The 139,887-nt window shown below is 55.1% G+C and overlaps 2 protein-coding genes across 7 annotated transcripts; both read left to right on the forward strand.

The window, feature by feature from the left end:
* The first annotated feature begins 7,418 nt into the window (after window positions 1-7,418).
* On the forward strand, window positions 7,419-62,305 carry C2CD2 (C2 calcium dependent domain containing 2). 3 transcript variants are annotated; one of them, XM_079100682.1, is made up of 15 exons: window positions 7,419-8,091; window positions 16,583-16,681; window positions 28,539-28,655; window positions 29,280-29,384; window positions 33,059-33,181; window positions 35,563-35,686; window positions 43,027-43,135; window positions 45,392-45,471; window positions 46,289-46,413; window positions 47,052-47,226; window positions 47,918-48,031; window positions 50,530-50,657; window positions 52,338-52,653; window positions 54,571-54,607; window positions 60,042-60,159. In XM_079100682.1, the coding sequence occupies exons 1-14, from the start codon at window positions 7,822-7,824 to the stop codon at window positions 54,594-54,596; spliced, it is 1,911 nt and encodes a 636-aa protein (XP_078956808.1). In that variant the 5' UTR covers window positions 7,419-7,821; the 3' UTR covers window positions 54,597-54,607; window positions 60,042-60,159. The 3 variants fall into 3 exon arrangements, with proteins under 3 accessions (XP_078956808.1, XP_078956807.1, XP_078956809.1); XM_079100681.1 differs by lacking the exon at window positions 54,571-54,607 and having other exon boundaries at window positions 7,420-8,091; window positions 60,042-62,305; XM_079100683.1 differs by lacking the exons at window positions 7,419-8,091; window positions 54,571-54,607 and having other exon boundaries at window positions 16,662-16,861; window positions 60,042-62,305.
* An 8,898-nt stretch (window positions 62,306-71,203) lies between these two features.
* Window positions 71,204-115,026, forward strand: PRDM15 (PR/SET domain 15). 4 transcript variants are annotated; one of them, XM_079101125.1, is made up of 25 exons: window positions 71,204-71,284; window positions 81,950-81,994; window positions 82,647-82,740; window positions 84,212-84,365; window positions 84,871-85,123; window positions 86,800-86,901; window positions 91,453-91,689; window positions 92,967-93,096; window positions 93,930-94,111; window positions 94,380-94,474; window positions 94,781-94,868; window positions 95,590-95,649; window positions 98,511-98,678; window positions 100,804-100,898; window positions 103,077-103,208; window positions 104,089-104,223; window positions 104,532-104,695; window positions 105,465-105,544; window positions 105,772-105,891; window positions 107,955-108,086; window positions 110,214-110,297; window positions 110,607-110,782; window positions 112,216-112,296; window positions 112,877-113,086; window positions 114,299-115,026. In XM_079101125.1, exons 2-25 carry the CDS (start codon window positions 81,958-81,960, stop codon window positions 114,773-114,775), a joined length of 3,486 nt encoding a protein of 1,161 aa, XP_078957251.1. In that variant the 5' UTR covers window positions 71,204-71,284; window positions 81,950-81,957; the 3' UTR covers window positions 114,776-115,026. The 4 variants fall into 4 exon arrangements, with proteins under 4 accessions (XP_078957251.1, XP_078957252.1, XP_078957250.1 ...); XM_079101124.1 differs by having other exon boundaries at window positions 71,226-71,284; window positions 86,806-86,901; XM_079101123.1 differs by having other exon boundaries at window positions 71,244-71,288.
* Window positions 115,027-139,887: the final 24,861 nt, after the last annotated feature.

Genomic DNA, 139,887 nt, shown 5'->3' on the forward strand with positions numbered 1-139,887 from the left:
AGTCGATCAACACCCGTGCCAGAGCAGCCCTGATGTGCAAAACCAACAGCGTGCTGTCCAGAGTGAACGTGACCTCTGTTGAACACGTTTTGCTCCTTTCCACCAAAAATAAGTGCTGAGCAGGTGATAAAAGTCACTTCCTTGCATATCATGTAATGTGAAGGGTACTGCTTCTGCCCAGTGCTCTGTTTATAGAACTGCTTATGTGTATGTAAAGACTACTATATTGTTCCAGAGTCCCATTTAGAAGATCATCTGTGTTCTCATCCTCAGTGATAATGAAGGATGTGTAAGACTGGTCTGATTCCCAGCCTGTTGTAATGCACCTTGTCAATTTTGTGGAAACACTTGAATTGAACACTTGAGACCTGCAGGGTAAGAGCTGAAGACTCAGTGACCGAGGAGTTCTTCCCTCGTGGGGCTGAAGTGAGGTGTGAGGGTTGAGTATTTTCTATTGTTTCTAATAATCAAACTTAACACAAGAGTATGGTTTTTACATGGAATGGACCCATCATTTGACCCAGCTATCCCACTCCTCGGCCTATACCCAAAGGACTTAAAATCAGCATACTACAGAGATACAGCCACATCAATGTTCATAGCTGCTCAATTCACAATAGCCAGACTGTGGAACCAACCTAGATGTCCTTCAATTGATGAATGGATAAAGAAACTGTGGTATACATATACAATGGAATATTACTCAGCTATACAGAATAATCAAATTATGGCATTTGCAGGCAAATGGATGAAATTGGAGAATATCATGCTAAGTGAGAAAAGCCAATCTCAAAAATCCAAAAGACAAATGATCTCACTGTAAGGAATTTCCACGGAACCACACCGGACATGGGAAATCACATAAGGGAGTTTATTAAGCAAACAGTGTCTCCCTGCAGGGTGAGAGAGAAAATGAGAGGAAAAGAGAAAGGAAAAGAAAGGGCATGTGCTAGAGAGAGTGGAAAGCCAGGAGGATAGAGAAAAGCGTGTAGGACAGACAGAAGAAGAATGGAAAAGATGGCGGGGAAGCCACAGTAAAACAGCTGAATTCCGCCAGGCTATGGGACCAATATCGCAGAAGGACACTTGCAAGCTGACTGATGAACCAGTAGCTAGCTAGGATGGTCACAGAGTGACAAGTGGTTGGGAGGCGGGGAAAATGGCTGCACCTGATGGGCGGGGGAGCAGCTTTGTACATCACACTCACTGATAAGCAGATGAAGACACATAATGTGGGGTGGGAGGGGGCAAGGAGGGGCTGTATAGAGGGAAAAGAGGGGTGGGAGGGGTGGGGGGAGGAAAAATAACAACGAATCGAACCTCAGTACCCTACGTGAATGTATGATCACGCAAACGGAACGCTGTCCTCCACGTGCAAACAGAAACGTGTATCCCATTTGTCTACAATAAAAATAAATTAAAGTAAAAAAAAGAGTATGGTTTTTAAATAAAAAAGGAAAGATGCTCCAGGGTCTGTGAATGCCAGTGTGAGTGAGGGCTCACGTTGTAGGTGCTCTGTGCGCCTGAGAGCCTCACTCCTGCATGCGAGGGTCTCGCCGCAGTGCGCTGAGTGGGGCCTGAGGACCGAACTTCTGTGTGACATTTCCCACCGACGCTTACAGTCCTGACTCAGGGTCTCACCCAGACAGAAGCCCACCCAGGCCCCCAAAGGCAGCAATAACACCTGCAATGACCTACAGGCCTAGAGGGGAGCCTGGGCTCCAGGGTGTGGCGGCGGGCAGGCGCTTGGTCTGGGAAGGCGTGCTCCCCACACTGCTAGTGGGCAAGGTTTCCATGGCGACAGGCAGGTGGCCATGGGAGGGCGCGTGACAGGACCTCACCTCAGAGATCCACAGGAAGGAGGCCTCTGGCGGGAGAGGCCTGGAGAAGCAGGTGGAAGGCAGCCTCAAGCCTGAGCACGAGCCCGCTTCTCAGAAGCCCCGGGGGAGGAGAAAGCCGGAGACGTGCCTTCCCGGGGCACCCTGGAACCCGGCGGACACCCAGCACGCACCTGCCCCTGGTGCGAGACATGGCCAGACAAGCCTCAGCAACGCTTCCCGGGAGAACGCCAGCCAGCCTGGGTTCCAGGTGGGCGCTTCCAGCACCAGGGGCTCCCGACCGCTGCTTCCACGGCGCTCTGGTCCAGGTGGGGCCTCCGCCTCAGGCAGGGACTGTTGCCAGCCTGGGCCTCCGCCTGTTGGTGTCGTGACATCCTTCTGTCGACCTGCCCAAGACCTCTCTCACTAGAATGAAACGGAAAGCAGTCTCCCCAACTCCGTCTTTAAAATCGTAACACAGCTTCCTCGGGGCCTCCCCGGGACACTTCACTTTTCACGGAGAGCAGCCGTGATGGAAAGGAGCGAGTACAGAATGCCCACTGCCCTGGCTGGCCACCAGGCTGAATGCCCATCCCCAGTACGTCCATGGAACTGGGTCCTGGGGAGCGTCCTCAAGACCAGGGTTGGTGCTCTGCAGCCACTTTTCTTTGCAAAGGTGCATTCACAGCAGAGAAGGGGGCTGTGTGAGCAGCCGGAGCTCTGGGCACGTCTGGCTCAAGGTTGAGCTGTGTCCAGGAGAAACGAGGGGGCCTCGCTAAGTCGCGGAACTCTGGGTTCAGTTCCTCACCTGCAAGCGCAACGGTAGCATCGACACCTGCCTCACGCACATCTTAGCATGGCCACGAGAGCCGAAGTCAGAATGTGGCAGTGTTTGGCTCCTTTCCAGCGTTCGCACTTCCCCGGGGGCTAGTCCAGGGTGGGTGGCTAAGATGCTGGGGGCCAGTCTTGCTCCTCGCCGTGTGCCTGACTCTCCCTGCAGGCTGTAGCTTGGAAATGCCTGTGAAGCCGCGGACTCCCCAGGTGCCTAAGAAGGAAGCTGCTCATTCTGGTGCCCTCTGCAGTAGGTAGCACGTATGTGTCCCCCAAATCCATGTTGAGACCCTGACCCGTGATGGTGGGCCTTTGGGAGGTCACGAGGTCACGACAGCAGTGCCTTCATCAAAGGGGACCCTAGAGGCCTGGGGTGGCTCAGTGGTGGAGCGCCCCTGCCTCGCCCAAGGCTTGGATTCCATCCCAGCAGTGCAAACCAAGCAGCCAGGAGAGCTGGCGTGCCCCTTCCCGCCGCGGAAGGACACATGCGTGAGAAGACGGCTGCAGCCCGAGCCAGGGCCTGGTCAGAGCCCATGGCGCTGCCACTCCGACCTGGGACTGCAGTCTCGGACTGCGGCATAACTTGTCCACAGCCGCCCAGTCCACAGCCGGTTGTCACAGCAGCTGGCAGACAAGTCACCCGCTTCCTTAGGTTGGTGTGCGGGGACTGTGGAGCTGGTGCGTTGGTGTGGGTGGACTGGAGCAGCCTCCCGGCCCCTCGCTCCCAGCGCACCCTGTTCCAGTCTCCCTCAAGGAGTCCCTTCCCTGCGGACTCTCACTTCCACCTGCTCCATGCCCTCTGCCTACACGTCCTGCTCCTCAGCCACAAGAGACGGCCAAGCCTGCCCTGCCCTGCCTGAGTCCCTGGGTCAGGCTGGCCAGCAGCGAGCCGCAGCCCTGCTCTGATGCCGCAGGGCACCTCCCTGGACCCCCATGGTCCTTGCTGGGCTGGGATCTCTGAAGCACACCTTGCTGATGGCTTCCTGGCCACTACAGGTGGCCATCTGACGCCCAGCTCCCCAACGGCAGGCGTGGTGTGCCTTTGTCTGTGCCTTCCCCAGAGGCCTTGGGTCACGCAGGAACTCTATATTCTCCCCTGGAGAAGATTCCTGAATGAGTTTCCTTCCCTTCTGGGTTGAGAGTGTCCATGTTTCCTTGACTCCAGAACAGAAAAGGAGATTTGTCTCCTCTAGGCAAAACCTTGCCAAATGTTGTGAGAAATGGGACCTCTTTTCTGACTTTTAACATTTTTTTTAAAAGATCTAACTTTACCATATGGGGAAAACATGGGCTTTGGGTAAATGCTCACACAGGTCACACCTGGCTCAGCCACTTTCTTGCTGTATGACCTTGAACAAGTTCCTCAGCTTCTCTGAACTTAGTTAGCTTCCTCAGTTTTAAAAGGGGGATGATGTCATCCTTCCAGTGTTGTCATAAAATTCAAGTATGTTCTCTAAGCCTTGTGCCTCACATGGTGTCCAAGGGCAGTAGGTGATCAGTCAGTATGCACCCTTGGACTTCCATATCCTGGTGCATCTGTAGGGACAGTGTGGGGTGTGGATGGCATCCTGGCAGGCAGAGCTGACATTTCTGTTGCCACTGTGCAGGGGCTGCAGCATGGCCTGTGTCTCACCCTCACACTGTTGGCGCAGCCTCTACTGTGTGCTGCCCGATCCCTGCAGCGCTGGGACCGCTGCCATTCCCCGGGAGGTGCTGTGAGCAAGGACCCGCTAAGTCCTGCAATGACTGGGACAAGAAGCCCAGGGACGCCAGTGGAGGGGAAGGCCTGGTTTGGCCCAGGGTGGCTCTGACTGGGCCTCTGAGTCCCTGCACGGACCCCACGGGAGAGAGGTCAGATGTCCACACACCCCTGGCACCTCTGGGGCACTGAGCCAGGCGTGGAAAGCTGCCTGCTAGGAGGACTTCTCAGCAGGTCAGCTGCCAGCCAGCGAGGGCCCTGGGCTCCCAGGAGAGGCCACCACAGCCCTTCCATTCTGCCAGCGTCCGGGGACACAACCTGACAGTTGAAGCAGTAGCAATCCGTGACCACGGCAGAGGGCGGAGAGAGCTTTCCCACCCACTGGAGAGCAACTGTACACTTCTCCACTCCCACCTTTCCTTGCTCCCTCTAGCAATTTAAGATATTGGAAATCTAACCCAAATCCTGATTTTTTGGAAGTAATTTTAAACCCTACGAGAATTTCTGACTTGAAGATAATGAATAATTTCTCATATGGATGAATATGATTTTTGACTACAGAGGTGAAACACATCACACTAGACATATTTACTAATTTCTGAAAATACAGCGTATCACAGGGCTTGCTGGGGGACATCGACACTCTTCAACCTTGATGCACAGATGAGGAAACTGCCCGAGACTGGGAGACTCAGCAAAGCATCCAGCAGGCAGTCTCTGTCTGTGAAGGGGACACAGAACAAGGACGCCTGTGCTGGGAAGCCTCTGGCCCTGAGAACCAGTGATGGGGAGGCTGGAGGGGAATTCAGAATCTGGTTTCTGCTGTTTCTCCCAGGCTGCCTGGAGACTGCGCACACTGAGTCTGGGCGGAGACTGGTCCAAGTCAGAGCACTGTCCCCTGAGCGCTGAGTACCCAGGTGCCTGCTCCTGGGGCTCCCACAGACTGAACTGAAATCTGTGCTACAGGCTGAACAGCTGGGATCTGTTTCTTCCGTGGCCACTACCACGCTACCAGGGGTGAGAGCTGGGTTTGAGGGCACCGGTCAGCACCCTGGGGACTCCTGCACCACCTGCTTACAGTCCCTCAAGGTGAACGTGTTGCAGAATCCACTGCTACAATCCATTTAAGAGTGGTTAAGGGCTGGGTTGTGGCTCAGTGGTAGAGCGCTTGCCTAGCACATGTGAAGCACTGGGTTCCATCCTCAGCACCACAAAAAATAAATACGTAAAATAATTTTTTTAAAAAAGAGTGGTTAAAAGTGGTACATCAATGCAGAACAGCACAGAGACCCCTGAGCCATCTGAGCTTTGGTGGGTGAGGACGGGAGCCTCCCCTGGGCACAGCCTCAGGCTTACTTTTTGGGTTGAAGTGAGATGGGTGCAGGAGAGGGCGGGTGTAGTGGACAAATGGGACCCGGTGCCGGTAGGATTGGGCGAGGACGAAAACAAAGGAGCCTGGTCTTTTCCCTAGGTTCCCGTGAGGCTTCAGTTCTTGTTGCACATTGGGCCTTATCCTCTGCCAGCCACGTCACTGCTCGTCTCCCTGCATTCCACTTCTGGAATGTATGTCTCATGTTGACGCCTTCTTTGTAGAAGCATAGGGAAGCATGACAAATCCCAGACTAGGGATGGTGGTCAGTTTGCAGCTTGTTACAAGCCTCTAAATATGCCAGCCGGGTGAGCAGTCTCTGAGGTATCCGGGTGGAGGAAGGAGACCGGTCCCACCAGTCACACAGGACAGACACCTCATCTCCGCCCACAGAGCTGCAGCCAGGCACATGCACGCACATGGACTCACGTGGGAACAGGTGGGCAGGGCTAGACCGCCAGTCACCTTAGTGACTCTGGCAGGGATCCTGTAGGACTTGAATTGTTCAACTGTATAGATCTGGCTACAGATCAGCAAATAATTAATTAGATTTTTTTCTCCAAATGAGAAATTTCCTTTGTTTCATTTAAGATAGTACAGATGTAATCAAGAGAAAAGAGAAGTATTTCCTACCCTTAATAACCTGAGGCTGGGGGGCGGGGGGAGCACATCTTTGATAGTAACTTGTAGGAAGTTGCTGGAACCATTCTTATTTCCACTTTCTGTTCACAGACCTGATGTGGAAGGGCTCACCTGGGCACCCCCCTGTGGATTTCACCTGCCTGCCAGCTTCCTGTTCTGCTCCCATAAGGGCCCTCTGTCCAGCAGTTCCTTCCTCCTTCCTACTGAATCCCCACTAATGTGACCAACCACTGGCCCACCACCAGACCCCTGCTAGGCAAGAGAAGACCCAAGGGACACTCAGGTCTATCTAGCCCAACTTCAAGGCCAAGTCCCGTTAATAGAGCTGCAGAAAATATAACGCAGTCGCTGCCATGGTTTAGGCCTGTATTAGGCCTTGGAGAATCTCTGGCTTCTGCGTTTCTACATCATTTCCAAAAGATGGGTGTTGTTTCTGCAAGATGAACATGCAGAAGGGAGACACACATGCACACATGCTATTCCCATTGTACGTCAAACACACTGACCGAAGCACACACACTCACGTGCATCACACAACAAATAGCATCCACAACAAGAGTCAAGGGCCTGGGGTCACCCTCCTTCGAGCTGAGCAGCACAGTCCATTAGGCCAGACCCTATACCCTCTACTTCTGGGTGTGGGCCATGGGTCCCTAAGGACTTTCAAGGACTTGTAACCAGACACAGTCTTGCTGGTGGGAAACGACAATCCTTAAAATCGCTCTTCTCCAGAGCATCGTTCACACACGTGCTCACGCACGCACGCACACATGCACGCACACGGGACAATTCAGGCAGCCCCGCAGTAGCCTCTGGGTCGGGCTGCTTAATCACTAAATCCCGCGCACCGCGCGGTCCTGTGGCCAGGGGGCTTGTCTGTGGAGGGAAGCGCGCGGGGTTCCCTGGCAGCCCAGCCCCAGGGAAGTCGCTGGAGGGGCGGGGACGCGCGCGCGGCGGGGTCCGGGCGGGGTGGGGCCGCAGGGGCGCGGGCCCGCGGGGCCTTTAAGGGGGCGTAGGGGCGGCCCCTGCCCGCGCCGGTCCCGCCCCCGGCCCGCCCCCGGCCGGGCCTCGTCCGGCCACTGCTGGGCCGCGGGCGGGACGCCCGGGGCGGCGTGCTGGGAGGAAGCGCGCCGGGCCGCGGCGCCGGGAACTTCCCAGACGCGCTAGGCTGGCGCGCCGGCCGCCGGCTCTGCTCCCGCCTTCCCTTCTCCCAGGTGTGCGGGGCTTGGGGCGCAATCCCGGGCCGTGGCCGCCAGGCGCCAGCCGGGCATTCCCTTCCTGCTCGCCCCGCCCGGCCTCGGGCCTCCAGGCGCTGCGCCTGGCCTGGCTCCCGCCCGCCGCGCCCCTTCTAGCCCCCGGCCCGAGGCCGGCGGATGTCCTGAGCTCGCCGCCGGCGGGCTCTGCGTCCCGCACGGGGTTGCTTGTGGAGTTGGGGCGAGGCGGGCCGGGTATGCGCCATCACCATGGCCCGGCTGGGCTGGTGGCTCGGTGAGGTCCAGTGGTTCGTGTTGGTGTCGCTCTTCGTCGCGGCCCTGGTCACGGTGGGCCTGTACCTGACGCAGTGGGCGCTGGCCAGGGCGCGACCCCCGCCGCGGCGGAGGGCGGAGCCCGAGGAGGAGCCGCGCCCCGAGTCGGACGCGCTGCTTTCTTGGATCCTGACGCTGAATAGCTGGAGGAGCCAGTGGCAGGCGGCCTGGGTGATCGCCCTGAATCATGAGGCCAAAAGGAGAGGGGTGAGTTTCCCGGAGAGCCGGCCGGGGTCGGGGCAGGTTGACGGGAGCCGCGGTGGGGAGAGCCCTCCTTCCTGGGGGCGTTGTCGCAGCCTCGGGCTGACCCGAAGTGAGCCTTGCCCACCTCCAGCCCGGCAGAGCCTCCGGGAAAGTTAGGAGTAGGGCGGAGGAGAATGAGGGACCCTCGGTGGGGAGTCAGGACAAAGTGGTTCTTTTTCATCAGGAGCGCCAGGCCCTGAGCTGTGCGGGGATGGACGGCTGCTGGAGGGACGCGTCAGAGGGCCCGTCCCTTTCCAGCTGAACCTCCCTGCCTGGACTCCCGGGTGGATTCCAGTGTCCCATTGCACATTCCCTGATCTTGCACCTGATAAACAAATAACTGTGATCCAAATATACTTCCCTTCTCTAATCTCACTGAACTTTGCCAAGAATTTCTTTGTTTTTAAAAAGGCTTTTATTTCTGGGTGTATGAAACTAGTGGCCAATTTGTTGAGGCCAGCTACTTGCCAGGGGATATTCTGGGGGCTTTGTGTACACATGATCTCTGAGTCAGCACACTCTAGGGGCGTAGATGCCTTCACCATTTTACAGGTGGGGAAACCGAGGCCTGGAGAGGTTAGGTCATGCAGCCTGTGGGGGCACAGGCAGAACGTGAACCCGGCTGCTTCTGAGTTCACACTGTGGGCTTGCAGCTTAACTGCCACCTCACACTCCTATGATTGTTTCTTTCTTGTTAATTATTTGGTGGCTTAGTCTTACTTTTAAGACTCCTTTAGTCTGCTGACGCGCTCTGGGGTGGGTGGCCGCTGCTGTTTGGAGCACTCCGCAGGGGGCAAGGCACTCCTGACAGTCCTTGGGGTGTGTGCCTCTGCTTGTGTAACCTGGTTGGGAAGACAGTGGCTGCTGGCCTCGGAAATGGGGGATGCTGGTTCCTGGACCCATCAACCTTCAAGATGCTCCACAGTCGCCCGGCACTTGCCAGGCCTTGGAACTCATAGCCATGGAATTACGAAGCGAAAGGGTTAGAGTGTGAATTAGCATGAACCCAACAACTCGAGAGACGTTCTGAATGCTTAAAGAAAATAGCCATAGCTTTTGGATGATGAATGAAAGATGGGTTGACCGAGGACCGTCTTGGCCCCGCTGTCCAGAGCTGGACATCTACCTGCATCAGCTCTCAAGTCCTGTGTCCTCAGGCTGGGAGTAAACGTGGGTCACAGAACTTTGACTGACCTGGTCACGGGCCTGTTCTGGTGCTGAGTCCTCTTTGGGTTGGTGACTGGGCCCGTGTCCTCATGTTCTGGTTCTCGGGAATGCAGGCGAGTGACCCTCGGGTCCTGACACTGGGACTCCTGGCGGAGTTTCAGGCTGAGAGCCAGTGGCCTGCCTTTTGCGAGTTGGGGATGTCTGCTTCATTTCCTGTCATTTCTCGATGGGCTTCCAGAAGTATGCTCCCTTAGGGGTAGAGCTCCAGGTGGCCCTGCACTGCAGTGTCAGCAGAGAGAGGAGGAAGTCCCCGACCTGCACTGGTCTGGGTTGGCCACACAAGTCTGAGACTCCTCGAGGAAAGATGTGCAGGGTCGGGGTGAAAACCTTTCGCCTGAAGCACTGGCGTCTTCGCGGGGGAGCTGGGCTCCGTGCATTTCTCAGTTCTCTCTGCTGTTGGCCACGCGCAGCCTTGCACGCCAGCAATCAGGATGGAGCAGCCATCACGTACTGGGTTTCAGCTCAAAGCAGCCCAGAGTCCCCTGTGGCATTATGCGTGGAGCAATCTGTAGTGTCACTCCTGAGCCAGTGCCTGGGAGTGTTGCCTGATCTGAATTCAAGTGGAGGGTTTGCAGGCAGAGAGGATTCTGGCAGCTGACTCCCTGCCACTGACTAGCACCCGCCCAGTGTCCTGGGCCTTCACTGTTGTGACAGTAGTGACAGTGTGGGCGAGCAGGTGCTGGTGTCTGTGCTGTGGGCGCCCTGACCCCAATGGCTGTGCTTACAGGAGTTCCTCACTCCCTCCCCCGCCTGGACTCCCACTAATCCCCGATTAGGGCTGGCACTCCCAGCCTGCCCCTGCTCTCCACTGGCCTGGCTGGCCAGAGGGCCACCACTTAGCCCCCTTCCCCGTCCTGCTAGCTCTCCAACCCAGCCAGGGGAGAGACCAACACTTGGTCTGCCACTTGCAGAAGGGGAGATGCTGGTAGTAACTTGTTCCTATCAGCATGTTGCATGAAAAGTAGACTTTTCTATCCAAGGACAACTGTAACCCTCCCGTTCCAAGACTCACCCAGTTTTGTATTTCAAGATGGAAAGGAACCAGACTCTTCTAGTCAAGCCTATTCCCTCTCTGGAATCAGTGCCGAGGCTTGTGAACTGGTGGGAGCTGCTGAGGGTCTCCTGGAGCCTGCGTTGGCCTTTCCAGGGTCCATTCTCAGCTGCAGCCATGTTCCCCGTGGGAAGCAAATTCAACTTGAGACCCCGATGTTTTCTTTGAATGAGGTCCAGTAGGAAGGGCTAAAGGGTATGGTTGTTTAATGTCTCATCCTGAAACATGAGGCCGGTGTCCCCTGGGAGCCGAGGGTTGAGCAATGACTGTGGAGCCTGCTTTGCACTCTGATGACCAGTGGCCACAGCAGGGCAGGCTCCTTGTATCAGAGGGGACCCAGGATTTTTACCCTTATTCCAGAAATAGTCGTTATTCTGTGAGGTGGAGAATTGGACGCCCAGGAGAGGACACCACCGCTGGTTTGCCAGCTCATCCTCAGCTCAGTGTGGGGCCAGGAGAACCACCCAGGGAGCTTAGGAATGCACGCGCCCTCTCTCCCCACTCGGTTCACACTTTAAGGCAGGAGTGTGGGAAGCACACTGTGTTTCTCACAAGTCCTCAAGTGCTTCCCATGGGCTGCGAATCGCCTGTGAGAAGCTGCTGTGTACACACCTGTCCCCGAATCAGACATTGGTAGGTCCCCCTTTACCCGCGGCACCTCCAGGTGGTGGTTGTGATGTTGCTTCTCCTGTCTCTCCATTTAGTTTTGCAAACCAGTGTCCACTGATCTAATCACACTTCCTCAGGAAGAGCCCATCTCAGAAGTGGCTCTGTCATGGCTCAGGGTGCCTCAGGGTGCCCAGGGCTGAGGATGGTATTGGACCATCCTGTGCAGATCCCCTGATGCTCACCTGCCTCCGTCCTAACACTCACAGGTGATCGTGGTAGTAAGCAGCCACAAGGGTGCTGCACGCCCTGGATCGCTGCACGCCCTGGATCGCTGTATCTAGCTTCTCTGGCTCATGCTTGTAACAGGTGGCCCCAGGGCTTCCTCTGAGTCCATGTGTCTATGGCAGCACGTCCCAGAGCAAGAATCGTGTTCTGTTGCTGGTGCCATGGGCTTGCCTGGTTGCACACCCTGCCCCTTGCTGGCAGTGGCCCTGTGTCAGGAGAGTCCCTAAAGCCCATGGTTTCTTTAGTCCTTCAGCCCAGGATTTCTTCAGAGGAATGCTATAAATGCAGAAGACCGAGACAACCAGACGATTTGCAGTCTTTGTGAAAACAGATGCTGTGGGAACTTAGGACCTGCTGTGAATGGTGAATGTCCACGTGAGCTCCTGCAACTCAGGAAACAAAGTGGCCTCGGCCTGCAGAGCCTGCCCATCATGTGCCTACAAAACCCAAATTCCTTGACCAGTGATGGTGGCCGCAGCGCAGGAAATCCATTGGGAAGGGTGTGCTGGCCCCTGGGGTCAGGGCCCTGGGCCTGCCCTGCCCTCAGGCAACAGAGGAAAACAGGCCTCGAGGGCCAGAGCCAGCAGCCCCCACAGTGACTCCTGCCGGGTCTCCTTTCTGTGGTTCAGACATTCAGGTTCTTTCCTGAACAGACCTTCCAGCACCATCCTCAATCCTCGGAGTGCTCATCTGGCCTTTTCTAACCCTTTCAGACCTCAGCTCAGAGGTGCCCGGATCCTACTCTGCCCCTCAGGCAATCTGTGCTTGCCCCTGGTTGGCACCTGGTGGTGCTTGTGCCCTCTTTGGCTCCCTGCATTGTGAGCTGGGATGGAGAGGGATCTGTCCTGGCACAACTGACCTGGTGCGCTGCTCAACTCTGGCTCTGAGCAGACCCCAGTCATCAGTGGGGTGAGTGGCAGGCCTGGCGGAGGGGAGAAACAGTGGCCGTGCACACCGCACTGTCTGGACAGGACCCTCTGGCTTGGGAGCTGGCCAGCCTGGTCAGAACAGGCTGTTTAATGGGCTTTGTTTTCCACTCCTGGAGAATCAACATTAAAGGAGGCTGCCGATGACTTTGCAGATCATGGAGGCCAGGAACAGGCGCCAGTTCCGTTGCTCTCTGCCCTCACCCATTCTCCAGCAAGGCTGGAGTCCAGGAGAGAGGGTGTAGTACCAGTGCCAACCAAATCCAGCCAAAGCTAACTTCCACTCGGTCAGCAGAGCCCACCACCGGCTGCCTGGAGGACCTGGGTGAGTCCGGGCTGGGCGGCCACCAGGCTGGGAGCTCCAGCTCCACACATAGCAGCTGTGTGATCTGAGGCAAGCCTCAGCCTCTCTGTGCATCATCCATAGAAGGGATGATTTGGGGTTTTATCCAGAAAACAATCGGCTCTCCTAGAGGTGAGATGGACTCAGGCGCTGAGCCAAATGCCTGGGATGGAGCGAGCCGATGAAAGTGTGCTGCTCTTTTGCAAATCCTTTTTTTTTTTTTTTTTAGCTTTTTATTTTGAATTGCTTTTAGATTTGCAGAAAAGTTGAAAAACATTATTCAGAGAGAGTCCATATATTCCTTCCCCAGCCTTCCATAATAGCAACACAATGTTCCCAGCCAAGAATTAACATTGGTACAAAGTGGCTATAGTTTGTAACACAGTGAAGTTACGTTGTAGTAGTACCAGAAGTTAACCTCGGTACATTGTTACTGTGATTAATAACCGTGAACTTACGTGATAGCACCCGGTCAACGTCCCCAGCACCTTGAATAACTGGACCTGGAAACCATATTTGAATTGCACAGGTTTTCTCTCCACATCCTCTTAGTGTTCTAAGGTCCCTCAGGCCCAGGTGGCATTCAGTGGCTGCTGCTTAATCTCCTGTGGCCTATAAGGATGCTTCAGTGTTCCCTTATTTCTCTTGACCGTGAAGACACTGAAGAACACCGATCATTTCTTTGCTGAACGTGTCTCGGTTTATCTGGTGTTTTCCCGTGTGCACCGTGGTCACAAACTCAGAACAGGGCCCTCTGTTAGTCACTGTGTCAGAGGGCCCCGACGCTGGTGGCCCTAGTCACTGAGAATCAGTTTTGGTCCCTTGGTAAGATGGCTTCTGGCAGGTTTCTCCTCTGCAGCTAATGGCCCCTCTCCTCCCCTGTGGGTGGGGAGGTACTTGGAGACTACACAGCCTCTGCTGCTCTGCAGACGTTTCCTCTGAGTTTCGCATCCAACCGTGCATCTTCTCTGCGGCAGATGCTTCGCTGTGGTCCCTTGATGTGAGGTCCTCCTCCTCGCTCGCCTTCCGTGTGTGCGACTGGCAGAGCGGTGAGCAGGATGCCTGCTTCTCCCTCTGTTTGGCTGGCGCCGTGCGTCCCCGTGGACTCCGGTGCTTATTTGTCCTACAGGTAGCCATCCTGCACTGCCGGCTGTGTCTTTTGCCACTTCATTCATCTCCAGGTGCCGTTGGGAGTGTCTGAAGTCACTGTTCTCCCATCAAGTTCACTTTTTATTTTCCCCTTCCCTGCCTCATGGTTCTACAGCGCTTTCCTCTTGTTAAGGCTCCTGTCGCGTGTTCCTCTCCTCGGGTCCTGGATCCACGCGCTCCTCCAGCAGTCTCGAGGTTCCGTGTGTTGGGTGGCGTTTGGAATCCAAGTTCTGGTGCTGGTGTGCTCTCTCCAGGTGGCTCCTGTGCCTCCAGGCTGTTGCAGTGGGCAGAGCTGGGGCACAGGTGTGGGTGTGTCTACACGCAGGTGCACACGTCACTGTCCTGTGTCTTTCTACCTGTACTTTCTTCCAAGCCTCAATGTGTACTGATCCCTTGGGCTCAGTTCCTCTTGGCCTTCTCCTTTTCTCACTTTTGATTCCTCTCCAGGAGTGAGACGGTTTGTGCTCACAGCCTGTAACATGTTTTGCTTCTTATTCTGGTGCACACGGGAAGGGGTCTCTGAATGGCTCCTGCACACCTTTACCTCATGGTGTGGGATGCTGCTTTTTCCATTTACAGGTCAATATGCCTCATCTGACAAGCTTGGGACCAGAAGTATTGTGGATTTGGGTATTTTCAGATTTTGAAATATTCACATACACATGAGGTATCTTGGGGATGGGACCCAAGTCTAAACACAAAGCTCATCTTATACACACAGACTAAAGGTAACTTTATATGGTATTTTAAATAACTTCATGCAACAAAGTTTCGTGAGTGGAATTTTCTGCCTGTGGCATCATGTCAGTGTTTTAAATGTTTCACGTTCTGGAGGATTTCGGATTTGGGGACTTTGGCATTAGGAATGCCTTGCCTGTACTAAGCCTCCCCATGCCCATGGCCTACGCCAGGCACTCTACTCCAGTCCCCTGGTCCATTTGCTTGCCCTCCGTCCCAGAGCTGCAGTTTGGGTTCGGGGTTCTGGTCCTGCTCTCATGCCTGTGGGCGGGGAGCCCTCTGCTCGTCTCCCTTGGTGTTCTCCTGGCAGCTCTTGCACGTGTCCTTTCCCTTGGGGATGAGAAGTCTCCTTCAGTTTAGGCAGAGTGGAGTGTGGACTGGCCACTGTGTCACCTGGACCAAGCAGCAGAGAGGCGCTATGCGAGACTGGTCCTGGGCTGCAGGCTCACTCTGCTCCTGAACCACCAGGCCAACTAGAAAAGAAAGGGCAATCTCCCCGTCCTTAGTTTAAGCTAATAATTTATTTCCTTTGTGAGAATGTCCCTTGATTTCAAGTTTCCCAGGAAAATCTTCTCAAGGTTTTAACCCCTGAAGGTACCACAGGGAGGAGGGGCATTTACCTGCCCTGTGCGTCAGATCCTGAGTCTGTACCAGGCGGTGGATGCGACTGTGTCTTCAGGCTGCTGCAGAAGGTACACCGTATTGCTCGCTGAGCCCAGCAGCTGGATGCCTCCTGCTATCAGTGCCCTGCCCAGAACAGGATTCTGTGCTAGGTGCTGCTTACTCAGCCAGGCAGGCCAGCTCATAGAACAGGGTCACCACCAAGTTCATGGTGCCCCTGGCCAGCAGCTCCCACCCAAACAAGCCCCAGCCATGGACAGTGCCAGCAGAGCAGCCCAAAATCATGATTTCATCCCTCTCAAGAAGTAGATTTAATTACCCCTGATGATTTGGGGGGTGAGGTAAATGTTGCTGGAGCAGGGCGAGGTTAGAAATTAAACTGAATGTAAATTAAAATGGTCTGTGCCTTGTAGGTTTGTTCTTGATCACTGGGAATTCTTAAGAAATAGCAACAGGCTCACTTCATTGCTTGCTTATCTGCTCTGCACTTGCCAGAGCGGCTTTGACCCGCCCTTGTCGAGCATCTCGGGTGGAGCTGACTCAGCATGGGGAGTCTCTGAAGTGGATGAGAAGGAAACTGGGGGCCGTACTTTTTAACCACCCAGTCCAAACTTAGCCGAGCACCTCGCGCTCTGTGCAGATGCCAGGCAGAGTTAAAGACGCCGTCCAGGCCGTGCTGCGGGCATGCTTGCCAGCTCTTGGGGAGCTCGTTATTAAAGGGATGCGACTTGACTGGCTGTCAAGTCCTGAACTGCTCTTAGGTAAAGCGTCAGTCTTGTTGATTTGAGGTCGTATTCATTTAAGTGTACAGCTCTCATTTGGGGCATTTTATACAACCAGAGTGGACAAGAACTGACTTAAGCTGAGGACACGTATACTGCTGGAGTACTGGAAAACGCGCAGAGCCGTAAGGCAGAGTTGAACTGCGAGGCCAGAGGGGAGGAGCCTGGCAGCTCTAGAGGGCTATGAGGCAGGGACTGAGGACAGCCACCGGGCTGGCTCCTTTCTAGTGCAGGGGTCTTGTGTGCCCTTCCTGATTCCATGGGGCAGCTGGTCCCTGGGATGCCTACCTGCTTGCTACCCAGGCCATGGGAGAGAAGCATGGGGTGGCACCAGTGGAGCCAGGAGCAGTGCCTCCTTGGCCTGTGGCCTGGGCCAGTGGCCCGCCAGGCCTGTGGGGTGCTCACGGAGCCCTGCTCGGAGCCTGTGGTCCTTCCCTTGCACTGTGGGCCCTCACACCCAGAGCACCTTTGCCGTCTTCACCGCACCGTCCTTGGCTTTGTCTGTGCTTCCCTCCCTTCCCGGCCTTCCCTTCCCCTGGATCTGGGCTGCAGAGTGCTGAGCGTGATCCGCCACGGCAGAGCCTGGGGTGTGTAAGCTGCTGAACCATCGCTGTGATGTCTGGGTGTATTTTCCCAAATCTGTAGAACTTTGGAGCAAATGCATAACTGCTGGGAGCCAGGCCCCCCTGCACGCACTCCTCCTCACGCTGCTTCTCTCTTGCAGGGCCCCCTGCAGCTGTCCTTCCAGCAGGACCCGCGGCCACAGCTTCAGGAGCTGGCGGTTGGAGAGGTCTCCAGCGTGGTCCGGTCAGCCCAGGAGAAGGTGAGCTGGGGCCGTCACTGCCTTTCCCTGCAGGAGGAGGGTCGTTGAAGTGGAGGCTGGGGGAGTCTTTCTTCAAGAATCCTTGAAAACTCCAGTGCTGGGGTGGAAGAAAGCATGGATGGATGGACAAATGTGGGCTGTCCGTCTAAGGGAGTGTGTTCAGCCTTCAAAGGGAATGAGGTACGGACACGCTGTGGACGAACCTTGAAAGCGGGAGTCAAAGAAGCCACACAAGAGGTAGCACTGAATCCCACCACTAGGTGTGATCATAGTGCACCAATAAAAAGTGAACAGAATTCACTTACCACAAAAGAGGCCGCACACAAAGGCCTCACGTTGCACGATTCCGTTTATACAAAAGGTCCAGGACAGACAGATCAACCGAGACAGAAAGTGGAGTGAATTGCTGAGCACCGGGTGGGATGCTTGGGCGGGGGTGACTGCTGGAAGGTGCAGGGCTACAAGTTGGGAGTGGTGGCGGCAATAGCCGCTCCGCGGTGGGCACGCTGGGAACTGTGCACCCTGCAGCTTAGATGGGCGGGTCGTGTTTTATCTCAATAAAGTCGATATAGTGATTAAATTGATCAGACACAAGATTCTAAGAGGCTTCTGGAACAAGTCCTAGAAACTTCTGTGTCTTCTGTTACTACTGTGATTATTAATAATATCATTATATACACTTCTTACCCCGGCTCAGAATTTCCCTCATTATTAAAAGTAGCTTATTTTCCAGGTATTCAGCAGAACTACCAAGTCCAAAAACCTGTCCTAGAAGGAGACAGGTGGTGTCCCCATGGCTACCTGTTGCAGATTTCTGGTGTCAGTGCACCTGGACAGGAGGTCTGGTCTTGCTCTGTGCTTCTCTCCGTAGCCTCAGCTACATTTCCACTACATGAGCAGAGAGAATGTGATTTTAAGTGCTCAGCTAGAGCACAGTGCCGTTCTCTGTCCCTGGCCTTGCTGCCCAGTGGTACCCGTGCCTCTGATGCCGAGCTGCTCTCCTCAGCCTAGCGTCTTCTGAGCCTTACCTGTGTGTGTGTTTTCAAGGTGCCAGGAATGTCTTTGGATGTGTCTGCCTTTTGCTTTCTTGATCCACGCACATGGGCCACTTAGCAGGCAGGGAGGAAGGGACACCTGGGTAGCCCCAGGTGGAGGAGGAGAGCACTGCTGGCCTCGAACCCCACCTGCTGTGTCCCCATCACAGTGGAGGACTGTTTAATGTTTCCCATTGGTTTTATGGGCAGTTCTGCCCGAAGCTTGTTTTTTTAGGTAACATGGTAGTTCTGAGCTTCATCCAGCTGATTTATGTAGCTCTGGTTCAGCTTTAACTACAGCTTAGGGTTCTGGGTGACCGGAGCTTATTCATCCACTCTGTGTTGCCAATTAATTAGGTTGTCTTCTCTGTCACCAGCATGAGTGCTGGATGCCGTAGTGACTCCCCAACTCAGAGTGTCTTGGGAGTGTGTGTGGACTTGCCGGGTCAGAGGCGTGTGTACTGAAGCTTGACCAAACACGCCCGAATCGGTGGCTAAGGTGCCGTCTCAGTTTCCTCTGCCCCGACCACATTGGAGAGTTCTCTTTCCTGCAGACGTTTGCCAATACTGGAGTCATGCAGCTGTGAATCCCCTCAGTGAATGTGGGAAGTTTCTGGAAGATGAAGGAGAAAGCCTGAGGCAGCAATGTAGTACGCTGAGACTGGCGTAGCCACGGGCTGGTGGGGAGCTGGCAGCAGATGGCCCCAGGCCTGTTTCATAGGGTGGGAAGCTGAGACCCAGCAGCTGAAGGCCTTCTCCTGCTGGGGCCCTGCCTGAGAAGCGCCTCCCAGGATGGGGTGCCAGGCCCCCTCTGTTATGGCAGATGCTAACTAAATCTCCATGGCTAGGCAGTTCCTGTTCAGTAGGAGAGGAACAGAGTATGCAGGGCTGGCCTGGCGGGTGGAGGAGGCAGAGGTGTGAATGTCTCAATATACAGGTTTTAAATGTCTTCAGGTTGCCAGGAAAGCAGCCTTAGAGAGTGGGTGATAAACCGTGTTCCTTTTAATACGACCACAGACATGTACGCACACATTTAAAGCTAAACATAATGTAGTGTTGGTACCTCTGTGTTTAGAAGAGCATTATTCACAACAGTTAAAAGCCGGGGCCACCTAAGTTGGATGAGTGTAGATAAGACGTGGTGTAGTGGACAGTGGAATGTCCAGCCTTGGAAGAGAAGGGTGTCCTGGCACATGCTGCAGCGTGGATGTGCTCTGAGGACGCCGTGCCAGGTGCAGCCCACCAGCCATACAGGGACCCGTGCTCTGGCTCCACTCAGAGTCCAGGGTAAATGCATAGAAATGGATGTGGACCGGCACTGGGCAGGCTGGACGGGGCGGGACGTTCCTGACTGATAATGGGAACAGTTTCGGTTGGGGAAGATGGAAGTTTCCGGAGGTGAGGATGGTTGGGCAGCCACATGACTGCTTAACACTGTTGAACTGGGTACCTGGAAAAAGAGGGCACAGTTTTGTCATACGTCATTTACCACAAAAAAAAAAAAAAATCCAACAGAGAAGTACATCAACTGTTTGTAAAGGTTTCACTCTTTCACATGAGCTTTTCAAAAGTTGTTTACCGTGCCTTGAACTGAGCTGTGGTTTGCCAAGCCTTGCCTGGTGTCTTCCATTCCTTGGTGGGGGCAGGCTCCTCCAGGCACGGACAGGCATGCACAGGGTGCAGGCACCCCTGGCTCTGGCAGCCTAGACCACAGGCTGCACGGGGGTGGGGGCACTCTACCTTGCACAGAGAAATTCCGTTTTTACAAAGCAAAACACATGCATTGTGGAAAACACAGAAGCATATTAAAAACACATATCTAGATGGGCACAGTGGTGCACACCCCCGATCCCAGGGACTGGGGTGAGGCAGGAGGTTTGCAAGTTCGAGGCCACCTCAGTAACTTAGAGAAGCCCCATCTCGAAAGAAAAACCGAAAAAGGGTTGGGGAAGATGCTCGGTGGTAGAGCAGCCCTGGGTTCAGTCCCCAGAGCCCCACACGCATGCACGCGTGTGTGTGTGCGTTCCGTCTGTCATGGTCTCCTGAGCTACGGGGACTTGCAGTCCATGTGTGCTGTGAATTTCTCATCGTTTTGTTTTGCATTTGTTTTTCCTGCAATTTGCTTTGTTGATTCTGCTTTCCCTGGGTTTTCAGATTCTCCCCAGTCTCCTTGGTGAAGGCATGGTCCGCCCCGGAGGCGACCAGCCTGTGGAGCAGGAGCTGCGCGGGGGGCGGGGGGCAGGCCCGAGGCCTGGCCTGGTGCTGAGCTGTGTTCTCTGCCCTCTCTGTGGTGCGGCCCCTCTACAAACAGCCAGCCTAGACTGGACGCGGGGAGGAAGTGAATCGTCGGAATTGAGCTCTAGGAACAGTGCCTGGCGTGCGAGTGCTGGGCTCCGGTGCCTCGCCCTTCCCCCGCGACGGCTCATTCCCGTGCTGTTTCCTCCCCATTCCTAGAAGCACGTCGGAAACAGTGTCAGCAGTCATAAGGGGCTCGATGCCTTTCCAGGAGAGCAGCCTTAGAGGGCGGGTGTTAAGCTGTCTGTTTTAATGTCGTGAAGGGACCCACAGGTGCTCAATGCGAGGGCAAAAGCGACATGCAGGGTGCAGGCCGCGGCTCCTGCCCCTTCCCTGCGCTTACTCACCGGCCCTCTGCCCTGCCCAGTGCGTGGAGCTGTCCACAGCGTTCCTGGAAGCTGATCCCCTGCCAGAGATACATGCAAAAGGTACAGCCATGAAAAGTGGAGACATTCTATTTTATGACATTTTTCTCCATAGTTCTTGACTTTTACGTTCTCTCAGCCAAAAGAGGAAGTGACCCTTGTTTGCCTCATGGCCATGGCCAGGTTGCCCTCCAGCCAGCCAGCTTGCAGACCCGACCCTCCCCTGCCCATGCTGGGTGTGGGAGGGGCCAGCCAGCTGGTCTCAGAGCCCCACGGAAAGGCCTGGCAGCCTGCATCCTGTGTGCACACTGCTAGTGGGCCTGTGGGTCTGCCCAGCTCCTGGGGGGTGAGTTGGGAATAGGACCCCCTTGGGAACTTGGGTTCCTCAAGTGATCTTCTCTCTTCTTGGACAAGCCAGCCAAGCATGATACTCCCATCTTCGGAAACTGAGCAGCTTAGAACTTCTCTTGCAGTGTGACTCAGTGGGCCCGACTCGAAGACGGTAAGACACTGAGCCCTTTTCCTGATATTGTTCTGGGCCTGGTGGTCTGGCATGCGAGCTTACAGGGGGATGGTGGGGTGGGTCCTGCTGTCGTAGCATCTGAACCATATCGTGGGCCCCACGTTCACATTGCAACCAGTGTCAGCGTGTCACACATTCTTTCTGCAGTCGTGATTCTCGAGAAGGAAAAAACTGTTCAGAACTCAAGAGCCACAAGCAGTTCTGATAGAACAGACTTGTTTCCAAGGGCACTTGTTACCCTGCCTGGAGCTGCTTCTCCGCCAGCGTTGGTGGAGCACTGGGTCTGGCATTGAGCCAGGAGTCTGTGGCAAAGTCTGATCAGGTGGATAAAAACAAGGACTGGCTGTCTGCGATGCTGGTCCAGTGTGAACCTGCGTCTGACTGAGCCTCAGGAGTCCCTGCTAACCTCAGAGACCAGGCCCGGCCCTGGACAGAGTCCTTCTGAAGCCCTTGAAGACCACAGTGTGTCCAAGTAATCACCTCTGCAGATATCTGGCTCATCCCTACACGGAGTGGCTCCGTGTGCCTTGGAGCAAACCAGGCCTTCCCACAGGACCAGTCACGTGGGCCCCATCATGTCCTGCCCGACCTGTGTTTTTGACATCATACGTGTTTTTTCTCACACCAACCGATTCTCAATCTCTAGCACCACCTGGATGGAAGTCTTGCGATGACTTGCATCCTGACCCACAGTACGGGGAGTTAGCTCTGACCCACAGGTGGCAGGCTCAGACCCCATTCTCAAGTTCTAGGTTGCCAGTGGCATGCCGTAATGCCAGCTGCAAATCTGAGGTTCCTACTCCCCGTCCTCGGCTTGCTAGCTTGTTAGAATGGCCCCAAGAACTCAGCCGCAGCTTACTTGCTGCTTCCAGCTTAGGCTAAGGGTGCCAGAGAGGAGCTCCCTGTCCCCTGGGCTCCCTCCAGCCCCTCTACGATCACGCCTTGGGCGCTTGAGGGCCGTTATGTAGGTGACTTTACAGAAGCTTCGTAACAGTGGCACCACTGATTGATTGTTGGCGACTTTGTCATCGACCTAGATTCCCAGCCCTCTCCCTCCACTCTGAAGGGGCCCGGGTCCTACCACCTCTTGCTTATTAGCATACAATGGACACATCACTCCCAAGATTCTGAAGGCTTCAAGGGTTTTAGGAGCTCTGTGCCAGGACCCAGGGACAACGATAAATACTGCTTCACTGCAGCAAGCCCTGCAAGGTCGTGGTGCCTCACAGATGAGGCCTGTCCTCCTGTGTGCAGGCAGGAGCGGGGCAGGCTGCAGGGGGAGCAGGAGAGGCCTTCCGGGGGGGCAGCTGCACGGCAGGCGCTTGCTGGCCACTGCCTCTGTCTGTCTGAACATGCACTCAGCATATTTCTCCCAATTTTAATTATCCTCTTACACAAGAACAAGTTCCTCCCTACAGTCTCTTTCCTCATGTCCTGGGAAAGGTCTACTCCAGAATGTTCCACCCAGAAGATGGAAACCTCCATTTCCTTATCTCTAGTGGCCTGGAGCCAGCCCTTCCTCCGCAGGGCGTGCCTTGGCCCTTGCCATGGTGGGTTTGAAGCTTTGTGCTGGGTTCCTCGTGGAACTTCACTGTGACAGCATCAGGGAACATGGCCCAAGGTCTGCAGGTCGTGCCGCCGTGGGCTGCTGACCACATGGCTCTTCCTTGGCGTGGCAGGTGTCTTGAATGCACCTGTATTGGAAACCTTGCCAGCATGGTTGGCACAATGCTGCGACCCTCTGGGTAGGTGGCAGGCGCTGTTGCCTTTCTCCATGAGAAACTTTAATTGTCTCTGTTTTGGTGCCATTTCTAGGTAAACAGAGGCTTCTAAGGGTAAACTCAGGTTCAAGTTCTAAACCAAAGTTATGATCCATGGAGTCTGCAGAAGGGCCCAGCCAGGAAGCCAGGGGATGATAACAGGTCTGTCTGGTTTGTGGGTGCCCGCTGCTCACTCTGGGCCACAGGGTCCACCTGTGTGCATCCCTCCCTGGCAGGACTGTGCAGGCTCAGGGGCATGGGTGTACCCCACATGCCCTGCCCCCTCTCCGCTCATGATGTCTGGGGTGAGCAGAGCCCGGGTGAAGGCCTGTGTGCCTTCTACGCCAGGTCACAGTGCTCCTCTACAGAAGAGGAGCCTGTGCGTCATCTGCAGGGGAAGCTGAGGCAGAGCGTGAGTCACCTGGCTGCGGTGCAGAGCTGCCAGAGCAGAGGCTGGAGTGGAGCCCAGGAGGCCTCTGAGCTGCGGCCGCGGCACACAGAGAACAGGGCTGCAGGCAGCGCTTTTCACATTTTTCACTACTGAGGGTTCTCTTGGGCTCACTCCCACACTCACCCACCATAAGAGAAAGGCACTCGCCAGCCTTCGCTTACGGGAAGCCACAGCAACCAATAGTTGGGTTCAAATGTGTGGGATTTCCCCCCAAATCCCACCTATCATGAGAGCTGGGAACCCCAGTCCGCGCTGGGTGAATGCAGCCTGTCGTATGGACCCTGCGACCACCTGACCATTGTGTGTGAACCTGCCCAGTCTCCTGCTCTTTCCATTCCTTGTGGGTTCGCAAGGGCAGCACAACTGGAATTGCTCCTGCTTGTCTCCCTGGATGCAGACAAGAAGCTCAGTTGACCCTGTTTCTGTTTGGCTTTGCATGACTTGAAAGCCCAGGTACTCCATAAACCTGGCATTCTTGCCAAAATGCTAATAGGTTGTGATATTATATTGAACTTGGGTCTTTCTGAGGGCAGGTGACAAGGTTCCGCCAGCCAGAGCGGGAGAATTGCCTGCCCCCAGGCCACCCACTCTCTGGGTGGCTACATATGGAACCTGGAGCTGAGTCAGCTCTCTGGGGCAGCCTGACTTTGAGAGGAGACAGGGTGAAAGAACACTTATGGACACTGAGATTTGGTGTGCACTGGAGGAAGAATGTGACGTAGCAACCTGGCCCCAGACTGCCAGCATCCCCATGAGTTCTCTCCTGCCCCTCATTTTAAAGGAAATCTCCTTCCAAGTAAAGTTGAGAAAGAGAGCAGCACATCTTGAGCAGATTCTTATGCCGTGGATTGCCTACATTGAGCCATGGTGAGTGTTCTCAGTACCTCCTTGTTGCACAGTGTTGCTGAACAGCCTCCTTGTTCGTTTTAAAATGGCCCAACACAGAAGGAATGGACAGTGTGCTAGAGCAGGGTGCCCTGTGTGGTCCAGGCGTGCCTGTTCACCCAGCACGCCCTGGGGTCAGCTGCCATCTTGGTCCCCACACTTTGCTTCTCTACCTTCTGGGAAAGTTCCTACAAAATACATCTTCAGCTATATATTGTGACTTAGTGGGCAAACAAGATTAACTTAGTAGACAGTCTAATAATATTCAACGCCAATGGACTTCATTTTTTAAGTTGAGGAGCCTCTGTTTCAGAGTAGAACTAATTTTTTTGGTGTTTTTTTTTTTGTATCTAACTCATACTGTCTTCAAGAATATTTTCAGAGGTGAGAATAGATTACAGAGCTACTTAATAGCTATGAATGATTGGTGAAAGGTCTACTTATGTTTTATTTTGGGATTCTTTCGTTATGTAGTGTGATTCGAGTAAAAAATATTCAGCTGGGCACAGTGACTCACACCTATAATCCCAGGGGCTCCAGAGGCTGAGGCAGGAGGATGGCAAGTTCAGAGCCAGCCTCAGCAATTTAGCAAGGCCCTGAGCAACTTCGCAAGACCCTGTCTCAAAATAAAACATGAAAAGGGCTGAGAATATGGTTCAGTGGTAAAGTGCCCCTGGGCACAATCTCTGGTACCAAAACAAACAAACAAAAAAGGTGGAAAATATTCAGTGACATGAACCTTTAAGGTGCATGGCGTGAGCTGCATTGGTAGTTTCTTTGGAGACAAAGTAATTAAATTATCTCCATTTCTCTAGAGTGTTCCAAGGGAAGGAGCTGAGCTGAGGCCACTCTACCGAAGCTTAATTGAAAAGGAAAGTGAAAGAGTACTGTGGGATCTGGCGTTGCTGGGGAGCTTTCCTGTTGGCACGCAATAGCAAAACCTGGGAGCACCTCACCCTGAGCTTTCTGGCTCCAGTCTAAACAAAGGGGTAGTTTCCAGATACGAGCTGTTGGCCTGTGTATGTGGCTGTTTGAGTTTAAGGTCTTGCAGCTGGAGAACAGAAAGGTGCAGGAAAGCCACCCCTGCCTCTGCGGGCTTGGCGCGGGTCATGAGGTCCTGGAGCCAGTGACCCTCCTGGTCTGAGGGTGCTCCCACCAGCCGCCCCTCTCTACCCGAGGGTGTGGCAGTCAGTCCCCGCTGACCCGGACCTCCCCTGCCACCACACGGCGCCTCCCCACGTGTCGCCAGCCTCCCTCCCTCGAGCAGAGAGGTGTTTATTCGGATACACAGTTCAGCCTTCTGTGGCTTCCACGTGGTGCAGGGAGCTGAGAACTTCTTTCTTTGCTTTGGAAAAATGATCTCAAGAGTAAAGCAGGTTTATGGGTGACCTTCTGAGGAGCGTGTTCCCTGGAAGGCACATCGTGGCCTTGTGGAGCTCTGCTGGGGGACAGGTGGATTCACTGTGGTCCCTGGAGAAGTCCTCTGTCACCACTGCAGATACCAGACATTGCTTCTTTTTAACTTTTTAAAAATCCAGTACTAATATTAGACTCTTTCCAAGGGAGATGACACCCAAGTAAGGACTTGGAAGCTGTGTGTAAATAGTGGTGCATGATTGGGACTCCCTTAGGAGCTGACCGGAAGAGGAAAAGGGATTCTCAGGAGCATTGCTGTGCTGGGGAGGGAGCCGTAGGATCAAGATGGGGTCTCTGTTCATAGGCATTGAAGCAGATGTCAGCCCTGGCCCCTCTGCCCCAGGAAGGCTAACGGTCAGAGGTTCCACTCGACATGCACCAGGCGAGCCTGCCTCCAGCCATTCTGGGCCCCTCCGTCCTTGTTTGCATGGATCGGAGTATTTGATCCTCATTGTGGCTAACACCTTAATACACTAAAAGAAGATTACTTATTTTTAAAACCTCCTTTCCATTCTGTTCTCATCCATTTGACAAATGGGGCATTATTGTTCTCAGGGCGGCAGAGGTGGCCGCCGGCCCGGGAGAGGATTTGGCCCTAATGGCTGTCCCTCCCAGCAGCCCCTGGGAGCCTGAGAGCATTCTGTGTGGGCGTGTCAAAATGTCACAGCAGGTTCACTGGCTTCTTAATGAGCTTTCTCACCGCACACCAAGGGGAGGCTCAGAAGGTTGGTCCGCCTGGCTGGTTTAATGTGTGGGGGAAGCCATGGGGCTGAGGGAGGATGCTCCTGTGGCGGTGAAGACTCTCCTACCCAGCCAGGTCGCGCGGGTGATTGCACTTACTTTCCTGCTGTGCCTGCGGTGGTCAATCCTGAGCTTTGCAATTACGCTTTCTTGAAGTCCTGAAGTTCTTTTTTGTTTTGTTTTTGGTCCTGGGGATTGAACACAGGGGCACTTTATCACTGAGCTGCATCCCCAGTCCTTTCTAAAACTTTTTAAAATTTTGAGACAGCGTCTCACTAAAGCTGCTTAGGGCCTCACTAAGTTGCCCACGCTGACCTGGAACTTGTGATCCTCCTACCTCAGCCTCCCTAGTTGCTGGAATTGCAGGTTGTGTCTCTGCACCTGGCTTCAGGTCCTTTTATTTCATCTTCCTTCCTTAATGACTTAGTTGCTTGCTTGTGTCTTACCAGGTGCTTGGGTGTTCCATGTTTCCAGAAGTGGGGTGGTGGAGAGGCTTCCTGCTGTCCCGGACACCAGGGAAACCTGCGTGAGCCAGGGCATAGGCCACTTCCAGAGTAAGAGTCTGACGAGGAAGCACGCAGGCCCCCGCACAGACATGCTGCGCGCCCTTGTGTGTGCTGCTGCCTTGTGGTCTCAGCAGTAGGCCGTCGGGCCTGGAGGCCAAGGGCAGCGGGTTTTCTCCGTGTGGTGAGCGCGTAGCTCACTTGCCATCAAAATATGCTTCTCCAGAAAGGATTGTTTAGGGCTCACACATATTTAACACAAACAGGTGACTTTCCTTATGCCACCGTGAGCGGCCCCGGCCCTTTGTGCACTCTGGACGTGATGAAGATGTGTAACTGATCCCTGCAGTCGGTCTCTGGATGGTACAGATGCTGGGGAAGTGAGGAGTCTGGTCTCCTGCCAGCGCTGAGGGAAGGCAAGGCTCCTCTGTGGGTCGGTGGGACCCCTGCCTCTTGTCCTGGCTGTTGGGAGCAGCCGTGCCAGGCTTCCGCGTGGCGTGCGGGGGCGCTGAGGGGGGACCGGCTGGAGGCAGGGGGCCTGGTGCGGGAAGCCTGGGGATGAGAAGGAGGAGGGGACGGGCCAAGGCCTGAGCTCGGGAGCAGCAGGCCCTGGCACAGTCATTGTTTTGATAATCTTTCTACTTGGTATTTTGGATTCTCATAAATTCACCAGAGAATTAAAGAATTTTCTCTGCCTCCCCAAGCAAACTCCCATGGTGGGGTCAGCCTTCCCATGGGAAGGTGGACATCCATTTGCTTTACCCTTGGCCTCCTGATGACTCAGCTTTGGCCAAACCCTGGCCACCTACTGGACTCTCTTCGCCCACTCCTGTTGGTTATTCAGTGCCCGCTGGGCCCGCTGCCCTCAGCCCTGCAGCAGCGCCAGCCTCAGGGCCAGCAGCACTGGCCTGGCCTGTCGCCAGGTGTCCTGAGGTCCCTCCCACAGCTCTGCTGCCCTCGGGGAGCTGTGAGGCAGAACGGACAGCTCTGCTGTGACAGCAGGCGCCCAGCCCTGCTTCTGCACCTGGCAGGATGGGAGTGGGGTTCACTGCCGTTTGTGGGTGCTTGTCCCTGTCTTTTAATTTTTATTCTATGAAATAAGCTGATTTTATGACTGTGTGTTCCTATGGCTGGTCACTTTGTAGTCATTTTAGTATTTCATGTGCTCTGAATTGCTTCCACATCTTTGAAGAACCATATGTTAAAATTATTTAGATAGAAACAATTTCTTGTGCTCCTGGTAGATTTTAGATTTTTTTACATGTAACGTCCATATCATCTTTGTAAGGCTCATTTTTATTTATTTTATTTCCTTTTTTTGGGTGCTGGGGATGGAACTCAGGGACACTCAAGCTCTGAGCCACATCCCCAGCCCTATTTTGTATTTTATTTAGAGACAGGGTCTCACCGGTTGCTTAGCGCCTCACTTTTGCTGAGGCTGGCTTTGAACTCGCGATCCTCCTGCCTCGGCCTCCAGAGCCACTGGGATGACAGGCATGCGCCACCACACCCAGCATGGCTCATTTTTAGTGAAAGGAGATGGCTAGTGGCTTTTGCTCTATGAATGTGGAAATGTCTGGTGAGTTTAAAACCTGTCATTGTGGGCAAATACGATAGAGCAATAAAGAAAAGAAAACTTGTAATGTGTGTAAAGAGCCAGTTAGATCTGGGAGGACAGCAGATCCATCAGGAAGGAAGGATTCGATATATTTTTCTGGTTTTCAACTTATTACATATTAGGAAAGATGTAGATCTGAACAGGTGGCCAGGTTTAAAATGGAAGTCCTGTCCTCGTCTGGACTGTCGCATTCGCTGGCATGAGGATGCCTGTGGTGCCTCTTGCTCTCCTGCACAGCTCCACCTGTCACCCTGTCCCTCCTGCAGGTGGTGGCCTGTCATGTGGTGGGCAAGACCCTTCAGTTCCTGGTCAGCGCCGCGCCCTCAGCCGCGGGCTCGCGACACCAGCTGTATGACGTGCAGCTCTCGCCGGTCCATCTGCAGGTGAGGCTGGGCACATCCTGCAGGTCACAGGGAGATGGTTCTCATAAACTGCTGCTATGGGGCTGCAGGAACCCATGCGGTACCGGCGGGGCCTGACTCACAGGGCCCCGAGTGTCCCTGTTCACGTCGTCCTAGACCGTGAACTTCCATGCTGCCCTGTGCACATGGATGGAACATACCCCACACATGGCGGGTCCGGAGGCCGCCGCGTCAGGCCTCCACGCAGGTCGGGCTGTTGCCAACTGGTGGATGTGGCCAATGGCTGCAGGGAGCCCGGTGCTGGACCACAGGCATCTGCCACAGCTCGGAAAGACGGCCGGGCAGAGGCGGGGGCGTTGCTAGCTGACTTTAAAAGTACCCATGATTGTTCTTATAAGTTAAGAAGTTAGCACTACCATTATTTTGTGATAATAGATTTATAATAACAAGACATACATTACATATAATTGCATACAGTGTGTCACTTAACCTGGAGGGACATGTGTCTGTGATAGTGGTAACAGGCTAGTGAGGCCTGGATGCTGCCCATCAGGGAACCACGGTCTTGTGTGTGGCGTGTACACCGTTGCTGGGATCAGTGGGAAACGCAACCATTCAGCAACACTTTTTTTTTTTTTTTAACAGCTGGAGCTCCACATGAAAGAAAAGAGAGAAGACATCCAGATTCGGTGGTCCTACATCCATGTGCCAGAAGTGACCATCAAGGTCCAGCCCCGGGCACCGGGGGAGGTCAGTCCCTATGCGTTTGTGACTCTCCATTGTTGTGAGTGCCTGGGCACGGTGAGACAGCCACCCTGGGAAACCCAGGCTGGGATCAGCAGATACCCAGATGTTGGGTGCCTCCTCCATCAGCTGCCCTCCCAGGCTGACCTGGACTCCTGAGGCAGGGCTCTGGGAGAGGCAGCTCTGAAGGAGCCCATGCCTCTGGAATCTCCTGGCTGCTTTTAAAATCCTGCTGCCTAGCCCAACCCCAGCTCTGGGCGTAATGGGCTGGGACTGTCTTGGGCCCCCTGTGCAACAGTGGTCACCAGCCCCTGCTGGTGCGTCCTCCTGACACTTCCCTGGCTGATGTGCTCCTGTGGAGAGACTGGGTCTGAAGGCTGCCTCCCCAGGGTGGGGTCTCCTTTCCCCCTGTTTCTGCAAGGAAGTCCCTGAAACCTGAAGTGATCCTTCCAGCTCCCCAGGTCTCCGGGGTTGAAGAAGTGAACTTGGACGTGGGGAGTGGGTGGGCCACATGGGGCCCTGTCACTTCTCTTGCTGGAAAGGTCGTTCAGAGCCATTCCTGCCAAAGCTTAGCAGGTGTTCAGGGATCTCCTAGGAACTTTGCTGCAGTTCAGCCCCCGAGGTGCCCGCACAGCCGAAAGGTGCAGGCTTAATGGTCTGTCCGTGGATCCTGAGCCGCTGCGCTGTGGTGGATTTCAGGCAGCATTTGTCCTGTCGGTGGCTGGCGGACTTGAGTGCGTGGTTGGATGGCGTCTGTAGCTGGCCCCTGACTCACTCGGTGTGCCCTGAGGCGCCCGCCCCCCTCAGCTCCCCTTTCTCCTCCCCTTATTTATCCACACCTCCCGTCTGGGACAGTGGCTCCGCCTGTCCAGGCTGCACAGCTGCTTCCTCCCTCCCTGGCGCCCCCTCGGCCCTCCTGCCCCTGTGATCCTGCGTCAGAAGGTCTCCCCGAGGGCGCCTTCCCTGTTTGGAATTGTTTTGTCCTCTGGATGGCCGTGGACCGGATCCATGTTAGTTGTTCCTTCGCCTCTGTTGGGTTCCGTCCTAGGTGTTCCCCGTCTGTGATCCATGTGATTTTTGACTATGTAAAACAGCAGCGTGGTTCAGAAGTCAAAGCTACTAGCAGGGTGGCCAGAAGCCCCGTGGGGCTCTCTCCTTCTGCCTGGCCACCGCCGGCACGGGGAGACTGGTGCCACTGGTTTTGCTTCGTCTTGGATCTCGTTCTGCAAGCATCACCCTGTGCCTCTTGCTTGGCGCTCTGGTAGCACCATGCCCAGCCTGTGGGCGCTGCTCCAGCTGCTGCAGCCCCTCTGCCAGGTGGAGTGTGTCTCCCGGAGCTGGCCTGTCAGGCTCAGTGACCCGCCCACGGCCTGCAGGAGGAGGGTGGCCGTGGGGTGGCTGGGTGGGGAAGGAGCTGGACAGGGCTGGCGAGAATTGGTGTGAGGACACCTGGCATCCGGGCCCCATCTTCCACCCTCGGCTGCCCACTCTGTTAGGTGAGAAGAAACTGCCCAGGTGGGAACAGATGAGCAGACAGTAGATCTTGCACCCACGCTGTGGATATTACTCAGGAATGGAGCTCTGGGGCGTTGCACCTGGGCGGCCTTGTAAGCAGTGCTGAGTGACAGCTGCCAGTCATGGGTTCTATTGCCTGGAGCGCCGGGGCTGGGGGAGGGGCACTGATGGGGGCAGGGCCTGGGTTTGCTCTGGGGGATGGTGACAAGGTCTGGAATGTGACACAGGTGTTGTGAAGGTACTGAATGGCAATGAGCCGTCCATTTAAAATGGTTTTTTATGCCACGGGAATTTCACCCTCCATTTAAAATAAAAAGTAAGTTGTCAAGTTCTGCCCAGACGCCCACCATCCAGGCCCACCTGGATTTGACTCCTGGCTCTGCTCATTTCAGGCTGTGTGACCCGACCATGTTTACTGACTTCTCTGTGTCCCAGTTACCTTGCCTATGAAGTGGAGACAGTGATCCTCAAGGCAGTCTGGGGATTAAGCCAGTTAGGACGTGTACCTGAGCGAGCCAGGTGCCTGGTGGAAGCCATAGTGTCAGCAATTTCGATTCTTATAATTTTTAGAGATCCTGGCAGAGTCCGTTTTTAGTAAATAACAGATTTGGACCAAGTTCCCTATAAGAAGTCCTGGAAGAGCAGGGGACAGGCCAGCCCGTTGTCCTTAGGACTACACAGACCAGCTCCAGACTGGTTTCTAAGGCCTCTTCCTGCCCCACAGGTGGGACACTTCTATCGCCTTTTGCCCTGTGCAGCTGGCCCACGGCAGGCTGGGCGGGCTGGGGCTCTGCAGTGAGTGGGTTGGGACAGGAGATGACAGAGACCCTGCGGGGCTCTTAAGCCACCATCAGCAGAGCCAGCACCGGAACCAAGGTGTGGAATCCCGGCAGACACTTGCTCCAGCTCAGCTGCTCTTCCTGAGACCTTGGAAGGTTGGAGTGGCCGCCAGGCAGCTGCAGGGAGTGACTACAGCCTTCAGCAAATGCCCTCCCAGGTCTTGGTAGTCAGGGTTAAAGCAAAAGCTATAAAGTCTAAACAAAATCATTTTTTTTTTTAAAACTAAACCAAAGCATTCTTTATGTTAATTGATTTTTAAAAAATAGATCCTGCTTGCTAAAAAATTGATTGCCATTGACGCATGGAACAGAACACAGGTCTCTGAGCACCCAGCACCCACCTCCTGGAGTTGGCCCCAGGGAAGCTCCCCAGGGCCACCACGTGCTGCCCGGCCCCTCGAGCAGCCAGGGCTTTCTGTGCTGAGCCCCTTCCCCTGGGCTCATCAGCCCTCCCTTGCGGGCTGTCCTGCTCATGGCTGTACTACTCCATCCTGCAGCTCCATGACTCTGAGTGCGAACCGGCACTCAGTGGCCTAGTCCAGGCTGCTGTGACCAGGTGCCATAGGCCAGAGACTGGAAGACAGCAGGACTTCATCTCCCGGGTTCTGGAGAAAGGAAGTCCCCAGTCAGCTGCCCCGGGAGGGCCCTGCCCCAGGTCTCAGAGGGCTGCCTTGTGCTGGTCCTCAGAGGACAAGGGAGGGCAGGGAGCTCTCTGGGTTCCTCTCATGAGGCACCGATCCCATCAGGAAGGTACCACCTCTGCTCACCACCTCCCCAAGGCCCCGCGTCCTATTACATCACCCTGGGGTGAGCGTCTCAGCACTGGGACTTCAGAGGGGGCCCATCCATTCCCCATAGGTGGTCTCTGCTCGAGGCTCCTATGAGTAGTGATGCCAAGAACATTCTAGAACGTATGAACACATTCTGCTGGGTACTAATTATTGTAACCCTGTGTGTCCTGCCATCTGGTAAGGTGAGTCCTCAGCTTTGTTCTTCATTCTTCCTGGTTCTGTTCATGTCCTTAAATACTTTCTAATTTTCAAAAGAAATCAAATCTAATATAAGAAAGAAAAATATGTGTGTGTATAAGTTTAGGGGAAAAGATACGAAGAAAGGATAACACAGGAACCTTTTTTTGTGAGAGATGCAAATTACTTCCGAAACCAGCAAAATGACCCTGTCTCCAGAGAAGGACGGGGGGTGTGTCTGTCTGACCTGGAGTCCCAGGGACGAAGGCCACTGTAGCCCTGACATCTGGTGAGCCTGCCAGCCAGGCGGCGCAGGGGCTTGGTTGTGAAGTGACTCCATGACTGTATTTCTCCCCAGGCCCAGGTGGGTGAGGCAGATGCAATATCTGAAGCCCTCAAGGATGTTTTGAAGCACCTGGTGAGTTCCGCCTCTCCGTCGGTGGTTCTGAGCACCAAGCCCACAGACGTAAGGGAAGCTCAGGTACGTCCTTCCCACCGCAGGGTGAGGTGTCTCTCTTGGGGAATGTGCATTTCCAGTGTCTCCACCTCACTCTGTAGCGCTGAGCTTGCGCGAGCGCTAACTGATAGATAGCCCTGGTGGTCCTGGGATGAAGCCTCCATGAGGTGGAGCATCATCCTGCCAGCCGAGGCCGGTCCCCTGCTTTGCACACGCTCACACGTGACTTCTTACTGCTGCCCTGGCCCTCATCCTTCCAGCAATGAGTGTTTCAGTCAGTTTTTCTGTTGCCGTGACACAAATCCCTGGCAAGAACAACTTAGAGGAGGAAAAGTTTGCTTGGGCTCATGAGTTCAGAGGTTCAGGCAGAGGCTGGCCGAGTTCCTTGCTCCAGGCCTGAGGTGAGGGAGGAGAACATCGTCGGGGAGGGTGTGGCAGAGGGAAGCTGCCCAGCTCTTGGCAGCCAGGAAGCGGAGGGAGGGAGAGGGTGGGGCCGGAAGCAGATATGGCCTAAAGCCACACCCCAGTGGCCTCATTCCTCCAGCCACACCCCACCTGCCTACAGTTAGCACCCAGTGGTCCTTCAGACTCTTGGTCATCAGATGGACTCATGCCCGATGAGCCCACAGCTCTCAGATCCAGTCCTCCCACCTCTCAGCGCGGCTGTGTGCCTAACACACGAGCTCTCTGGGGGCTTTAGAGATCCCGGCCATAACCCTGAGGGACCCGGGAAGTCAAACTGGAGATGAGAACCGCACCCCAGAAGCAAGCAGAGCAGCGCGGGGTGGACAGGCACGGCTTGGCCTGGGCGAGCGTCAGGCTGGCGGCGCAGCCTGCCAGCGGGGCCTCCACCCCTGGGAGCTTTATCTCCAGGCAGTGCAGGTCGATGGAGGCTCTCTAGCGCATGGCTGTGCCTCCCAGCGGGTGAGCAGAGCCCAGCCCCAACCGCCCGACCTTCCGTCGCAGTGGATTCCTGCAGATCAGAGGACTGACTGGTGACCAAGACTAATGTCCGAATGTGAGGAAAGTTCAGAAAATAGTACTGTGTTGTCAGAATCCATGGATTCAGGAAGTAAGACGTACAGAACTATCATTAATTCATTAATATCTTAAAATAGATTTCTAATTTTGTCAAATAGCATGCTCACTAGTCAGTGTTCTCCAGAGAGGCAGAACCCATGGGCGATGAAGAGCATACGTACTGGCTCGCAGGGTCACGAGTGCTGGTCACAAGCCTGGAGTATGATTCTAGTCCACGTCCGAGGCTTGAGCACAAGGGCCAGCTGTAGTCCAAGGGTCCTCAGGCTTGGGGACGGAAGCCGCTGAGGTTCCGTGTTCCCGCTGGAGTCCTGAGCAGAACACCTGCGTCAGCTGAGGTGGTCAGAAAAGAGGAGTCTCTCATGTGAAGGTCTGTCTGGCCTTTGACTTATTGGTTGGTGCCCACCACATCATGGTGGGCCATATGCTTTACTCAGTCTGTCAGTGTAAATATCAGTCTGCCAAAACCTCAGACACACCCAGGATATTGTGTGACCCAGTGAAGTTGACGTAAAATTGACCGTCACACGTGTGCAGTTGAGAAAGCACTCCTCTCCATCCCGTCCCCGCGCGTGGGTTGCTCTGTCCCCAGCACTTGTGCTCCTGGGCTTTATGGATGTTGGCCATCACTGGTGGCCTTGTGTCCTCCCAGCTCACAGCCAGGAGGACTGGTCCAGAACGGAGTTTTCTAGATGGCATCCTGAAGGTCAGTAGTGGCACTGAGGATGGTGGCGAGCACCTGCCCGGACGTTCTGCCTCAGGTCCGAGTCTGCATCTCTGCCTGCACGGCTCTCACTGCCCAGGGTCCAGGCCTCCAGGAAGCCCTTCCTGGTTCCCATGTGCCTGTGTTCAGGCAGCAGCGCGTGCCGCTGGCAGCTGGCACGGGGAATGCTGGCTTGCAAGGGTTCCTCCAGAGCTGGGGGTGCCTGCTGCTGGACACCCCATGCCTTTGGGGAATGACGAGGGCATGCTGGTCCCCTGAAACTGCCTGTACCCTCGCTTGTCCACACCAGCCCATTCTCAGATACTTCTCACACAGATGGCTGAGGCCAGCCCACTTGGCCAGTGTCCCACCAGTGAGGTGGCAGTGGGTACCTGCCACCTGCGAGGAGTATGGGAGGCACGTCCTGGGTTGGAGAGTGGCCCACGGACACTGAGCTGCTGTCTCCGCCATGGCGAGACTTGGGAGCCTCTCTGGCTGAATGTGGGGCTACAGCACTGCCTCTATCTGGGATGGAAGAGGCCCCCAGGCAGGGGCAGTGGCTGTGGCTCGTGGTGCCCTGCCTCCCCGGAGCAGGGAGCATTGTTACAGAGCAGGAGCGGTCACCTCCTCGTCCACGTCCTCCCCACGCTGTGCTTCTCCACAGAGTCTACAGCGCACTTCATCTACTGCTCAGGAACCCTGTCCTCCCAAACCTCCAAGGGCTCATGAACTAAAGCTGCTGGTGAAGAACGTCCGTGCCTCGCTGCTCAATGATCCTGGAGCTTCAGGTGGGTGCTAGCGCGGGTGCTGCAGGGTCCTGTGGGGCTGTGTGCAGAAGTGACAGCGTCTGTGCTGAGCCTGGGGGGCTCCAGTGGCCTGGGACTCTGGGGGCACCTGATTGGTCTGTGGTGTGGTCCCTGCCTCTGGTGGCACCTGATTGGTCTGTGGTGTGGTCCCTGCCTCTGGTGGCACCTGATTGGTCTGTGGTGTGGTCCCTGCCTCTGGTGGCACCTGATTGGTCTGTGGTGTGGTCCCTGCCTCTGGTGGTACCTGATTGGTCTGTGGTGTGGTCCCTGCCTCTGGTGGCACCTGATTGGTCTGTGGTGTGGTCCCTGCCTCTGGTGGCACCTGATTGGTCTGTGGTGTGGTCCCTGCCTCTGGTGGCACCTGATTGGTCTGTGGTGTGGTCCCTGCCTTCACTCAGCATGAGCATCTGAAGGACACATTAGTGATGGAGGCAGTGGAGGTGGTAGAAACAGGCACAGGGCGCAGCCAGTGGGAGCCACAACTCCTGGTGTTCTCCAGCCCTTGGGGGACTGCGGTTGACAACAACCAGGTGTGCATTCAGCTAGCGGGGAGGATTCTGAATGCTGCCCACCAAGAAGGGTTCTGTGTTGGAGGGGATGGTCTGCGGGTTACTCTGCTCTGCTCGTTGCACATTGTATACTTGTACTGAAATGTTACACTCACCCCACACGTGTGTGCGTGCATGGGCCTCAGTTTAAAGTTATGAGTCATCCTGAGTTAGGAGTTGTCCCGAGTTTAAGTTTAGGTTTAAAAATGACCTCTTGGGGACACTGAGTCTCATCTGAAGTAGGGCTGTGTGGGCAGTCCTGCCTGCGGCCACGATTAACAGCGGGAGCAGGGGCACTTGGGGTTAGTCCAGGGCCCATTGCTGTCCTCCAGAAAGAAAGAGACAGAAAGACGCACCCCAGAAAGACGTGGGGTGCGTGTGAAGGAGCTTACCTCAGTGATCATCTCGGTAGGACCTCCAAATGTGATGTCAGGGATGAGAACCAGTCAGGGCCAAGTCCTGTTTCCCTAGAAGGTCGAAGACTGAACACCCCAGAGACACCCCAGAGGCAAGCGTAGAAAGCAAGTTGATTTAAAGGGTAGAACAGAGATGGACTTCTCCACACAGAAGGGGGTCCAGAGCTGGCATCCAAAGAAGCGGGGTGTCCTGCCCCTTTTATACTGTCCGGAGTTCCTTTGCTCTCATGGCCTCTCCCCATCCTGCTTACACGAGGGGTGGCCAGAAGGTGGGCCAAAGGTGAAGGTGGAGTGACCGAGGCCCGGGGGCATTCACTAACAGCCCCCTGCAGGGAGGAGCAGGTCCCTGGAGGCAGGTCTCCTTGCCCACAGTTGCAGCAGGGCAGGGGCTTGGGAGGTGGTAGCGTTTCATCTCCTGACCAGCCCGTCTTCCTGACCCAATCGTTATTACCTACACTGACTGTATCCCCGCTCTGGCCTCCTCCCCGCTCTGAAGACCCAGCTCTAACTGCCGTTAGAGGAAAAGGGGTGATGACCGCTCTGGCTGCTTGGAGCTGAGAGGAGGCAGGTAGGGGAGGCAGTTGGGTGTGCGTCTTAGGAGTGTTTTGGGTCAGTCGAGGGGCCCATGGCAAGAGCCTGGTTTGGAAAGAACAGGTTGTAAAACCTTCCGGAGGGGGTGGATGGGTGGTTCCGTGAGAGAAACAAAAAGACACGAGTACTGGAATGAGATTACTACAAAATAAATGTCGCGGCCTCCGAACATGTCGATGAACATCATGAAGGTGGTGGAAACCACTGGTTTCTCACCAGGAGGTACAAGAGCTGAGAAGCTGTTCCCATAACAAGGCCAGTGAGGACATGGCCTCTATTTGGGAATGTAAATCTTAATCATTGCCAGAGTTATCAGGAATGTAAACACAACACTTGGTTCTTACAATGTCACAGATGCCCCCATAAGATGTAGCTAAGCTATTTAATGTCATCTGATTCTTACAAAATACCTTTTTATTGGATAACCTCTGTGCTTAGTAGAGATTCCTTTATTTCTGTTACTTAGGGCTAGATAATCATACTGGCATACAGATTAAGCCTCCCTGTGTAGGAGGTTAGGAAGATTTGTAGGCCTTAAATTGACTATTGACTAAAAAAACTTCTGCCCCCGATAGCCTCTTTTGGTAGTTATCAGGCACTCCTGTCTGAGAATCCTTCTTTTGTAGCCTCCAGTCTTACTTACTCTGGTGGGGCCGACACAAGTGTACATCTTAAGTTGTATTAAAGGAACTATCCTCCCTTTTTTTAAATGCCAGGGATGACTGCTTTGGTTATAACTTCTTTGCTAGGTGTTTAAGATCAAGCTGTTAAAATTGACCTCATTCCTATCTACTCTTTAAAAGTCACCTGAGTTCCCTCAGGGGTCACTCTTGGGAACTTGTGAGCAGCCTCTTAGCTCCTCTAGTGCCATCTGCCAGCATGGGTCAAGGTCTTATTGACCGTGTGACTTTCCTTGGAAGCATCAGGGATATTTTCTTTTTCAGTGACCCTCCTCTTTATAGCATGTGCATGGTTGGCTTTCTGTTCTCCAGGATCTCAGTGACCCCCTGATCGGGAGGTCATGTGGCCCAGAGTCACAAAACCCTTAGGGAAGTCCCCTTGTTCCCTGGATTCAAGCTGACTCAGAGGGCAAGAGCCAAATATTGGCTGTTTTCTTTCTTGACCCTTTTTTAAAAATACCTTTATTTTATTTATTTTTATGTGCTGCTGAGGATTGAACCCAGTGCCTCATGCATGCTAGGCAAGCCTTCTACCACTGAGCCACAACCCCAACCCTCTTTCTTGACCCTTTTACATCCTTAATTTTAGTCTCCAAGTTTGGGTCTTAAATATCCAGCAAGCCAGTTTCACCAGTCTTGAAGTAGGAGTACTGGGTTTTAACTTTAATGTCTATAATTTTACAGTCATTTACCCCTTCTATTTAATTGGGGTCAGTATTAGTACTAGAAGTTAGCTTTATATCCTGTCTGTCCTGTAGATCATGCCCACTATCTCAAATTAACTCAGGTTGCTATATTAGAAATTACAAGGAAAACATAAAATGAAATTAACAAAAGTAAAAACATATTGAGTTTTTATAATAACTATGACCAAGAAACATAATTGTTATAATTTCAAACCTTTACTTTAGACCTTAGTTTGAAGCACACCAGCTTGGTAAAATGTTCTTCTAGACCTTATACTTTAAAGACTTGTATGCTTGGAAGATGATAGATTCAGTAGCAGTCCCATGATTACATTGATGTTCTTATATTAACTAAGTTCAGCTTTCAAAGGAAAATTTAGACTCTGTAATGTAATGTAATACTCTAAAATAACAGTTGTTGTTTAACCAGAGTTGTACAAACCCTAACTCCTTTAAGGCTAGTTTTTCTAAGTAATAAAACTAACAGACACAAGAGATCATCCTGATAGATAAGAGCAGATTAATGTTTTTAGAAATCTTTGTTACTTTAACCCATAGAGATTAAACTTTGTTTTATATCAGTACATTAATATTTGACCTTAGGGAGAAACCTGGAATAACTTTATCTGATTGTGCTACTTATATACAAACAATTTAGTTACACACAAACTTTTTGAAATTTGCCCTCCACAAACCTTTTATAATTGCTTAAACATTTTATAACTTTTAATTTTATAACACAAAGACTTTATCACCCAGAAACATTTCTTTTCCTTTTACTTTCTGTACTAAAATATATTTCTGTACCTAGAACCTTCTTATCTCTTTCTTAGCTGTTGACTCCTTTTCTAAATTTACATTTTGAAACAACCCTTATAACATTTTGAATTTAAACAAATTGCTCCACTTTAATAAGATGAAATACTTTATGCTATCTACAATACTTTAATTAAAATACAGCTGAAACTTTTGGATTCTGCATATAGAATTACACCTATTGGAACTTTAACTCTTAGTAATCTTGCTTTAGTAAGACCCAGAAACAAGGCAATCTTAAAATTTTCCATTTACCAATCTATGAAAACACACATTTAATGTTTAAATATATTACCTTATGGAATTTAAGAAGTCAAGAGTACTTGATTTTATATTTAGCAGTTCCCGTTTTAGCACTTTAACATTGTAAATTAATCAGATGTCTCCTTAACACATTTATAAAGATTAAACCCATTGATGATCAGTCTAATTTCCTCGTTTTTAACTGTAAAAACCACGATACCAGACAAGTGTAGCTGACAGTACTAGCCATCTCTTCCTTGTTGAAGAAAAATCCTGGAAGTAATGGATATTACTTTCTAGATATTTAATAGAAACCAACACTCTATTAATTGTTTGACCACATAGAAAAACTTGTGAGTTAGTAATTTTAAGGACATCTTTACTCTCATCTGTTTACCTAATTGAACCCCTTTTTAACTTACATGAACTCAAGGTATTTGGATTCACTTCTCACTAAAAATTTTAATTTATGAGCACTTATTTATCTATATGCCAATTTTGATACCATGTACATGATATATGGACACAAGCACATATGGAGACATAACAACACAATACACAGGTGTGCACACACACACAATCAACAAGAATCAAAGACCTGGTAGATCTCCACTGCAATGGTACAGTTATTTATTAGAGCCTCTATTAAGCTTGTTAGAAATTAAAAGAGCTTATTAGACTTTCACACAATGACCTAAGTATAGGGCAGGCCTGTACAGTTGGAAATGCTCGGTATAAATTCTAACAGCCATGGTGGACACTGAAATCAGATGGCCAGCCATTTGTCCTCAGTGGCTATCGGACTTATTCCTAACGTCATCATGTCTATGTCCTACTTAAGATCTTGTAAGAGGAAATTTTCCCAACATATTTGAGAGCTAACACTTGAAAATTGGCCCATGAACAAAGACAGAATGTAAAAACCTCTACATTAGATAAAATAAGACTAATCGGGGGCTGGGATTGTGGCACAGTGGTAAAGTGCTTTCCCAGCATATGTGAGGCACTAAGTTTGATCCCCAGCACCACATAAAAAAACTAATAAACAAAATAAAGGTATTGTGTCCATCTACAACTAAGAATGTTTAAAAAAAAACACACACACATAAAAAATACATTAATCTGGGCATACATGATCAAAATGTGAATTCATCATAAAACCATGAGCTCAAAAACAGAATTTTAAAAAACAGGAGTTCTAAAACAACATGACATGGCTATAATTAGTAAAGGAGCATGCAGAACATCTTTATCAGATCAAGGTTCACTTTCTGACTCAGATTAGAGTGAGTTTAGATATTGAAAGAATGAGAGAGCCCCAAAATCCTTAGGTAAAGATTCTCAAGATAAAGAAGGCTTGACCATATCACTTTCCCTTCCCTGTGCTGTAGTGTTTAGGGAGAACTTGTTAAGAAAGCAGAGTGGTAAGACAACCAGCCACAAGCAGCTTGGATTTAAAAGTGACACAGTTTTTTCCTCCAGTCCCAGATTGGTCCCCTACTGAGCCTTGGGAGCCCCACAGTTTACATTTTAATGCAAACCTTGGCAAGATAGAGATCTGGCAGAAGCCAAGTGAGGCTGCTGTTTGAATAAAGCCTCTTGTCTTGAACATTTTAACCATTTCCCCTATGGAAATCAGTCTTTTAAGGTGCAGTCCTATAATTTGTTTCCTCCGGAGACCTGTTTTATTCCCCAGTTGGTAATCAGGCCAGGTTGGATGCAGAAATTTGTGGGTCAATCTTATCCCAGTTTCCCAGTATGCAGGTTAGTGGTGAACCTGCTATAACTGCTGAGAACGAACCTCAATTTCCCTCTGAGTATGAGTAAATAACTCTGGCACCCTCTCCAGAGAAAACTGTCCATTTCACTGGAAATGTCTCTCTATGAGCGTCTAACATCCGCATGGGTCTGCCAATCCTAGTGCTGGTTCAATTGGCTGGTGCTAACGGGTCTGTATTTGTCCTGGGCTAGAGACCCAGGAGAATTCAGACGTAGGGCCATGACTAACCTTTCCTGCCACTATAAACCCCCAATGTGATGACCCACCCCAAAAAAAACAACCTAGGACGGGGCACATTTCTTCTGCTCTATGGGCTAAGGGAATCTCCGGAGGGTGAGGAGGACACCTAGTGGTCATTGGAGGCTTAAGGCCCTTTTCCTGGAGGGATTAACGGGAGGGGTGAATTGCAAATGCCTTGCAGAGCAGTAGGAAAATCCTACAGGCTGGTAAAGGCTGTGAACAAAGGGAACCAGGCGCTTCCTTAGGGAACATTCCCTTTCTCAACCCCAGAATCTGAACAGCTGGAGTCTGACCTTTGAATGGCGGGGTGCCCCGGAGGAGCGCAGGAGGACGGCCTAACATCCAGAGGCATATGTTATTGGCACTTTCATTCAATGCCACTTATCAGCTGATCACCGTGGCTACCCCACTGGGGCAGTCGGGAGAGGAGTTGGGGAAGGAAACTTTGAGGTTAACTGGGCAGTGACCCTACAGTTTCCAACCCTCTGTTCGGCCCCACGCATCCAAAGGCAGACAGGGATTAGAGACACTGGGTGCTCACACCAAATGCTCTCCAGGACTGGATAGGATCATGGGAAACGGCTTTGGCAGAACCCAACATGCCTGACCCACGGGACAGGTGATTTGAAGCTGCCTAGGCCAGGAATTCTCTCACCACGTCTTGTAGAATGGTGGCTTCCCTAACTGCATTTAGCTAGCCAGTGGGTACCCATTGCGGTCCTCCAGAAAGAAAGAGACAGAAAGACGCACCCCAGAAAGACGTGGGGTGCGTGTGAAGGAGCTTACCTCAGTGATCATCTCGGTAGGACCTCCAAATGTGATGTCAGGGATGAGAACCAGTCAGGGCCAAGTCCCGTTTCCCTAGAAGGTCGAAGACTGAACACCCCAGAGACACCCCAGAGGCAAGCGTAGAAAGCAAGTTGATTTAAAGGGTAGAACAGAGATGGACTTCTCCACACAGAAGGGGGTCCAGAGCTGGCATCCAAAGAAGCGGGGTGTCCTGCCCCTTTTATACTGTCCGGAGTTCCTTTGCTCTCATGGCCTCTCCCCATCCTGCTTACACGAGGGGTGGCCAGAAGGTGGGCCAAAGGTGAAGGTGGAGTGACCGAGGCCCGGAGGCATTCACTAACAGCCCCCTGCAGGGAGGAGCAGGTCCCTGGAGGCAGGTCTCCTTGCCCACAGTTGCAGCAGGGCAGGGGCTCGGGAGGTGATAGCGTTTCATCTCCTCCTGACCAGCCCATCTTCCTGACCCAATCATTATTACCTACACCACTGTCTTTTTGTCCCCGGCCTCCGTATGACGTCCCTTTCCTTGCTTTTAGGCAACATGAGCCCCGTGTGCATCGCTCAGCTGAATGACCCTGTGCAGAGCTTTACCAGCACCCAAGCCAAGAGCACTACTCACCTCAGCTGGGAGGAGGAGTTCACCTTGTGAGTACTGCCTTGGTCACCATGGGCAGTTCCACAGCCAGGACCTCCAGAGCCCGAGGCCCTCGGACAACACGATTTATGCTGAAAAGCTAAGTGAAATTAGGAAGTGAACACACTGTCCTAGGCAACGTGAGGTAGCTCTCAGTCACAAGAGGGCACCATTGTGGGGGCCCCACGTCCCTTAGACATCTAGCACAACCATCCAGAGCAGAAGGAGACTTCCCACTGATACCAACGTCCGACAGAATAAAGAAGGCAGAAGCATAGACCACTTACAAATAAAGATGTAAGAATCATAAATATAATGTTGTCAAGTAGAATCTAGCAGCACAATTAAAATTAAGCCAGTTGTGTTCATACCAGAAATGTAAGGAACTCTATTAATGAATCTTATTGCATCATTAAATTGAAGGAGAAAACAAACTCATTATCTTTTTATATGCCAGAAAGATAGTCAGTGACTTTTGATACCCATTCCTAATTTTAAAACTCTTAATTAGAACCAAATTTATGAATTCTTCCTTAATAAGACTTTAAAAATTACTGTGAAGTAATTACCAGGAGTAGTACCGCTGACACAGGAGAAGGACCCCAGTGTTTTGTTCTAGAAGAACTGGTCAGTGCAATTAAAGAGGAAAGAGAAATGGTACGGAGGCGCCAGGAGGAAGGCCGCCAGCAGGCCGTTCCTGGGAGTCGCATCGTTGCGTTTCTGGACTGACCAAGGAAGTCAGCCAACGCTTGGAAGTAGTAATGGATGTGGGGTAGAAATAAATGATATTAGGAAGACGGAGAGAAAGCCAGGCATGGTGGCACACCTGAAGTCCTGGCAGCTCTGGAGGCCGCAGCAGGAGGATGCAAGTTCAAGGCAAAACTCTACCTCAAAAATACTAATTACTTAATTAACTAAAAGGACCAGGGATGTAGGTCAGAGGTAGGACATCCTGGGTCTGATCCCTAGTGCTCCCCAAAAATTAAAAACAAACAAAACTAAAATTGGGAGAAGTAGTGATTCAGTGGAAAGCCTGACTGAAAACAAGAAGTCAATCACTTTTTGATGTTTATACAACAAGTAGCATGGAGAGTGATGTAGGAAGACCTCCTCTGTCTTCACAGAGTGCTTTCATGAATCATTAATGAAATAGGAGCACCCACTTAGAAAGTGGCAGAATTTCCCCACTGGAGATACAAAGCAAGTAGAGATGGACATGAACTAAAAAAATGTCCAGTCCCAGAAATACGTGAAGCCCTGTGAGCTTACGGGAAAGATCGTTTTTCACCTCAGAATTTGGTAGAGAATGAGAGAGTGGTAACGTCAAGTGGAGTGACTATTTCACCCACCATCAAAAGGTGTCTTTTTAAAAATGTCTTAAATGTATTCACCTTTTGACTGACAGTTATAGTTTTTCTGAGGGAATGATCACACTGTGTGCAAAGATATATGTGTAAGCATATTTATCCCAGCTTGCTTGTGATTATGAAACATTAGAAACAACCATCCATTCTTTTACTAGGGATTGAACTCAGGGGCACTCAGCCACTGAGCCACACCCCCAGCCCTGTTTTGTATTTTATTTGGAGACAGGGTCTCACTGAGTTGCTTAGGGCCTGCTTTTGCTGAGGCTGGCTTTGAACTCTTGATCCTCCTGCCTCAGCCTCCAGAGCCACTGGGATTACACATGTGTGCCACCACGCCCAGCAACCCAATCATTCTTAATGGTTATAAAGGAATTGGCCAAGTAAAATTCTTACAAGGCCAAATAGCCTCGCAATAGACATCTGTGAAAAATGGTGTTTCTCTGTAGTGATTGACATGGAAAGATGTCTGTGATGTTGTGAGTGAAAAGAAGTGTTTCCAAGGGGGAGGGAGGTGGTCAGTGTTCCGAACTTTGTCTTCAGGTAATTATATAGCTGTGCTTTCAACATGGTAGAGACCAGCCACAGCTGGCTTAGGTGTTTAAATTAATAAGAATTAAAGTTAAACCTGGTTCCTCAGTTCACGCTGACCATCGCATCACCACCGCCGAAAGTGAGTGGCCCTGGTCAGCTTTGGAAGGCGGGTGGCCTGGCATTGAGAGTAGCTGGGTACACAGAGTGAGGCTGCAGGTGACCTTTCCTGTTCTGATTATGCGTCTCTGCAGTTTCTTAACTGTTGACAACTTTGTGTTCCTTTCTACGTTGAGAAAAAAAAATCACTCCATCTTGAGAAAGCCACAGAGCATTGCGTTCCCAATGCTCACCTGTCTTCCCTGTCCGCAGCGAGCTGAACGCCAGATCCAAGGAGCTACACCTGCAGATCACAGAGGGCGGGCAGTCCTCGGAAGGAGGCTGGTGTGCAGGTAGACGGAGCCCCTATCTTGGGAGGCCACCCAGGGCCCGGGTGGGATGGGGGCTGGCAAGACCCAGCAGAGGAGGCTGGCCCTCTCCCCCGAGCCCCTGGGCTTTCCAAGGGCACATTTGGCTCTAACTCAGTTCCAGTTATTAGCAGGTCATGGCTTTGGAAAATGTTGATCTGTTTTCTTTTTTAACAATTCTGAATCTTTTATTCATTAGTTCTTGGCTTAGAGAAGCAGTTTGGACCCCTTCTAGCCTCAACAAACTTCTTTTTAATTTTTTTTAATCTCGGTGAGGTATATATAAAATTTATCTACCATCTCCACCACTGTTCCTTCCTTTCTTTTTTTTTTTGTTTTTTTTTTTTTTTTTGTGTGTGTGTGTGTGTGGCTCTGGGGATTAAACCGGAGGGTGCTCTACCACGGAGCTGCCCTCCAGCCCTTTCACAGGCTGGCCTGGGGCACTGTGCCCTTCATCCCGACATTCTGTAGTGTGGATTTCCTAAGAATCCGGACGTTCTCCTATGCTCACGGTACAGTTGGCAGCTTTCTGATTTATCTTGATAAGCGTCTCTGATCCACCGTCCATGATCCAGTGTTCGTCAGTGGATCCAGGAATGGCCTTGCCCAGCATCTCCACCCCCGTGTGGGGTGCGTTGCCTCTGTCTGGCTGGAACACCCCTGCAGTGTCTTTGGTGACCTGACACTCGACAGGGTCTTGAAAAGGGCCGCTTCCCGGCTAATCGGACTAGCTTGCGCTGGTGTGTCAGCTCCCGTCACACAGCAAACGTCAGCCGTGCTCCTTCTCGTCCTTGCTCTCTAGGTCCGCTGGCCATGACCACTGTCCCCCTGGACCTGTTCAAGAAGCAGCCTTCTGGGCCACAGAGCTTCGCATTGATCGGTGGGCCCACCTGCAGCAGCTCGGTGCTGGGCTCAGTCACTGCAGAGGTAGGTATGGTGACCTTCTTGTCCATGCGTTCTGGCCTGACCTCCTGTTCTAGGAGCTTCCTGTGGCTGCCAGAGTCTCCCTCGGCCTCCAGTGCCCTCTAAGGCTCGTGCGAGAGATGTGGTGTCATAGTACGCATGTCTAAATTTGGACAGACCTGTCCCCCTGTGATGGGGTTGTGCTGTCCAATGTGTAAGATGACGTCTTGCAACAGCTTCTCAGGGCCTGACCCGAAGGGCCTTTTAAGACCTTTGTTTCTCTGGTTTTTAATTCCACTGTTTGTGCAGGGTTGGCTGTATTTGAGCTTGGCTGCCATGGTTCTCTGCCAACTCCAGGGAAATCCAGGTCAATTGAAAAGACTAAGTACGTTAAATAAAGAGGCCAGTGGGCATTTCAGAGGAAGCAGTGTTCCTCTGCTACTCGGCCCTCACACTAACAGTTGGCCTGCAGCGTCTGTGGGCTCCTCATCTGCAGATTCCACCCATCATGGCTTGGAACCCCTGGGGAAACCACATCTGTACTGAGGGTGCCCAGACCTTGAGTGGCTGAGGATCTTGGCATTCTGGGGGGTCCTGGAACCAAACCCCCAGGTGCTGTGGGGAAACCGTACCACAGAGCAAGTGACCAGCCTTCTCTGCAGTTTTCTTACATAGAACCCACTGAACTGAAATCCTGGCCAACCCCTCCCCCTGTTGCTGCTGCAAAGGTAGAAAAGGACCGCACAGTGATGCCGTGTGGGACTGTGGTCACTACCGTCACTGCCGTGAAGACCAAGCCTCGCTACGACGCGGGGAGGGTGTCCCCGCTGAGCTCTGGTGAGACCCTGGAGTAGCCTCCGCTCTGGCCTTGTGAAGGCAGAGTGCTCTGGGCCGCAGCCCTCGGCCTAGGAAGGCCAGCTCCAGACAGGAGGTGGCGGCGGTAAGACTCGCGCCTGCTTCTGGGCTGGACACCTGCCTTTATGTTCTGTCAAAGAAACGTCCAGTAAGCTGACCCGAGGCTCAGCACCCTGGCCTGTTCCCACGCTCAGGTCCCGTGGAGACTATGATAGTCGCCCTCGGACACAGGCCACCCAGGTTAGTCAAGTGCCGCATCACGGTCACGCAGGGACAGCCCACCCTGTAGAGGAGCTCAGTGCAGGTGGTCAGCGTGACTCTGAGGTTGAATGTCACTCAGGAGAAGGCATGGCCTGCCTTTTCCATGCAGAGCTGACTGAGTTCCGGGCCCGTCCCCACGGCCACTGCCTCGGAGGCTCCTGCAGCTTGGCACGTCATTACTTACACGTTGCTCTCGGCCTGAGCAAGTGCATCGTCACCCAGAACAGCCCTTAGTCCAGGGGGGACGCAGAGCACAAAGGGAAGCTTGGCTTCGTCAAAACGTCTCTGAAGTTTCATTCAAGTCCGGGCTCCCGGCACGACTCTTGCCCTGGGTGTGGCTTAGGTTGCTGCCGGGGGTCCTCTCCCTCCCTCTGCGCGTGGCCTGCCCTGGTAACAGGCTGTCTCCCGGCAGAGTCGCCCATGAAGACGCCTGTCAAGGTGAAGGTCATCGAGAAGGACATCTCCATCCAGGCCATCTCGTGCCACGGCGCGCCTGTCAGCAAGACGTTCTCTTCTTCAGATACGGGTGAGCAAGTGTGCGCTCCTCCCTCCTGGCTCTCGAGCTGTCCTCGGAAATCTCCCGTCTGCCTAGAGGGCAGGATTCCTTTTCTGAGTTGGAGAAGAGAATCAATATATTTATACATAATTTTCTTTCTTTTTTTTTTTTTTTTTTTTGATGGTGCTGGGGATTGAACCCAGGGCCTTTTTCATGCCAGGCAACTGAGCTGTATCCCCAGCCCATATATATACATACATACATACATATATATATATTTTTTTTTAATGATAAGTAGAAATTGAGAACAGGGAAGTAACAGAAGGATTTGGGCACCATGCTTCCCTGCTAGGCCTGAGGAAGCACAATGAAATGAATACAAAAACCCAAAGAAGGCCTCACTGTACCTTCCAAACATTATTTTTCCTGCTCTTCAGCACACTGATGACATCAATGCCATTGCAGAGGCAGGACTGGGGGACAGCCCCACCAGCCCTGTGTGTGTCCCTCTGTCTGCTGAAGCTTGCTGGCAACAGTGGCTCCCAGCCCTTGGTGCGCGTTTCTGGTTTTGATGGTTGTGTCCAGGGAACGAGCATCTTTGCAGAGATGCCGTGTGTCTCTAAATCACAGCACTGTCTGTCCCGTGACGTCCCATCAGAAAAAGGGCAGGTGGGTGCTTCCCTTGCTCACCCTCTTTGTTTTTGGCCTTGCTGAGGTCAGAGGTGGGGCAAGGCTGGCCATCGGGAGCTACTCGCTAGGGCGGTGTGTGGTCTGGAGTTTGCAGCTGCCCTTCCCTTGCCGGGCGCCCGTGCCTCTCCAGCTCCTGCCCAGCTGAGCCAGCTGCAGCATCCGGGACACAGGCCCAGCCCTCTTTGGCCTCCACTCCCAACACCCCTTTCTCAGCGCCCTGCCCAGTACGCTCCCGTGCTCAGGCTGTGGGGCCTTCGCCTGGTGCTAAGAGACCTGGGCTGACATCCTCAGCCCCCTGCAGTGGAGCAGCCCCAGGCTGCTGTCCACTGTGCAGCCGGGCACAACTGGCTTTCTGAGCTGCTTCCTGCATGGTGACCATCCGAGGACAGCTGCCTCCAAGCACGGGGAGTAGCCGTCAGGGCAGTGGTCCTGCCTCCCTTTCCTTGGTGACAGGAGGGTACAGTGGATCCTTTCTCTTGACCCTTCTCTGTGGTCCAGAGGCTCAGGACAAAACTGACCTTGACCCACCACCTCTGGCACCAAGTGTGTTTCACAGCTAGGCCATTCCCCAGCCTCTGCAGACACCAGCCGCCGGGAGTCAGCACAGACCTGAGGGCTACAGGCTTGGCCCCAAGACCATTGCTTCCCTGCTTTTAGGCTGCACACAAGCAATAGGTCCCCAGGACCCACCTTCTTTACCTATGCCAGGTCCCCCCGCCCCCGTGATCCTCCATTCCTAGTGTGGAGTGAGGCTCACGGATGCAGGGAAACATCCTAGATTCATCAGGCTGTGGTAGAGGGTGCAGACCCAGCCAGAGGGCAGGTACCCAGGGCCAGGGCAAGAAGGGTCCCACATGCCAGAGCTTCTGTCCCCTCCTGGGGACCCCTAAGTGCTCCCTCCTGGCACTCAGGTGGTACCAGCCCAGGAGCCCTCTAAGACTGTCCTTCAGGGATTTGTGGGGGCTCCACTGCATTGGCATGGTGGATTGTGTCACTGGTCACCGAGGTGAACTAACCTGGGACCCTGGTGCCCGCCCCGCCCTGAGGTTAGGGGAGCTCAAAGTGCCCACCTGTAATCCCAGGTTGGTTCCTGGCCCAGTCAGCCTCAGTTAAAGGGGCTCATTATGAATAACGAAAGGCCCACTCACCCCTTCCAAGGGTCGTAGGAGCTATGCCAGGGCCCATGGCATCACAGGGTCGCTGGGTCGCTGGCCAGCAGCCCCACCAGAGTGGCCTCCACCCATGCCCTTGGGAATCCGCCTCTCCCGCCCTCAGGCCACGGCTGGGGCTGCCACAGAAAGGCTCCCTTTAACACTGTGGCTGCAGCGGCTCTGCCGCTTTGTTCTTCCTCAGCCCCTAGTGTAGCTTTCAGCCACAACCCGCCTCGGAGACCTTGCTGGTCCTCGCTCGCGGGGCTGCCTGGCACCTTCCCTCTGTCAAATGGGGTTTAGGGGAAAAAGAAAAGAGTCGGCCCCACGGAGTCGGGGTGGGCAAGTGAGGCACGCACACAGCTCTTGCTGTGCATGAAGAGCTCGCTGAAGCCGTTGGCCAGCTTGGCCCTTGGCGGCCCTGGCTCCGCCCTCTGCTCAGCCACCCTGGCTCAGAGTCTCCAGAGGGTGGAGACGCTTTTGTTTGCTTGCTCCTGTGGGTGCTTTTCTGCCCTTCTGCTGAACGTCCTCTGGAGCCACTTGGAGGGGCTGTTTCGGAGCCGGCTTGCAGAGCCTCCAGAACTTACTCCCTGCCCTTTATCAGAGATGTCTGCCAGCCATCCCGTCACCCTGGGGGCCCCCGAAGCCTTTAGCTTTGCTGCGAGCTCAGTGCTACCTTCCCTCTGGCAGAACTGCTGGTGTTGAGCGGCTCGGATCCGGTGGCTGAGGTGGCCATCAGGCAGCTCAGTGAGCCTTCCAAGCTGAAGCTGAAGTCGCCGAGGAAGAAGAGCACTATCATCATTTCAGGGATCTCCAAGGTACGGCCAGGGCCGCGGGGACCTCAGCTCTGCCCCCGGACGGGGTCAGCCCAGGCACGGGACCAGGGTTCGGAAGGTCCCCTTTGCAGGTCCGATTTCCTTAGGTGGCATAGTTATTTATTTCTGCCCAGTGATGCCTTGAGCGCAGAGAGGTTGGTGGCGCACCCCAGGAACAATCACCGAAAGGGAAGGAAGGACTTGAAGGAAGATTCCCCTTTGCTTCAGACTCCACCCTCATCGCCCCCCGGTTTCTGGGGAACCCCTTCTTCCACATTACACATTTCCAAAGCATTTTAATTTTTGCAACAAATATTGATTCCTTTTGTTTTCTTAGAGAAGTGAAGACTTTTGTAAAACACGCCCCATCCTCTCTCTTTCCTGCCTCCTGCTCTGTGGTAGCCTGGGGAGCAGGAGTGGCCAGGCCGTCTAGCACAGCTGTGTGGCCCAGGTGCAGGGGCAGCTCTCCAGGGGGCAGGGCCACAAGGAGACCCTGACTCTGCCTTGAAGTCTCCCAGCAAGCTGGCGGCAGGACGGTGGGGAAGTCTGATTTGCAGTGAGGAGGACGTGCGAACAGGGACCCTGGGAGGCGGGGCTGAACTTCTGAGGTCAGGGAGGGGCTGGAGTGTGCTGGGAACTCACCCCTCGGCTGCAAGAGGGTGCCAGAAGGGATCTTGGAGGTGCTGAGGGTGAGTCACCAAGGTCGCCATTGTACCCAGAGTGGAGTGACGTGGCCTCACTCCCTAGGACACCAGCTCACTGGTGGCCCTGAGCATCACTGGAGCAGGTGCCAGTTCTTTTGGGTCCTTAGGTGCACTTCCAGTAAGAGCCAACAGGGGGCCCTCTCTAGAGCTTCAGGCCCAGTCGTGGCTCTTCTCGGACCTGGATAAATGAATGAGCAAAATAAGATCCGTGATCGTCTCACCTGCGATTTCTCTGCAGCTTTGTTTTAGAATCACAGACTTACAAATCTTAGTATTTAAAGTCTGCATTCCACTGTGGTTATAGAATTTTTATCAATTTCCAAACTGTCCATTTGAGTTAGTGGGCTCTTCTGCAAGCTGGTGCTTATGTTAAGAAGCACAGGTGCCAGGTATCACCAAGCAGGCACACCTGTGTGGAACCACCCAGGGGAGGACAGCACGGCGGCCCCCACGGGACCCGGCAGCCCCACTCAGTCACTCTCCCCCTGGGCCACCACCTGAACCCACCCACAGAGGAGTTCAGAGCCCGTGTGCATTTTACAGATAAATAAGATTCTTATGAGGATACAAAGTGCCCTCCAGTGAAGTTCCACTTATGGGGAACATAAAAGAGCTGCAGGAACAAGGATCGAAAGGCTCAGTCCGAAACGCCAAGCCACTTCATCGTCCCCTTACGTACTATCTCACCTCTGGGCTCACAGTGCTGGCCCACCTACAGGGAGTAGAGACCCTCTACATCCTGAGGAGCGCTGTCTGCCCCTGGCTGCAGACAGCCCTGTGCCTGTGTTGCGGGGGGGGACCTGCCCCAGCCGGATGCCTAGCAGTTCAGGGGCCAGCCTTGCTGCGGCCACTGCGAAACCCCCAGCAGAGCATCTGAGAGCCCTCTGGTGTTGCAGGCCCTCCTTCCATGTTCCCCTGGCATCTTGCCCGACCTGGCTTCCCACTCACCGTGGCCTCTGACGGTGCATTTCCTCCACAGACCTCACTCTCTCAGGACCACGAGGCTGCCCTGATGCAGGACTACGCATCCTCCATGGACGGTGCCTGCCAGGACACCCCGTCCGACCCCTGCTCCCCAGAGGCCACCGCGGCCTCTGTCCCACCAGTGGAAGATGAGCCAGCCCAGGCCCCAGCTGCCCTGGAGCCCCAGGAGAAGGAACTGGACTCCTGGGACCTGGAGAAGGAGCCCCTGGCGGTGGCGTGGGGTGGCCCAGCCCCTCTGGAGCTCGATGGGGACCAGCTATCTGAGAGCTCCCTGAGCGTCTCAGAGCCCAGCGCTGCCAAGAAGCCTAAAGGTACCTGCTCCGGAGCCCCCGGCCTCCCACTTGGTGGCTACGCTCCAGCACTGGTGTCCACCCTGCTTGAGTTCTTGCCAGCAGCCTCCCTTGCCTCTGTCCTCTGAGCTCCATCTTGGCCCACATGCCCACCAAGAGCCTGTGGGGCAGGCTGGGGACCTGTGTGTGTGTGAGTGGCTGGGTCACCTCTGCGTTTGGGGGCAGCCCCCCTTCCACTGTCTGGGCCGGCTCCATCTGGGAGCAGAGCTGCCCCTGACTCTCAGGGTCACCAGGAGCCAGGAACAAGGTAGGGCCAGAGATAGCAAAGCTGGAGGAGCCCAGGTCTCCAGCCGTGGGATTGGCGCTCATCTCATCTGCCCCCCAGGCTCCCCCTCAAACTAAACCCAACCCAGCCTTAGCCTCATGCCTGAGCCCGATGGGCTATGGAGGGAAGAAGCCGTGAGACACCCTTTCTTAGATGGCCAGTGACTTCCTGGAACCGCTCCTGCTGCTCAGGTGCATAGCATTTGACCTGGGAACATGTCTCAGGGCTCAGAGACCTGGGACACGCCCAGTCTCAGGTCCTCCACAGCAGGACCACGCCCCCACCCCGTCCCTCTCCTGAGCTCCTCCACCCAGGTGCAGTCTGCTCTCTGGCTCTGCCTGGCCTGAGACTCCAGCCGGCTTTCCAGCACTCCCAGAGCATGTGCCCGTGGAATTCTCGGCCACTCCAGGGGTCAGGAATCCCGGGGCTGCTCAGCTGCAACCCCTCCCGCCCTTGCTCTCACTGCCGTAGGCACCCGGTTCTCCTAAGGCGGGATTTCGCCCCCAGAGAACAGGTGCTGCTGAACACCCTACAGGGCACCGCCTGCCGGAGGCGGCCCGTCTGGGAGTGTCCGTTCTGTGCTGAGAGTGCGAGCCTGCGGTGGGTCTGGCATCCCTGCCATCGCTGCTTCTTGTCCTTCTTGTCCCTCGGCCTTTGATGGGTCGCAGATAAAGCAGGGGACCTGGGGACTGCCCACCTCCTCCTGCTTTGACTGACGTCCACGTGCTCTTGCTCCCGGGGACCCCAGTTCGCCCCTCCCCATGGATTCCCAGACGCCCGGCCTCGCTCACACTGTCCATCCAGACGCCAGTCCTCCTCCACCCCTTGCTCCCTCTGCTTCCGCAGCCTCCGGGTTTCCGCTGCCTCCCCCTTCCCTGGCCAGGGCGGTGAAGCCTTTGGGGGACCTAGGTGTGGGCAGGTGTGCTGGGGCGGGGCAGCGTGGTGAGGATACTCGGCAGCGCGGTTCACACTGAGGCACTGATGCGTTGCCACGCTTTTTATAAGTGAGCTATTTGGCTGAGTGGGAAAAAGAATATTTCTCATTCCAGTGCTTTCCAAGAGATTTGCATTTAGTATGTCTGAGATGTCAGAATCTTAGACTATGCTGTGGTTGCAGATTGTTCTCATTTTACACCTCCCAAAATTAAAACTTTCAAGGGAATGACTGTGGAGTTTATGCTTTTTTAAAATTCACTTTTTGTGGTTTAGAAGCCACCGGTACCCTCTGTCCCATCAGGAGTCGGGGGGAGACTCCTGGGCTGCCTGTGTATTTGGAACCTGGAATGGTGCTGGTTGGAACATGTACATATTGCAACACGGGAAGTCCCCTCCTGAACTTGTTTGTGACCTAAGAAAGCGTGGACAGAGCTGCCCAACAGCGAGTGGGCGAGGGCCCCCACGGCGTGGCTGCGGTCAGGATGGGGCCTCTTAGGTGTATTTTGTCACGAGCGCATCAGGGGAGGCTTGGAGGTGGGGCGTGGGGGAGGGAACCTGGCCAGGGTCTGCGCGGCTCGTGCGCGTGCGAACGGCCTCCCACGTTCTGATTTCTCTCTTGCGTGCTTTTCTTTTCACCTCTGCTCTCTCTGCCTCCATGCCCTTCCCCCTCACTTAAGAGGATCGCTCTGCCGACCAGAGTTAAGTGTCTGCACAGTAAGTCCCTTTTGTCTTCTATCTTCCTATTACGCATTGCCTTGCTATGAGAAACGCGGTGCGAAGGGGCGGTCCGCTGCACCCTCTGCCCGCGGGGCCTGCTTTCCTGACCTGGGCTGCCACCGGGGAGCCGAGGCCGGGGTGGGTGGGAAGGGAGCCCAGGCTTCCCCTCCGGCTTCTGTGCCTGTCCAGCGTGTGTTTGAAATCGAGAGCTGTTCTCTGGCCGCAAACCAGTTCTCAGTGTTTCTAACAGCTTTGAGGACGTTTGATGAGAGCACAGTTGCCTATCTTTTTGGGATTTGTTGGGCTGTGTCAGTGTGTTCTGATCAAATCTGGTGACCAACGTTCCTCCTCCTTATCATGACTTGCCTTGGGAGCCACCCTGCATGGGGCTCCACCGTGTCCCTCTGCGCCTCCCACTCTCCACCCTCTGGAAATCATGATTCTGCTTCCCAGATGGCACCCTGGGTCCCTTGGAGGCCATGGTTGTGGGTGGGGGCTCAGTCTTGCTCCCAGAGCCAGGGGTACATGTGAGAGGGCCTGGAATGTAGCAGTTGGGTATCCTGAAGTCACAGTGGCCACAGCTGCTCTTGCCTGGTGGGTGGGAGCTTCCCTGTCAGCAAAGGGTAGCAGACTGTGTGGCTCAGAGTCAAGTGTGACCTACCAAACCAGGAGCTGTGGTATCAGTGTTTCCCAGGGAAATGGAACCAATAAGTTATAGAACTTAAGGAACTGTCTCATGCAATGGTGGGGCCGACAAATATGAAGTATGCAGGGCAGGTGGCAGGTTGGAGGCAGGACCACCGTGTCGAGACAGAATTTCTTCTCCAGAAAAATCTCATGTGTTCACACTTAAGTCCTTCAACTGATTGGGCCAGGCCCACTCACATTATCCAGAATGATTTCCTCAGTGCCAGGGTATTAGCTCCATGTATAAAACACCTCCCGAGCAACACCTAGACCTGTGTTTGACTCACTGGGCACTGTGGCCAACTTGACATGGAACGCTGGCCCTCACAACAGGTAGACTCCAGGCAGCGCATCCTCCCAGCAGCAGGTGAGGGTGCTCTTCCCTCTGAGCAACCCTCACCTTCGCCGATGGCGTGGCTATGTCCCTGGCCGCCCAGCAGGCCTGTGGCCATAGCTCTTCCACGTTGTTTGCCCCGTGGGCAATCGTGCACAGTAGCAGGCCCAGACAGACCTCACGGCCTTTGTTCAGACTGAGGCTGAATGGTCTCTGCCTGCTGGCGCCCTTCATGGCTGGCGGCTGAGCCTTGGCATTGCCCACACCCCAGTGTCCCTCTCTGTTGGTACAGTTGTTCCTGAACCCTGCCTGAGTCGCGCTGGGGCGGGGGGCCCGGAGAGCTTCACCATCAGGCAGCTGGCCGGCGCTCCTCCCCAGGGACGCAGGCTTGGCCCTTGCTCCAGCTGCCTCTCCTGGTGGGTGCCCGTCATCATCCCAGACAGAAGGCCAGGCCCCAGAATGCAGGCCTCAGAGGCAGAGGGTCCCGGGCCCGTTAGCCACGAGCAACCCCCGTGTCCTCCACACCCACTCAGTAAAGGAGGGTCACACCTCCGTCCCGACGGGCTCTGGGAGCAGCTGGGCTCCATCCACAGCACTGCAAGTCTCGGTGTGGTGTGTCCCCTCAAGGACCAGAGGCCGGTGGCGTCCCCACAGAATCCCACCGGTCAGGTTAGGGGAGCATGTGTAAGTCCCGGGAACCCCCGCAGACAGCCCGTCACGAGGGGCCAGGAGACGCAGGGAAAGGGACATAACAGAAGGCAGAGCTGCCGCAGGCCAGGAGACACAGGGAAAGGGACATAACAGAAGGCAGAGCTGCCGCAGGCCGCCAGAGCCCCCACACCACGTGGTGTGCAGCGCCCGCCCCACAGCCCACCGGCAGGCACTCCAGCCAGCGGCGAGTTTAAAACCAGTACTGAGCACGTCTCCCTAGCCCGCCACCCACGCGCAGGCAGGCCATCCTTGGTGCTGATCTTAGTGTGCAAGAACCTGAAATGCAGACGTCACTCGGCGGCTGCCCTCAAAGGTGGCCGCGGCTGCTGGGCGGGTGCAGAGCCCTTTAAAGTTCTTTAGAGACCTGTGCCTGTCTCAGGTTCTGGCTTCCCGTTAGCCCCTGGGAACCAGTGCTTGTCCCCTGCAAGCCAGGCACCTGCACCCTGCAAGCAGGCCACTGTGCCTTCTGTCACCACAGCCCCGTGTCTACCAGCCCAGGGACAGAGGATGTGACATAGCAGGAGACTAGCGGAAGGGAGGGGAGGGGCGGGGAAGGGCACCTGCCCTGGGCTCTCTCCAGACCCTGTATCTCAGGGGCCAGGGTGGGCCTCTGCTGTCTCGGTAGATGCTGACTGGTGATCACGTCCCAGGGCTGAGAATGTTGCCCTGCTGGCCCCCTCTCTGCTGCCCACTCTTCTGTGTGGCCACCAGGGTTCCCGGGGCCCAGCAGGATGATGCACTGGGTGTCTGGACGCCATCTTAGGCCAGCTGCTCCCCTGGCCCCTCCTGGCTGAGGTGGTTTTCCAGGCCGGGACAGTGCCATGAAGGGAGTGGTCCAAACAACAGAGGTCTGTGTCCCTCAGCCTGGAGGCCCAAGTCTAAGCGTGAAGCACCTCCAGGACTGGCTCCTCCCGAGGCCACAGGGAGGACTGTGCCGGGCTCTCCTGGCTGCAGGGTTTGCAGCACCCTTCGGCCTTCTGTGGCTTGAGGAGCTTTGCCCAGCCTCTGCCTCTGTCTTTACGGGGCGTCTCCCTGTGTCTTCACATTGCCTTCCCTCTGTGTCCAAATGTCCCACCTTGAGGATGCCAGGCATATTTGATTAATCCCAGCTAATGAGCCACTTGGAGTTGATCACCTGTGTAAAGACACTCTCTCCAAAAAAGAGGTCAGTTTCCACGGTCCTGGGGTGCAGAGTTCCGTGTGGACTTTGGAAGGACACAGTTCAGGCCCTGCTCGCACCTTGAGCCCTGACTCTTGCCCCCAGGCTGAATTTCGAAGCAGAGACACATGTGAAGTGGGCTTTGGGGCTGGCCCTTCAGGACGGCCCTGCCCACAGGGGCTGACCCGCTGCAGGATGATTCGTCTCTTCCCTGAGCCCCCACTGCCCCAGCGGGGCCTCTGACCCCTCTTTCCCGTCTCCAGTCCACACGGGGGGGTCTGTGCATTGCTTCAGAGACTCCCAGGTCATCCTGGAAGCAGCTCCTGTAGGACAGATGGACCTCCAGCTGGAGGTAACCTCAGTGCAGAGATCCCTTGTAGCGGGGGTCCCCTGGCTAGGAGCCCCCACTGTACCCAGCACATGCTATTTGATACCCAGGGGACTCTGCCCACCAGCTGAACCCCAAGCTGTGTCCCACTGGAAGAGGTTATTTGGCTGTCCTGAGGCCCCCGTTGGTCTTTCATGACAGGCTGCATTTTCCGGGGATGTACGTGCCACAGACCTGCTGCCATCTACACAGCCTGCTACCTTCCCCGTGTTGCAGGAGACCCGGGCAGAAGCAGGCAGCTGGGAGGGCCACCGGATTCCGTGTTCTTGCTTGAGAGCATTCCAAGCAAGACACAGACTTAGTAAAAGAATAGCAAATGTAGTGAAGGGATCAGAAAAGGGGACAAGGGGACACTCTCGAGGCAGAGAGTGGGTCCTCTCAGAGAGGAGGATGACATGCCCCTCCTGCCCTCCAGAAGTTTCCAGAGAGTCCCGCCCAGGTCCACCTCTTTGACTGACAGCAGGACGGCATCTGACTTCCAAGTCCCCACTGTCCATGGTGAAGGGCCAGGGCAACTCTGAGTCACTGCGGTCCGTGCTGACTGCTTCTAACTGGAACCTGTTCTGACGGTTTCCGGCTGGGGGAGTATCTTTATCTCCCTGAACTCTGGAACCTGGCCTGTGTCCGCGTCACAGGAGCCTCCCGGCCCCCAGGGTGGCTTGTGCTCCTCTTATGGGCACCTGGGGCCTGCGCTTCTCCTGCAGATGACCGGGGGTTTGCAGAGGAATGCAGCCAATCCTATTGGCTAAAGCCAGGCAGGGCTGCAGGTAAATTGCTTTCAAAAGAAAGCATGCGGGGGTCAGCAGGGTGGGCCCAGGGGACAGAGGCGTCCCTCCACGTTCCCACCACCGTTCCCTAACACCTTCCCATTCTTTCCAGCATCCCTGAAACTCATGGGCTTCTGACTTTAACTGTAAAGATGCCATAGTGATTCTTCACAATAGTCGATTTGGTTGTATTTACCAAAAGATGTTTTTAGGACAGTTTTTTTCTGGCAGCTTTGACCAGGTTAGATTCAGCCCACCCCTGGAGTGTTCCAGCTTCTTTCCCAGGACATGGAAGCTCAGCTCCCAAACTAGCCCCAGAGTGGCTCCTCAGTCACCGCTAGTTGACCTCAGCCTGCTGGGCAGGTCTCCCTGCCCTCAGTGGGCTCCATGTGGGCCTGCGTCCATTCACAGGAGCGAATGGCCCCATCCTCTCCTTCCTGAAACCTGGTGACTGTTGGCACACATCACAATGATTGTGTATGTCTGTCACCCAATGGCCAGCTCCAAACTGAAGCCACCTCCTCAGCTCGCCGACTGGGAGGTCTTCTTCCTGTCACTGGCACCTCCCTGCAAGTGCTGATGGAGTTCTCGGGCTGGCTTGAAACACAGGGCTTGCTGGGTCCTGCCTGGTAGGGTGCCCAGCTACTGTGAAAAGCAGCTGAGCCTGCGTGTTATCCCCCACCTGAGATCCTGTGCAGGTGGTCAAGCCACACAAAATGGAGGGGTCTTTCTCTTTTTCCTTTATTTGAAGGCTGGAAATTGAACTGAGGGCCTCGTGCATGCTGGGCAAGTGTTCTACCTGAGCTCTGCCCCTCCCCAAACTGAGGTTTTGTAGATCAAAAAGATCAAGTGACAATTCTCATATGGCCTAGGCGTATAAGCTGTGTGTATAAAGGTATATAGTATATGAATATATTTGTATACACACACAGTAGGATCGGGAATTATATAAAAATTAAAAAAATCTTACCCCCAAAATAACAAATTTTCGGGTTTCCTGAGAAAGCGAGTGCCACTGTTCTCAGGGTCCTTAAGCGGGTCTTTTGTGTGTGACCCTCCTTCCTGGGGTCACACACAGCACCGTGCTGCCTTCACACCTCCCAGTGCGGGGGAGGGGCAGAAGGTCCTTGCGGCCAGGGGCAAGAACCTGCCGCGTTTGGCGTGGTTGTGAACACCTGGCCTCCGATGGTCCAGGCGCCTGGCGCATGGCCAGGTCCCCCTTCCATCCGGAGAGGCGCTGCGTGAGGGTCGGGTCAGTGTCTTCTTGGCCAGCTGCCGTGGCTCAGAGCAGGCGGCTCTTCACCAGAGACACCAGCATCCTTCCTTCTCACCTAGGACGGTCCCTTGTGCCCATAGCCCTGATGGCCCTGTGCTTCCTCTTGCAGGAGGAATTTTGAGGCGGGGTGCCAAGCTGTTTTTCCGCCGACGGCACCCACAGAAAGAGCCCGGCTTGAGCCAGTCACACAACGACCTCCTGTTCCTGCAGCGGCAGGAGGGCGCCCCGAGGAAGGGGGCGACCCTCACGCGGCTGCTGAACAAGAAGCTGCTGTCCAGGCACCACCGGGGCAAGAGCGCCATGAACGGGGCCCCCGTGGAGCCCTGCGCGTAGGCCGCCTGCCGCCTTCCCTGCCGCTGGAGGACGGGCACCCAGGACGCAGGAGGCCAGGCCGCTGCCACGAGCCCACTCCTCCAGCTCGGGTTCCCAACAAGTTCGTCTGAAGGGAAGGAACGAAGTGCGTCTCCAGCCGGGAGGCTTCCCCCAAAGAGAACTGACAAAGCCCAGTTTGCCACCAGAACCCCAGTGGCACCTGCAGCCCCAGCTAAGCCTCAGGGTAGCAGTTAGAGAGCAAGAACAACACCGCCCGCAGGGCCTGGGAGGGACGGCGGGGATTCCATTTACCCACTCAGGCCTCTAGCAGGGTGTGCGTGGGTCCCACGCCTCCACCAAGTCATCAGAAGGTGTGCCCCTCTGGGCTGTCACTGTGACCAGAATGGATGGGTCACCTCTTCTAATTTGCTGCTTAGAATTAAAAAGTACACCTGGCCCTGAGAACAGGGAGGTGGAACACGGGCAGGAGTTTTGATAAAGAAATATGATAGCAGTTGATGAAATGCTTTGACAAATATAGGAAGGAAGGCATTGCCTTTGCTGTTAGCCATAGAACTCGAGACCTTACGCAGACACTAAGCATGTCCCACGCATTACTGAGCATTTCCAGGCCTCTCAGCCTCCTCGCAGAGGAGGCCACGTGAATGCAGGCGTGGTTCTCCATCGTCCTCTGCCATGTCAGGTGCTCAGAATGCCAGGGAGCAGTCCATGTGCAGATTTCCTCTCCGTCTGGCGCACCTTACTAGGCAGGAGCCTGGTGAGCCTGACCCCGGAGTCGGAAGCAGTAAGTGACAGCTCACGGAACATGGTGGCCCCCACACACGCGCACTTTTTGCCAAATATTGCCTACGGCCAAAGCAAAGGACTTGTAGGGCACTCGAAGAAAGTGTTCCGCATCTCAGGTGTCCATCCTTGGAATGGGAGCTTAGTGACAGATGGGAAATTCTTCTTATGGGCTCTCCGGGTTTCTGTTCCTGAATGGTGCTCCTGGCCACGTTTTGGGGTGTCCTTGCTTTGGTTTCCAGTGGAAAAATGAGAAGCTTGGCACATACTTTCAGAACCCCTGTGTACCTCACGAGCCGCCTCCCTCGTCACTTGCCAGTTTCCACATTGCTCCGCTCTTGAACGTGTGATGCCAGCAGACGTGCTTGTCACTGGGGTGACACGTCTTGACCCTTTACTGAGATTGGTGCTCTTCCAATAAGACGGAAAAGGCTGGTGTGACCCTGACCCCCGGCAGATGGGCAAGCAGAGCCCGCCGTCCAGCGCCCTGATGGAGCCGCGGAGGAGCAAGGCCTTTTGAGAGAGCCGAGACCCAAGGACTGTTTTTCTTTCCTGTTTTTGAGGGAGAGATTCAAAAACTACACTGGGAATTCACTTTCAAATGCACATTAAAAAATTCTTAGGTGTTCCAGGAATTATCAAGTGACTTTAAAATGACTTTTTACCCACGCTTTGTTTTTAAAGTTTGCATTTGAATGTTAGCCGTTGTAAAGCTCCAAAAAATATTAATAGCAAGTCAGTCCCCAAGTTTAGTAACTGCTATCAGCTTTTCGGGATGGGAGGGGTCACTTCTCTTCTTTGTCTTGCGATAGATAGAGTCTGTGACATGAGGATCAATTCCAACGGGGTGTGATGTGTCAGAATTCCAGATTTGTATCAGAAGTGTTAGTATATATTGGGTATCCCTTATCTGAAGTGCTTGAGGCCAAAGTATTGCAGAGGTTTTTGGATTTTGAATATGTAAATAGTCTTTACCAACCAGATATCCCTAATCCCTAATCTCAAAAATCCAAAATCTGAACTGTCTGGAAATTCAGAATGTTTTGAGCTCCCTGATGCTTTAAAAGTTTCAATTTTGTAATTTTGGATTAGGGATATCTGGTTGGTAATTCCTACTCCTAAAATTCAACCTTTATAATTTTTAAAAAATTCTTTTTTGATCTGTTTGCTTTTAAAATTCAGGTCGTCTCAATTAAAAAAAAAAAAAAAGAAAGAAAGATTTTCACCAATCCCTTCCCAAGTCCCCCTGTGAATGCTGCTGCTATTCAACACCCAGGTCTGGGGCTCACTTCCTGGGGGTGCACCCTCGCACCTCTGCCAGTGGCCTTTCTCACATCATAGAGGACACTACTGCAGGGACACGGGGCGCCCCGAGGAATGGGCTGTGTCGATACTGTGAAATCCCCTTCCACGTTGTGTATCCAGGTCTGCTTTTTTCTTTTTTTAAACAGTGTGAGGTATTTACGTTCAAAGTGACTGTCTCGGAGATGATGAAGATCGTACGCTGAATGCTGACTGCGCTCACGTGCCCACTTCTTATCCCCAGCCGAGGGTTGTGTCTTTCTGCCTTGATGGGATTGCTGCAGAGTGGCATTTTATAAATGCCAGTGCTCACTGACTGTGCCGCCCGAGCTCCCAGAGAGTCATGTCATGGGTGGTGCCTCAGGACCCCAGTGCCGACGCGGGTCCGCCTCTCTGGAGCAGGTGCGCTTGGTGTGGATGAGCTGGCAGCCTCCTTCCTCTGCTTGAGGACCAGCCTGCATCTGTTGTGGAGGATGCAGCGGACGTGCATGCATGTGTGCGTGCGCGCGTGTGTGTGTGCATGTGTGCTTGTGTGTGCGTGTGTGCGTGCGTGCGTGCGTGCGTGCGTGTTAAAGTAGCAATAACAAAGGTGGGGTCTCTTTGCTCCAGTTGGAAATCTGCTGTGACACAGAGCATTAGACAGAGCACTTTATCAATCTAGTTTCAAGTTTAAGTTCAAAACCAGTCCTTGGTCCTCACCAGGGCTACTTGGCCAACTGCTGCCAACCAATTACAAATTAGGTGCCCATCTGGACTTTTGCTTGGGTCTTACTGGCCACGTACAGAATGTTGCAAATTTTCTTGAGCAGAAAGGGAAAGATTAATTTACGTTGCTGTCACCCAAAGCAGATTTTTTCTGGGTTATGAACTCAAGGTTCTTGGCCTTGAACACACAGGATACAAGTTGATGGACACTGGAAGTCAAAATGTGTGTCTCTTTCAGACAGAAAACAGGCCTGGGTCCTGAGCCTCGTGTCAGCCCCTCTCTGTGGCCCAAACTGGCCCAGAGGTGATTACCAAAGCAATGCCTAACCCCCGCACAAGCTCAGGTTATCTTTGGCTCACTGTCCTCTGCGTTCCTGTCCCCTGTGCCGGGAGGCATTGGACACCCATCCACCCTCTGGTTCACCCGGGGTAGCGATGCTTGCAGTCTGTGGTTTTCCTCACCCACGCCATGTCAAACCTGCATTTTAAAAGAAGAAAGTTCTCCCAGGTGCGTGGAAAGGTCTGGCGTGGTGCTGGGTGTGGCGCCCATGCTGCGGCGATGACCGCATTACTCGGAAGCACTTTAAAAACAGGCACCCATCCTGCGTGAGCCTGACCCCTTGGCTCTGGGCAGCTTCCTCTGAAGAACTTGCGGCTAGGAATGACCTTTGAAAGAAATAAACGTGCACATGGAACACCATGCCTTCAGTTGTCTTTGTGCTTCCTGGAGTCCTGTGCTGTCCCAAGGGTCCATGGCCACCTCTGAGGATGTCTGAATTGCGACCTTTCTTCGTTCCTGCACATGACTGGCCATCAGGCCAGGTGACCTAAGAGGCAGGCCATGGCCTTGTGTCTGCTTCATCCTTAGTTCTTGGCAAAGACATCTTCTAACTTTCTGACAAGACTTTTAAGCCACTGAGCATCAGTCCAGGCTCGAGGCTAAAGAGTTCACCACAGAAGGCACTCCCAGGGTCCTTGTGCGCCACAGCGCATTGTGGGTGCTACAAGCCAGGGACCCCGGAGGTGGAGCCTAGCATGGCGAGGGGGCACAGCTGGGAAGTGAAGCCCGGTGGGTGCACGGTGCATCTGTGGGAGCAAAGCAGGAGGCGTGGGGGCACCTGGAGGGCGTGCCTCAGGCTGTTCCACCTGTGTGGCTGCCATGGCCCCGTGCCGACCTGGAAGGACCTGGGGGCACCTCCACCTGGAGCTGAAGGCAGGATGTGTCCATCTGTCCTTGGACTCCTGCTTGCAGTAGGTAGGTGCAGGGGCAGGTGTCAGCTCAGCCACGGGAGCCAGGCTGTGGTCTCTGCGGCGGGGCAGTGGGGCCTGGCATGTCAGAGACGTGCCCGGCACCGCCCTGCAGGCACCTCACCCCTCCACAGTTTCCTCCGGTCGCACCCGAGCACTCGGAGTGTGGGCACCTGGGGAGGGTTCCAGGAGGCCCAGGCCCACCGCCCTTCCTCTCACTGTCCCCATCCTGCCTGCTTGCCTGTTAGGCACGTGTGGGTGGCTGCCGTCACTTGCCTTTAGGTGGACTAGTCACATAGGAGCAAAGACCCAACGGGACTCATTACCGTAGGAAGGAGGCGGGGGCCTCACAGACCCCAAGCACCCAGCTGACTCCACACCCACAGCTCACAGGTGCAGGTGGTGCCCCCAAAGCCCGGGTTAGGACTTGGAGAGTTCTGGGGGACTGAGTGCTGTCTGCCCTGTGGGGCCCGTGGTCAGCCTTGTGCCCACTGCCCAGAAGCTGTTATGTCAGCTCTCCAACCTCACCTGCGGATCACCACCAGGTAAACAATCCATCTACACTGCCCAGAATAATCCATTGCAGGCACCCTTGGGCATTCCAGAATACACCCCTTGGCCCCAGCTGTCCCCCATCACTGTCCAGAAGTCTGACCAGGATCAAGCCCTGCCTTCTCGTGAAGGGGCTCGGTCACCAGGGATGCTCCAGACACCTGCCTGCTGTTGCTTGGTCCCCTCTCCCTCGGGCTTGCTGCCTTGCCTGCTCGTCTTTTCCACCTGCTCACTGGCAGGAAGGCTGTTCCTGTGTCCCCTGGGCTTAGCACGGCCAGTGTCCACCTCGTGGAGACAGATGTCCATTGGTAGCTCCCCGACACAGAAGCTTGGCTTCCACCCATTCTTCCCTGCTCACCAGCACCCGGTGTCCCAGTCGGAGCCGGATGCTGGAGCAGACGTGTGGCTTGACCTCAGGCACTGCACATGTGGTGCTGTGTACCTGTCAGTTAATACTCAAAGATCAACAGTGACGCCCTGGATGGGGACCACCAAGGCCAGCCCCTCCCTCCCAGGGCAGCCCTGAAGTATCTGTTCTCACACTGTGACCACAGCCCACCCGATGCCCAGCCACGACTGTCTACAGTAGAAACTGCCAGGTCACAACTGTGTGTGACAGATCCAGATCTGATGGCTCTGTGCCTGTGTATCTGTTGATGTCATCAATGTGTCAAAGCACAGGTATCTTGGGCGCACTTCCACCTGGGGTACCAGCTGGTGCTCATGACTGCTTCAGCATGGGCACTGTGAGAAGCCCAGAGGACAGAGATTCATGTCCTAGCTGGGTAGTGCACATAGCTTTACAGAAGAGTTAAAGACTCAGGGCCACCCGAGTAGCTAGTACTAATTGAACACTTACTATACACCAGGAATTTTTCAGAGTGCTCTATATGTGGTAATTTGCATATTCCTTAAAATAACTCCGTGCGGTGTGATCTACCTCAGCTTTACACATTAGGAAACCGAGGCACAGAGCTAAGTAGCTTGCCCCAGCTCACAAGCTGACAGGTGGCAGAATCAGTTTGAGCCCAGGCCACCTGGTGGAGAAGCCAAGCCCACAGCCTTACCACCTAACCCTGCAGTCAGGCAAGAAGTCCAGGGCCTTGCGGGCCTGTCTGCACTGGCGCTGCCCGTGCTGGAGAAGTGGCACAAATGGAACGCGGTGCTTTGCACGTAGGAGGAATCCACTTTTCTGCATAGATCCCCCTCTTTATCTGCATAAAAATTATCTAGATTTAAAAAAAACAAAAGGCTAGTGGTGGACGGAGAGGGGACCAAGGGTGTCTGTGGTGCTTGGGAAAGCACCTCTGGGCAGGCCACTGCCAGGGCAGGGAGCTGCGCCCTGGTGCACTGTCCCAGCACCCCGCCTCCAGCCCTCAGCGCAGAGTCCCTAGGCTGATGGTAATGGAAGTGCTTCCATTTCTTAGGAATTCTCAACTCGCTTTTAAAACACTCAGACCTACCCACAACTTGTCCACCGTGCACCAAGGTTCACCAGCTTGCCAGGCCTGCTCTGCCATCTCCCTGCCCGTGTCCATCTGAGGCTGTGGGGGTCGCTGTGATGTTTCGCCCTCAGCCTCCGGCAGGCTCTGAGGACAGAGGCGCCCACTGTGGCACACTTGGGACGGGGACCGCCTGGGGAATGGCACGGTCACCAGCACCGCAGAGCACAGCCATGGCTCTCCGCTCACCCACAGAACACCCTTCTAGTGAGCTGATTTTTCTTTTATTCTGCCCGTGATTCAAAGATTGGGCTCTGCATTGCCGTTCATAATGAAAATCCGGACATCTTTTCCCCTAACCTCGGAATTCAGGATGTAAATTGGCCTGAGAAGGTATTACTTCTGGTCTTAATTGATGAAGTATCCCGAGCACACAGAATTTTCTTGGCCCACATGAGTGCTGTGGGCACAGATGGACAGCCTGCACCGCGGGCACTGACGTGAGGAACGGCTTTCCAGGGGGCCGAGGAGTCGTGGTCTGCCTTTTTTGTCACTGTAACCAAAAGTCCTGACAGGGACAATGGGGAGGAGGAGAACTTTATCTGGGCTCACACTTCCGGAGGTTTGGTACATCCTCGGCCAACTCCACAGCTGTGGGCCTGAGGTGAGGCAGAACTTCCTGGCTGAAGGGCTTGGTGGAGGAAAGCAGCTCAGAACTTGGTAACTAGGAAGCACAGCGGGACAACTCCACTCATCAGGGACAAACTGTAAGCCCCAAAGTCACAGCCCGGAGACCCAGCCCTCCAGCCACACCCCACCTGCTTACAGTTACAATCCATCAGTAAATCCGCTGGAGGTTGACCTCTCGTAATCGAATCAACTCACCTCTGAAAATTCTTGCATTGTCTCAAACGTGAGCTTCTGGGGGACACTTCATATTTAAACCATAACACTCTGCCCCTGGTCCCCAAAGGCTCTTGCCCATTTCACAATGCAAAATACATCCAGTCCATTTCCAGGAATCCCCATCGTCTTAACAGTTCTACCATTGCCCAAAAGTCCACACATCCAAATCTCATCCAAGACTCAAGGTAAACTCATGGATGGTGTCCCCTGTAAGGGCAAAAGGAAGTCACATATATCCAATATGTAATGGCAGAGTAAACATTCCCATTTCTCAAGGGAAAAATAAGGGCACGGAAAGAAGAGAGAGGCCTAAAGTAAGACTGAAATCCAGCTGGGTGAGCAAGTCCTACAGCTCCCTGCTCAGCCACTGGGCACAGGGCATGAGGATGCTCTCTCCGTGGTTGCGTGACTCCCTGGCCTGTGTGTTGCAGCCCACATGGCCTCTCTTGCTTGTCTCTGCTCAGTTCCTGCAGCTTTCCTCGGGTGATGTTCCATGTCACCGCCATCTCTGAATCTTTGGGGCTTCCTTCTCGTACCTTCATGCATCGCCCTCTCAGGGGTGCCCACAGGGACTCTGACCCCGTTGCACCTTGCCTGGCCTCCCAGGCCTTCCTTGGCAATCCTGGTGGATGCCTCCATGACCCCAAACTCCATCATCCTTCATTCCTGCAGAATCAGCACCATGTGGCTGATGACAAGGTCTGCCATCTTGAGCTACTAGTAGCCAAGCCTCCTGGGACCCTGGTTGCAGCAGCCTCTGCATGTCTGGGTGGCTGAGCATGGTAAAAACAAACAAAAAAGCCCAGACCCCAAAATTTACTAGCTGCCCCACCCCCACAAGCAGGATGCTTCTATAGTCTCATCTCAAAAGAATCTGAATTTTTACTGTCACTCTGGAGACAGATGGGTGTGGTCTAACCAATTCCCAAAATGCCCTTAAGCCATCTTTCCTATTACTTCTTTAAAGGTTGACATCTCCTTAACAACCACCTATTCCTTAGACCCAGTTTTACTCACATTTTTCTGCCTGCAAGTGTTTCAAATCTTCTCCGCTTTCTGCTCCTGGTTATTATGGTAAACTTGGCTAACATCCACCAGCAATATCCATGCCACCGTCCGAATGCTGTGCTGCCTTTAAGTTCTCTCCACCAGATTCAGTCCCATAAAAAGTCTCAGGACAGAGGCAAAGTGAAGATAACTTCTGAGCCAAAATATAACACGAACGGCCTCCAGTCCAATCCAACAGCATCCCCTCCTCTGAAACCTCATGAGCCCAGTCTTCACTCTCTGCGGTGCTACTGGCATTCGGGTCTTCTGAAACCACCGTGGTCCCCATCAAGCTTTGCTTACAACGTTCTGAAGCTTCTCCAGCTCACATCTCTGAATGTTCAACCCCAACACCTGCCCCATGCCACACAAACCAGCTCCAAAAGCTTCCGAACCACACGGTCACATTAGTCACAGCGACACCCCATGTCTCAGTGCCAATTGGTTTTAGTTAGCTCTTTCATCGCTGTGACAAAAACAACACAGGACAAGTTTATTTTGGCTCATGACTTCAGAAGTTCAGTCTGTGATCACCTGACTCTGCAGCTCTGGGCCTAAGGTGAGGCAGGACATCATGACCAAAGGGCCTGGCAGAGGAAAGCTGTTCAGGACATGGCAACCAGGGAGTAGACAGGGCTCTGCTCAACAAGGACAAGATATAGACCCCAAAGGCACACCCCGAGGCTCTTCCTCCAGCCACACCCTACCTGCCTGCGGCTACCATCCAAGTTAACCTGCCTCCAGGGAGCAACGCAATCTCTCATAATCTAATCATTCCACCTGATTCCTGCACTGTCACACGTGGGATTGGGGGGACACTAAATCTAAACCATAGCAAGGTCTCTTTTTCTCTCAGTCTTTCACTCTTGCTGTGACTGCCACTTGCTGTCTTTTGTTCATGCACGTTGGTACCTATTTAGTGTGCAGAGGCCCACAGAGTCAGCCACTTGAGTGATGCCACAGAAGGGCTACACTTGGGTGCTGGGTGTCTGTCAGCTGTAGGTGTGGAGATGGGGCTGGAGAGCATTTGGGCAAAGACCTGAATGAAGAGATGGCGGTGGGAAACCTGGGAGTATTTGAAGGTGGAGCGAAAGAAGTAGGCTGGCAGGAGACAGGTGACCCTGCTTGATGGGCTCTGGGCAGGGAAGAGGGCAGGGTGGACAAGTGAGTTGTTCTGGAAAGGTGAGGGATGCCCTGGGTCAGTTTCCTGCACTGCAACTGGGAAGCCACTGTAGAATGTTGGGGGCGGGGGCCACAAGCAGAGAGCCAACTCAACAACTTTCCTGCTCCATGGCCTTGCATCCCAGGACTGCACAGGGGCATGCAACACATCCCTTTGCATGGCATTTGGTGACTACCAAACTTACACAGGTGCCACTGTGTCTAGTGCATCTCTGTAGGGTGAACTGCATGTGGAATTGGTGGACCAAAGCGTTTGGAATTTCTATGGATATGTACGAACTGCCTGGATGGAGGTTCTACCAACTTATTCTCCCTGGCAGTGTCTCTATAGTCCTTTCAAATAATACAATAAGCCTTTTAAATTTGCTAACCTAATAAAACCCCCTCACTGCAATCTTGTTTGTTCTCTTATTATGGATACTGTAATTAAATCCCTTTTCATATGCTTAAGAGACACTCTTTTTGCAAGTGATTCCTAAGACCTCACATTTATGGAAAAGGAGCCCTTTGTGGTAACAGTTCTTCAAATAAATTTCCCCAGTTCATCACCACCCTCTCACTGCAAGTTTTGGCAGGCAAAAATGGACGATAGTTTGCCTCTCTGAACTAGAGAACCCGGGACTATGTTAAAAGAGCTTGAGTCCCTTCTATTCCCAGTATTTTGTGATTGCACACTTGAAGGCAGACCTCAGGCATGCCAGTCAAGTCCTCTATCACGGAGCCACATCCCCAGTCCTTATAGCTTTGAGACAGGGTGTGGTCAAGTTGCCCAGGTGGGCCTGTGGCTTGTGGTCCTCAGCGTCAGCCTGAGTCATGGGGACTGCAGGCATAGGTACTGCACACACACGTTGAGGTGCTTCCCGATTCTCTTGCTTTTCACTTGGCTGCTCCCAAGGCGGCCACGGAGGGGAGCCCCTGAAAGGGCTGGGCCTCTAACTTCACAAAGTGCTTATAAGTCAATCAAAAGCCAGCCCAGGATGCTAACACCGCCTCAACTCAGAAATCACAGGCCGCAACCCCAGACCCGCGCTGGAGAAAATTCGATCCCCTTCATCGTCATCACTACCTCCCACCCAGAGAAACCAGGCTTCTCGCAGCCATCGGGAGAAAAGGGGCCAGCGACGGGCTGGACCTCGAGTGACCGACGTGCGCCCTCCGACTCCCACTGGCCGCATCCAAGCCTCCTCATTGCCGCCGTCCCGCCCCTCCAGTCTGTCCGGAGCTCCGGGTTGGACGCCCGCGCTCCTCCGGGTCCCCATTCCAGGCCGCCCGATGCCTCACCCACTCCACCGGCCACCCGCTCCCCCAGCTCCTGGGTCCACGCCGCGCGTCACACGCTCCCCCTGCCGCAGTCCGCACCGGCCGCCACAGGCTCCCCGGGTCCCCGTTCGCGCAGCCCGCCAGACGCTCCCCGGGGTCCCAATCCACGCCTCCCGCTCCCCGACGCCCGGTCTATACCACACGCCCCCCGCGTCCCATCCACGCCGCCCTCTGCCCGGCAACCGGTCCACGCCGCCCGCCCCCGGCCCGGTCCACTCCCCGACACCCCATCCGCGCCGCCCTCTGCCCGGCAACCCGTCCACTCCCGGACACCCCGTCCGCGCCGCCCTCTGCCCGGCAACCCGTCCACTCCCGGACACCCCGTCCGCGCCACACGCCCGCCGCGTCCCATCCCTGCCGCCCTCCGCCGGGCAACCCGTCCGCGCCGCCCGCCCCGCCCCGCCCCGCCCGGCCGCGCACTACAACTCCCACGATGCCGCGCCGCCGCCCCCCCGGCTTCCGGTGCTGCGCAGTTTCCGGAGCGGATCGCAACCCGGAGTCCGGATCCGATCCCGCTCTGCACATTCCAAAGGCAGGTAAAGCCCCGGGCCGGGCCCGCCGCCCGCCCCGGCGCGCGCCCCCCGCCCGGCCCGCGCCGCCCGCCCGCCGCCGCCGGCGCCCGCCCGCCCCGCCGCGCCCCGCCCGCCCCGGTCCAGCCGCCATGCCGACTGTTCTTTGTTACATTCGCCGGCCGCGGGCGCCGTGGGCGATCGGAGTCAAAACCCGGCTGGATTTCCGGAGCCGCTCCGGGATCGCCCTGCGCGCCCGCCCGCCGCCGCCCGCCAGGTCCCGCCGCCACGGGCGCTCCGGCGCGGCCGGGCCCGCCGCCCAGTGCGGGGCCCGCGCCGCGCCCGCCGCCCGCGCGGCCCCCCGCCCACGGCCGGGCCCGCGCCCTCCGCGCCGCCCGGCCGGCGCCCACGCACGCGCCCCGCGCCCCCGGCCGCCCGCTCCCGCGCGGGGCCGGCCCGACGCCCACCGCCCGGCGCGTCGGCCCCGCGCAGCCCAGTGCGGCGCCAGGCCCCGGCCACGCGAAACGCCCGCGCCGGTACGCGCGGGGGTCTCCGTGCCCTCCGCCCCGCGTGGCCTCCTGATGTCGCTCTCCGCGTCCTCGGGCACAGCCCCGGGAGCACGGAGAGGCCCTGGGCCCGGCCTCTTGGGGGTTTAGAAAAGCGGAGGTCTGGCGGTGGCCTCCTCAGGCCCGTCGGCCTTCGGGAAGGGCGTGAAAGAGGCGACAGGTGCCCGGGAAGGGAGGACCGGTGGGGCGCGGGCCACGTGCGGCCGCCTGCGTTCTGAGCACAGGACCTGGACACTAGTCCCTGGTGGCTAGTTCTGGGCACAAGCCCTTGGTGTAGTCCGTGAGGACCTTTCTTCTCACGTGCTCAGAAATTGCCACCCGCTCCCTGGCCAAAGGTAGTTTAAAATGGCAGAAACCGGTGTGTGATCCAGAAGTGGCAGGACCAGTGCCTCGGCTTACAGCTGGGACATCTGCAGAAGCCACACCTAAAGCCCACCCCACTGGGACCCTGAAGGCATTTGGGGGGTGAAGAGTGAGGGAGCACCTGACCGCGCAGACCTCCAAAGACCACAGGGCCAGTTCTGACTGGGTAGTGCACCGTGTGAACACTTGTCAGCGGGCCCCACATACGTACCATGACCCGAATTGAAACCTGGGCATTTTCACCTTCTCTGAATTTTCATAGCTTCTCTTCACTTCCCTGGATCTCCTTGAAATCAAGGCCTCATGATGAATCCTTAAGAAATAGGATATAGTCTGGATTTGTAAAGGGAAAACACCACATTTTCACATTTCTTACATCTGTGGTTAATACTTCAGCAGAGTTACCAAGAAGGAGCTTATAAATATGTGCAGTTTTGAAGGCAGATGTGACAGTTATTTCTCCAGAAGACAAATTTTAAAAAGCGGCCATAGTTGCAAGGCTGATACTTACCTTAGAATAATCATGTTTGAGAAGGTACTCTGTTCACTGAGGATGTAGGGCTGGTATTTTTCGTTGTCATCTGCAGTAGGCCAGGAGAGAAAAATACTGCTTCGCAGACTTGAGGGAGATTTAGAGCTGCTGCCGCGACTGTGCGCAGTGACTGAGGTGTTTCTTGGACTCAGTTTCTCATATTCCGAGCATGGAGAGCTCCTGACCAGTCCACGGTGGTGTTTGTGTGCACAGACTCAGTGATTTGGCCATGTCCTGAAGGACACTTTCATGTGCTCAGCACTGAGTAAGAGGAAGCCTGATGGACTGGAGTTCAGGCAGGTGGGGGAGGCGGTGTAGACAACAAGCAATAAAAGTTACAGGTTACCTGCAGGTAGTGAGGGCATGAAGGAGGACTGTGACAGAGGGTGGTATACCAGGGAGCTGGACCAGAGAGGTCTGCCTGAGCAGGGGGTGTTTGAATGGAGACCAGAGCAATGAGAAGATCAGATGAATTCATCCCAGGCAGATCCAGGCCAGCACAAAGGTCCTGGAGTGGGAGTAAGCCTTGGGTGTTGATGGGGGGAGGCAGCAGGACTGCACCGTACAGGTTTTTTTTTTTTTTTTTTTTTTTTGGGTGCTGGGAATCGAACCCAGGGCCTTGTGCTTACAAGGCAAGCACTCTACCAACTGAGCTATCTCCCCAGGCCCCTGGACAGGTTTTAATCTGAGCACCACAGGCTGCCCTCGGGGGCTTTGAGCAGTGCTGAGACAGGGTCTGTGCTCTTAGAGATGACCCTGTGGCTACTGAGTGGGTGTGGCAGCCATCTACACCCGACGTGATTTCACTCAAACAGGTGTAGGCAGAGGGGAGCCCGATGGGGACTGAGCCTGGGCTGGGTCAGGCCCTGCCCTGGTCAGGATGGGCACAGTGGGCCGTGGCAGTGCTGCTACTGAGGTAGGGTGGACTGCTGGCCCTGGGGGGCAGGGGGTTAGGGGGCCTTAGGGGCCCCAACAGCCAGGCTTCCTTCAGCTGTCCCTGTGGGTGGGGGCCGTGGGCCTGCCCCAGGAACTCCCACTGAGAACGGACCCCTCTCCCTGCAGCGCAGGAGACTGTCATGGTGATGGCTTGGGTGTGGGCACCTGGTCCAGCTGCCATATGACTCCGTGTGGGTGACAGAGCCTTGGTGGCCTGCAGGTCCTGCAGGCCGAGTGCAGGTGTGTGCTCAGCACCGTCGGGTGTTCTGGCTCCTGGCTCAGAGGGAAGAGCAGGCCCCGCCGTGCACAGGGGTGAGGCTGCAGGCACTCTCGTGCTGGTGGGGAACGGTTGTCTACCACAGGCACTAGGCGGGGGAATGTCCCATCCACCGGCTTGAGCACAGCATTCCTGTAAGGTGGATGGGCTTGGTATGGGTCGTGGACCACAACGCAGTGACGGCCGGAAGCAGCCAGCACAGCCTGTGGTTCTGCGGCATCCAGGCCCGTGCAGCTGACACTGTGTGCTGCCGAAAGATGCAGAGGGGCATCAGCAGAGGGAGGTCAGGCCTGGATGTGTGGCACTGGGCTCGAGTTCCGGGGGGCGGAGGGACCACGCACCAGGACTCTGCCTGGAGAAGGGTGTGCACAGGTGTCCTCGTGGTCTTTGCTCTCGTAAGTTCAAATATACTAGTTTGTAATCTTGTTAAATGTCTGATTAGTTATGCTGCTTGTGCCTGTATTGTGAGCAGAACTCCGGGGTTGCTGTAGCCTGTTGAATGGGGGTCCGTGGCGCCTCCCTCAGCCAGGCCACCTCAGCTCAGACGCAGCGGGGGGCATGCTGACCCGGGTGGGCGTCCCCTCGGCCCCGTTTCTGTGAATAGATGGTAGAGGGCAGGCCTTTCTCACCCTCCTGGCCCAGAAATTTCTCCTGAAGAACCAGAAGTGAAAATCAGAATACAGACGTCCTCTTGGATGAAGCCAAGAGGTTCAGAAAGAGAACAGAGAAGAAATTATGGAAGAAACAGTGACAGAAACCTCAGGGCCGAGGACATGCTGCCAGGTGGAGAGTGCTGGCCGCCAGGCTGCCCGGCGTGAGGTGGAGGCAGACCTTCTAGGGTGCTGGAGGTTGGGGGACACATGGGGCCTCTGCCAGCTGCAGAGGGATCAGGTGGGGTGGCCTTGGGGCCATGGGGACATCCAAAAGATGGCCCTCCGTGGCCCTGTCAGCCAGGGAAGCCACAGGAGACTGGACCCAGGGAAGGGAGCACTGGGCTCCAGAAGCAGGCCCGAGCTCAGGAAAGCAGAGCAGGTCCTGGGCGACAGAGGGACGGGGCGGCCAGAGGGAGGGCTCTGGAAGCACAGAGGCGGGCCCTCGCTGCCCCCTCCTGCCCTGTGGCACCAGCAGAGCCTCTGCACACAGGCACACGTCAAAATCGCACCCAGGTCCTGACGGCACAGGGTGCAGGACCCACTCGATGCAGCACAGCAGCACGGTGCTGTGGCTTTCGTGTGCACGCAGAGTGACGTTGCACACGACGGCAGCAGACGGAACTGCGGGCAAGAACTAGGCCAACCTAAAAACCACCAGCAGACTCTTAGAAGGTTGTGCTAGAAATGTGTGACAGACACGTTGAGGCCACCAGTGGTATTTCCCGTCGTACATGACGTGCACTGACCAACCAGACCTGGGCAGGGAGGGGAAGGGCAGGCGAGAATGCCCGCCCCTGCCATCCAGTGAACACAGGGTCAAGGGAGAGACAGACACAGCAGAAGCCACTGGGACAGTCCCATGGGTCTGGGGACAGGACAGGGAATGACATACTGGGACAACAAGGGGACCGAGCATCCCCAGCCCCTTCTTGTGGATGTCGACCTGGGCGTCAAATTACATGGGAGAGAACCTCGCGGTGGGCAGGGGTGCCTGGCGAGCAGTCTCCGTCACACTGGTTCTGTGAGATCCTGGAGTCCTTATGCTTTAGGGGCATCAGTTCCTCTGGTGACAGCTGGCACCTAAGCAGGCAGCCCCAGTTCCCATCGTGGCTAGCGGATCCCACTTGGAGGAATCCCACCATGGGGTGATCTGCCCGCAAGACATGCTCTTCCTGGAATCTTGACGATGTAGTAGCTGCTGTTACCTTGGTGTCTTCGGTCTTGAAGGGGGACAAGGTCGTTGGGTTGGGTCATTCAGGGTCAGTCAACCTGTAATGCCAGTGTTGAGACGGCCTCCGTACGTGGTTGGCGTGTGTGTGGAGCTGAGCAGGCTCTGACCCCCAGGTCGAGGTGAAAGAGACAGGAACGAAGACGGATGCCACTTTTCCCCTACCTTTGGTTATGCGTTGGAGTCCGCGCTTTGAGCAAGTGCAGTGTGCACGTCCCTGACCGCATCTCCACCCCTCTACGGCTGGCGAGAAGGCGGGAGAAGAGCAGGGTGCACCCAGGCCCAGCGCAGTGCAGGGCAGTGATGCAGGGCCTGGAAGGCCCAGAAATGAAGGCCCCTGCGGAGCGGAAGCCACTTGCTTTGGCCAGAAGGGAACACTGTGTGCCCAGGGGGTGAGAAGAGGAAGAGGGACATGGCGGGCTGTCCATGCAGGTGCATGAGTCCAGCTTTGTTGGCGGGTGGGCAGCGAGGGCCCCTCCTGGGTTTTGCCCTGTCTTCAGTGGCCCTGTTGAAAGTGTGCTGTCTACACCTGGACCTCCACAGGGAGTAACGTAGACGTCGTGGCAGTGCCGGAGGGGGAGAGAACGGTGGGGAGGAGGTGTGGGAAGACACTCTAGTAACGGTGGCCAGGGGACCCAGAGTCCAGTTAACCTCTTAGGGTCCAGAGGAGGAAACCAAGGCCTAGGGAGGGCAATAGCCAACTCAGGTGTTTCCCTTCTAGCATGTGGCTGTGGCAGGTGTGCCCTGGGCTCTGGCCGCCAGCCCCTTACAACAGGACCACCGGAGCCTGAGCTGTGGACCATGGCTCCTCAGCTTTGCCAGTCAGGGTGCCCGGGAAACGTCCTCTGCACAGGTGTGTTCGGGGGTGGTTGTCTTGAGCAGATGCCCTCAGATCTTTGCTGTGGGCTCCTCGGGCCTTGGCCTGCAAGCATGCAGCACCCTCCTGACGGGGTCTGCGGTGGCCTTGTGCTGAAGTCCTCTCTGCCCACCTGCTGACCTGTCCCCTCCAGCATCTTTCAGGACCATGCCACACGTGTTTTTTGAAGATAGTCCACTCACTTCTTCCCCAGTGACTCCTCCTCCTTGTTTGTGGTGTCGTCACGAGGGCCTGCGTGGTGGGAAGGACGTCCCGGCCTGCGCCAGGACCAGGTTTCAGGGCATTTGAGACGTGGTGGTCTGAATGGAGCCGCAGTTAAGTGTAAAATACAACCCAGACTGCCGGGACTCAGTATGAGAAAACCCCTTAGAAAGTTTCATATTGATCACACGAAATAATATTTTGGATATATGAAGTTAAGTAAGATGTGGTTAAAATCACATATTTGCTGGGCTGGGGTTGTGCCTCCGTGGTAGAGCACTTGCCTAGCATGTGTGAGGCACTGGGTTCGATTCTCAGCACTGCATATAAATATATGAATAAAATAAAGGTCCATCAACAACTAAAGAATATATATAAATAATTTTTTTTTTTAAAATCACATATTTGAACCTTCCAAGATTTTTTATGGCTAAACAAGATTGTGCTACAATTGATATGGAAAGGCAAAGGAAGTTTGCCTAGAACAGTTTTGAAAAAGGTTAAAGTGTCAAGAATCATTAAGTTCTGTGAAGTTGCGGTACTAAGCCTGGTGTGCTTGATACCATCAGGAGTGGGTTGGGGGAGGGAGACTCAGCTCGGTGGAACAGAGTGCCCAGAGGCGCATCCCAAGAACACAGCCAGCTGGCCTTCACGAGGTCACAGCAGCTCGATAGTACTGCAGAAGTTAGACATCCTGGGCCCCAGATCAAATCGCCCTCAGCCAGACGTCTTTGCTTGTTTTTGGTGCAGGGCCCCACATGGTAGGCAAGTGCTGTGCCACGGGGCCGCTCCCCAGCTGCAGCGGAGCCTCTTCTGCAGAGATGAACTCGCACTGGTAGTGACCGTTACTAAGACACAGGGGAAGAGGACTCAGAGCTGGGCGACCGGGTCTGGAGGTGCTCCTGAGCGCCAGCTGGATTCCAAGCCCTTCCCTGTGTTTCTCTGACGAGCTTTATGGTTCTACACCTCGTCTGTGATCTGCTTTGACGCAGGGCAGGTCCACACTGCCTGTGGCGTCCAGCTGTCTAGCTCTGTCGCTCTGGCTCCTTCCTCTGTTCCGCCACTTGAGCTGCATCAGACTCCGCAGGGTGCGTGCCTGTGGGTGGGTGTCCTTCTGGGTTCACGTGACAGCCTGTCAGTGGGAGCCAGGTCCACGCTCCTTCGCTTCAGCTTCACTTTCAGAGTTGTTTTGAACCTGTCACCACAGTGACCTGCTGTGTAGGTTCTGGTGTCACTTGTCACACAGATCATTTGCCTGAGGTCCACTCTCTTCCTGCCACCGCCAACTTAGTTGCAGGGGGCCCTGAGCCTGCTTGACGCCCTTGAGGCACTCAGTGTTCTGACCTGTCCCAGGGTCCCTCTGTCTCCATGTCGTGTGGCAGTGGTCACACCAGCTTCCTCTCCGCAGAGGGCAAAGCCCAGTGCAGACCTGGGCTGCTGCGTGGGAATCACCTGGGGGCTGTGGAAGCCCCATGTGGCCCCACTGAGTCTGATCGGCAGGTTGGGCGGGGCCAGGATTTATATTTCCACGAGATCCCAGGCAACGCTGTTACTGCCGGCTCCTGTCCAAGGTCCACACTGAGAACCACTGGGGAGGCAGGACTGGTGGTCAAATGGCAGACTCTCACGTTGTAGTCCTCCTCTCCTCGTGTCTGCACCGAACGTTCTGCATCTCACTGTGGGAGTCCTTATGGGCCCCAGAAGCCGGGACTGGACGCCCTCTGCTCCAAGGGTACGTTCAGAGCGCGGAAGGGACGTGGCTCGCCAGAAGGCAGATGTGCTGTCCCTCCATGCTGCTGGGGTCCGGTGGACTCTGTCCTGGGCTGGGAAGAGCTCTTCAGAGAGGCCCCTTTGGGGACCGGGTTTCTGTGGGAGTGTTGTTCCCAGGACTGTTCAGTAAGCACAGTGGGGAGAGCTGGGGACAGCCCAGCATCCTGCCCCTCTCGCTGTGTTCTGTAGCTTCTCTGAGGCACTCAACCAGGCGTCCTCTGCCTGGCACACGTGGAGGGCGGGGCAGTCTGTGAGGGGCAGGCCAAAGGCAGCTGCTGCCCCAGGAAGGCGGCGCGGCCGGGCCTCGGAGGGTGCGTCCAGGCCTTGCTGCAGGACGTGCGGAGCCCTTGCTCTGCTCCAGTTCCCACGTCCTCGGGGCTCTGCCTGCTGGGACCTGACCGCAGTTCTCGGTGGCCTCCTGAGACCTGCTGCTCCTGTTGCGGAACCTCCTGACCCAGGCAGAGCTACTGGGAGGGGGGTTCCTGTGATAGGGCATGGGTTCCTCGGCCCCAGTGCCACATGAGCGGCGTGTGAAAGCAGCCCTAGCCCAACCCAGGGCGCTTCTGCCTCCTCGTCTGTTGCAGTTTGGATCTTAAATGTCCCCTAAAAACACATGTTAAAGGCTTGGTTCCCAGCTGATGGTGCTCTTGGTGGGTCCTGGAACCCTTAGGACGAGGGGCCTAACAGGAGGAGTAGGTCACTGGGGACACGTCCTTTATGGGTGTGTGGGGGCCCCGCTCTCCCGCTCCTGTGCTTCTTCGGCCACCGCGGGAACCGCTTTGCTATACCACGTGCTCCCTGCTATGATGTCTGCCTCACCAGAGACCAGAAGCAACAGAGCCACTGACCATGGACTGAAACCTCTGAGACCATGAGCCACAATAAACTTTTCTTCCTTTATGTCGATTTTCTGAGGTGTTTTGTCACACTCTGATTATATCGCTAATAAGTAGATTAGGACACATAATGGGGGTGAGAGGGGTTAGTGTTAGGGTTAGAGCTAGGGTTAGGGAGGGGGCAAGAATGGAGGAAGGAGGGACTGTATAGAGGGAAAAGAGGGGTGGGAGGGGTGGGGGAAGGGAAAAAATAACAGAATGAATCAAACAACATTACCCTATGTGAAAAGTATGATTACACAAATGGTATGCCTTTACGCCATGTACAGAGAAACAACATGAATCCCATTTGTTTATAATAAAAAATAAATAAATTTAAAAAAATAAAATCCTAAAAAAAAAAAAAAAGAAAGAAAACCTGACTAACACACTTCCTCTTTTGTCTTCTGTCAGAGACCATCTGCTGTCCCCATCCCAGACAGCCCCCTCCCACAGCAGTGCCCATCAGCCAGGGGTCTGGGGAGGTGAAGGACTGAGTTGGCCTCGCCGTAACCCGTGGGGTAGCCTCACAGCTTGGTGGTGGCGTACTGTGTTCAGGAAGGACCCCTGTGCCGTGTCTGGGAGGAGCAGGCCCTGGTTATTTCAGGCCTCTGACAGGCGACTTGGAAGTGGACCTCCTCAGCCTTGTGTCTTGTAGCTAATTCACTCTCATTGTGACGCTTTCCACTCACGGTCCATCTTACGGTCACACGTGTGTTCAGTGAATCTGAACACGCATCAGGGCGTGCACGTCCTTTCAGTCTCCAGCTGCCAGGATGGTGGGTGGAGGGTGAGCAGTGCACGCAGAGGGGAGAAGGAGGTGCAGGGAGGAGGCGGGCGGGATAGTGATCTGGGGCACACAGTGTGTGCACCTCACTGGTGCTCCTCCAGGCTGCACAGGCAGGCGGGACAGTGATCTGGTGACACCCAGTGTGTGTGCTCCTCACTGGTGCTCCAGGCTGCACAGGCAGGCGGGACCGTGATCTGGAGCACTCGATGTGTGTGCACCTCACTGGTGCTCCTCCAGGCTGCACAGGCGGGCGGGACAGTGATCTGGAGCACTCGGTGTGTGTGCACCTCACTGGTGCTCCTCCAGGCTGCACAGGTGAGTGGGACCGTGATCTGGGGCACACAGTGTGTGCACCTCACTGGTGCTCCTCCATGTTGCACAGGCGGGCGGGACAGTGATCTGGGGCACGCGGTGTGTGTGCACCTCATTGGTGCTCCTCCAGGCTGCACAGGCGGGTGGGGCAGTGATCTGGGGCACACAGTGTGAGCACCTCACTGGTGCTCCTCCATGTTACACAGGCGGGCAGGACAGTGATCTGGGGCACACGGTGTGTGTGCACCTCACTGGTGCTCCTCCAGGCTGCACAGGCAGGTGGGACAGTAATCTGGTGACACCCAGTGTGTGTGCACCTCACTGGTGCTCCTCCAGGCTGCACAGGCGGGCGGGACAGTGATCTGGGGCACACAGTGTGTGCACCTCACTGGTGCTCCTCCAGGCTGCACAGGCGGGCGGGACCGTGATCTGGTGACACCCAGTATGTGTGCACCTCACTGGTGCTCCTCCAGGCTGCACAGGCGGGCAGGACCGTGATCTGGGGCACGCGGTGTGTGTGCACCTCACTGGTGCTCCTCCAGGCTGCACAGGCGGGCGGGACCGTGATCTGGTGACACCCAGTGTGTGTGCACCTCACTGGTGCTCCTCCAGGCTGCACAGGCGGGCGGGACAGTGATCTGGGGCACACGGTGTGTGTGCACCTCACTGGTGCTCCTCCAGGCTGCACAGGTGGGCGTCTCATCTCTCCTTTGCAGCTTAGAATCTGGGGCCCTGGAATGAACAGCCAGACCTCCGTGTGAAGGGATGCGGAGGTCAGTCTGCACCCCACTGCCCCATGTGGAGGTGGTACATAAGTGACCCTCAAAGGATAGATGGGAAGTAGAAGGGCCAGCTCTGACCACGGTCTGTGGGAGCAGAAGAGCCTCCGCCATGTCGCGTGTGGGAATTCACGGGACACGAGGCACAGGTAGAGACTGAAGGAAACAGGCTCCGCTAGGCACGACTACCACTGGGCAGGTGATCAGGCCGGGGGATGGAGGACAGAGGAGGCAGTAGCACGAGAGCTGGCTTTTGGGAACTAGTGCTGTGTGACCAGTGGACACTGAGGGCTGAGGTGAGAAGGTGGAGTATGAGTCATGAGGTCGCCTAGTCACCGGCCCTTCCTGTCCTCTGGGTTCATTAAAGACCGTGAAGGAGTTCCAGAGACCTCCCCTAAGCAGGCCTACTCCCTGTTCGCTTGCACAGCGTGACGTCCCTGCGTGGGCCAGGGGAGGCCTTGCTGGGAGCCGTCTTTAAAAATGCTGTGCAGAAAGCTCATGGGTAATTTGTTCTCTCGTGTCCTGACAGGTGTGGAGATGGCCGAAGATGGCGGTGAAGAGATCATGTTCATCTGTAAGTGACTCGTGGCCTGGAACACCAACGACTGGACATGTGCTGTCTAGGCAAAGCCACTTCCATCAAAAACATGGAAAAGTCTTTTCTTTTTAAACTGACCTGGTCTTACTGATTGGAAGGACATGACACACTTTAGGGCAGTGTGCTGCCATTGTGTGGCTTCCAGGGGTCATTGTCCTCCTGACTCCTGGCCAAGGGCACATCGCAGGTAGCCCTCCATCAGAAGCAGAGTCAGGGTTTAGGAAGAGGGAAGCATGTCAGGTTTTTGGTAAGCAGGTTGGTGTTTGCCAGCATCTTCCACGGCCTTCAGCTCCTTTTGGCTTTCCACTCCTTGGGAAGATCGTGGCCTGGCCGGCCACAGGGCTAGCATGGGGCTGGACGAGCTGTGCAGCCGGAGCTCCTCCTGGGTGGGGGGCCAGGGCACCTCGTTTTTTGCGCTCTGCTTTGGGAGCACAAAGCGGGGGCCTCTGTGCCTCAGGCCTCGCCCTGCCAGACGTGCCTGGGCTTGCTCGTCTCCATGGGGTCACTGTGTGTGCATCTCGTGCTGGAATCGCCCCTGTGGGGCAGGGGTCCCTGATTCCTGGACTTGTGGTCCTGGTGTCTCCCTCCCTGGACGCCGTCCCCTCTGACGCTCCACATCTCTTTGCAGGGTGTGAAGACTGCAGCCAGTACCATGACTCCGAGTGTCCCGAGCTGGGCCCAGTGGTCATGGTCAAGGACTCCTTCGTGCTAAGCAGGGCAAGGTGCGTGACCGCCTCGGGCTGCCTTGTGGCCCCACCTATGACCAGGGTCATCTGTAGGGCAGGTGTGGCAAGAGCTGAGCAGGCCTGTGTCTGCAGGCAGGAGGGAGCCAGGGGTGAGTGAGGCCTGAGCAGCGCCAGCAGGGAGCCGGGAGCTCGGGGCAATAGGGTCAAGGGTACGACGTAGTTTGGGGCTCTTGGGGCCAGGCCGCCTCTGGCGAACTGCCTTCTTTACACGTTGAGCAACAGGGGCCAAAGCTGTAGGTCTGCTGCTGGGGTTGCCTCCGTGTTCTGGGCCCAGACCTGCCCACAAGTGGGCATCGTGGGCAAGGTGGCTGGGCAGGGGCCCAGGCAGGGAGTCCAGGCAGTGAGGCTAGGCCCGGAACCCCTGGGAAAGCAGAGGCTGTGCCTGCAGACATGTGAAAAGACCATGGCCACAGTGGCTCCCTTTCCGACACCCACCCGTGCATGTCCTGGGCAGGGGAGATCGCGCCAGGTCTGCCTGGTAGCCCTGTGACTTGGGCACGGCGTGCTCCTTCCCAAGACTCAGCCACCTCTGGAACATAGAGAGGGTGCGGGGTTTCGTCTCGCCTGCAACAGTGCCAGGCACGGGGAGACTGACGTACTGGTATCTATCGGCCCGTCAGTGCTGCTCTGGAAGCCGCCAACCGCCCCCCAAGCCCATTTCTGTGTTCTGCTTCAGAGTGACTTACTCTGTTCTAAACGAGGAGATTAATATCCATGCCTAAAGTAGAGAGCTGATCGACTCTCCTCTTCCCCGACCCTCAGGGCTCTGCCCATGAGCATCCAGGGGGCCACTGGCCACAGTCACAGCCCCTGTGCTGGGCACCTCATGCTAGCCCAGCCCCACTCGCCCCACAGCACTGCTTCTGCTTCCGCCACATCTCGGCTGGGCCAACCCTGGTCCCATGCCAAGCCCCGTCTCTTCGCCTTGCCCGTGACCTTCTTCTTAATTGAAAAGGCCACTTGGGTGCCGGGGAGTGCTGTGCTGTGTGCGTGTGCTGGTGCGCTGCAGCAGGTCCCAACCCTTGGCACGGCTCTCACGCACCACTGACGATCGCGGAGGTGGGTGAGACCACAGCCCCGCCTACGGGACCCTGTTCCGGTGCTGGGCCTGCCCAGCCCTCCTGTCCTCGCTCCTCCCGGAGCAGGCAGCAGCCTCGTCTCAGCCAGCTTCCCCCTGCCTTCCGGGGTCCCGCAGCATGTCCTTTCTTCCGTGGGCTCAGGCCCATGCTGCCGGCCTGCAGGTGGGTCCTGTGGCTGGCTGGGCCAGGAGCCAGCACAGCTGGCGCTGTGCTTGAGCAGACCAGGAGCGCTTTCCTGCTGTCGCCCGGGAGAGTCGCCTCAGCAGCCTCGTGGTGGTCAGTGAGGAGCTCCGAGGCCTGAACTCTGCTGCTTGCCCAGGGAGGGGGGTGGGAAGGGCCTCTCACGAGTCATTTCCTCCCACTTCCAGGTCCTCCCTCCCCTCTAACCTGGAGATCCGACGTCTAGAAGACGGGGCGGAAGGCGTGTTTGCCGTCACGCAGTTGGTCAAGAGGACACAGTTTGGCCCCTTTGAGTCCAGGAGGGTTGCCAAGTGGGAGAAGGAATCTGCGTTTCCACTGAAGGTGAGGCTGCTGCAGGAGCTTCGGGACCGGGGCGTTTGACCATCCCTGAGGGCACGGCCAGTGGCCAGTGAGGGCCGCTGAGTCCTGTGATTCCCGTGTCTTGGAAACAGCCAAGAGGGTGTTGTATGGATTTGCAGAAAAAGCTCAGGAGAGAGGTGGGCTCTCCCACAGTGAGGGACAGTGGTCCACCCGAAAGTAGGTGCTCTGCACCTGTGTGGTTAATTTGAACTGCAGAGTACTTGAGGGTCCCCTGCCCCTGCCTGTCGCCACTCACCAGGCAGCAGGCCCTTTCAGACCAGGGGCCGAGCTGGAGTACAGCCCCGGTGTCCCCTCGGGTCCCATGTGGAGCTCCGGTCTCCTGCTTCCTTGCCTGTGGCCAGCCGTCTAGGCCACGTGGTCTCCCTTTGACTGCAAGTGCTCAGGCCCTGCACGGGCCCCGTGGAGCCCCGGGCCCAGGCGTGGCGCACCAGGCGGCTCCTCAGACCCCTCCCTGGCCTGGGCCCAGGTGTTCCAGAAGGACGGGCACCCCGTGTGCTTCGACACCTCCAACGAGGAGGACTGCAACTGGATGATGCTGGTGCGGCCGGCGGCAGAGGCCGGGCAGCAGAACCTGACGGCCTTCCAGCAGGGCAGCGATGTGTACTTCACCACCTCGCGCGACATCCCCCCGGGCACTGAGCTGCGCGTGTGGTATGCCGCCTTCTATGCCAAGAAGATGGACAAGCCCATGCTGAAGCCAGCCTGCTCCAGCGTCCACGGTGAGTCCCTTGGCCTCCTCCCAGCTCCTGTGGTGGCATTGAGCCCCTTGGCTGGACATGCTAGCCAGTGAGATGGACATGCCAGGCGGTGGAGGGGAGCAAACGTGAGCTCGACTTGCACAGTGCACCTGCTTGCTAAGCTAAGGTGACAGGCAGCTAGAAGCTTCCACCCTGGGACTCTTGCTGGTGAGAAGGGCCACCTCAGCCCCTCCAGGGAAATTGGGGTCCTTGGACGTGACAGGTCAACACTGCCTGTACACTTGGCCTCCCACCGGGACTTATCCCCCCAGTGCTGTGGGGGACTTTATCCCCGATAACAGAGTGGCTCAGGATCGGGCCAAAGGTCAGTGCCATGAGTGAAGGAGCCCAAACTAGAACCGCGAATCCAGCTCCGGTCTTGCTCCACCTCAAGCAGCAGCTTGCACCCACCTCGGCGACTGTGTGCACGAGTGTGTGAGTGCACGTGTGAGTGTGTGGGCGCGCAGGCGTGTGTCTTTGTGCGGGTGCACATGTGAGCACGTTTTAGTGCACATACAGATGCATAGGTATTCGTGTGTGTACACGTGTGTACGTCCAGGGGAAGACTGGGCAGATGCTAGGTGGTGGCCTGTCAGCCCCCCGTCTTTCTACTGGAAAGTCAGATCACATGATCGAGGTGCTGACTGGGGTCCAGCGCACCGCTTGTCCACGTGGGACGCAGGTGGGGTGGGATTCTAGTTGTCCCTCCCCATCTCATGGGCAAGGGACCTCTTCACGTGACCTCAAGAGACCGCGTGGGATTACGGGTGTTTGACATTTTGACCTGTGAAGCAGTAGTTCTGGAAAAGTCTGAGGAGTCCTGCCCAGGTGAGCTTACGGTACTGTTCTTACCGTGAAGGATGTCTGCCCACCAGGGCTGGTCGTCCACTCTCCTTCCCACCCTGAAGTGAAGGGCGTCGCACTTGAAACGGTCCTTCTTAGCACAGCCACAGCCTGACACAAACAGCCCCATGGGAGGTTGTGTCCTGGGGCTGCCTGATACACTTCGACAGAAGTGCACCCTCTCCCCACTCCCAACCAGCAGCTGCAGTCACCGCGTGGGTGGGGCTCTGGGGAGAGGCCCCCTGCCAGGCGGCTGGGCTGCACACCCTGAGGCCTCACCCTGGCTTTCCCTCCTCAGACCCCTGGGTGCCGTGAGGGGGCTGCAGGCCCTGCCTGGGCGTAGCTGCCTGCCCCGGGGGGCTGTGCACATTAAAAACCCCTTCCCTGAGGGCGCCAGGGGCTCCCACTCTGCACGGCAGTTACAGGCACATCTGTCCCCACAGAAAGCCCTGCCGGGTAGTGCTGAACTGGGGCTACAGCCACGCCAGGTTCGGGCACCTGTTGACTGGCTGCTTTGGTCCCTCTGTCCCCTGTTGTGTGAGTCCAGAGTTGGCAAGGAGGTAAAGGTGGTCCCTGGAGTCTTAGGAAGAGCTCTGCCTGGTCCCACCAGGCTGGCGGCTACTTGGTGGCAGAGCAGACCCTGCACAGGTGGCTGGGACTCGCTTGTGCTCTGGTTCCTCCCCTCTGGGGGCATGTTGGTCAGTGTGCACGAAGCTGAGACCAGCACACCACTGTCATTGAGGCCCACGCGCGTCCGGTCTGAGCCGGCTTCATGGAGACCCTGCTGCTCACTGCGTCTCCTCTGTCTCCCAAAGCTGCAGGCACCCCTGAGCACAGTGGCCCCGCAGAGTCGGAGCGAAGCCCGTGGGCTTGCAAGGTGTGCTCCAGCGCCTTCCTGGAGCTGCAGCTCCTCAACGGTAAGGGGGAGGGGAGGGAAAGGGGAGGGGGAGGGGAGGCAGCGCACTGCCCTTCCCTGGGCTCTGTCCTGTCCTGTCCGCCCTGTGTTCCCTCCTCAGGGCAGGCGGCCGGGTGCCCCGCTGGTGAGGCTTGAGGTGGGTGGGGGTGGGCCTCCCTGCTGCCTGCAGGCCTGCTGGGCAGTCTGGGCCCCGCTGTCCCTGCTCAGGCTGCCTTACCAGTCGCCGCGGCCGGGATGGGGTGGTCTAGACCCCAGGTGGCGCTTGGCAGGCACGTCGTCACTCTTCCTCTTGGGCAGTGACCTTTCCCTTGACTCCTGTGGAACTCAGGTGTGGAGGCTTCTGTCGTGTCCACCTGGGGAGAGGCCGTGTGCGAACACGGTGACCTGTGTCCTGTGTAGGATGGGCTTAGAGGCAGGCCCTTGGAGGTGTGCTTGTGAGGACGCGGCCCAGGCGGCCGCTGGACTGAGGGGCAGGCAGACCCCTGCTCTCATCGCCAGTGGTTGGGACATGCTGGAACCTGTAAGGGGCTTCCTCCCAGACAGGAAGGCCTTTGGGGCACTCTTCGGGTGCTCAGAAGAGTTGTTCATCTCTTAGGGACAGATGCCGATGGCTTTGGTGGCCTGGTCTGTGTCCTGGAACAGCCTCCTAACCTTGACACACTGCTTAGTGAGAAGTCTCTGCTTGTTGCCAGGTGGGAACAGCAGAGCTGCTTCTGTGCTTCCTAGGAGCACCGTCTGTGACGGACAGGGCACAGCCGTGAGCCCATAGCGTGCGAGTGGTCACCCAGCTCGTAAGCACTTCTTTGTTTCACACTTGTGAATGAAGAAAACAAATATCCTTTCACTTTGGTGGTAGAGTTCTACCAGCAGGCCTCTTTGAAGGCAGTGGATTCGGGCCACGGTCACGGAGGCCTGCCTCGGTGGATGCCCCCGGGCACGCCTGCATTGACTCGGGTCTCACAACAGCACCTGTATGACTGTGGTGCCCATTTGAGATGAACTTACTGAGGCCAGAGTGGACAATGACCTGCCAGGTTGTGCAGCCCAGCCCAGCCTGCTCCCAGCCCCTGCTGACCTCAGCGTGCCCTGCAGAACCCCCACAGAGTCACGGGCTTTCCTTTCTGCCGCAGCACCTTGCAGGTGTCCTGTGGACATCTCGTGGCCCAGGAGCTGAGGAGCGGGGGCAGGGCCGAGCAAGAGGGGAGTGAGGGTGGAGGGCCTGTGTCTCTCAGACAGCCCTGAGGGCAGGGCCAGAGCCAGAGGGCGGACCTGTGCACTGCCAGCCGTGCTGTCTTCTCCCTGGGCGCACAAGGACTCTCTGAAGTCTCATCTCACGTGACCACGCTGTGCCGAAGCTCCTTCCTTAGGGCAGTGTCTGGGAGGCTCACCTGCCTGATGGGGGGAGACTGGATTTTACAGCTTCAGCGTCTGACCACCAGGGGTGCTCTCTCTGAGGTTGGTTAACTTCCACACCAGGCCAGAGCTTTGAACTTGAACTTGTCTTATGTGTGTGTCCTGGCTGAGCTGGAGGAAGCATGATTTCAGGCAGGGCTGGCTTGTGCATGGGGGGGTCAGGCCACTGTGCAGGGCACCAGGACACTAGAGGAGGCCGTACTGGCAAGGTGAAGTAGATGCTCTCGTCCTTTCCCCTGGGCGGCCAACTCTCCCATGTGCGAGGGAGCCCTCATACCTTAGGAGTCCACGGAGGGTCTTCTGGCCAAGTGTGGGGCTTCAGAGGGGCGACAAACCTCAGTGCCCTCTGGAATAATGCTAAAATGGCCGAGCCAGAGCGAATGGGGAAGCGCGAGGCAGTGGGCTGGCATGGAAGCCAGAAGGTCGGACAGTGATGCCTGCCAAGCCCATGAGAGCTGCTGACACCAAGAGATCCAGGGAGCGCGTCCACTTCCGCCACAGCGCTCCGGAAGGTCAGCGGCTGTGAGTGCCAGGTGTCTGGAAGCGAGGACAGGGCGGTCACGGAGTCTGCTGGAAGTGCTCAGGCCCCAGCTTGCCACCCTCCTCAGCTGCCGCTGTCCTGTCGGCCCGGCAGAAGCTGAGGGTCTGCCTCAGGAGGGACCAGCACGGAGGAACACCAGACTGCGACACCAGGAGTGGCTCGGCACCAAGGACAGGGACTCGGCGAGTCTCAGTCCTGGAATGTGAGGCCTTTCACTTCTCCCCCAGGTCTTTCTGCAGAATAGGAGCCTTCTCGCAGAGGGTGGTGGCCAGGTTACGTTCCAGGGAGCGAGTGGGGGAGCTCTTTGAAGAAACCGGCCAGTCCAAGAGAAGAGATGGAGGTCCCCCACAATATGACCACTCACCCCGGGCCATCTGCGGGGAAGCCCAGCCATGCGCCCTTGCACCCCCTGTAACGTGGATATTCTGGATGCTGGAAGAAAGTCACCCGGACACCCGGAGAAACAGCTTTGTTCTGAGGAAACTAAAAACCAAGCCAAAGCAGAGAAGCCAAGTGGTGGTCCTCAGTGAGAGACGACCCTGCGTCCTGGAAACCAGGACAGCAAGTGGCAGGAAGAGCAGCTGTGGCCTCAGAGAGGCGTGGCGGGGGGCACTCAGCAATGTGGGGCGTCTTCAGAGGAAGTGCGTGAAGAGCGCGTGACCTGAGAAAAGGCCACTCTGTGGTCTGAGTGGCCGGCACAGCAGGAATGACCCCGGGGATGGAGAGGAGGAGGAGCCGTGAGAAGCAAGCAAGGAAGACACAGGACCAAAGGACCCTGGTCCCAAACTGGAAGGCCAGTGGCACCCAGTGAATGAAGAGGCCCAGCCAGGCATTTTGGAAACTTGAGATTAAAAGAAGAAACGCTTTGAGAGAGAGAGAGAAGGCAGACTACACACCCTGCTTCACCTAGATCAGTTCTTTCCCAGCCAAGTGTTGCTCACAGCTTAGGTTCAACTGAGGGCATTTTCACACCGGCAGGGGCTCGAACTCTGACCCCTATGTCGTTTTCCCCTGGAAGCTGGAGGATGGACCACTGGAAAAGGAGGGGCTGTGGAGAAAGAGCAAGGCGGCCTTTCCACGGGATTCTGCAGTGCAGAACTCACCAGGTGCTTCGGTGGAAGGAGCACGTTGAGACCATTCACGGCTCCCCGGATTCCCAGGAGGGCAAGGAATGGAGGGATGTCACTGGGCTGTCGCGGGCAGACCCCATCGCACAGGTGGCGCCACCCACACTGGCACTGGGCTCCAAAGTCCAAACTCTGCAGCCTGTGGACAGCAGACACCTGCTCTGACCCACCAGGAAATGTGTCCCTGGGCTGCTGCTTCCTCACTGCAGAGCCAGGCTGCAGATCTGCGGCCGAGGTCAGGGAGGGAGTCCCTGGCAGGCGGGCACAGATGGTGAGAAGGCAGCAGAACACGGGAGGATGTTTGACAAAGATGCCCGGCCAGAAACGTCACAGAGGCCCCCCGTGGCTGGGTGCAAGGGAAAGCGAAAAGCCCGCGCCCCGCAGCCCCGGGCACTGTGCGGACCTGAGAGCCTGTCTCCACGACACAGCCCTGGGCCTCTGCGTTCAGTCGTGTGCTCTTGCTCTGGCCTTCCATTCCCTCTGCGTGCCTGGCCAGCACCCACCTCTCCCTGCTCTCGGGCAGGGGGTTCATCGTCTGCGCGTCCTGCTGGCTGATTGTGTGGTGTCGGCCACATCTGCTTCCTATTCTTGCCCTCACTGGACCTGGGTCTTGGGCCGCTTCTCCCACACCGTTCCTCTGAATAGCCAGCAAGCCAGGAGCAACAGCCTCCTGATGCCAGGGCCTGGGTTGCATAGTCCACCTTCAGTGGGAAGCCGGTCCTCGGTGCGAGTGTGCAGAGCAGGCTCCGTCCTGGGTGCCTAGTCACCCTGTCCCCTGGCCACTCCCTCCTGGTGGTGCCCTGCAGCGCAGCCCACCTGAGCCCCACTGCCTTCGTGGCCAAGGTGGCCGCCTTGGACTTGAGCACCGTCCCCGCCCACCTGCTTCCTGTGCTCCTGCGTGGCCTGCCGTGGCCCCTCCCAGGCTTTCTTAAGTGGAGAACAAAGCAGAGTCCTTTTGCTTTGATGCCGAGTTCTTAAGGAGAATTTTATCATGGGTCAAGTTTTTCCTAACCGTCTTCCTTAGATGCTACCTTTTTAGAACATGTACCACTTATTTACTGCAGAAAAATTAGAAAATAAAACTAAAGCAGAAAACAGTACTGCCTGTAACCCCATCGCAGAGAGCGCCGGGCGTCCGCACGCTTGGGCGCGTTTCCTGTGCAGGCGTCGCGTGTGCTTTCGTGGTGTTGTGGTGTTCACGCCTTCCTGGTGAACCTGCCCTGCCTTCCTACATCATTTACTTTCCAAAATAGTGCAAGTTGAGCCTCCCTCCTCTGCAGGTTCAAAGTGTGAAGCGCTGTGGAGTCTGAGACGCCCGGGCCCGGCGTGTCAGAGAAGGGAGGCCCGACCTGCGGCTGCGTTTGGTGGGTTGGAAATGGGATTTCATTCCCCTATGCAAAGGCCACACAGTTGGGAACAGGACCAGGGCACGGGCGAGGGCGGGTTGCTCCTAACTGCTGTCTTCTTGCAGAACATCTCCTGGGCCACTTGGAACAAGCGAAAAGCCTTCCTGCAGGCAGCCAGCATGAGGCAGCCCCCGAGAAGGAGCCCGAGCCGCCCCGGGGACAGCCACCTGGGGTGCTGGAGAGTGCCAGCGTCCAGAATAGGGCCACCAAAGAGCAGAAGAAAAAGCCTCGAAGCGGGAGGAAACCCAAAGCATCGAAGCCAGAGCAGCCCCTGGTCATCGTCGAGGACAAAGAGCCGGCAGGTGAGGCCCTTGCTGGGTGTGCATGCTGGCATGGTGGGGCCACTCACCTCCCCTGCACACGTGGCCTGCAGAGCCCTCCCCTGTCCCCTCAGTCGACCCCGCCAAGTGCAGTGGCCCCGTGACACGTGGTACACAAAGGAGCTGTGGAGCTGACAAACCAACACACCCGTGTGGCCCGTCCTGCCATCAGGACAGAGGACACTCCTGCCTCCCAGCACGCCCACGCAGCAATGAGGTCGCCCACGCCAGGTCTCCCCAGCTTCTCACAGGAGCACTCAGGCATGAGGCTTGTCCACGTCGGGTCTGTCAGTGACCCTCTCCTTGACAGCACCACTGTTTGGTCCATCATGCAGATGCCCAGCGTTGGCTCACCCACTCCTGTGCATGGGCTTCTGGGTGTCCAGCTGGTGTTCATTGTGCAGTGGCCTCACTTTCTGTGCTGTCTCTGGTCCCGGCAGTCCTCATGTGGCCCCTGCCTGAGCCGCTAGCCATGGCAGAGGCTGCATTGATTGGCCTCACCCCTGAGGACAGGGCATGTGCTCAGAGGCCAGCCCCTCCTACCCATGCCACTGGACTGGCTCTTTCTCTTGACTCTGGGACACCCAGGGTCTCTGACGAGCACAGGCAGACTCCCTGGAGCCGAAGAGCTCTGGGAGTGGTCTCCCTGTCACATTCCTGCCTCTCCTCCTCCTCAGCTCCTGGCTGGGCTGTTTGGAGGTGATAGGAGGAGCAGTGGTGTGCTCTCCCAGGCAGGTGGAGAAGGTGGGAAGGGGCAGAGGGTGTCCCCACTGTCCCTCGTGGCTAGGGAGATCTGCCAGCACTTAGGGGTGGTCTTCCCAGATTCTAGCCATCCTGCTTCTGGCTGGGCCTGTCATGTGACTCTTACAAAATGGTTTTCTGCTCTTTGAACATTTTCAAGGTGACATATCTAATTCTAAAATATATAAATTTCTAATTTAATAAGAACTAATTTAATAAGTTAAAAGATTCTGTTGTTTGTCCAGAGTGTGGACTTCAGTAGACTTACAAAGCTGTATCTTTAAACGAGATTCACAAATCACACTTTCGGTCTGGGCTAAGCAAACCAGTTTCTCTTTATGTACACCTAAGCGCGTGGGCTCCCAAGTGTCTCGGTTTTTTCCTTGAGTAAACGTCAACAAGCCAGTCCACCACCGTGGCCTGGCCACTGTCACACAGGGGGCAGCGCATACTCCTGGGCTTGACAGGCTCTGCCCCCGTCCCGGGGTGACTTGGCTTGTTTTGTCCCCTTTGCACAGAGCAAGTGGCCGAGATCATCACTGAGGTCCCGCCGGACGAGCCTGTGAGCGCGACCCCGGATGAGCGGATGGTGGAGCTGGTCTTGGGGAAGCTGGCCAGCCCCACGCACGACGTCAGCGCAGTGCCGCGGTAGGTCCTGCCTGGACGCGGTCCTGGGGTGAACTGCACCGTGGCTGCCGGTCCCTGTGGGAGGGAAGCACTTCCCACCAGGCAGCCCCCATGAGTCCTGCGTGCCTCGGAAGCACCAGGAATGTTCTGGAGCTCAGGAACCTACCGGTCATCCACTGTGAAAAGTTCAAACTTTTTATCGTGGCAAAAAGCACATAGATGACAGTTACCCCTTGGCCATTTTTAAGTGCTCAGTTGGAGGCGCCAGGTGTTCTGTGGCCATCACCATCAGGGGTCTGCAGAACCTCTCATCTTCCCACAATGAAACCTGGTCCCCATCCAGCGGGACTGCCCGTCTCTCCCTGCTGCTGGCACTCGCGTGCCCCTTTCCACATAGTAGAATGCAGCATTCGAGCCAGTGGCCTTAGCCCAGTGTCCTCCAGCTCCATCCATGTGGTAGCGTGTCAGGATGCCTCTTTATATGGCACAGTAGTGCCCTGCTGACCTGTGCCCTGCTTTGTCTCTGTGTCCTTGCATGGACACTCTGCACCTCCTGGCTCCTGTGAGCGACTAGGACCGAGTGGGGACACTAGAACACAGGTTTGTTTGGGCTCCACCGGAGCTCCAGGCTGTCCAGGAGTTGAGAAAGTAGTGCGTCTCTCCCAGGGCCGGGCTGGTGCCGCCATGAAGTCCAGGCACATGCCTGCGAGCTGCCTGGCGCTGGGCTGGTGACCGGCCCTGCCCTCCTCTCTCGCAGACTCTGTGGCAGGCAGATGTTGGTGGGAGGCCCTCGAGGTGACGGTGACTTGGGCTTTGCCCTCTGGGCACTCAGTCTCCACCTGTCTTTGGAGCAGGTTTACGCATCATCCAAGCGGCACCATCAGCCTCAAGAGGGGCTTGGTGCTGTCCGGCAGACACGGCGTCCGGCGGAAGCTGGTGCGGCAGCTGGGGGAGCACAAGCGGGTGCACCAGTGTGGCATCTGCAGCAAGGTCTTCCAGAACAGCAGCAACCTGAGCAGGCACGTGCGCTCCCACGGTGAGTGCGGCAGCCTGGCCGGGGGCGGGGGTGCACCTGCCTGCGAGTGCCCGGGCCTGGGCGGCAGCAGGGGTGGGACACCTGCCCGTGAGTGCCCGGGGCCTGGCCAGCAGCAGGGGTGGGACACCTGCCTGTGAGTGCCCGGGCCTGGGCGGCAGCAGGGGTGGGACACCTGCCCGTGAGTGCCCGGGCCTGGGCGGCAGCAGGGGTGAGTACACCTGTCTACGAGTGCCCAAGGTAGTGAACGTGTTTTCTGGTGGTTCCTTAGGTGACAAGCTGTTCAAGTGTGAGGAGTGTGCAAAACTCTTCAGCCGCAAAGAGAGTCTGAAGCAGCATGTTTCCTACAAGCACAGCAGGAACGAGGTGGGTGGACTCGCTGTAGCCTGGGGTGGGAGGTTGTAGGGACTGAGTCTCCAGGCTCCTCTTGCACCCTGGCCTTCACCGGCCCGGTAGATGCCGGCAGGGCCCGGGGCAGCATGGGCAGAACGTGGGTGGTGGGTGCTCGGAGGTTGGTCACCTGCACGGTTCTCCCTCTAGGGCAGCTGGATAGCAAGAGGGGAAACTCTGCTCCTCGGTGGAGTAGGAGAGAGGGGCTGTCGCGTAGCCAGCCTGGGAGGGAGCGCTCTGGCCACGTGCGGGCCCGCCTTGCTGACCCTTCTCCTTGACCAGGTGGATGGCGAGTACCGGTACCGCTGCGACACCTGCGGGAAGACCTTCCGCATGGAGAGTGCGCTGGAGTTTCACAACTGCCGGACAGGTGAGGCTGGTGCCGTGCTGACCAGCCCTGCAGCCCAGGTGCTCCGCAGGGCGAGGCTGAACTTGAGAAGTGAGGACGGTTCTGAGGGCCCGCAGCCTTGACGCTCCCTCATGCTGCCTCAGGGCAGTTGTCCCTGACTCTGGAGATAGGTCAGCAGTGCCCACGCACGTGGGGATGTGTTTTCTTTCCTGTGTTCCTGGCCCCCATGTCTAAGGCCAGCGTGGAGCAGGGCCCCCGAGAGAAAGGGAAGGCGGGAGGGACTCGGGCAGTGAGGGTCGCGCCTGTTGGACGGTTTTCCAGCCGGCAGCTCTCTCGCCTGTCCCCTGCCGTCACCCTGCGAGGGCCTTGTGGCCTCCCTGCCTGGGTCGCTGGGTTCTGAGCCTGCCCTGTCTACCAGTCTCCAAGAGGAAAATGGGAATGTGTAACTGTCGCGGGAGCCTGAGGCACGGTGCTTCCAGGACCCGTGGTGGGAGGAGGCCTCCCGGCCAGGACCTGAGCCGCACTCACAGCAGCCAGTGAAACGAGGAGACGGCAATGCGTCCGAGCAGGGGCGGCCGCGCGGGGTCCAGCGGGCACCTGCCCTGCCTGGCGCATCCCCAGGCCAGCATGTCTGCAGGGTGGGGAGCTCTGCTTCCCCGGTTCTCGCGGTGGCCCAAGCAGTGGGCAGTGCAGAGGGAGCGAGGAGGGAGGGTCACTGTTGCCTTTGTGTTCCTCTCTCTAGGACTCATAGCAAACCCGGGAGAGGGGGGGACCGGTGGCAATCGGCTTAGAGACCTACCAGGTTAGCCCTCGACACCCACCTGTTCTCGTTGGTCCTGCCGTCTGTCTGTGCCTCCGTGTGGGCCCTTAAGGTGCTGGCCAGCCGCCCGTGTCTCTGCACTTCTGCTGCCCAGCCAGCTGTCCTTCCAGTGTCTGCCACTCTTCCTGTTGTTTGTTTCTTCTGCTTTGAAGACGCCACCTTGAATCCAGGGCCTGTTTCTTCCGTCTGGCCACTGCGCTTCCTCGCGAGGCAGGGCTGTGCAGGGAAGCAGGAGCCCTCTTTCTCTCTGGAGCATCCTGTCTGGGGCAGGCGCGGCCTCCACAAGCTTCCAGGTGAAGGAAGCATGCCGCATCCTGTAAACAAACCTCCCTTCCCAGGTGTGCCCAGGGCCTGGTGGGCCCTCCTGATGTCCCCGCTTTGTGCACGTCAGGCAGGCAGACAGGCCGAGCCTCACTCTGCTGCTAGCCAGGGCTGGGTGCTGGGTGCACAGTCAAGTCTGGGAAGAGTCGCTGTCCTCTTGTAACTGTTTTGACGGAAGCAGTAGTAGCTACCTGTCAGCTCAGAGTTCTGTTAAACCCGGCACTGGTCTTTGCGAATTGTGTAGAAGTGACAGAGCCCTGGGCTGCTGGGCAGTTGCCCTCCTTGGAGGCTCTGATGTCCAAGGTGAAAGCTGAGACTGAAGTGGAAGGACGGGCCTGTGGTCTGTGCTCCCGCGCATGGCGCACAGCTCTGTGCTGAGACTCCTGGGAAGTCAACTTTAAGAGAATGTGCATTGAGCTGAGGATTTGTGCAGGGCAGGGGAAGTCTGAAGACGTGTTTGGCGGACTTTTCTTGAACTGCTCAGCAGGTCCGCCTTTGTGTCTGTGTCCCCTGTGTCCCTGTGCTGTGACTGTGTCTCTGTCTCATGTGTTCTCCATGCTGTCTTGGACCTAAGGAGGGTGCTAGGGAGCAGCAGAGGTACAAGTCCTGTCCCCAGCCACAGTGGGGACGCTGTCCCCCTCAGGTGTGCCCTTCCCAGGTCCCAGGAGCATCTGTCCTCAGTGCTGCATATATTAACACAGAAACACGCACCTCCCTGCAGCCGGGTGCTGTGGGAGGATGGCCGTTGGGTCAGGGAGCTGTCTGGGTCCCATGTGTGGATGTCTGGAGGAGTGGTGGAAGTCCAGGCAGCTCCCCCAGCTCGGCCCTCCCTGAGCAGGGCCACTGTGGGCTCCAGGACGTGGTTTAAGTGGGGGGCTGGGCTAGGGGGTGCCGTGACCCAGAGCGGCACTGCTGCACCCACTGTGCCAAGCCCAGAGACTGGTGAGCCCTCTGCTGAGAGGAGGCTGCCCTGGGTGTGGGGTCTTGGTGATGTAATAGAACAGCCTACCAAGGTGTGGCTCTTCACAGTCACACAACAGACATCCTTGTCCCTGGTGGACCTATTCCTGAGAATTCACATTAAGGAAATTTGGTAGAAGATAAACTCTACCACAGAGGAGTGCGTTGCTGAAGCAACTACGATGTTAATCATAATGGCGTTGCAGTAAATGAACCAGGTAGAGCACCTCGCACTCTTGAGTGGCAGTGAAGTCGCCTGTCACAGGCAGGCACGTCTTGCGGGAAGGCATGAGCACACACACGCAGCGGTCCTTGGAAGAAGGACAGAGCCCTCCGGTACGGGGCCAGAAAAGACTGTGTGTCACCTGAGAAGGCTCTGCCTAACTGTGAGATCCAGCAGCCTGTGGACGGGAGGCCGCGCGGGCAGAGGCCCCGCTGGGGGTCATGCTGCTGGGGACTGCTCAGGAGACCTAGGCCTTGCACGGCTGCCGCGCTGCTGGGCGTGGAGCCCACTGAGGCGTCGCGCTCTCCACCGCCCTCTCCCCCAGCTCCCAGGCCAGAGGGCCTGTCCTGTGCCTTTACTGGCTGGGGTGGGGAGTGAAGAGATCCTGGGTCCAGCTTGTCTTTGTGGCCCACCTGGCGAGGCTGAAGACATCTGGGGCCAGGCCCCAGCCACTGCCTAACTCCCTGCACCCAGCCAGTGGGCCTCAACTGCAGGAGTGTGTCTGGAGGCATCTTGGGTGTCCCAGCTGCCTGGGCAGCGAGCACTGCTGCACCTAGCGGGTGGAGGCAGGGCACTGCTCTGCCTGCCCAGGGCCCAGGGCAGCCCCTCAGCAGCTGACCCAGCCCAGACATCAGCCACGAGGGCGCCTGTGCAGTGGGTCCACAGTGGCTCCAGGGCAGCAGGCAGGGCCAGCGCGGGTGGGAAGCAGAGCGCAGCAGCTCTCCCTGTAGCCCCGGGGACTTGCCTGGCAACATTTGCCGAGAGGAAGCTGGCCCGTGGGCTAGCGCCCGGGGCGTCACTCCAGAGCCAGAAGACGACTCCTGTGTCACACAGCTGTTACCCACATTGGGCCCATGCGTCAGCACAGGGAAGAGGGCAGCTCTGCAGAGCTGGCCGAGGGGAGCTGGGGCCCCCGTAGGTGGGAGGGTGCCTGCCACAGGGCACATGGGGCAGGAGCTGCCTTGAGAAGGACTCAAGTCGGGACCAGGGGAGTGGGGATGGCTGGAGGCTTCCGGAGAGTGTGGGGGTATGTCGGAGTGATCGTGTCCACTAAAGGGAGGCCCAGGAAGGAGGCGGTGACTTTGGCCAGTGGAGAACGTTGGGGTGCTGTGTGGCAGGGAAGGAGCCTGTGGAGGGCACTGGGCAGGCGGGCTCAGCCTTAAGAGGAGGATGGCCTCCTGGGGCGGGGGCCGGCGTGGCTGGGGTGCACCTGGGTGGGGAGGTGCAGGTGGGCCCGTCTGCCCTCGCCCTCGCCCCGCTCCTGTCCACTGCGAGGCACACTGAGCCGGCTCAGGCGTTACTTACCCAGATCCTGTGTGTGTGTTTGCTCCCTGGACAGATGACAAGACGTTCCAATGTGAGATGTGTTTCAGATTCTTCTCCACCAACAGCAACCTCTCCAAGCACAAGAAGAAGCACGGGGACAAGAAGTTCGCTTGCGAGGTCTGCAACAAGATGTTCTACCGCAAGGACGTCATGCTGGACCACCAGAGGCGGCACCTGGAAGGTGGGCCTGCGGCGGCCGTGTGAAGGGAAGGCTACGGGGCCGTGATGGATGACCTCACCCCCTTTGGAAGCAGTTGGTGGTGCCCAAAATGCCCACCGTCTGCTCCAGGGCTCCCCAGGGCCCAGCCTGCTCGTAGAGCCTGGAGGAGCAGGGGTGATGGTGGAGAAGTGAGGAGGCAGGAGGGGCACCGCGAGCTTCAGAAGACCCCGTGGTCGGTAGAAGAATGCAGTGACAGCAGGTCAGAAGGCCAGTCGTCCACGGGCAGTGGCCCTTCAGCAAGTGCAGGGCACAGTGTGCTGCTGGACGTGGCGGTGGGAGGCCACAGGGGTCCCTCATTCTCACACACTGTGCCTCCATGTGGTCAGCAGGGCCTCGCAACGAGCACACTGAGCATAGGTGGCCTGGGGCTGGGGCTGTCTGTCCACGCAGAGGGCCAGAGGCCAGAGAGGGACCCACCATGGGGTCAGCTGTCTAGACATGAGGCAGCAGCGCGGGTAGAGGAGATGGTGTGGGGTGGCTCCAGGGCACCGTGAGCTCCCGCTAGTGGAAAGGAACTGGGTCCAGGGACACCGGAGGTGACCCTGAGGGTCCCCGAGGCCCTGCCCCGGGACGTTGTGTATTTCTGCTTGGCAAATCTCCCTGGGACCAGCGTTTTAGCTCCAGCGGTCCCATGAGGAGTTGCCCCGGGCTGCCAGCCTCATCAGCAGATGTGCTGACCCTAACTACTCACTCAGGTCTGGCGTCATTCACGGGGAACGCGTGGAGAGGGGCAGGAGGCGGGGCCCTGCGTGTATCCCCTGTACCCCGGGCCTGTTACAGGCAGCCCACGAGGCTTTCACCCAGTAGCAGGCCCTTCCTGTGCTGCTTCATGGGGATGCACAGCTTGACCTGGTGGGTCCTCAGAGCTGTGCCGCGGGCACTCACCACGTGGGCAAGCTGCGTGCCTCAGTTCCTGCCTGCACAGCGGGGCGCGACTCACCCCGTCCACAGTCGATGTCAGATTGGACCAGACCCAGCCCAGGTGGCTCCTAGCAGGGCCACAGCACAAAGCGATGCCGGCCGTCTTGGTCCTTGCCAGGAGCCCCTTGTCCCCGTGACCCAGCGGCTGGGCTGCAGTCACAGCTCATGCCCGACCCAGACCCCTTCTGTGGCATCTGCTCAGGGCCTTGAGGCCATTCCATGGTTTTCCCTTCGTCTGGACGACACCTACCTTTTGCCAAGGTGCCCTCTGGACTCTGCCTAATGCCCGAGTGCTGGCTCTGCTCACAGACTCAAGACCTGAAAATGACTCTCTCTTGTTCAGAAATTACCTATTTCATGTGAGCTCTGATTTTAATTTAATGTTATTTGGAACCCATGGGCTCCAGCCGTTCTCCGACCCCAACCCCACAAACATTGGGACCTCAATTAGGTGTCACAGTGCCCAGCTCACGTGCGCCTCTAAAAGTCTATTTTGTTTATTCTTCAATGCCGAGGATTGAACCAGGTGTGTTTACCACTGAGCTAGATCCCCAGCCTTTACTTTTTATTTTAAGGCAGGGTCTCACTAAGTTGCTTAGGGCCTCACTAAGTTGGTAGGGCTGGTCTCAAACTTAAAATCCTCCTGCCTCAGCCTCCCAGATTACTGAGATGACAGCCAAGCACCTCCACACCTGGATAAAAGTCTGTTTTGACCCTGGTCCTGAGCACTTTGCCTTAAAACCAGAGATTTTATTACTCACTGACTTTTTATCCAGATCCTGATTTGACTATTTTAACTTGGAAGACATGAAAATTAGTATCTTTTTAGTAAAGAGTGAGAATCTGCCTGCTTGCCGGCCTCTGCAGGACTCATAGGGCCTTGGGCTGCAGGACCAGGCAAAGGCCCTCTGCCCGCACAAGTGCGTTGGGCTGCGCATTGGGATGCCGGCAGCGTGGCATGCCCCTGCAGTGCTGCAGGGGAGGCCCTGACCCGTTCTGCGGGCAGCACATGCTGCCTTCCTTCCCTGGGAGCTGCTGTCTGTGACATCACTCACACTGTCGGTCCCTCCTCTGAGGGCAGCCCTGCCCTGTCCCGCTGGGAGGCCCGCGCTGCGTCCGCCCTACCCTGTGTGTGCTCACTCTCTTCCTGGCGGGGCACTTTCAGGAGTGCGACGGGTGAAGAGAGAGGACTTAGAGGCTGGCGGGGAGAGCCTGGTCCGCTACAAGAAGGAACCTTCTGGATGCCCGGTGTGTGGCAAGGTAAGGCTCTGTGGTCAGCATTGGGCCACGATGGGAGGCGCGTTGCCTTCCCGAGTTGCAGCCCGGGGCGCACAGACAGAGCGTCGCGGGGAGTTTCCAGGGCGGCAGCTGCTGCTGGGGTCTGCCTGAGCTGTGCCCGCACCTCACACCTGTCCCTTGGGCCTCTGCCACATAGAGAGGATTCCAGGGCACGTGCTGACAAAGCGCTTGCTCCTCAACATCCCTGTCCCCTTCGCCGAGGTTGTCTGCTGAGCTGCTCCTTGGCTTACCTCTGTGGACCTTCCCTGTGGTGAGGCCTGTGCCCTGCGCACCAAGGGAAGCAGGAGGTCACAGGACGTCATGTGCCCTGTTGTGCTGGTCTCCCCTGCTCAGTGGCAGGCCACCTTTTCTAGGGAAGGGGTGACCGGTTCATGGTGACAGAGCTCCTGGGGAAGGGCTGCAGACGACCTGCCCATTGTGACTGTTTTGGTTAGCTTTTGCCGCTGTGACCAAAATACTTGATAAGAACAACTTGGAAGAAGAGAAGTTGGTTTGGGGCCACAGTGTCACAGGTCTCAGCCCACGGATGGCCGACTCCATCACTCTGGACCAAGGCGAGGGTGGCGGAGGGGCCCAGCAGAGGAAAGCCGCTCAGTCCTTGGCTGGGGCTGGGGAAGAGGCCGCAGGGAGGAGGCACCCTTCCAGGCAGCCCCTCGTGACCACCTCCCTCCCGCCCGCCTGTGGTGGCCAGGGTCTCATGCTGGGCTGGGCTGGTTAGGTCACACACAGCTCTCTCAGGCCAGTCATTTCACCTCTCAACTTTCCTGCATTAGCAGGCGCTTTGGGGACATCAGACATCCAAACCGCAAGTGACATTCTCCATGTGAGCAGTCCCTCCCTGGGCCCAGGGCTGCCCTGGTGTGATCTGGTGGGATGTATGTCTGGTGCTGGAACCCTCCTGGGCTTGCCATCACCTCTGCACCAGGCGGCCACGGAGGCAAGGCTCCGTTTCTTGCAAACGAGCACCTGGTTTTGAGTGGACATGCTGCCACTTGTATTAGACTCGAGGTCCACTCCCTGGGGTCACTCTGGTGCCGACCATGTCCTCAGGGGACTTGTGTCTTTGCAGCATCCAGGCAGGTGCTACAGGTGGAGCTTCCCGGAGAGGTCCCCCCATGGCACCATGACACCCCACAGTCCTAGGGGTCACCAGGAGGAGGGACGTTACTGGACTGTCCCAGCCACACAGCTCACGTGAAGCACCTGGTGCTGACTCCTGGAGCAGCCTCACGTGCCAGGTGCCCCAGCCCCGGGCACGCAGTCTGCTGTGGCTGATTGGCTGTCCTCACTGGTGGTCCCTGCCTGCCACCATGTGGCAGCAGTGCTGGATCTTTTGACCTTTTCAAGGAAAAATGGAAATCTGTGTTTTTATATGAGATTTTCTGATTTTTTCCCGAACCTCAGAGCAAGCCAAAGCTCATGGGGCAGTGGTGTAGTGTGGCCTGGGGGTCCTCATGAACCTGACCTGCAGCTGGGGCCAGAGTGGAGGGGTGCAGAGCTAGGAGATGAGTACGTACCAGGCAGGCAGTGGCTCCAGACACCTGCACTGTTACCTGCCCACTGGGAAAGTCCATGCAGGCGGAGGTGCTCAGGGTTCTGTGGATGGCCTCTGCGACCTGCCTTATTCTCCATTCTGCTGGTGGGCACAGGGGCTAACCCCGGGGACGAGTGTGGGGTGGACGAGTGGGCCTACGCCTGTCTCTCTAGCTGGGCGTGCCAGGACATCAGGGACACGGGGGCATGTACACGTGCCCCACACACGGGGTAAGGTCCTTCTCCGGCACCGACCTTCCCGAAGTTGCGGCTGCTCCTGATGCCCAGGCTCCTTGGTACGTGCCGTGCTAGCAAGACCCTCCAGTGCCCTTGGAAGCCCTTGCGCAGCTTCAGCCACAGCGAGATGGGGTGGGCTCGTGCTGGACTGTGGTGTGAGCAGGCATCCCGACGGGTCACTGATCCTGTGCAGAGACGACTGTGTTTCTCACACGTGGAGAGTTGCTGGGACTCAGAGTCGAGGAGAAATCACCCTGTGCTCTTGTGCCTGGTTGCCATTTACCCTGTGGGCTGGACGGTGACGGTCTTCTCCGTGCACAGCAGGGCGCAGCCCTCACGCCCTGCGTGTTGCGGCTCCTCTGCCCACAGGTGTTCTCCTGCCGCAGCAACATGAACAAGCACCTGCTGACCCACGGCGACAAGAAGTACACCTGCGAGATCTGCGGGCGCAAGTTCTTCCGCGTGGACGTGCTCAGGGACCACATCCACGTCCACTTCAAGGTGTCAGGCACGCGCCAGCCTTCCCGGGCAACACGTGCAGTGGGCCTCCGGGGCAGTGTCTGTCTCAGCTTGTGTTGTAAAACCAAGTCCACAGAGGGGTGCTTCCCAGCAGCAGCAGTGTGTTTCCCGGAGTGTCCGGGGAGGGCTGCCAGGTTCACAGGCTACTTTCTTGCTGTGTCCTTACCTGGTGGAGGGGCGAGGGAGCTTTCCAGGGCCTGTCCTAGGACACTGGTCCCATTCACAGGGGCCCAACCCTGGTGGCCTTATCACCTCTGAATCCCACCTTCTAGGACCCTCTCCTTGGGGCTGAAGTTTCAGCACAAGAATTTGGGGGGGCAGACATTCAGACCATCCCTGTCTCCCAAAGTATTTGTCAGCGTGGCCACCATGGACCCTTCAGACTGACCTTCATGCCTGTGTTTGCTCGTGACACAGTCCAGCCATGAGCGTGAAGTGCAGTTCCTTTCCGTAGACCCTGACCAGGGGGGAGCAGCAGGCGGGTGTGAGCTTGCAGGAGGACGTGGTTGATTCGGGCCACAGCAGCACAGGCCCAAGGGAAAAATGAGGAAATAGAGTTGGAGCCAAAGGCCACGGGGTCATGGAGTTCCCAGCCCTCAGTGCTGTCCTGGGTCAGCTCAGGAAGCCTCCATCAGGCCTGCCCTGGGCACAGCGTGGCACTGTGGGCCTTTGGGAGGGAAGCCAGAGGCCAGCAGAGCACAGTACCTGGGTGCTGGGTGATGAGTCCGTGGCTGTGCGGGTGGGCGGGCCCAGGGGTCCCCGGGACACAAGCGTAGCACCTCAGGCACATGGCTCACCAGCACCGCACGGGCCAGGCAGAGCTTGGCACGCATGTCCGAGGTGGGAACTGTGGCTTCCCCAGGACATCGCGCTCATGGACGACCACCAGCGGGAAGAGTTCATCGGCAAGATCGGGATCTCCTCGGAGGAAAACGACGACAATTCGGATGAGAGTGCCGACTCGGAGCCCCACAAGTACAGCTGCAAGAGGTGCCAGGTACTTGAGCTGGCCGGCCTTGAGCCCGGCACTGGCACCCCACAGCACCTCGTGAGTGCGGGAGGGGCCTGCCCTCCAAAGGCCAGGTCTCCCCAGCCCAGGCGACAGGGACTGGGCCTCACCCCCACAGGGTGGAACCAGCACACTGCCCGATGGCTTCCCCGTCCCTCTCCTCCCCTGGATCCCGAAGCCCTTTCCAGGTCTCCCCTATACTCAGCAGGGGGCCCCTGAAGGCGAGGGCGGCTCACTTCCGGGCACCCAGCCCCAGGGTCTGTGAGCTGGGTGTCAGCGGCCGGCCCCGCCCACAGCTCACCTTCGGCCGCGGGAAGGAGTACCTGAAGCACATCATGGAGGTGCACAAGGAGAAGGGCTACGGCTGCAGCACCTGCCACCGGCGCTTCGCCCTCAAGGCCACCTACCACGCCCACATGGTCATCCACCGCGAGAACCTGCCTGACCCCAACGTGCAGAAGTGAGGCTCGGCTCGTGGCCCGTGGCAGGCGCGGGTGGTGAGGCCAGGCAGGGGTGCTTGGCACACAGGCCAGGGCTGCCCACCAGCGCTTTGGGGTCCTGTCCTATTCCTGGGGCTTCCCCCTGGCTCGCCGCTCACCCTTGCCTCCCTGAGGGACTTTTTATTTAGAGGAAAGTAGCCCAATCCTCAGCCCAGACGAAGACCAACCTGAAGCCCTTTGCTCCCAGTGATTGGGTTTCACGCATGCCAGCCGGTGTCTGGCGCGTACGGCAGAGGTTGAGGCTGCATGGTGGGCCAGCAGGTGACGTGTGCCCGGAGGCTGCCCTGCTCTCCTGTGGCACCTGGGGTCCAGCACAGCCTGGAGGCTCACGAAGCAGACAGCCTCCTCCAGTTCCGGAGGCTGAGGGGTCATGGGCTGGTCCCCCGGCCCCTCTGGACAGGCCGACGGTGTCTCTGCCCCGCGTCCTCACAGGATTGGTCTCTGTGTGCCTGAGTCCTGATCTTTCTTGTGAGGACACCAGTTAGATTGGGTCAGGGCCAGCCAGTGACCTCATTTTACCTTCATCACATCTTCAAAGTCCTGGTCTTCAAACGCAGTCACTTCTGAGGGATGACTGGGCTTGTGCCCATCGCAGAGCTGAGGCGTGGGCTGCTTTGTCACATGGGGTACCTTCTGCTTCACTGTGGCAACACCGGTGCCTGAAGCGTACTCGCCTTGCCATCCCTCGAGGTGGTGGCCCGTCTGCCCTGACTTCCTCTCTGGTTTCAGGTACATTCACCCCTGTGAGATCTGCGGGCGCATCTTCAACAGCATCGGGAACTTGGAGCGCCACAAGCTCATCCACACAGGTAGCCTGTGCCCGCCGGCAGCAGGGCCTGAGCAGGCAGTGCTGGGGCACTGCACCCTGTGGCTCCCAGTGTGTTCTGCAGGCCCCCAGCTCCTCCCACCCCAGCTGCCCTACGCCCACGGCACAGCCCCTCCAGGTCCTCAGGGAGTCCGGGCCCTGGGGAGTGCTGTGCAGGCTGTACTCTCCTCTTTGGGGACCACCCTTTGAAGTGCCGCCTTGGTCTTGCAGGCGTAAAAAGCCACGCCTGCGAGCAGTGTGGGAAGTCCTTCGCCAGGAAGGACATGCTCAAGGAGCACATGCGGGTGCACGACAACATCCGGGAGTACCTGTGCGCTGAGTGTGGGAAAGGTGCGTGCTTGCCCGCGAGCGTGCAGGGAAGAGCGCTCGCTCTGAGCTGCCCTGCGGGGTGCTGCCTCCAGGTGAAGGGTGCATGCTCGGGGGTGGGAAAGGTGCGTGCTTGCTCCCAGCGTGTGGGGAGGAGCGTGCTCACTCCGAGCTGCCCTGCCCTGCCCTGCGGGGTGCTGCCTCCTCCAGGGTAGGGACCGCCCGGAGGGTTTCAGTGGCCCACTTAATGGAAAGGGAAGACGTGGGCGCTTAGGGAATAGCCCCTCCACCCAGCCAGCAGTCTGCAGCAGTACGTGAAGGCAGCCAAGGAACAAGAAGTCACTAGTACAACATTGCACATCGTGAGCAGGGAAGAGAATCCTGGGGCGTTAGGATCCCAACCCACTCCTGTTAGAAGAAGGACGTCCTCCCACAGACTCAAAGGCTTGGGCTGCTCTGCTGATGCCACAGGCTCTGCCACTGGGCAGGCCGAGCACCTGTTGGGATACAAGACAAACCAGGGGTACCTGCTTTGCCATTAGGACTGTCTAGCATTTCATATTCCATAATTGGTTTTACTTTTTCTATTTTTGACTTTTATAAAAATTGAACAGAGAAGTGTGAAGAAAACCCAAATGCCCAAATTCTGTGCACCGTCCCAGGCCCCCTGGTGCCTGCGAAACAGCACTGAGTAGAGACGGAAGCACTCACAGTGAGAGCCAGGGAGCGAGCTGGTCCTCCCTCTTCCTCCCCGCTGCGGTCCTCAGTGTCCCCCAGCATGGCTCTGGACAAGGTCACAAAAAGGTCACAGCTGCAGCTCTCCTGCCTCCTTAGGTGGCTGTGGGCAAGAATCACACACTGGTTGCTTTATCAAAAAAGCACAGAGTGATGTGTGCCCATAACCCCAGCAGATCTGGGTACTGAGGCAGGAGAACCAGCCTCATCAGCTTAGCAAGACTCTCAGCAAAAATTAAAAAATACAAAGGACTGTAGCTGTAGCTCAGTGGTGAAGCACCTGTGGGTTCAAGTCCTAGCACCCACGCCCAAAAAAGAAGGACAAAGAAAAGGAATGAGTGTGGACATGGATGAGCCATAAGCTCCCCAGCCCTTTTACCTGCTGCCCCACCCCTCTTCCCTTGGTAACCCCTCCAAAGTTGAAATATTTAGAAAATTAGGCTGGCTGGAGGGTCCTGCCTCAGGCAGCAAGGAGACGGACGGGAAGGATGGTCAGTAGACGGTCATGGCAGGGGATACCTCCTGGGGGCAGAAGGACCACACCAGGGCCCCTGGAGTTCAAATGCTGCTCAGGTCTGGGTGGGGGCCCTGTGGCCAGGGGAGCCCAGGGCAGGAAGTGTGTGTAGCCAAAGCCACATTTAACATTTGAACCACGTTAAGTGCCACATCCCGCTGTCTCCTTCTTGAATTCCGGATGGCTTGGGTAGAATGCCCTGTTGGTATCTGGGTCACCACGTTCACGGTGGTTACAATGACAGATTTGGTCGTGTCATTTGCCCTCTTGTCAGTCACTGCACACACAAGGAAGTTTACGTAACAGTTCATCTCAGAGATCTTTTCAGATCAGAGCAGGTAACTACTGCCTACTTCTCTTAAAGCTTGTGGTCGGCAGGACCGGACAGTCTGCCCCGTGAGCGTGAGTCCTGGGCCCTGCTGCTCCTGCTGGGGTTCCGGGCACAGCACCGAGACCCTGTGCCCCCGCCCCCACTCAAGCCTGGTTGGGGGATGCCCCTGAGTCTGGGTGCGTGAGGCTTGGGCTTACTTCCGCTCCTAGGTCGGCCGTGTTAAACTGAATTGAGAGCCATTATTAAACCATAGTGTCCTTGCATCTTGATTAACATTCACGTTGAGGTGGACAGGAGTCCTGGTCAGCCCCTACCGGCTTCCCCAGTGTGTCCGGTTGGGTCACGGGTGAGTCCTGGACGCTTGCATCAGCTGGCGTCGGGATGAACCTCCGGTGGCTCCGGGTGGAACCAGGCCTGCAGCTGGCGGAGCCATCCGAGGTCCCCGCACAGGAGGTGCAGGGCGCGGGCAGCTGGAGGGCTCCGCACACCCAGCCTGCTCTGTCCCAGGCATGAAGACCAAGCACGCCCTGCGCCACCACATGAAGCTGCACAAGGGCATCAAGGAGTACGAGTGTAAGGAGTGCCACCGCAAGTTCGCGCAGAAGGTCAACATGCTGAAGCACTACAAGCGGCACACGGGTGAGCCCGCAGCCCCAGCCCCGCCCACCACAGCCAACGCCGCCCTTCCCAGGCGGGTCTCACCACACGCCTTCCGAGTCTGGCCCATGGCCCCAGGCCGGTCACTCCCTGGTGCCCTGGGGCCTGTAAGAGTGCCAGGCTCTGTCCTCCCGTCCTCGCCAGCCCATGCTCTTCTTTTCTGGACGGCAGCCTTTCTAAGCGGTGTGCCATGCTGTCTCCTGTGGTCTCCATGCGCCTGTCCCCGCGGCTCTTGCTGTCGGCGTTTTTTCACACCCTGGTGTCCATCAGAACATCTGTCCGTATTTGGTGGAGTTTTGAGTTCCTCACGTTGGTGGACGTTCATCCTTGATCAGGTGCCGGTGGCACTCTTGAAACACCTGCACTGTTTTCCAGGGGTTTCGGTTTCAGGCCTTGCGTTTCCGTCCTGGGTGATTTCCAGGCGGTCTTCATGCACCGTGAAAGACAGGTCCCGACCCTGCTCGAGCTTTCCCAGGACCATTTATTGGAGAAACTCTCCTTTCTCGGATCCCGCTTTTGGCATCCTTGTTGGAAATCAGTTGGCTCTAAATTGTGGGCGTGTTTCTGGAGTCTGTTCTGTCCTGCTGGCTTCTGTTTGGGCTGGTACCTTGCTGTCTCTGTGGCTCTGGGGAGTATCTGAAATCTGGTGTGTGGCGCCTGCAGCTTCATCTTGTTCAGGATTGCTTTATGCTCTGTCCTGCCCCCTCCATACGAAGCTGAGTGTCGTTTCTTTCTAGCCCTGTGAACAATGTCTGGTGTGTTGATGGAATTGCGTTGAATCCTTGAATGCTTTGGGTAGGATGGGCGTTTTAACAATACTCATTCTTCCAGTCCACGAACATTGGATGTCTTTCCATTTTTTAGTGTCTTCTTATATTAGTGTCTATAGAGTTTTTTCACTTCATTAAGTTTATTCGTAGGTTTTTGCTTGGTTGACACTCTTTTTCTGTCTCTTATTTACTTTTTTTTTTTTTTTTTTTTTTTTTTTTTTTTTGTAGCTATTGTGAACGGGATTGCTTTCATGGTTTCTTAGCAAGTTCATTGTTGGCAAATCCATTTTTTGTATGTCGACTTCACATCCTGAAGCCTCACTGAATTCATCCATCAGTGCTAGTCTTTTAGTGGAGTCTATAGGTTTTCTTGTATATAGGATTGTTTGATTTTCTCCCTTCCTGTTTGCATGCTTTTTCTGTCTTCGTTTTGCCTAACCACTCTGGCTAGAACATCCAGTGCTGTGTTAGGTAAGAGCATTGAGAGTAGATACCCTTGTCTTGTTCTTGATTTCAGAGGAAGAACTTTTGATTCTCCACATTCAGTATGATGTTGGCTATGGGTTGGTTCTGTAAGGCCTTTATTGGATCCTTTGACACTTAATTTGCTCAAGGTTTTGGGTTGGAAGGGATGTTGAATTTCATCAGATGTTTTTCTGATCTCTTGAGATGTTCGTGTGATTTTTACCCATCATTCTATTGATGTGATGTATTACATTTAGTGTTGAATCGTCCCTGCATCCTTCAGATTAATCCCACTTGGTTATGGCAAATGATCTTTTTGTGCTAGGGCGTTGGTTAGTGCAGATAAGTTTTAAAGGATGTTGGTTGGGGGCTGGGGATAGCTCAGTTGATAAAGTGCTTGCCTTGCAAGCACAAGGCCCTGGGTTCAATCCCCAGTACGGGGAAAAAAAAAAAAAGGATGTTGGTTGGGTAACCACGGCAGGTGTGCTGTCTCTTGGGCTCAGCATGTTCATATTCTCCTTGCATGTCGTGGTGTGCTGCCTAGGATCTTTCTGGACGCAGCAGGGTGTGGATAAATTAACACCCTTGAAGACACTGCTGCTATGTTGACACTTGGTTGTGCTCCATGTCTGCGTCTTCAGACAAGCTTTTCTACGTTCAATTTTTTTGATATAAAATGTCATCATAGAGGGGTATGTTTTCAAAGCCACAGTTTTCTGGTTGAGTTTGGGAAACTCACTGTTTTCCGTCTTCTGGCAAGTCGCCTTCCCCAGAGACATTTCAAATGCTAGACCGTGACAAGGGCGGGGCCTCTGGGACGGTCAGTGGAAGCGAAGGCTTCCTGCCTGGAGACTCAGCCCGCCTCTCGCTGCAGGGATCAAGGACTTCATGTGCGAGCTGTGTGGGAAGACCTTCAGCGAGAGGAACACGATGGAGACCCACAAGCTCATCCACACAGGTGGGTTCCGGAGGAGCGCCCTGGCTGCGCCGGCTTCTGCAGGGTGCTCAGTGCTGCCCATGGCCTCCGGGGCCCCCGCCACCTTACAGTGTCCCTGAGCCCCAGGACTAGCGGGGTGGCACTCTAGAGGAGAGGCCTCCTGGGGGACAGTCTCAGGCCTGGTGCCCCTGGGGCCTGAGCTGGTGGGCGGCTCTTGCAGTGGGGGGGGGCAGTGGGCTGGCAGATGTGGGCTCCCTGGGGCTGGGGTCCAGGGAGGTCCCCCCAGTGACCTGCACCTCTTTCTCCCGCCACCTGTGCACACGTGGGAAGTGGGCAAGCAGTGGACGTGCTCCGTGTGTGACAAGAAGTACGTCACCGAGTACATGCTGCAGAAGCACGTGCAGCTCACCCACGACAAGGTGGAGGCGCAGAGCTGCCAGCTGTGTGGGACCAAGGTGTCCACCCGGGCCTCCATGAGCAGGCACATGCGGCGCAAGCACCCCGAGGTGAGCCTGCCGCCAGCCCAGCTGGCCTGGGTCTGCCTGCACTCTGCAGACACCTGCGCGGTGCCTGGCTCGTCCTGCTGACAGACCCCAGTTCCTGGGGCAGGGCCTGGCCACATCCCCTTTTAGTTGTGCCAGCTGCCGAGTAGGTGGTGCTGGGTGAACGGCTCGGACAGAGGAGGGCCAACGTGACCTGTGCCAGGTTCTGAGCGTGCCTCCCATCGAAGTGACTAAAGTGCAAAGCAGGGGCCCCTCGTGGTGCCGGGGTGGGGGCCCAGTGAGACTGGGAGGGAGAAACGGAGAAGTGCAGCCTGGCCCCCGATAGCCCTCCTGGAGAAGGTCCAGTGAGGCCTGCGTCAGAGAGATGTGCAGGGAACAGGTGTCCCCTCCTGGACACAGAAGACCCTCTAAACAAAAGCGGCAGAGGACGTCGGGGACAAAACACTGCTAGACTTGACACCACACTCGAGGACCTCTGTGGGTCAGAGAGGTGCAGCGGCAAGCTGGAGGAGGGTGTGAGCTTCACTGTCCTTAACGCACGTCCACTGTGAGGGAACCGCGTGCTGGAAGGCAGACCCTGGGAGGAGGGAACTCGTGTCGCTAAGAAACGCGGAGAATTCAGCCTCCCCTGGGCCCTGAGCTGGAGGGCGAGCACAGGTGTCCCCAGCCGCACTGGGCTACAGGCCACAGCCACCCGCAGGGCCAGCCAGAGACACCCTGCCCTGCCGTCTGTCAGCCTGCCCACCCGGGTTCCGCCTCAGGGTTTCCTCCGCAGAGCAAACCGTGGAGGTGCTTGCTCGGCTGCGGGGGGAACGGACAGTCAGGCAGCCTGCGGTCCCACAGCTGATCACATCTGTCAGCACAGCACTGTGTCCCCTCCTTGTGACCTAACAAGTGCACTCACCACAGAAGCAAGAGTGAGGGACATGCCACATGGGCAGGCTGCTCACACTGGAGCTGGCGGGAGAGCCGTGGGCACAGGGGCAAGTCCCTGCATGAGCGTCACATGTGAGGACACTGCTCAGCGGGGGCCAACCGAGGGGAGGGGCGTCACTCTGCTGCGGAATAACAAGCAGGCAGACGGAAGGAGCACTGAGCCGAGGAGCCAGGCATGGGAGACGCAGGCCGACTGCTGCTCCTGCCTCGCCAGCTCCTCTGCGGGGCATGGGTGCTCTGGGGTCCCACTTGCCAAGAGCGCCTGTCACAGGGCAGCAGAGGGAAGACAGGGTGCCTGCGTGGCTGCACAGCACGAGAGGACGTGGGATGCCAGAGCCCGAGGGCGAGGAGGCTCCTGCACGTGCTGCGAGTTTCAGAGCCAGCCCGCACAGCAGGGAGTAGCTCCCCGGGGCGTGGCAGGTGGCCCGGGTCGGGCTTCCTCGTGTCACTGGCAGCCACTGTGGAGCAGCGTCCCTGCTCACTGTCCCATGCCCCCGCAGGTGCTCGCAGTGAGGATTGACGATCTAGACCACCTGCCTGAGACCACCACCATCGACGCCTCCTCCATCGGCATCGTGCAGGTGAGCCACGTGCTATGTCCGAGACCCCGTGCCGTTCCGCAGGCCTCGAGCGCAGTGCGGGTGAAGGCCGTCGAGTCAGCCACGTCTATTCTGCCCCGAGCCACAGGCAGAGGGGGGCAGGGGAGGCACATGCCCAACGTCTCAGCAGGCGGCTGCTGGTCCATCCACCTTGAGGGGCACAAGTCGCACGGGACAGCACAGGAACTCGGGAGGAGTGGAGAGCCCACCAGCCCCCTGCCCTGGCCGCCCCAGGACGGTGGCCTGGTGGGAGGATCTGGCCACAGCCTGACTTGCCCTCCACCCCTGCGGAGGCCCTTGGGGGCGGGACTGTGTGGGCACCTTTGCCACCAGGGAGCCACCCCCGCAGTGGCCGTGGTCAGGCCCATTCAGATGCATCCACAGCTTGGCTGCAGTAGACTCGTGTCGCCCTGGGAAGAGGTTCCGATCTGGAAGCCTCGCCTCCGACCAAGAGCCTCACCACCCACCTGCTGTGTCCAGGACGGACGGTGCAGGGCTGCTCTGGCCACCACCTGGACCTGGCCCGCTGGCCTGTCAGTCGCTGAACCTGGTCTTCCCACAGCCTGAGCTGAACCTGGAGCAGGAAGAACTGGCCGAAGGGAAGCCCGGGAAAGCTGCCAAGCGCAGCCACAGGAGGAAGCAGAAGCCAGAGGAGGAGGCAGGCGCACCGGCACCCGAGGACACCGCCTTCAGCGAGTACTCGGAAAAGGAGGCCGAGTTCACAGGCAGCGTGGGCGACGAGACCAACTCTGCAGTGCAGAGCATTCAGCAGGTCTGCGGCTTCCCCTTGTTCAGTCAGGTGCCCGTCACACCTCGGGAGCAGTTCCCCCCGCACGGCGTCTGCACGTGCAGGACGCCAGCACCTTGGCAGTGTGAGCCCACACACGACCCCGTGGGACGGGTCTCCCTGGTGTCCTGCTGTCCACACAGGCGTCATTTCCTGAAAGGTTGCCAGGTGCTGACCACCACGTCACATGGGTCACTGTTGATGGGGCCTGTGCTACAGGGGTGGGACTCCATTCCTGGGCTGTGGAGCTCGGCCGGGGGCCTGGCCGCCTCCTCCCACAGAGGCTTCTGCTTTGCTCAGACGTCCTCGCTCTTGCTCCTGAGGCCTGGTCTCCCGCTGGCCCACTCTCCACACTCTTCCACTTTGGACGGGGTGCCCCCAACTGCGGAAGCTCCTATACCTGTCTGCCCTCAGGCGCTGTGCTTAAAAAGGAGAGCTGCTTCCCTCCTCTGGCTGTGGGTACTTCAGGTGCCACGTTTTCCTTTATAGCCCTGTGGTTAGGATGTCATGCCAGCTTGCCATCCCTGTGACAAAATACCTAAGAAAATCAACTTAAAAGAGGAGTTTTATTTTTTCTTGTGGTCTTGGGTTTTAGTCCTTGGTTGCTTGGCCACATCACTTTGGCCTGTAAGGAGGGAGAACATTCCAGCTGAACATCGTGGTGGGCACTGCAAGAGGGCAAGCTGTCACCTCGTGGCTGCAGGGAAAGCAGAGACCAGGGTGTGGGGACAGACATACCTTCCAAAGAGCAGACCCTCAGTGACCTGCTTCCTCCAACCAGGCCTCTCCTGATGTCCCCACTACCTCCAGTAGCGCCACCAGTGGGGACCAAACCTGGAACGTCTTTGGGAACATTCCAGAGCCAAACCATAACAAATACTCACTTGCCATCAGCAAGGGAGGTTGGAAGGTGACTGGTGGAGACTCAGCTTTCTGTTCCACGTCGGCTTCTCTCTCCTGTCTGGCCAGGGGAGTCCCTCATTGCTGTGTTCTGAGCCACTGCCTCCATGATTATCCTTTGTATCTTGTTTCCCTTTTCCAGGACAAAATTAACTTGGTTCCCCTTCACCAGCAGCCGATCTGCTTCTTAGCCCAGGTGGGGGTGGTGACCACTGTGACCAAAGTGACCCGGGAGCCTGCTTCACTCTCCCTCAGCAGCAGCAGCTCACTGTCCCCTGCTCTGTGTCTCTCTTCCAGGTGGTGGTGACCCTGGGGGACCCCAATGTGACTGCCCCATCAAGCTCCGTCGGCCTCACCAACATCACCGTGACCCCCATCACCACTGCAGCTGGGACGCAGTTTACCAATCTGCAGCCAGTGGCTGTGGGGCACCTCACCACCCCCGAACGCCAGTTGCAGCTGGACAACTCCATCCTAACCGTGACCTTTGACACGGTTAGTGGCTCCGCCATGTTGCACAACCGCCAGCACGAGGTCCAGGTCCACCCCCCACCGGAGGCCTCCAGCCCACAGTCTGTGGCCCACTTCATCAACCTGACCACCCTGGTCAACTCCATCACACCCCTGGGGAGCCAGCTCAGTGAGCAGCACCCGCTCACCTGGCGGGCAGTGCCCCAGACAGATGTGCTGCAGCCGCCGCAGCCGCCGGCACCCCCACAGCAGCCAGCGCAGCCCCAGGTACAGGCCGAGCAGCAGCAGATGTACAGCTACTGAGCACGCCGCCACAGCTGGGACCGAGCCAGGGGACTGGGCGTTGAGACGTGTTGCCAGGCACCAAACCGAGCGAGGATGCGCACCGTGCATGGTGAGCGAGGTCAGCGTGGCTTTGCAGAGCTGGCTGCAGGCTCCCACAGCCGTGGAGTCCATCAGCTTGGCTCCAGAAGTGACCCGGCAGGCAGAGTTGGAAACGGTCCCTGCCAGAGATGCCTTACCAAGGTCCTGTGGCTGGCCTCAGAGGCACGAGTGGCAGGGCTGGAGGAGGGGCATGCAGGGAGAAGCAGGTTCCCAAGGGCGATCGCAAGGAGCACAGGCCGTTCCTTTGTGTCCTGCGGAGCCCCGCTGTTACCTTAAAACACCCGGGGCAGTCACAGGGCGATGCAGAGAACTTGGTTGTCTCCTCGTTCCTGGAGGACGTTTTGGCAAGTGAGCAGATAGAAGTTAAAGTAACTTATTCTCTTCAAAATGTGGCCTGAGCCCAGTTTACCACAGCTGTGGACTGAGGCCACGTGTGGATGGGCCCGGTGGCACGTGGCCCTGGCCTTCGAGTCCGTCACAGGCAAGCGGTCACGTGAGGCCACCCACCCAGGCTCAGAAGACATCTTGGGAATGTCCATCACCCGATTTTCATACGGTTTTTCGTTTTCTTTTTAATTTTATTTCAAACGTACGTTCTGTATTCAAGACCCTGTTGTGGCCAGTGTTGTTTTTTAACTTTATTTTAACATGATAAAGTCGTTTGCACTGTAGGACTGTCCACGTCCAGTTCTGCACAGCTGCCACGTGCCAAGGCACCGCAGCCCGTGCTGAGGCGAGGCTCGCGTCTGCCAGAGGCTGCCTCGGAGTTGTCTCAGGGTCTCTGCCATCCAGACGTGCTCGCTGTGGCTGGAGCCCAGCAGAGCCCTGGACAGGACAGGGAAGAAATCCATGTTTCCTTCTGGTGAACCTTGATTCCAAAGGTCAATGCATTCAAAGACCAATTTCCTATAAAACATCGAGCGGCCTGGGCTCTTCGCGGGCAAGCCTGTGTGTCCCAGAAGCACAGAGGATGCTGGCCTGCAGCTGGGAGTGAGGGCAGGTGAGGCGCCTCCAGCAGCAGACAGGAGGCTGGCCGCCTTCCCGCCGCGCAGCCAGCAGTGCCTGTGGAGGAGCCCTGCTCCCCGCCCGCCGCTGTCTTCAGCGCTGTCCGGAGAGGGTGGACTTGCCTTGCGTTACCTGGGAGGCCCCCTGAGGGGACGCGGGTGACTCAGCAGTGGATGAGTGATGCTGCACGAGCCAGGTGCTGGCAGTGGGGCACAGGGTCTGCCAGGCAGCACAGAGCTTCCTTGGCACCTCACTTCATTCCAGAAGCAAGCCTCTGAGGACGTGGCTGGAGCTGACGGTGCAATGCGTGCCCTCCGGGACGGGACCCGGCCTCCACCCTGCCGGGCTCACGAGGTCTCGCCTCAGCAGAACCCATAGCGAGAGCATTTGGATTCTTCACTTATGATGGTTGTTTCTTGTTATTTATATGTATGTTTAAAGAACTGCTTTACGTTAGGAGGCTTCCCCAGTGAGCTTGGGCGAGGGGTGATTTATTTTCTGGAATACTCTCTCCACCCTCCAGTGCAACAGTCCAGCCACCCGTGGACTCAGCAGAGAGCCAGGTTCCTGGGCTTTTTTTCTAAACATCAGTGCCAGTCTCTGCATTTGCAGAGTCTCCAGGCGGGAGTGGCCCGCCAAAGGCACCCGTGCGGGCGAGGCTGGTGATTGCCTGTGGGCATCTGTCCCACATCCTGTCCCTGTGGAAGAAAGGCTTCTCGATGCTGACTCTTTCCTAAAGGAGCCGTGTCAGATGTTTCTGAAGAACCCGGTTTAGGCCACGTGGCCCACGTGCTGCTACCGTCTGCTTAAACGCAGAGGCAGCAGGCTTCCTGGGTGGCCAGTGGCGCTCACACAGAGCCAGACTCTCCAGTCTTCGGTGGACGCCTGACCTCGGGAGGGTCACGTTGAGGAGACTGCTGTCCTCGAGCCATGGCTGAGAATCTCCTAAGAAACTGGAAGCAAACAGAAGGCCTCCCTTAGCCCAGGGTCCTCGAGGGCCCCGGCTCTGCTTGTGCACCACGGTCATCCACAGAGCGCTTGCTTCTTTAAGTGGCCCGAGGAGCATGGTGTGTCTGAAGGAAGAGGCCACTTGGCCAGTGGCACTGTGGCTCCGCCTCGGTGACAGTGACTTGATAAACCCCGAGGACTTCCTCTTGCCTGTGAGCTGGTGGAGCGGTGTGCCGGCAGGCAGGGCACGGGGACGCGCCTGCCGGAGCCCTGTGCTCTGCGCGACGGCCCAGCCCTGGTGTTCTCTCAGGAAATGCTGTGCGAGGCCCGCCCGTGTCCTCAGACCACCCTGCGGGGCGGTGGGGGGCGCCTCCAGTGCCTTGCCTGGTTTCTCCTCTCGCTGTCCAAAGGCAGACGGCTCGTGGCCTCCACCGGAGGCAGCACCTGTGACTCTCTCAGTGGCTTCAGAAGGCATTGACTGTCCTGAGACGCCGAGTCTTCCATGTCCCATCGTTCGTGTAACGGTAAATAAAGGTGCTGTGACCTGTGTTCTGCATCGCTGGCCCCTGCGCTGCCTGCCGTCCACAGTGATGTGCTGGCTCCTGCCGGGGATGCCCTCTTAGTTTTCCTGCAGTCCTGGACCCATGTCCGGATTGCTGGAAGCACTTCCCGAGATGCTCCCTGAGAAGCCATCGCGGTTCCAGAGTGGACCGAGAGCGCGGAGCCCTCGGAGCTTGGCTCCGGGAACGGACTCCAGAAGAGCCGTAGCAGAGGGGCCTTCACCAGCACGTTTCTTTGGACCTGCTATTCAGTTGCGTGTTCCGGTTGTTAGTCACGAAGTGCCCTGATAGCCGTCCTCTAAGGATGGACGTACCAAAGGACACCTCGGCGTTCCTGGTGGTGTCTGGTGGCAAGCAACTGTCCCGTGGGCAGATAGGATTCGTCCATTCGACACCTGCCAATTAAGACCCTTCCTTGTGTGCCCCCCACAGAGCTCTGCACACCGGGAGCTTTTGGGACCCCCCTGGGGAGGAGACTGGTGATTTGTGTCCACCCCTGACCACCAGCGCCCTCCGTCTGCTTGGGGCGCAGACCCCTGTGCAGCCTGCTCTGCCCCCAGCTGTGGGAGTGAGGGGGCACCGCCATCCCACACAGCAGGGCCAGGAGCCCACAGAGGGGAGCTGCTGGGGCCACTGGCTCCTGGTCTGGCTCAAGTGAGTCGGCGTAAAGGGGCCCTAGATCGAGGACAGGGACAGACTCGCTGGTGAGGCACTGCCCTCAGCAGAATCACCCAGAAGTGAGTCTGCGCTCCACCTGCCCACCCGCCAGCGCAGTTCTGAGAAGGACACGGGCTGGGGCAGAAGTGGCTTCCTGAGCGAAGGTGACTGGGACACAAGCCTGTGTCCCCTTCCCTGACCAGCCATGAGTCCCCGAGCCCCGAGGCCCACAGCTGCAGGCAGCTGGCACTGCCAGCATCCTGAAAACAGGGCACTGCATGTCCAACTGCCTCAACCCTGCAGCCTGCACCTCCCTCCCAGCTGTGGCCCTCTCAAGGGGGCACCGAGAGGGAGGCGCCCTCGCCGCAGTGCGGACCCACCTGTGTCTTCGACTCACCCCAGAGGTGGGCCTTCCTCTGGGGACTGGAGACTGAGCCTTTCCACCGTGGGCGACGCCGGGCCCTCCTGAGTGCTGTGCCACTCGCCGACACCCTGGAACTCCATCCAGGCCTGGGCTGCTTGCTTCTCTCGTTTTGGACTCAGAATCTGGAAGCACAGTCCTAAGGGAAGGCAGACCTGGCCTGCTCACAGGCAGGTGCTCTGCGTGTTGCCCTCTGCTCAGTGAGTAGCCGAGTTGAATGCAGCCCGCGGGCCACTTGCACCCCGTCCTGGCTCTCCACACCCTCCCCACACTCAGCCACCAGCCCCTTCGTCCTAATGGTGCAGGCTCAGCACCCAGCGTCATCCCAGACTGGTGTCCTGGACATTTCCCAGTGTCCAGTTCTACCCGCTCCAGACCCCGCTGGTCCTGGTTGCCAACTGACACCCCATAGAGGCTGTCTGGCTCCCGCTTCTCCCAGGAGGCTTCATGCTTTGCCTTGGCCACCCTTGGGCAGGCACGTGTCCCATGTGTCACCCACACACCAAGCCCAGGATCCGTGATGGGCTGCTGAGGGCCCTCTGAGCAGCACCAGGTCCCTGCAGGTCCAAGGGCTGCAGGAAGGCTCTGGAAGGCTCTGGATCCTGAGTGCTCTCTGAAGCCCACATCTCCATGGCCCGGCCTGCCAGGCCCAGCCCCCTCCCTGCAGCCCACCTCTGGCCCTGTACCTGCCACTCCCCTTAGTGAACGGCTGCTTGCCCCTCAGATCTCAGCCCAAACCTCTCTTCCTCAGCAGCCTTCCAGACTCCTCTAGGGGCTCATGGTTCCTGCTCTGGTGGCCACCTGCACGCTCCACCCATTGGCAATTGTGATACCTACTAGGGAGCTCGCTGGCCTCTCTGCCTCCCTGGTCTCCAGCCAGCTGCAGGGGGGAGGGCTTGCTGTTTTTCTTCACGGCTTCAGCCTTTCCCCGAGCTGCCTCGGCCCTGATGCACAGGGAGGGTCCTCGGGCAATGGCAGAACTGGCCCGCAGCCGGGCACAGTCTCACCCTGAGTGGGCCTCTCGGCGCCTGCACCGTCCTGTACACTGCTGTCTGCTCCACACGTACACAAGTGTCTTCTTACGCTGTGTCTCCTTCTCAAAGGACCCTGTTTCAGTCGGAGCAAACTAGTTTGTTTTTTCAGTAACAAACAACCCTAAAATCTTAGCAGCTCGAAACAATAACTATTTCTCTCTTGCTCCAGCTGTGACTACCAGGAGCTCTATTGTGAGAGTCACTCCTAACGACCCATCTCACGCTGCTGGTTGTCAAGCTGGAGGGAAAGAGGAGTCTGGAGGGGTCACCTGTGTGGAGGGGTCAGCCGAATCCTCTGATCTTGCATTTCTGGCTAAGAGGGGGAAGGGACAGGACTGACCCTTGCATGCAAAACACGAGTGCTGACAAAATGTATGGAAAAATGAGACTCAGGACGTCATCAGGAGGGCAGGACAGTGGGACCTGGAACCTGAAGCAAGTCCAGCCACGGTGCAGAGAAGAGCCCAGGCAGAGTACAGCAGCCTCAGCTGAGGGACCAAGGTAGAGTCCAGACCAGGGCAGAGTGCTGGAGAGGACGGAGCTGCCCAGGACCAGCCACAGAGAGCATCAGAGGGCCCGGGCTCCTCAGCCGAGGCACACGCTGGCCAGGGGAAGCCACCTAGTCCCACCCTGCGGGGTCGGCTCCTGGGGGCGTTGGGGGCTTGGGTAGAGTTCTCAGGCAGTTTGCCTAAACATTAGGAAAAGTGAGCCCTACACACTGCCCGAGTCCACCTGGTAGGATAGGACTGTGAGGAGCTCACAGGCTTCGGATGCAAAGAAGCAATGGCGTGAATGTGCTGGTTACTTTGATTTGGTCATTACCCCCGGTACATAGGTATTGAACGATCGCAGTGAAGCCCACAAGTAAGTACAATTTTATGTGTTGATTAGCAATACTCAATTATAATAAAAAGGAAAGTCCCATTGTTCAAATCACTTCACAAGAATGCAATTTTTTTTTTTTTTTTTTTTTTTTTTGCGGTGCTGGGGATTGAACCCAGGGCCTTGTGCTTACAAGGTAGGCACTCTAGCAACTGAGCTATCTCCCCAGCCCCAAGAATGCAATTTTTTATTGGACCATTATATTTATACAGAGTATTTGGGTTCCTTTTGACTCAACTATGCGTACGAGGAATTCGAGTTCAATCCCCACTCCCCACTTTCCTCCTCTGCCCTACTGTCTCCCTTTCGCTCCTTCATTTACGTATTACTCACTGGTGCTTTCTACACAGACGTGCGGGTGGCATTCCCTTGGTGCGTGTGCGCATGTATGTGACATGATTCTGTTGGGCGCCTTCCTTATTCTCCCCCCTCTCACCCCCTCCCCTCCTCTCCTCCTCCACTGGTCCCCCTGTGTCCTTATGAGCCCCCATGCCCTTCCCCCCTGCCTTCCTTCCCTCATTTTGCTCTGGCTTCCACAGGAGACAACATTCCCCCTTGACTCTGAGTCTGGCTATTTCACTTGGCATGATGTTCTCCATGTCCATCCGTTTACCAGCATATGCCAGGATTCCATTCTTCTTCATGGCTGAGTAAAATTCCTTTGTGTGTGCGCCCCGTTCTCTTCATCCATTCATCTCTCGACGGGCTCCTGGGTGGATTCCACAATCTGGTCATCGTGAACTGTGTGCTGTGAACACTGAAGTGGCTGTATTGCTGTGGTGTTCTGATTTTAGATCTTTTGGATGAATACCAAGGAGTGGGATAGCTGGGTCACATGCTGGTTCCACTCCCGCTATTTCGAGGGATCTTCACACTGCTTTCCACAGTGGTTGTGCTAATTTGCAGCTCCACCGGTGACACATGAGTGTATGTTTTCCCCACAACTTCACCAACATTTGTTATTATTTATATTCTGGATAATTGCTACTTTGATTTACATTTCTCTGATTGTTAGAGATGTTGAGCATTTTTTTGATATATTTGTAGGCCATTTGTGTTTCTTCTTTTGAAAAATTTCTGTTCTTTTGCTTATTTATTGATTGGGTTATTTGTTTCATGGCATTGAGTTTTTTATATAGTCTGGATATTAACCCCTTGTCAGAGGAGTAATTGGCTAAGAATTTTCTCCCATTCCATAGCCTCTCTTCGCTTTCTTAATCATTTCCTTTGCTGTTTGCTTTTTAATTTGATGGCATCCCAGGTACTGATTCTTGGTCTTGTTTCTTGAGATACTGGGACTCGTTGAGGAAGTCGTGCCTGCACCTACATGGTGGAGTGTTGACCCCGTGTTTTCTTCTAGTAGTTTCAGTGTTTCTGGCCTAATTCCAAGTCTTTGATCCATTTTGATTTGACTTTCTTGCAGGGAGGATTATAGGAATCTAATTTCATCTACATGGAGATATCCTGTTTTCCTAGCACCATTTCTTTAACAGGCTGTCTTTTCTCCAATACGTATTTTTGGTTCCTTTATCAAGTATCAGTTGGCTGTAAGAATGTGGGTTTGTCTCCGTGTCTTCTCTTCTGTTCTATTGGCCATCTTGTCTACTCTGATGCCCAAACCATGGTGTTTGGTTCTTAGCTCTGTAGTATAATTTTACATCGGGTATTGCAATGCCCCTGCATCACTTTTCTTATTCACAACTGCCTTGTTATTCTGGGTCTATGATTCTTCAGATGAATTTAAGGACATTTTTCTAGTTCTGCAAAAATGTCATTGACATTTTGATGAGTTTTACATTCCATTTGTATATTGCTTTTAGCAGCGTGGCCCTTTTTTGACAATATTAATTCTGCCTATCCAAAGACAGGGGAGGTCTTTCCATATTCTGAGGTCTACAATAATGCAATTTTAAAGAAAAAAAAAGAAAAAGATGAAACTGGGTCCAAGATACTTAACTGAGTCCCAGAACAAAACTCAAGAATTTTTCATAAGAATACAAGAACATTCAGTGCTCGACACTGTAAAATTCAGAATGGCATCCAGTAAAAACTTACCAGGAGAGGAGCTGGGCATGGTGCTGCACACCTGTGATCCCAGTGGCTCACAAGGCTGAGGCAGGAGGATCGCAAGTTCAAAGCCAGCCTCGGTAATTTAGGGACTCGGTGAGACCCTGTCTCTAAATAAAGTGTTTTTTTAAAGCGCTGGGGATGTGGCTCCGTGGCCAAGCACTCCTGAGTTCAATCCCCAGTACCCCCCCCAAAAAAAGGAAATCAGAAAAACATGACCAATGAGGAGGTGCAAAATCAACTAATCAGAACCAGCTTGGAAATGGTAGAATTGGTAGACAATGAACTAAGAAAGCAGTTGCATTGTTCACATGTTTAAAAAGCTAAAGGAAAGATCGAACATGTCAAAGTCATGGGAGACATTTTAAAAAAACTAAGTGAACTAGAGATGAAAACTTCAGTGAGAATGTGAAAAATAACTGAATAGCATTAACAGCAGATCAGACATGACATGAAAAGGTCAGTGAACTCAGAGCCATGAACTATCAAAATCAAGTACACAGAAAGAGAGGACTGGCAGGAAGTGAGCAAAGCATCTTCCACGGGGCAGCTTCGACCTGTGAATGTATGTGTTACTAGACTCCTTTGATAGGGAAGGGGTGAGAAGAAACATATGAAAGAAGAGTGAGCAAAACTGTTCCAGACTGATGAAAATTGTAAACCTAATCATTTAAGAAACTCAGCGAACCCTGGGCATGAGAACAATAAAGAAAACCTTGTCAAGGCATGTAATGAATTGCTTAAAACCAGTGACAGGAGCCTGGGGAGGTAGCTCAGCTGGTAGAGTGCTTGCCCCCTGAGTTCGATCCCCAGCACTGCAATAAAAAAAAAAAAAAAACAGTGACAAAGGCGGCTCTCCAGTGCTGGCCTGCCCCACGCAGACACTGCACCCCCTGTGGACTCACCTTGCTGCAGATCCCCATCTACCAATGCCTTGGGATGCTTCTGCCACCATCTTGGATTATTCCCACCACCACTGCCACCATCCTTAGTTGGGGCAGCTTCCATCCTGGGACACCTGCCAGAGACGAGGAGCTCATTATCAAGGTACCTACATGTTAGCTGCTGCTACTGTCAGCAACTTGGGACATGGCCGCTTACATTCAGGGATAACAACCTGGACCTGAAAGATGATCACCAAGGGACCTGCAGGCTTGGTCACATCTCAGGTATCCCTGCTAGGCGTGCTAATAGCCTCCATCTTGCTGCAGAGGCAGGAGAGAGCCTTGCAAGGGGTCGGTAGGTGGGAAAAGGGTGTGAGGGCATCTTGATCCCGGCTCGTCCAACCAACCAGTCCAGCACCCACCAGACAACTTGGGCAGCCCTTGCTAGGACTAGACATCAGCCCGGTCCACAACTCCCTCCCCAATACAGCACCCACAGATCACCTGTTGGTTTGACAATCGGCAGGGCGCTCAGCTCCTCAATTCCCAGTCACCCAACACCCCCTAGCCACCAACCCAACCCAGTGCCCACAGCTACGTGGCTGACCCACAGCTATCAATGCCTGCTCCTGATCTGACCAATGCAGAACAGCTTTCCAAGAACAGCTTTCCACAGGTCCTGGTGCTCAGCCCTCAGGACCGCTGGGAAGAGGTTCCTGATTGGAAAGTCAAAAGGGCGGAGGCAGGAGTGACACACTTTAGAGACTAAATTATAGACCAGGAATTTTGGGTCCACAAGTGAGGGAAGGAGCTAAGATCAGACTCCTGTGTCACATGAGTGGACCCCAAAGGAGAGTCCTGGGGCGCAGTCTTCAGAGAGACTGGCAATTGCTATACTCTGCCTCCAGGAGTCCTGCCTCCAAGTCTAATCCTCCCACCTTGGTGACCGTCACCATCCTGAGTGTGGAGTTACCAGCAAACTGCAGACAACCCCACCTATCAGAAGGGATGGGAGGCAGAGACGATGCTGAACTCCAACAGAAACACGTGTGCAATTTTCCTTCAAGACTCTTTTTTCTTTTCTCCATTTTTCTTCTTTTTTCTTTCTTTCTTTCTTTCTTTCTTTCTTTCTTTTTTTTGGTTTTTGTTTTTTTGTTTTCCACTCTCACATCCACATCATCTTTGAAATCAAGTATCTTTCATGCATCAGGCTACTGAGGACGGGGAGGCTTGAATAGTATATTACAGGCTTATTGTAGATTTTTAAATTGTTCTCACTCTCTATTTTCTTCTTGTTTATCTGTTTCCTCAGAGTCTCTTTCTCCCTTTTATCCTGCTAACAACCAACCTCTTTTGATTCCTCTTTCACCCTTCCTATGCTCTTGTACCTCTATATCCTCACCTCTTACCTCATTAACATTGCATCCTACGCCCCTCCCACATCCTCTTTTTCCACCATTAGAAATTGTAGACCTTATTGCAAACCTATTGTTTATGCCGTAGATAGTAATTGAACACATCATCTCTGTTTATTATGATAATATTGTTATTGTCTTAATAGGGGCTATTTGGCTTAAGGCTGCATATTGTTTGCATTGGGTGCTGTTAATACTGATCTCCTCCTTAAAGGCGAGGTACTGAAAACTTGCAGGGACATGATAAACCTATAGGGGGGAAACTGTAATACCTCGGATCCTCACTGCTAGAGGGGAAGATACATGAACAACATGAAACAATAAGGGAAGAAAGTGCTCCAAACAAACCAAGATGCTATATTAATAGAACCCAGTGACAGCATGGTAGAAGAAATGTTAGAAAAGGAGTTCAGAGTATACATAATTAAAATGATCTGTGAAGTAAAGGATGATATAAGAGAGCAAATGCAGGCAATGAATGATCACTCCAAGAAGCAGTTAAAAGGGCAAATGCAGGAAGCAAAAAATCATTTCAATAAAGAGATAGAGATTCTGAAAAAAATCCAAACAAAAATCCTTGAAATGAAGGAAAAAATAAACCAAATTTAAAACTCAAGAGAAAGCATCACCATTAGACTAGATTACTTGGAAGACAGAACCTCAGACATGAAGACAAAATATTTAATCTTGAAAATAAAATTGATCAGGCTGGGGAGATAGCTCAGCTGGTAGAGTGCTTGCCTCGTAAGCACAAGACCCTGAGTTCGAACCCCAGTAGTGCAAAAAAAAGAAAAGAAAATTGACCACACAGAGAAGATGGTAAGAAATCATGAACAGAACCTCCAAGAATTATGGGATACCAATAAAAGACAAAATTTAAGAATTATTGGGATTGAGGAAGGCACAGAGATACAAACCAAAGGAATGAACAACCTATTCAATGAAATGATATCAGAAAATTTCCCAAACCTGAACAATGAAATGGAAACTCAAATATAAGAGGCTTACAGGACACCAAATATACAAAATTACAACAGATCCATACCAAGGTGCATTATAATGAAAATGCTCACCATACAAAATAAAGATAGAATTTTAAAGACCATGAGAGAAAAATATCAGATTACACATAGGGGGAAACCAATTCAAATATCAGCAGATTTCTCAGCCCTAAAAGCTAGATGGGCCTGGAACAATATATTTCAAGCTCTGAAAGAACGTGAATGCCAACCAAAAATCTTATACCCAGCAAAACTAACCTTCAGATTTGATGACAAAATTGAAACCTTCCATGATAAAAGTTAAAAGAATTTACAGATAGAAAACCTGCACTACAGAACATTCTCAGCAAAACATTCCATGAGGAGGAAATGAAAAACAACAATGAAAGTCAGCAAAGGGAGGAACTACCCTAAAGGAAAAGTCAATCAAGGGAGCAACCAAGTCAAGTTAAAAACAAACATAAGCCAAAATGACCAGGAATACAAATCATATCTCAATAATAACCCCAAAAGTTAATGGCCTAAATGCAAAAATCAAAAGGCATAGACTGGAAGATTGGATTAAAAAAAAAAAGACCCAACAATACGCTGCCTTCAAGAGACTCACCTTCTAGGAAAAGACATCCACAGACTGAAGGTGAAAGGATGGGAAAAAACATACCACACAGACTCAGTAACAAAGCAGGGGTTTCCATCCTCATATCAGATAAAGTGGATGTCAAGCCAAAGTTAGTCAGAAGGGATAAAGAAGGAGATTGCATACTGCTTAAGGGAACCATAAGTCAGGAAGACATAATGATCATAATATTTATGCCCCAAACAATGGAGCATCTATGTACGTCAAACAAATCCTTCTCAATTCCAGGAATCAAATAGACCACAACACAATGATTCTGGGTGACTTTAACACAACTCTCTCACCACTGGATAGATCTTCCAAACAAAAACTGAACAAAGAAACCACAGAACTCAATAATACAATCAATGATTTAGGCTTAATGGACATATATAGAATATTCCACCCATCGACAAGGGAATACACTTTTTTCTCAGCAGCACATGGATCCTTCTCTAAAATAGACCATATGTTATGCCACAAAGCAACTCTAAGCAAATACAAAAAACTAGAGATACTACCCTGCATTCTATGACCATGATCATAATGTAATGAAGTTAGAAATCAATGATAAAATAAAAAATAGAAACTACTCCAACACCTGGAGAGTAAATAATATGCTATTGAATGAAGCATGCATAGCAGAAGACATCAGGGAGGAGATAAAAAAAAAATTCTTAGAGGTAAATGAGAACACAGTCACAACATATCAAAATCTCTGGGACACTATGAAAGCAGTACTCAGAGGAAAATTCATTGCATTGAGCTCATTCAATAAAAGAATAAAAGTCAATAAATAATTGCCCTGACATTACATCTCAAAGCCCTAGAAAAAGAAGAACAGAACAACACCAAAAGTAGAAGACAGGAAATAATTAAAATCAGAGCAGAAATCAATGAAATTTAAACAAAAGAAACGATTGAAAAAGTTGACAAAATAAAAAGTTGGTTCTTTGAAAAAAAATGAACAAAATAGGTAAACCCTTAGCCACACTAACCAAGAGGAGAGAGAAAACACAAATTACTAAAATTCATGATGAAAAAGGAAATATCACAACAGACACTATTGAAATACAAAACATAATTAGAAGCAGTTTTGAAAATCTATGCTTCAACAAAATAGAAAATCTCGAAGACATCAACAAATTTCTAGAGATATATTATCCGCCCAAACTGAGTCAGGAGAATATACACAATTTAAATAGATCTATTTTAAGCAATGAAATAGAAGAAGCTATCAAATGTTACCAACCAAGAAAACCTGGGACTAGATGAATTCTCATCTGAGGTCTACAAGACCTTCAAAGAAGAACTAATACCAATAATCCTCAAAATATTCCATGAAATAGAAAAGGAGGGAACTTCCAAACTCATTCTATGAAACTAATATCACCCTGATTCCAAACCAAGCAAATACACATCAAGGAAAGAAAACTTCATACTAATATCCCTGATGAATATAGATGCAAAAATTCTTAACAAAATTCTGGCAAATCGCATACAAAAACATATTAAAAAGATAGTGCACCATGATCAAGCGGGGTTCATCCTGGAAAAGCAAGGTTTGTTCAACATTCAGAAATCAATAAATGTAATTCATCACATCAATAGACTTAAAGTTAAGATCATACAATCATTTTAATAGATGCAGAAAAAGCATTGATAAAATACAGCATCTATTCATGCTCAAAACACTAGAAAAAATAGGGATAAGTAGGAACATACCTCAACATTGTAAAGGCTATCTATGCTGAGCCCAATGTCAACATCATTCTAAATGAGAAAATTGAAAGCATTTCCTCTAAAAACTGGAACAAGACAGGGATGCCCTCTTTCACCACTTCTATTCAACATTGTCCTTGAATCACTAACCAGAGCAATTAGGCCAAAGAAATTAAAGGGTATAAATAGGAAAAGAAGAATTCAAGATATCACTGTTGCTGACAACATGATTCTATATTTAGAAGATCCAAAAAATTTCACCAGAAAACTTCTAGAACTAATGAATGAATTCACCAAAGTAGCAGGATATAAAATCAATACTCATAAATTTAATGCATTTCTATTCATAAGTGATGAATCCTCTGAAAGAGAAATTAGGAAAACCACTCCATTCACAATAACCTCAAAAAAAAATAAAATAGGAATCAATCTAACAAAAGTGGTGAAAGACCTCTACAAAGGAAACTACAAAAGACTAAAGAAAGAAATTGAGGAAGACCTTAGAAGATGGAAAGATCTCCCATGTTCTTGGATAGGCAGAATTAATATAGTCAAAATGGCCATACTACCAAAAGTGCTATACAGATTCAATGCAATTCCAATTAAAATCCCAATGATGTAACTCACAGACATAGAGCAAGCAATCATGAAATTCATCTGGAAGAATAAGAAACCCAGAATAGCTAAAGCGATCCTTAGCAGAAAGAGTGAAGCAGCGGGTATCGCAATACCAGACCTTCAACTATACTACAGAGCAATAGTAACAAAAACAACATGGTACTGGCACCAACATAGACAGGCAGACCAATGGTACAGACTAGAAGACTACAGAGACAAACCCACCTAACTACAGTCACTTCATACTAGACAAAGGAGCCAAAAACATACAATGGAGAAAAGACAGCCTGTTCAACAAATGGTGCTGGGAAAACTGGAAGTCCATATGCAGTGAAATGAAATTAAACCCCTATCTCTCACCCTGTACAAAACTCAACTCAAAGTGGATCAAGGACCTAGGAATTAGACCTGAGACCCTTCACCAAGTAGAAGAAAAAGTAGGCCCGAATCTCCATCACATTGACTGAGGGCCAGACTTCCTTAACAAGACCCCCATAAGGCAAGAAATAAAAGCAAGAATCCATAAATGGGACAGATTCAAACTAAAAAGCTTTTTCTCAGCAAAGGAAATAATCAGTAATGTGAAAATAGAGCCTACAGAGTGGGAGAGAATCTTTTCCACACACACTTCATACAGAGCGCTCATCTGCAAAATTTATACAGAACTCAAAAAACTTAACACCCAAAATACAAAGAACCCAATCAATAAATGGACTAAGAAGCTAAGCAGACATTTCATAAAAGAAGATATACATTCAATCAACAAATATATGAAAAAATGTTCAATATCACTAGTAATTAGAGAAATGCAAATCAAAAGTACCCTAAGATTTCATCTCACCCCAATTAGAATGGCAATTATCAAGAATACAAGCAACAATAGGTGTTGGCAAGGATGTGGGGGAAAAGGCACACTCATACATTGCTGGTGGGATTGCAAATTGGTGCAGCCACTCTGGAAAACCGTATGGAGATTCCTTAGAAAACTTGGAATGGAACCACGATTTAACCCAGCTATCCCACTCCTTGCCCTATACTCAAAGGACTTAACATCAGCACACTACAGTGATTCAGCCACATTAATGTTTTAGCAGCTTAATTCACAATAGCTAGATTGTGGAGCCAACCTAGATGCCCTTCAATAGATGAATGGATAAAGAAAATGTGGTATATGTACACAATAGACTATTACTCAGCCATAAAGAAGAATAAAATTATGGCATCTGCAGGTAAATGGATGGAGTTGGAGAAAATCATGCTAAGTGAGAAAATCATGCTAAGCCACTCCTGAAAAACCAAAGTCCAAATGTTTTCTCTTATAAGTGTATGCTGATACATAACGGGGGGCTGAGGGTCAGGGAAGAATGGAAGAACTTTGAATTGGGTACAGGGAAATGAGGGGAGGGAAGGGGAGGAGGAAGGAAAAATGGTGAGACGAGACAGACATCATTACCCTGTGTACATGTATGATTACACAAATGGTGTGACTCTACCTTGTGTACAACCAGAGAAATGAAAAGTTGTGCTCCATTTGTGTACAATGAATCAAAATGCAGTCTGTTGTCATGTAGAACTAAATAGAACAATAAAAAAATAAAATAAAGCCAGTGATAAAAAGAAAATCTGAACTCGTCCTGAGAAAGGACATGGCACATACAAAAGAACAAAGATGGTGATGACAGTCAACGTCACTTCAAGGATAACGAACGTCCCCGGACAGTGGGAGTAACAGTGTCAATTCTATACCCAGCTCAAATAGCTCTCCAAAAGAAGACCAAAAATGGACTTTCCTAGACCCAAAAAGGCTGAAGAGTTCAACAGCGTAAGACCTGCGGTCATCTTCAGGGCTCCCTTGAGGGCGATCCAAGGGGAAACGTGGACCCACCGAGGCAGGAAGAGCGCCGCGAAGGGCAGCCGCGGGCGTCCACCTGAGAGGCTTCACTTTCTCACTAAGCAAATATATTTAATGGGTAGTCGACTGCTTAAAGCAAACCCTTACACTGGGGCGTATACTCACACACTGCACAAAGGGCCACACGGTGACAGTGGTTCCATTCGATCCTGTCACCTAGTGACAGCCTCGCTCCTCGTCTGGGTAAATACGCTCTGGTGTTTGCGCACTGACAAAAATCCCGGAAGATGTGTGTCTGAGAACACGTTCCTGCCATCACGTAATGCATGACTGTATGAATGGGCACAAAACGTGTGAGGACAGCTGGGCACCAAGACCCAGGCCTGTGACCCTGTGACGCAGGAGGCTGAGGCAGGAGCAGAGCGAGTTCAAGGCCAGCCCAGGTGACCTAGCAAGGTCCTGTCTCAAAATAAAACAAAAAGATGTGACTCAGGGCTGAGGCACGCCCCTGGGTTCAGTCCCCAGAAAGGAAGGAAGAAAGGAAGGAGAGAGAAGAAGAAGAAAAGAGAGGGAGAGAGGAGCCAGGAACGGACCAGAGCCCGGGCCAGCCGGAGGCGGTGAAGGGGTTGGGTGGTGTCACCAGCGGCAAGGAGTCAAGGAGAGTGAGTTTGGCCCAAGACCGCTTGGCTTTTATTTGAGCTGATGGCACAATACTGCCGTCATCTTCCCTCTAGTCACACCAACTTCACACCTGACCTAATCACTAAGTCACCGTAAGCCCCGGATCAGCAAGACTCGCTCCTTACTGAGACCCGCGACCACTAGGGTCCACTCCCGTGTGACGGGTCTCCAGTCGAAGGGCAGCGACTCCCAGAGGTGGGTCGGGAAGACGGCTCAGGAGGTCTCGCGGGGGAGCTCCCTCTGGCCGGAGTCCTGATGGCGAGGACGGTTGGAAGGCAGGGAGGGCGGCGAGGTCACGCAGGCAGGCCGGGCGGGGACGTCTCAGGCGGGAGGCACTCGGGCAGCTCCGCTGTCGTGGAAGACGAGGCAGCTCCGCGGTCACCTCCACGGGGACGTCTCGGTCACGGTCAGGACGACGCATGTTCCGCAAGCGACGAGCAAGTCAGCGAGTCTCCTCGGGGCTGGGTGCGGCACTGGCGCCATCGGTGTAAAACGGAGACGGGGCTGGGCTCAACACGAGCCTTTTAAACCCTTTTTATCGGACCCTGCAGCCGGTCTGGGTCAGGGAAGGCAGTCATCTTACTCGGGGTCAGTTGCACGTGTCTCCAGCTTGGGGCAACGTCAGACTTATCTTGGGGCAACACCACCTCATTACCTCACCACAGCACAGAGCACTCAAGTTACTTCTCGCAAGTCACACAGCACACAGTGTTACACATTTCATTTTGCTCCTTAGAGGTGGCAAGGTCCATGCCCGCCAGGTGAGGTGGGAGGACCTCCTTTGAAGACTTTGATGGGCACCGGAAGCCTGAAGCAGCAACTAAAACCCAAGGACAGGGTGGTCTGGCCAAGACGTCAGCGAAGGTGCTGCCGAGAGTCCTAAGGAGCCTCCCAAGTGCCCCAGAAAGCGGCTGAGGAGGGAGGTGGGAGGTGGCCCGACAGAGGCCGAGAGCAGCCTCGCAGCGGCCCAGCTTTGCACACCGCAAAGCTTTGCACACGAAGGCTGGGGATGTGCTTCGTAAACACAGAAGGTTCCTTTTGGCCTGTGGCCTCAGTGGCTCGGTCCACGGCCTGTTGAGCCCATTGCCTGTCAGCCTGGGGCAAGGCCTCTCCTCCTGGGGGGGCAGGAGGTGGAACAAGCCCCGAGCCGCTTGGTGGGTGGCAGATGAGAGGAGGAGACGGGGGTCGGCCTCCGGGGGGCTACCTCAGTGGCCGAGGACTCCCAGGAGGCCCCTCCTCCCCAGGGGTCCACCCCTCCTCAAGGCGCCGAGCTGGGACCAGCCTTCGACACATGGCTCTGGGGACACTCGGGATCCAAGCCGGGCACGCCCTGGCTGACAGATGGGGCTGTCAGATGGGAACGTTGGGAAGCAGGAAGTGGAGGAGGCCACGGCCGGACCCGCTGCGCAGCTGCTCCCACTCTCTGGCTGGGCCTGGCCACCCAGCCCCTCCTGTGCATGGAGGGGACGTGGCTGCTGACCGGCACCCATGGCCATCGCGTGACGCTGCTCACGTTCCTGCAGGAGCAGTGAGGCCCGGCAGCCCGCTCAGGGCCGCTGGGTGAGCTGTGCAGTGGGCCTTGTGCCCCGGCTGCTGACCCAGGCGGGGGCTCTCGACCTGGACCGTCCTGCCTGGACCATCCCACAGGAGTGCTGCTGCAGGCTAGCCACACAGAGCCATTGTCCCCGCAGGTCAAACCTGTCACACTGGGTCGTCCCAGGTCCTTCCCGAGAGCCGCGTGGTGGTGGCCGCGCTCTCCCTGGCCCAGGGCTTGGTGTGTGTGCCTGTGGTGAAGGTGCGCTCACTCACGGGAGCCACGAGCAGCCTGGCCCGGACGCTCGTCCCACAGGCCAGCAAGACAGGCACACGGGCCCTGTGCTCATGGTGCTCGCTGCCAGGGGAGGAAGTGCCGCCCGCCCCTGCCAGAACTGCACCCGGAGCTGGTAAGGTGGGTCACCAAGCGGCACCCCCCACACAGGTGCCTGTATAACCTGGGGAGGTCCACACTCGCCCCGGGTCCCGCGGCCACAGTGACGCACGCCATCGCCCTGGCCATGCAGCGCTTCCCTTGGAGGAGCCGGGTCAGGGTCCACGGGGCTCCTTGCACTTGGAAATGTGCTGTGAGTCTCTCGTCTGAAACTCAGAAGGAAACAAAGTCCCTTGGCCCCCCCGCCTGCCAGTTCTGAGACAGGACAGCCCTCCACTTCTCACTCCTGTGCCAGAAAGCCTGGGGACGTGGTGCGTCTGGACCACAGCCCGCGGCTCCGGGTCTCCGCACCCCAAGCAAGGCCTCTGCACTGCACGTGGCTAACATCGGTGGGTTGGACGTTGATGTTTTCATTTAGAAACTGCAGACAGACGTGTCGTTGGCGGTTCGTTCTTGCGTACATCTTGACAGTAAAAATGCGTGATTGCAGGGATGTGCACTGGAGCCCCAGCCCATCAGCACAGGACAAGAGAACTCGCCCCTGCGTCCACTGTCCCTAGGACAGACGCTCCACTGTGGTGGCTCAGCTCATCCCCGGCAACCCTGGATGGCCCTCATCTCATCGTGAATGATTAGGGGCTTCTCCTGAAAGAGTGGACTTCACTGCCAGTAAAACATCATGGCTACAGTGCATCGACTTGGTGAATCTGTAATTTCACTCCGCAGAACTGCATTTCTTCTCCTCGTATTTGCTCTGTCCGTGCTGTTGGAGAAACGGAACAGTGCGAGGCTGCTAGCCCCTACTCACGCCACCTACTCCCCTTCGGGAAAAGAATATCATCAGTGTAAGCGGCCGGGTGCTGTGTCCATGCCTGTAAGCCCAGTAGCTCAAGAAGCTGAGGCAGGAGGACCACGAGTTCAAAGCCAGCCTCATCAACTAAGAGGGGCCCTAAGCAACTTAGCAAGACCCCATCTCAAAATAAAAAGAGCTGGGGGTGTGGTTCAGTGACAAAGTGCCTCTGGGTTCAATCCCCAGCACCAAAAAAAAAAAAAAAAAAAAAGAGGTTAACATCAGTGTGAAGGTCCACACCCAGCTGAGCCTCTTAGGCTCACGGTAGGACATCCACCAAGAGCCTTCAAAATGTTCCCCAAATAACCAGCATGTGAATGGGGCACTAAAAGACAAAAAAGCCAGAGATCTGTGTTTTTCCTTTATAATTTAAAAGGTAACAAGGAAGACTTAAACCACCCTGCTGACTCCAGTCGCTCACTGCCACTGGGGCCCTCACGCGGCTTTCCCATCCTGGACACAATCAGCTGCCCCCACCCCACCTGCCTTCCGGAGGCGTCAAGGAGAGTACTTAACTGATACTCACCTGCGGAAGCCTTCCCTTCCGGCTCTCCAGGCCCAGCACTGCCGGGATTTGAGAACTTCCTCCGGGTGGACAGCTCACCCCACTGCAGTGACTCACACTGAGCTGGAGTCCTTTCCTCAACCTGGGACCACATCAAGTTTTATAGCCCTCGGCTGCAATTTGAGCACCATTATTTCAAGCCAAGAACAGAAACATGGCTGAACTACCCCAGACATTATTTATTTTATTAAGGAAGCAAGTGAAAGAGATTTTGCAACTGCGCACAATTACCTGGCAGGTCTGCCCCAAAGCACCCTCCTTTCGCCGTTCCCGTTCTTGCTCTGCTCTTCGTCAAGCACAAGATCAAGAAGAGCTGATGACAGCCTGTCTGCCTGCCTTCCTCGGATCCACGCTCACCTCTCAGCAGCTCTGAGCTGCCCGTGCTTTCTCCAGACCCTTCTCCTAACTCTCTGAACTTCCAGGGATTTCTATCGCTGGCTGTAAGATTCAAAGGGCTATTTTGCACATCTTCATTGAAGGGTCTTTTTGGCAAGGGCTGTGTGTGATTGGAATCTAGTGACTTAAAAATTCCAAATCCTCTATACCTAAAGCTCAGGAAATAATGCCAAGAGTTAGCACGTGGTATGGCCTCAAATTCAAAAGCTTCTGTACAGCAGAGGAAACACGTAGGAATGTGAAGAGAGGAGCTGCAGAAGGGGAGGAAATCCCTGCCAGCTATTCTCTGGCAGAGGATTAGTATCTAGAATATATAAAGAACTCAGAATACTTTACCCCCAAAAACAAGTAACCCAATTAATAAATGTGAAAATGAATCAGACATATCTCAAAAGAATACAGATGGCCAACAAATATATGAAAAAATGTCCAACATCATTAGCAATGAGGGAAATGCAAATCAAAACCACCCTGATATTTCATCTCACTCCAGTAGAATGGCAGCCGTCAAGAATATGAAAGATAACAAATGCTGGAGAGGCCCTGTGGGTGGGACTGTAAATTAGTAGTCATTGTGGAGATCAGGCATGGACTGATCAAAAGACTAGGCATGGACCCACGCCATACCGCTCCTCCGTATTTATCCTAAGAATTGAAGTCATCACACTGCAGTGATACATACGTACCATGCGTTAAGAGCAGTTATGGTTCGTCGCTAGCTCCCAGAAACGCTCCACAGATACAGGTCTCACACAAGGAACTTTTATTTTATGCAGATGATTCACGTCTGCACGGGGGAAAGGGAAGAAAGAAAGAGAGCACACGGCGCAAGGTTTCTCTCAGACATAGGAATTTCGCGGGCTGAGAGGAACCAATCGCGGAGGAGAATTCTTACAGACTGACTGATGGACCAATGACATATTAGAACGTAACGTGGGAGGCAGGAAGATTACGGCAGCGTAGGCCGGAAATTCCTGCAACGTGAGAGGCAGGGAGAACGCAGATTGACAGGTGGTGGGGGAAGCCAGATTCCTTACACCATGTTTATAGCAACACAATTCACAATAGCCAAACTGTGGAACCAGCCCAGGTGTCCATCAATGGACGAATGGATAAAGAAAGCGTTGTATAAACACAATGGAGATTTATTCCGCCACAAAGAAAAATAAAATTATGTCATTTGCAGGAAAATGGATGGAACTTGAGAGCATTATGTTAAGCTAAATAAGTCAAACTCAGAAGGTACAGGTTCGTATGTTTTCTCTTACATGTGGAAGCTAGAGAGAAAAAAGGAAAAGAAAGGTGTGTGTGTTGGGGGTGAATCTCATGAAAATCAAAGGAACTAGGGGTGGGAAACGTGGAGGGAGGAGGGAAATGCTGGCCAAATTATACTGCTATATTGTGTGCGTGTACGAACGTGCCACAATGCACCGATAAAAACATGTGGAAAGAGAAAAAGACCCTCCAGATCCCTTTACCTCAGCTGCATGACTTAGGGCCACAGAGATTTTGTAGAACGTATTGACTGTCCCATCCTCAGCAACAGCCAGGCCTCATGGTGCATGTCTATAATCCCAGTGGTTCTGAAGGCTGAGGCAGGAAGATTGCAAGTTCAAAGCCAGCCTTAGCAACTTAGCAGGCCACGAGCAACTTAGCAAGATCCTGTCTCAAAACAAAATATAAAAGGGGTTGAGGGTGAAGCCCAGCTCAATTCCCAGTTAAAATAAAAAAAGGAAAACCACATTCTGGTGTTTTCACGGGACATCACTGAGATACCTGGAATCCTTCCCATGACTTGATGGCAAACAGGTTTACTCAAAAACAGAGCTCTTACCAGCTCCTTAGGGGCACAGTGCTAAGGCGAGGGCCCGACTACTCTGCAGCTCTAGGCGATGCTTTTCTAATCTGCATAAGTAGTATGCCCCAATGTCCGCAGTCCGAACATCAGCTCCTGTTCTTATGCAAAACAGCTCTTCTTTATGGTGTATTTCTGTGGTTTTATGGTCTAAGAACATTACTCCATATCCACTTTAAACTTCATTTCTTTGATGATCAGTTTTTCGGTTTCCCAGGTCAATTTAAAATTGCAGTCTATCCATCACTGTGGTCTCAAGTCTGAACGTGTTTTAGAAATTTAGGTCTAAAATGGGCTTGGCCCCGTGGAGGCCTGGGACGCTCCCAGCTGCCTGGGTTTCTTAGTCTTGTCTTGTATTTTAACGAGCCCCACGAGTCGTTCACAGCCTGGCGGGAGCTGTGGAATGCAGCATCCTGGTCCTCAGGTTGGCGTGAGCAGCATCCTGCCCTGGACCAAGGCCCTTTCCTCCACTTCTGAAATACCTTGCAAACAGTAATGCCTTCAGCACAGGCAGGACCACGGCCCGGCCCAGGGCGCTCTCCTCAGGACCTCAGGGACATGGGGGCTCCTGGAGCGCCGAGAGCTGCCCTCGGGATGTGCCTCTGGAGGACATTGTGGCTTGCCTCCCCAGGAACACCCCAAAAGTACTAAGGTGTGTTTGTGTTTACCGGCTGGGCTCCTCGTCCTGACTCAGACCCAGCTCCTCCAGAGCAGCTGCTCACTCCCCGAGGAGTGCCTGCCAGTGTTTACCCAGCCGGGGCCCAGGACCTGCTGCTCGCCCACCCGCCTCTGCCCCTTCTGCATTCTGTGGCTTTGCCCATGGATACTGGCCAGCAGCAGACAAAAGTCATTTCCACTAAAAGCGTATTTGAAAAACGTACCTAAATAATGGGGGAAAATAGGAGATTTTTTGTTTTAATCATCCACATATTTAAAATGCTTAGTTAATATAAATGTTAATGAGCCGGGCGCTGTGGCGCACACCTTGTAAGGAATCCCACGGAACCACACCGGACCCGGGAAATCACATAAGGGAGTTTATTAAGCAAACAATGTCTCCCTGCAGGGTGAGAGAGAAAATGAGAGGAAAAGAGAAAGGAAAAGAAAGGGCATGTGCTAGAGAGAGTGGAAAGCCAGGAGGACAGAGAAAGTGAGGAGGACAGAGAGAAGGATGGGAAAACATGGCGGGAAGCCATGGTAAACAGTTGAATTCCGCCGGGCCAACAGGGGACCAATAGCGGAGAAGGACACTTGCAAGCTGACTGATGAACCAGTAGCTAGCTAGGATGGTCACAGAGTGACCAGTGGCTGGGAAGCAGGGAAATGGCTGCACCTGGTGGGCGGGGGAGCAGCTTTGTTACATCCCACACCTGTAATCCCAGCAGCTGGGGAGGCTGAGGCAGGAGGATCTCCAGTTCATAGCCAGCCTCAGCGACTTAGTGAGGTCCTAAGCAACTGAGAGAGGCCCTTAGCAACTCAGTGAGATTCTGGCTCTAAATAAAATACAAAAAAGGCTGGGGTCATGGCTCAGTTACTTTTTTCCTTCCATTTTCCATCTTTTGCTGTCTGTGGAAATTTCCGGAAGATCCCCTGGGCTTTTTGAAACATCCGGCTTCGGCTGTCAGGTTTGATCCCTTAGCGTCCTTTCTAGCCATCTGTCCGCCTCCCTACTCCTGCTCCGGCCCCAGGGGCCCAGCTCCCCATGCCTCTGGGGATCACCCGCAGGTCTTTCTTCTAAGCACCTCATCTCCCAGCTGCTGAGCTTCTTCTCCTGCCTCCCGCCTGCCCCTGCTGCCCCTGCCCCCCCCCGCCCCTGCCTCCCCCTCCCCGCCTGCCCCCTGCCCCCCCACCTGCCCCTGCTGCCCCTGCCCCCCCCGCCCCTGCCTCCCCCTCCCCGCCTGCCCCCTGCCCCCCCACCTGCCCCTGCTGCCCCTGCCCCCCCACCCCGGCCGCGCCCCCCCCCGCCTGCCCCTGCCCCCCCCGCCCCTGCCTCCCCCCCCACCTGCCCCTGCCTCCCCCACCCGCCTGCCCCTGCTGCCCCTGCCCCCCCCCGCCTGCCCCTGCCCCCCCCTGCCCCTGCTTCCCCTGCCCCCCTCCCCCGCCCCTGCTTCCTCTGCCTCCCCACCTACCCCTGCCCCTGAGAAGTGATGGGCGGGGGAGGGCCAGTGATTGGGCCAGGCAAGGGCCCAGGGGCACTTCTCAGCAGCTCCCTGCCTGCAGTCCTTGACTAGGGCAGGGAAATGTGGTAACCAATGGGCTCCGGAGCTCCTTACATTCCATTCTCCCAGGGCGTCTCCAACTTCCAGAGGCAGATGGCTTCATGGCTTCATTTCCTCCATCTGACCCGATCCCCTTCTTCTACACTAACTGCCTGTCCCCAATTCTGGCTTCACTGGGGCAACTTTCAAGTTCCCGCGGCTTAAAGTCAATTCAAACAGTTTCCCTCTGCTGGTCAGGCCACCAGTGAACAACATTTGGTTCCTTTGCTTTACTTTATTTTGTTTTTAGGATTGCTTCTTTTTTTTTTTTTTTTTTAATTTATTTTAATTGTAAACAAATGGGATACACATTGTTTCTGTTTGTACATGCAGTAACAGCATACCATTTGTGTAATCATACATTAACATAGGGTAATGATGTTTGATTCATTCTGTTATGTTTTCCTTCCCCCCACCCCTCCCACCCCTCTTTTCCCTCTATACAGTCCTTCCTTCCTCCATTCTTGCCCCCCTCCCACCCCCCATTATGTGTCATCATCCGCTTATCAGTGAGATCATTTACCTTTTGGATTTTCAAGATTGGCTTATCTCACTTAACATAATATTCTCCAATTTCATCCATTTGCCTGCAAACGCCATAATTTTATTATTCTTTATAGCTGAGTAATATTCCATTGTGTATATATACCACAGTTTCTTTATCCATTCATCAATTGAAGGGCATCTAGATTGGTTCCACAGTCTGGCTATTGTGAATTGAGCAGCTATGAACATTGATGTGGCTGTATCTCTGTAGTATGCCGATTTTAAGTCTTTTGGGTATAGGCCGAAGAGTGGGATAGCTGGGTCAAATGGT

The sequence above is a fragment of the Sciurus vulgaris genome (genome assembly GCF_902686455.1).
Source record: "Sciurus vulgaris genome assembly, chromosome: 10".
NCBI lineage: Eukaryota > Metazoa > Chordata > Mammalia > Rodentia > Sciuridae > Sciurus > Sciurus vulgaris.

Bases quoted from the DNA above. Each gene is read 5' to 3' on its own strand.
- C2CD2 (XM_079100681.1), top strand. From the start codon at position 7,822: ATGGCCCGGCTGGGCTGGTGGCTCGGTGAGGTCCAGTGGTTCGTGTTG. The intron at 29,385-33,058 runs GTCAGTCCCTAT...ATTTCTCCCCAG, and splicing joins AGCCCCGGGCACCGGGGGAG to GCCCAGGTGGGTGAGGCAGA. The intron at 33,182-35,562 runs GTACGTCCTTCC...GCTTCTCCACAG, and splicing joins CAGACGTAAGGGAAGCTCAG to AGTCTACAGCGCACTTCATC.
- PRDM15 (XM_079101125.1), top strand. From the start codon at position 81,958: ATGGCCGAAGATGGCGGTGAAGAGATCATGTTCATCT. The intron at 94,869-95,589 runs GTGAGGCTGGTG...TCCTCTCTCTAG, and splicing joins GTTTCACAACTGCCGGACAG to GACTCATAGCAAACCCGGGA. The intron at 104,696-105,464 runs GTGAGGCTCGGC...CTCTGGTTTCAG, and splicing joins CCTGACCCCAACGTGCAGAA to GTACATTCACCCCTGTGAGA.